At 41.8% G+C, this 144,179-nt stretch overlaps 2 protein-coding genes and 3 long non-coding RNA genes across 5 annotated transcripts; 2 read left to right on the top strand and 3 right to left on the bottom strand.

Moving 5' to 3' along the window:
* Window positions 1-17,015: 17,015 nt before the first annotated feature.
* LOC115153726 (uncharacterized) lies at window positions 17,016-19,010 on the bottom strand. The gene is made up of 3 exons (XR_003867753.1): window positions 18,897-19,010; window positions 17,880-18,085; window positions 17,016-17,793 (listed from the first exon to the last, which is right to left on the bottom strand). It is a non-coding gene; the product is annotated as an uncharacterized LOC115153726 (long non-coding RNA).
* Window positions 19,011-37,153: 18,143 nt separating this feature from the next.
* Window positions 37,154-123,048, bottom strand: LOC115154939 (forkhead box protein O1-A). The gene is made up of 4 exons (XM_029701661.1): window positions 121,621-123,048; window positions 46,343-46,534; window positions 40,042-41,474; window positions 37,154-39,888 (listed from the first exon to the last, which is right to left on the bottom strand). The coding sequence occupies exons 1-3, from the start codon at window positions 122,200-122,202 to the stop codon at window positions 40,062-40,064; spliced, it is 2,187 nt and encodes a 728-aa protein (XP_029557521.1). The 5' UTR covers window positions 122,203-123,048; the 3' UTR covers window positions 37,154-39,888; window positions 40,042-40,061.
* Window positions 49,829-60,730, top strand: LOC115154941 (uncharacterized). The gene is made up of 4 exons (XR_003867973.1): window positions 49,829-50,148; window positions 60,102-60,169; window positions 60,319-60,415; window positions 60,507-60,730. It is a non-coding gene; the product is annotated as an uncharacterized LOC115154941 (long non-coding RNA).
* LOC115154940 (uncharacterized) lies at window positions 96,765-111,553 on the top strand. Its single transcript, XR_003867972.1, has 2 exons — window positions 96,765-96,866; window positions 111,149-111,553. It is a non-coding gene; the product is annotated as an uncharacterized LOC115154940 (long non-coding RNA).
* A 9,833-nt stretch (window positions 123,049-132,881) lies between the features above and the next one.
* On the bottom strand, window positions 132,882-139,461 carry mrps31 (mitochondrial ribosomal protein S31). Its single transcript, XM_029701659.1, has 6 exons — window positions 139,258-139,461; window positions 135,325-136,263; window positions 135,018-135,170; window positions 134,597-134,746; window positions 133,987-134,201; window positions 132,882-133,646 (listed from the first exon to the last, which is right to left on the bottom strand). The coding sequence occupies exons 1-6, from the start codon at window positions 139,374-139,376 to the stop codon at window positions 133,411-133,413; spliced, it is 1,812 nt and encodes a 603-aa protein (XP_029557519.1). The 5' UTR covers window positions 139,377-139,461; the 3' UTR covers window positions 132,882-133,410.
* Between the last annotated feature and the right edge of the window lie 4,718 nt (window positions 139,462-144,179).

The raw sequence follows: 144,179 nt of genomic DNA, 5'->3' as shown, positions 1-144,179 counted from the left end.
AATTAGCCTATCAGAAGCTTCTAAAGCCATGACATAATTTTCTGGAATTTTCCAAGCTGTTTAAAGGCACAGTCAACTTAGTGTAACTTCTGACCCACTAAAATTGTGATACAGTGAATTATAAGTGAAATAATCTGTCTGTAAACAATTTTTGGAAAAATTACTTGTGTCATGCACAAAGTGGATGTCCTAACCGATTTGCCAAAACTATAGTTTGTTAATAAGACATTTTTTGGAGTGGTTGAAAAACAAGTTTTAATGACTCCAACCTAAGTGTATGTAAACTTCCGACTTCAACTGTAAATGTGAAACCAGTCATAAGGCAGAAAACTGAAGCATATCAACATATCACCTTTTCCACAGTGAAGTTTTTGACATGCTGGCTGTTATAGTGTGGATACTATATAAATAATGACATTGAATATGTATTGTACTTACCTGCAGTATAGTATGATTGCTATTCATGTGTGCATGGTTATTATTGGCATTGACCGTGACTTTTCCCCTTGGATGATATCATCACCCAGAGTCGGATCTGTACAATGCGACTCTACCACACGTTGAGTGGGCTGTACTGTTTGGCTGTATTTGTTCCATTTGTACATGACTGTTCACCTTTTATTTCTTAGGTTGAAAGTAAAGGAAAGTAATATTAAAATGTGTGTGGGCATTCCTTGTCAAGTTACTACAACTGAGCTTCCCTGTAGCTCAGTTGGTAGAGCATGGTGTTTGCTATGTATGGTGTTTGCAATGCCAGTGTTGTGGGTTCGATTCCCACGGGGGGCCAGCACAGAAAAAAAAAAAATTATGAAATGTATGCATTCACTACTGTAAGTCGCTCTGGATAAGAGTGTCTGCTAAATGACTAAAAATGCTAAATGTAAAAAAATGTTATAGAGTGCCTTGAAAAAGTATACGGCCCCATCCCAATTGTCACATTTAAGAGTCTCACAAACTACTTTTCCATCCAGTTTTTATGCAGAGTAAAGTCATATCATATAAAGAAATGTAATCACGACAACTGTGATGGAAACAGGAAGTTTCGATGTAATTTTATAAATGCTAAGAGATCATTTGTTTGTTCGACATGGTGGCTAATTTTGTGTCTGTAAAATTAATTATGCAGGAAATGCCTTTAATGCGAAAATATTGATTTAATAGGCCGCCACAGTGGACACGTCATAATACCCATAAAACTGTACTTACATGTATGTATGATGGCACCGACAGAGATGGCCGCCTCGCTTCGCGTTCTTAGGAAACTATGCAGTATTTACATTACGACCAGGAATACGAATTTCCCGAAGCGGATCCTCTGTTTGGACCACCACCCAGGACAATGGATCGGATCCCAGTAGGCGACCCAAAACAATGGTGCCGCAGAAGCGGCAGACGGAGCGGTCTTCTGGTCAGGCTCCATAGACGGGCACATCGCTCACCGCTCCCGAGTATACTACTCGCCAATGTCCAGTCTCTTGAAAACAAGGTAGACGAAATTCAAGCAAGGGTTGCCTTTCAGAGATGGTAACATTCTCTGTTTCACGGAAACATGGCTCAATCTGGATATGTTATCAGAGTCGGTACAGCCACCCAGTTTCTTCATGTATCGAGCCGACAGAAACAAACATCTCTCTGGTAAGAAGAAGGGCGGGGGTGAATGCCAACGAGTTGTGGCGTGATCAAAACAACATACAGGAACTCAAGTCCTTTTGTTCACCTGACCTAGAATTCCTTACAATAAATGCTGACCGCATTATCTACCAAGAGAATTCTCTTCGATTATAATCACAGCCATGTATATCCCCCCCAAGCAGACACCTCGACGGCCCTGAAAGACCTTCATTGGACTCTATGTAAACTGGAAACCATATATCCTGAGGCTCCCTAAATTTTATCAGCATATCGAATGCGCGACCCGAGCTGGCAGTATTCTGGATCATTGCTACTCTAACTTCCGCGACGCATACAAAGCCCTCCCTCGCCCTCCTTTCGGCAAATCTGACCACGACTCCATTTTGTTGCTCCCAGACTATAGACAGAAACTAAAACAGGAAACGCCCGTGCTCAGATCTGTTCAACACTGGTCCGACCAATCGGATTCCACGCTTCAAGATTGCTTCGATCACGTGGACTGGGATATGTTCCAGATAGCCTCAGACAACAACATTGATGTATACGCTGATTCGGTGAGCGAGTTTATTAGCAAGTGCATCGGTGATGTTGTACCCACGGTGACTATTAAAACCTTCCCCAACTAGAAACCGTGGATTGATGGCAGCATTTGCATAAAACTGAAAGCGCGAACCAATGCTTTTACATGTAGCTACAGTGTAGCTATTCCCTCTGCAAGGCGATCAAACAAGCTAAGCATCAGTATAGAGACAAAGTAGATTCGCAATTCAACGGCTCAGCCACGAGATGTATGTGGCAGGGTCTACAGTCAATCATGGATTACAAAAAGAAAACCAGCCCCGTCGCGGACACCGACATCTTGCTCCCAGACAAATTAAACAACTTCTTTGCTCGCTTTGAGGACAATACAGTGTCACTGACATGGCCCGCTACCAAAACCCGCTGGCTCTCCTTCACCGCGGCCAACATGAGTAAAACATTTAAACGTGTTAACCCTCGCAAGGCTGCCGGCCCAGACGGCATCCCTAGCCACGTCCTCAGAGCATGCGCAGACAAGCTGACTGGTGTGTTTGCGGACATATTCAATCAATCCCTATGCCAGTCTGCTGTTCCCACATGCTTCAAGAGGGCCACCATTGTTCCTGTTCCCAAGAAAGCTAAGGTAACTGAGCTAAATGACTATTGCGCTGTAGCACTCACTTCCGTCATCATGAAGTGCTTTGAGAGACTAGTCAAGGATCATATCACCTCCACCCTACCTGACCCCCTAGACCCTCTCCAATTTGCTTACCGCCCCAATAGATCCACAGACGTTGCAATCGCAGTCACACTGCACACTGCCCTAACCCATCTGGACAAGAGGAATACCTATGAAAGAATGCTGTTCATCGATTACAGCTCAGCATTTAACACCATAGTACCCTCCAAACTTGTCATTAAGCTCGAGACCCTGGGTCTCGATACCCGCCCTGTGCAACTGGGTCCTGGATTTTCTGACGGGCGGTGAGGGTAGGAAACCACATGGTCCCATGGTCCACGAATGCATTTTTGCTTCAATGTCACTTAAGGGATAGGGGGCAGTATTTTCACGTTCGGATGAAAAACGTGCCGAAATTAAACTGTAGGATATGCATATTATTAGTAGATTTGGATAGAAAACACGCTGAAGTTTCTAAAACTGTTTGAATGATGTCTGTGAGTATAACAGAACTCATATGGCAGGCAAAAACCTGAGAAAAACCCAACCAGGATTTGGGAAATCTGAGAATTGTAGTTCTTCTTTTGAATCCCTATCAAAACTACAGTGTCTGTGGGGTCACGTTGCACTTCCTAAGGCTTCCATTGGCTGTCAACAGCCTTTAGAAACGTGTTTCATCCTTCTCCTGTTACTGGGCAGAAAATAGGAGCTCAGTCAATCAGTGGCCTGTCTGAGGACAAGGGACTTGGTGATGTGTGAGGACACGAGCGCGCCGTTCCTTCTTTTCCTTCTGGAATGAATACGCTATTGTCCAGTTGGAAAATTATCACATTTTGACGTTAAAAATACCCTAAAGATTGATTGTAAACATCATTTGACATGTTTCTACAAACGGTAAATGGAACTTTTGAGCTTTTCATCTATTTATTTGCACCCCCGCCTCGTGCCTTTGGAATAGTGTTCTGGATGCGCCAACAAACTGAGGTATTTGGACATAAATGATGGACTTTATCGAGCAAATGAACATTTCTTGTGGAAGTGGGAATCCTGCGAGTGCATTCCGCCGAAGAACAGCAAAGGTAAGGAAAGATTTATAACACTAATTCAGAGTTTTGTTGATGCTATGACTTGGCGGGTAGCTGTATAGCTTGCATTGATGTAGTCAGAATTTTGAACAAAGTGCTTTCTCTGTAAAGTTATTTTGAAATCTGACACAGCGGTTGCATTAAGAAGTAGTATATCAATAATTGTTATATATTTTGTCAACGTTTATGATGAGTATTTCTGTAATATATGTGCTCATTGTGCTTATTCACCGGAAGTTTTGGAGGCAACACATTTTCTGAACATCACGGGCCAATGTAAAATGCTGTTTTTGGATATAAATATGAACTTGATCGAACAAAACATACATGTATTGTGTAACATGTCAAAGGTTAGTGCTTAATTTTAGCTATATTTTGGGTTTTTGTGACACATCTCCTTGCTTGGAAAATGGCTGTGTGGATATTTTTGTCTATGTACTTTCCTAACATAATCTAATGTTTTGCTTTCGCTGTAAAGACTTTTTGAAATCGGACAATGTGGTTACATTAAGGAGAACTGTATCTTTAAAATGGTGTAAAATAGTCGTATGTTTGAGAAATTGAAATTATTAGATTTTTGTTGTTTTGAATTTCGCGCCATGCTATTTTGTCCATTTGCTTTTCCTCTTTTCAATCTTCCGCTGATCCTCAACATTGGGGCCCCACAAGGGTGAGTTCTCAGCCCTCTCCTGTACTCCCTGTTCACCCATGACTGCATGGCCATGCACGCCTCCAACTCAACTCAAGTTTGCAGGCGACACTATAGTGGTAGGCTTGATCACCAACAACGACGAGACGGCCTACAGGGAGGAGGTGAGGGCCCTCGGAATGTGGTGTCAGGAAAATAACCTCACACTCAACGTCAACAAAACAAAGGAGATGATCGTGGACGTCAGGAAACAGCAGAGGGAGCACCCCCCTATCCACATCGACAGGACAGTAGTGGAGAAGGTGGAAAGTTTTAAGTTCCTCAGCGTACACATCACGGACAAACTGAAATGGTCCACCCACACAGACAGCGGGGTGAAGAAGGTGCAACAGTGCCTCTTCAACCTCAGGAGGCTGAAGAAATTTGGCTTGTCACTGAAAACACTCACAAACTTTTACAGATGTACAATCGAGAGCATCCTGTCACCTCCTGGTACGGCAACTGCTCCGCCCACAACCGTAAGGCTCTCCAGAGGGTAGTGAAGTCTGCACAACTCATCACCGGGGGTAAACTACCTGTCCTCCAGAGGTCACCTACACCACCCGATGTCACAGGAAGGCCAGAAAGATCATCAAGGACAACAACCACCCAAGCCACTGCCTGTTCACCCCGTTATCATTCAGAAGGCAAGGTCAGTACAGGTGCATCAAAGCTGGGAACGAGAGACTGAAAAACAGCTTCCATCTCAAGGCCATCAGACTGTTAAACAGCCATCACTAACATTGAGTGGCTGCTGCCAACATACTGACTCAATCTCTAGCCACTTAAATAATTAAAAATTGGATGTAATAAATGTATCACTAGTCACTTTAAACAATGCCACCTTATATAATGTTTACATGCCCTACATTACTCATCTCATATGTACAGTCGTGGCCAAAAGGTTTGAGAACGATACAAATATTAATTTTCACAAAGTCTGCTGCCTCAGTTTGCATGATGGCAATTTGCATATACTCCAGAATGTTATGAAGAGTGATCAGATGAATTGCAATTTATTGCAAAGTCCCTCTTTGCCATGCAAATGAACTGTATCCCCAAAAAAAGCATTTCCACTGCATTTCATCCCTGCCACAAAAGGACCAGCTGACATCATGTCAGTGATTCATTCATTAACACAGGTGTGAGTGTTGACAAGGACAGTCATGCTGATTGAGGTCGAATAACAGACTGGAAGCTTCAAAAGGAGGGTGGTGCTTTGAATCATTGTTCTTCCTCTGTCAACCATGTTTACCTGCAAGGAAACACGTGCCGTCATCATTGCTTTGCACAAAAAGGGCTTCACAGGCAAGAATATTGCTGCCAGTAAGATTGCACCTAAATCAACCATTTATCGGATCATCAAGAACTTCAAGGAGAGCGATTCAATTGTTGTGAAGAAGGCTTCAGGGTGCCCAAGAAAGTCCAGCAAGTGCCAGGACCATCTCCTAAAGTTGATTCAGCTGCAGGATTGGGCCACCACCAGTACAGAGCTTGCTCAGGAATGGCAGCAGGCAGGTGTAAGTGCATCTGCATGCACAGTGAGGCGAAGGCTTTTGGAGGATGGCCTGGTGTCAAGAAGGGCAGCAAAGAAGCCACTTCTCTCCAGGAAAAGTAGTAGGGACAGACTGATATTCTGCAAAAGGTACAGGGATTGGACTGCTGAGGACTGGGGTAAAGTCATTTTCTCTGATGAATCCCTTTTCCGATTGTTTGAGGCATCCGGAAAAAAGCTTGTCCGGAGAAGACAAGGTGAGCGCTATCATCAGTCCTGTGTCATGCCAACAGTAAAGCATCCTGAGACCATTCATGTGTGGAGTTGCTTCTCAACCAAGGGAGTGGGCTCACTCACAATTTTGCCTAAGAACACAGTCATGAATAAAGAATGGTACCAACACATCCTCCGAGAGTAACTTCTCCCAACCATCCAGGAACAGTTTGATGACAAACAATACCTTTTCCAGCATGATGGAGCACCTTGCTATAAGGCAAAAGTGATAACTAAGTGGCTCGGGGAACAAAACATCGATATTTTGGGTCCATGTCCAGGAAACTCCCCAGACCTTAATCCAATTGAGAACTTGTGTTCAATCCTCAAGAGGCAGTTGGACAAACAAAAACCCACATATTCTGACAAACTCCAAGCATTGATTATGCAAGAATGGGCTGCCATCAGTCAGGATGTGGCCCAGAAGTTAATTGACAGCATGCCAGGGCGGATTGCAGAGGTCTTGAAAAAGAAGGGTCAACACTGCAAATATTGACTCTTTGCATCAACTTCATGTAATTGTCAATAAAAGCCTTTGACACTCATGAAATGCTTGTAATTTAATTGACAGCATGCCAGGGCGAATTGCAGAGGTCTTGAAAAAGAAGGGTCAACACTGCAAATATTGACTCTTTGCATCAACTTCATGTAATTGTCAATAAAAGCCTTTGACATTCATGAAATGCTTGTAATTTAATTGACAGCATGCCAGGGCGAATTGCAGAGGTCTTGAAAAAGAAGGGTCAACACTGCAAATATTGACTCTTTACATCAACTTCATGTAATTGTCAATAAAAACCTTTGACACTTATGAAATGCTTGTAATTATACTTCAGTATTCCATAGTAACATCTGACAAAAATATCTAAAGACACTGAAGCAGCAAACCTTATGGAAATTAATATTTGTGTCATTCTCAAAACTTTTGGCCACGACTGTATATACTGTACTCTATAGCATCTGCTGCATCTTGCCTATGCCGCACGGCCATTGCTCATCCATATATTTATATGTACATATTCTTATTCATTCTTTTACACTTGTGTGCATAAGGTAGTTGTTGTGAAATTGTTAGATTACTTGATAGATATTACTGCACGGTCGGAACTATAAGCACAAGCATTTCGCTACACTCGCATTAACATCTGCTAACCATGTGTAGGTGACCAATAAAATGTTATTGGATTTGATTTGATTTGACATAAAACTCTATAGTATGTAAAACACGGAAATGGTTCCAATAGCTTTTCCACGATTCATTTTTCACATCGTGAATTTTAAAAACACTTCAAATGAAGTATGTGTTTGGTGTAGGCTTACCTTGGCTCTACGTTTTGTTAACTGTGTAATTCCCTCTCGGGCAAGGTGAGTTTTATCAATATATTTGCCTCAATTTACACCCAAAAAATCTAAATACTAATTAGCAACAGAGAACACCTCAGCAAGACCACAAATTCCTGCAGGATGCTCCTGCACATTATCTCTAGCCAACACTGTCAACTACATTCACCAGCGCGAGCAGACACCTTTGCCCCAATCCGTGATGAATCCATGTGTTATATTGAAATGAATTTAATAAACTGTGTAACGTCTTCCGTCCTCTTACTCTGACGACACTTTAGCTAGCTAGTTAGCAGAGCAGTAGATTAAAAAAAAAATGTTGTATTACTTTGCCTAGATCATTGTTTGTATATTATGTCGACTTTCGTGTCTATTTCAGACCATATAGAAATGTTCAAGGATAAGCATAAGAGCATTACAAGGGAAGAAGACCACTATAAGTCCGCCCATGTGGGTAAGTGCAGCTATAATGAGTGGCAACTTATCGGTTTGGTCAGGACCAGCATGAGGGATAAAGTTTATCCTGTGTCTTTTTGAGCATTTGAGCATCTTAGCAGTACAATGTGTTCTATACAGCTGTCAACATTCTACATAGAAAAAGCCACTTAATCAATGATATAATCATTAACCAGAATACCCCGGACACCAGACTTCTATGAGTGATATCTCAGTTCTAGAATGTTGTCATTGATGAGAATTAATCAAAAAATCTATTGACATTCAGAATTGACTTTGTTTAGATATGCAGACTGTATTGTAGTTTCATGACGAGAGACAAATCTTCAAAGGCACAGTATTTATTTATTTGGAGTGGTACATGCATTCACACAGTCTTGATTTATGTATTCCTTCCCACTATATGATTGATATGTCAAGTGATAAAATCCCAAGTTAACGATTAAAAGTTTGAAAAAACTACTTGTCCTCATGTGTAAATTACAGTATATTAAATATTCTACAGCTGTAATATTATCAATCAAATCAATCTTAATTTACACCACTGGTCAAAAGTTTTACAACACCTACTCAGGGTTTTCTTTATTTTTACTATTTTCTACATTGTAAAATAATAGTGAAGACATCAAAACTATGAAATAGCACACATGGAATTATATAGTAACCAAATCTTTTTTAAACAAATCCAAATATATTATATATTTGAGATTCTTCAAATAGCCACCCTTTGCCTTGAAGACAGCTTTGCACACTCTTGGCATTCTCTCAACCAGCTTCATGAGGTAGTCACCTGGAATGCATTTCAATTAACAGGTGTGCCTTCTTAAAAGTTAAAGTGTGGAATTTCTTTCCTTCTTAATGCATTTGAGCCAATCAGTTGTGTTGTGACAAGGTAGGGGGGTATACAGAAGATAGCCCTATTTGGTAAAAGACCAAGTCCATGTTATGGCAAAAACAGCTCAAATAAGCAAAGAGAAACAACAGTCCATCATTACTTTAAGGCATGATGGTCAGTCAATAAGGAACATTTGAAGAACTTTGAAAGTTTCTTCAAGTTCTGTGGAAAAAAACATCAAGCGCTATGATGAAACTAGCTTTCATGAGGACCGCCACAGGAATGGAAGACCTAGAGTTACCTCTGCTGCAGAGGATCAGTTCATTAGAGTTACCACCCAGAAATTGCAGCCCAAATAAATGCTTCACAGAGTTCAAATAACAGACACATCTCAACATCAACTGTTCAGAGCAGACTGTGTGAATCAGGCCTTCATTGTCAAATTGCAGCAAAGAAACCACTACTAAAGGACACCAATAAGAAGAAGACATTTGCTTGGGCCAAGAAACACGAGCAATGGACATTAGATTGGTGGAAATTTGTCCTTTGATCTGATGAGTCCAAATTGTAGATGTTTGGTTCCAACTGTCGTGTCTTTGTGAGATGAAGAGTAGGTGAACGGATGATCTCTGCATGTGTGGTTCCCACTGTGAAGCATAAGGCTGAGGTGTGAGGGTGTGGGGGTGCTTTGCTGGTGACACTGTCTGTGATTAATTTAGAATTCAAGGCACACTTAAAAACCATGGCTACCACAGCATTATGCAGCAATATGCCATCCCATCTGGTTTGCCTTAGCGGGACTATCATTTGTTTTTCAACAGGACAATGACCCAACACACCTCCAGGCTGTGTAAGGGCTATTTTTATAGATTTATTTTTATTTCACCTTTATTTAACCAGGTAGGCTAGTTGAGAACAAGTTCTCATTTACAACTGCGACCTGGCCAAGATAAAGCAAAGCAGTTCGACACATACAACAACACAGAGTTACACATGGAATAACCAAACATACAGTAGAAAAAGTCTATATACAGTGTGTGCAAATGAGGTAGGATAATGGAGGTAAGACAATAAATAGGCCATGGTGGCGAAGTAATTACAATATAGCAATTAAACACTGGAATGGTAGATGTGCAGAAGCTGAATGTGCAAGTACAGATACTGGGGTGCAAAGGAGCAAGATAAATAAATAAATACAGTATGGGGATGAGGTAGTTGGATGGGCTATTTACAGATGGGCTATGTACAGGTGCAGTGATCTGTGAGCTGCTCTGACAGCTGGTGCTTAAAGCTAGTGAGGGAGATATGAGTCTCCAGCTTCAGTGATTTTTGCAGTTGGTTCCAGTCATTAACAGCAGAGAACTGGAAGGAAAGGCAGCCAAAGGAAAAATTGGCTTTGGGGGTGACCAGTGAGATATACCTGCTGGAGCGCTCCTATGGTGACCAGTGAGCTGAGATAAGGCAGGGCTTTACCTAGCAGAGACTTGTAGATGACCTGGAGCCAGTGGGTTAGGCGGCGAGTATGAAGCGAGGGCCAGCCAACGAGAGCATTACAGGTCGCAGTGGTGGGTAGTATATGGGGCTTTGGTGACAAAACGGATGGCACTGTGATAGACTGCATCCAATTTGTTGAGTAGAGTGTTGGAGGCTATTTTATAGATGACAGGATGGTAGGATGGTCAGTTTTACGAGGGTATGTTTGGCAACATGAGGGAAGGATGCTTTGTTGCGAAATAGGAAGCCGATTCTAGATTTAATTTTGGATTGGAGATGCTTAATGTGAGTCTGGAAGGAGAGTTTACAGTCTAACCAGATACCTAGGTATTTGTAGTTGTCCACATATTCTATGTCAGAACCGTCCAGAGTAGTGATGCTGGACGGGCAGGTGCGGGCAGCAATTGGTTGAATAGCATGCATTTAGTTTTTACTTGCATTTAAGAGCAGTTGGAGGCCACGGAAGGAGAGTTGCATGGCATTGAATCTTGTCTGGAGGTTAGTTAACACAGTATCCAAAGAAGGGCCAGAGGTACACAGAATGGTGTCGTCTGCGTAGAGGTGGATCAGAGAATCACCAGCAGCAAGAGCGACATCATTGATGTATACAGAGAAGAGAGTCGGCCCGAGAATTGAACCCTGTGGCACCCCCATAGAGACTGCCAGAGGTCCGGACAACAGGCCCTCCGATTTGACACACTGAACTCTATCAGAGAAGTAGTTGGTGAACCAGGCGAGGCAATCATTTGCGAAACCAAGGCTGTTGAGTCTGCAAATAAGAATGTGGGGATTGACAGAGTCGAAAGCCTTGTCCAGGTCGATGAATACGGCTGCACAGTAATGTCTCTTATCAACGGCGGTTATGATATCGTTTAGGACCTTCAGTGTGCCTGAGGTGCACCCATGACCAGCTCTGAAAACAGATTGCATAGCGGAGAAGGTACAGTGGGATTCGAAATGGTCGGTAATCTGTTTGCTAACTTGGCTTTTGAAGACCTTAGAAAGGCAGGGTAGGATAGATATAGGTCAATAGCAGTTTGGGTCTAGAGTGTCTCCCCTTTTGGGAATCTGAGACGATACGAAAGAGAGTTTGAACAGGCTAGTAAATAGGGGTTGCAACAATTTCGGCAGATCATTTTAGAAAGAGGGTCCAGATTGTCTAGCCCGGCTGATTTGTAGGGTCCAGATCTTTCAGAACATCAGCTATCTGGATCTGGGTGAAGGAGAAATGGGGGAGGCTTGGGCAAGTTGCTGTTGGGGTGCAGGGCTGTTGATTGGGGTAGTGGTAGCCAGGTGGAAAGCATGGCCAGCCGTAGAAAAATGCTTATTGAAATTCTCAATTACAGTGGATTTATCGGTGGTGACAGTGTTTCCTAGCCTCAGTGCAGTGGGCAGCTGGGAGGAGGTGCTCTTATTCTCCATGGACTTTACAGTGTCCCAGAACGTTTTTGAGTTTGTGCTACAGGATGCACATTTCTGCTTGAAAAAGCTAGCCTTAGCTTTCCTAACTGCCTGTGTATATTGATTCCTAACTTCCCTGAAAAGTTGCATATCACGGTGGCTAGTCGATGCTAATGCAGAATGCCACAGAATGTTTTTTGTGCTGGTCAAGGGCAGTCAGGTCTGGAGAGAACCAAGGGCTATATCTGTTCCTGGATCTAAATGTTTTTAATGGGGCATGCTTATTTAAGATGGTGAGCAAGGCACTTTTAAAGAATAACCAGGCATCCTCTACTGATGGGACGAGGTCAATATCCTTCCAGGATACCCGGGCCAGGTCGATTAGAAAGGCCTGCTCGCTGAAGTGTTTTAGGGAGCGTTTGACAGTGATGAGGGGTTGTAGTTTGATGCAGACCCATTACGGATGCAGGCAATGAGGCAGTGATCGCTGAGATCTTGGTTGAAAACAGCATGTTACCAAGCAGACTGATGGAGTGCTGCATCAGATGGCCTGGCCTCCACAATCACCCGACCTCAATCAAATTGAGACTGCAGAGTGAAGGAAAAGCAGCCAACGTGCTCAGCATATGTGGGAACTCCTTCAACTCCTGAAAGCATTCCAGGTGAAGCTGGTTGAGAGAATGCCAAGAGTGTGCAACTTTGTCATCAAGGTAAAAGGTGGCTATTTGAAGAATCTCAAATATAAATTATATTTTTATTTGTTAAACACTTTTTTGGTTACTCCATGATTCCATATGTGTTATTTCATAGTGTTGATGTCTTCAATATTATTCTACAATGTAGAAAATCATTTAAAAAAAGAAAACCCCTTGAATGAGTAGGTGTTCTAAAACTTTTGACTGGTAATGTAAATAGCACATTTCTTACAACAAATGCATTTCACTGTGTTCATAGTGATGCATTGAAAGGTATTTGTTACTTAACATCCTTCCTCTTGGCAGGTCTCTATAGGTGACCAGGGGATTCTCTCTACCACATGCAAATGCCTCCATGGAGCTCATAAGTGTAGCCATGCAGCCTATTTTTATCAAGGCACAAGGCGAGATCCAGATGCAGACACAGAAGGCATATGGTTGGAGTCTTACAATGTTTAATAATCCAAAGAGGTAGGCAAGAGAATGGTCAAAACCGGGAAGACTAGAAAAATAGAATAGCAAAAAGAGTATGGGAAAAATACGCTGGTTGACTTGACTAAACATACAAGACGAACTGGCACAGAGAGACAGGAAACACAGGGATAAAAACACTGAGGAAAATAAGCGACACCTGGAGGGGGTAGAGACAATCCCAGGAACAGGTGAAACGGATCAGGGCGTGACAATTTTGGAAGTTCACAATATTGGCCATATGGATGTGGAATGTGACTGGAGGAAACCAGCCGTGCCCATCCAGGTGCAGTCAGTGGAGGACCTCTACCCGGCCAAAGACTACAACTCTCTGTCCCGAGAACCGACAGAGGAGGATCTTCAATGGCTAAGGAACCATCTCTGGGGCAGGTTCAGTGGAATGGCATGTCTCCTTGAACCTAAGCCAGAACAATCGCTACCCTCCCTTTAATCCATATCTGCACGGGACATTGCTAAAATACAAGGGCACCTGGGGCATGTAGGCATCTGGCTGGCATAGCGCTGTAGGTGGAGCAGCAGGCTATACGGCAAGCAACAGTTGGACAGCGCACCAAACCCAACTGGCACCATGAGGAGAGGGAGGTTGACGGTCAGCAATTATGGAGCAGTGGTTAGTGCCAAGCGTGTTACTCCGTCGCTGCTAAAAAGGGTCCTCAGATCACAGTTGTTGGATGGAGAATTGTCTGTAAAGTCGGGGAAAGATAATGAAGAGGAGGACATCAAGGCATTCAAAATGGCTACAGGATTTGATGTGCAGGAGTCAGGGCTTTGGGTCACAGGGTCTTGGATCCTAGGTGCCTCACTACCATTAAAGAGGGAGTGATGTCAAAGGACTTCTATACCAAGGAGGGAGGGTCTTACAGCCTCCGTGAAGACCATCCTCACTGGCACCTCAGCTCCACATCACTGGAAGGGACACCTGCTTCTAAGTTGTGTGAACCACCAAAGCCTCCATCACCATCCCCATTCAACATGACGACCTCTGACAGACTCATATTGCTTACATAGGTTAAATAAAATTTACGTTTAGTTGAAAGCAGCCAACTAAAGTAATGTAGTTAACTTATGTTCAATAAAAAAGGCTGGTCTGAGTGCATGTCCTCAGTTTCATTCAGTAGTACAACACAATTCGCTTTTTATCATGGGCACAGTGGGAATTTATATATGTGATGTTTAAATGATGTCGTTGATCATGCACTGCTTCTCGTGGGGTTAGCCTGATGTTTCGCATGTCACGCCTCATTTCTAAAGATGGGGAAAAGGAGACATTAAGTAAAAATTTGATGCCTCAACATATTCAATGTTTTACACAATATTGTATCATATTTGATGAGTTACTGACCTGTCAGTCCACAGGCTCAGTGTGCTGTAGTCTTTTCAACTGGACGCATGCGCTCAGATCACACTGGCACAGGATGTCCATGCACCAAATGGTCTAAAGGACCTGTTGAAATGAAAAAATCTAGTAAAGTACTTCGCTCTTCTTTCAAACTACCCAGTCGATTGGTATAAGAAATGAAAAGAAAAACAATGTCCAGCAAGCCATTCTAGTCTAGCTTTTCCTGCATGGGACTCCAAGAGCTAAGGGGCATTTTTTTAAGGAGAGGCCAGTGGGGCACAGGTGGTTGTATATTGAGCAAAAGACACAGGCTATAAGTTGGAAGCTTATTATGCATAACCCATTATTAATAACAGTAGCTAATTATAAGGCTAATACTGCATTGAATGTATTGCCTGAAAGAGGTAAGCTAGGACATCTACAGTGCATTCGGAAAGTATTCAGACCACTTGACTTTTCTACATTTTGTTACTTTACAGCCTTATTCTGAAATGTATGAAATTATTTTTTCCCCTCATCAATCTATACATAATACCCCATAATGATAAAGCAAAAACAGGTTTTAGAAATTATGGAGCAGGTTTTCATCAAGGATCTCTGTACTTGAATCCATTAATATTTTCCTCGATCCCAGTCCCTGCCTCTGAAAAACATCCCCACAGCATGATGCTGCCACCACCATGCTTTACCGTAGGGATGGTACCTGGTTTCCTACAGATGTGACGCTTGGCATTCAAGCCAAATAATTAAATCTTGGCTTCATCTGACCAGAGAATCTTGTTTCTCGTGGTCTGAGAGTCCTTTGGGTGCCTTTTGGCAAACTACAAGCAGGCTGTCATGTGCCTTTTACTGAAGAGTGGCTTCCGTCTGGCCACTCTACCATAAAGGCGTGATTGGTGGAGTGCTGCAGAGATGGTTGGGCTTCTGGAAGTTTCTTCTATCTCCACAGAGGAACTCTGGAGCTCTGACCATCAGGTTCTTGGTCACCTCCCTGACCAAGGCCCTTCTCCCCCAATTGTTTTGGTACTCTTCCCCAGATCTGTGCCTCGACACAGTCCTACAAAAAAAAAAAAAAATGCATAAAATGAAATGTATGTATTCACTACTGTAAGTCGCTCTGGATAAGAGCGTCTGCTAAATGACTAAAATGTAAATGGAAATGTACCTCGGATTTCTAATGGACAATTCCTTCGACCTCATGGCTTTATTTTTGCTCTGACATGCACTATGAACTGTGGGACCTTATACAGACAGGTGTGTACCTTTCTAAATCATGTCCAATCAATTGAATTTACCACAGGTGGACTCTAATCAAGTTGTAGAAACATCTCAAGAATGATCAATGGAAACAGGATGCACATGAGTTCAATTTTCAGTCTCATAGCAAAGCGTCTGAATACTTATGTAAATAAGGAATTTCGTTTTTTGTATATATATACATTTGCAAACATTTCTAAAAACCTGTTTTTGCTTTGTCATTATGTGGGATTGTGTGTAGATTGTTGAGGATTTGGTTTTATTTAATCCATTTTAGAATAAGGCTGTAACGTAACAAAATATGGGAAAAAGGAAGGGGTCTGAATACTTTCCGAATGCACTGTATATATATGGATTTATATCAGTCTAGAACATTTATCTATTTTGGATACGATTTGAATGGAATTGATGGAGAGACAGAAAGACTGCGAGAGAGTGGTCGCGCGTACACTGTTTAAAAGCAAACTCTGCAGTTGCAATTAAAGAAAGTATATTCTTTACAATCAAAAAACAAGGTGACCCCGAAAGCCAGATGGATATGGGTAAATTAGACACACATTCTGTCTTTATATTACTGTAGCATAGGCTATGCTGCAGCAAATGTAGGCCTACCTGTCACAAGAAAATAAGTTACAATGATGAGAGATGATAGGTCTACATATATGTGACACACGCAAAATGTATGGTCACATTTGTGTTTATGTATTGTTTCTTTGTATTGGGAAGAATGCTTTTACTGAAATGTAAAAAGCTTTCACAGACATGTTCGCTTCACACTGGGAATATGTGCGATCCTACACCTGTGTGTCCTCATAATTGAGAGAACCTTTGAAAGAGAAGCCAAGTTCTCCTGTTTCATAATCTATCCTGTGTTACAGGTCAGTAAAGTTCAGAAATACACTGAATACCACAATATAGTTTTGTAACTTGCCTGTTGAAGTGAATGTAATGGTTTTGAACAACAGTAATTGTAAAACTTTGTACTAGACAGAAAACGCATGTCGAGTGTAAAATGAAATGATGGCGGTACATTCTTTTGATCTAGAAAAAAACGAATTGTTGACTCCTTTAAATTTTCTATTTTTGAAAAAGACACTCCTGGCAATATCCTAAGGGTTTAGAGAATGTAATTGTGTAACTGTGATGTTTAAGAACTTTGTAATTGTTACACTGTAAATGTTAGAAAGACGCTAGCTTTTGGCTATCTCCGGTGAGCTATTGGCTTGCTCTGGTTGGTTTTTGGCTAGCTCCGGAGTTGGTTGCTAGTTTCGGTTAGCGCTATGCTAGCTTGTTCAGTCATTTTCCAATAATTAGCATTAATGTCATTTGCAATAGTCTTGTCTTTCTATTAGCCCTTCTTACCCTGGGTGAATGTATTGAGCATGGGTATAAAATAACATTAGTTATACCAGTCTTTAAAGACTTTCATGTTTTAGTCTCCTATGAGGCTATAGTGGGCAACAGCCAACTACATAATTCTAACCTAAACAGGTGAATTCAAGTTAAGAGTAAATGTGTTTGAAGTTTGGATTGAATTAGAATGTAATATTTTTGATCTGTAAATGTATGTATTTTTGATATGTTTATGAAATGATACCGTATGTCAGGGATTTATGAGACAAATTATTAAATGCACTTTAAAGGAAAAAACAAAACAAAACATTGAAATAAAATGAAATGACAGAAAAAAGACCATTTGCACCTGAGAGAATGTTGAATAAAATAATTGAGAGATCCTTTGAAAGAGAAGCCACGTTCTCCTGCTTATTCTGTGTTACAAAACTGGGACCTGTAACACATGCATTGTGAACTGCGATTCATACTGAGATGGGCTGTTTGTCTCCACCCTGAGTGTTCATTCATCATGCAGAGGCCGTAGAGAAGCCAGATTTAGACATTGCATATAATTGAACAGTTGCATTTCACACCATGCTGGTCATATAATGTATTATATTTTAGTAATTTATCCTTGGAAAAGGGAGTGGTTTTGGACGGTAAATCCCTGTAAATCTCGGTAACCGGGTTCCCGCCATTCAACCCTAGTCTCTACAAGGATGTCATCAAACTGGCAAAGGATGCACCGGATGTTCTGAGGGATGCACTGTTGTTGGACTGGAAAACAAAGAGACATTTGGTTAGTGGTAGGTCTTTTTCAATTCTGTATCACCATCACTTTATCTGGACAGAAACAAACCCACCTTGGACAATGTGACAAGTGGTCCCTCAACACCCAATCCTCATGCTTCATTGTTTGTTCTTGTTTCCCAATCAACAGTCTGGATCTTCCTCTTCTGCCATGGTGGATAAGCTACCTTTTCTGGTAAAAACAGGGCCCTTTCTCTTTCCCAACGGAAAATGGCAGCTGCAGACCCTAGTGTTGTCACTGGGTTTCCGGTCCGCCTTTCTGAAAGACGAAAACATTTACATTTTAATAGCTAGCTAGGTTGATTACTAAAATGGGAACATTTACATTTAAATACCCTAACCCACATACTTGAGTATGGTAAAGATAAAATTGACTGGGCTTTGGTCTATTTGAGGAGGTCCAACAGTGGTAGGTGGATCGTCTGAAAGGGACATTCAGGTCCTTAATCTATGGCATGCATGTTTGTAAAGGCAACGTTTCACTGCTGTGTCAGGCTAGTTTGGCACATTGTCTACTAGCAGTCTGAAAAGTCTTAGCCTTGGGCTAGCTTATTTCCATCCCTGCTGACATTTCTAACTGACTTCACAGGTAATTTGATTAGTCATATACAACAGATGTACTAGTGGAACAAATCATTTCCTGTGTTTTGTATGGGGAAACATTGAGCCCACAATTAGTTTGTGAGCTAGCTAGCCAACTTTAGCTTATGTAGCTAACTAGCCAACCAATGTCCCTAACTAGCTAGCCCACCAGGTAATATTTAGCTAGCTAGATAGTTAACATTAGCTCACTGTTCGTGTAGCCAGACTTTTCTAAGTGGTGACATGCTAGCTAACCAACTATACTTGCCATGTTGCTGGCCTAATGTAAGCTAGCAAGTCTGACTACAGGTACAGTGAGTTAACATTAACTAGCTAACGTTAGCTAAATAACCCTTCCCTGGTGGGCTAACGATAGCTAACATGTCATCATGTGTAAAGGTATGACTACACAAACCATGAGCTAACGTTAACTAGATGACTATCTTACTAAAGACTTGTCAATAAAAAGGTCACTACATTCTTTTTACTTGTAAGGTAACAAGCGTTGTATATTTAACCACAGTCGGTGGTTACCCAGCTAGCAATGAGGAATCGGCCCAGAAGCGGCCCTCTTCCGGGGGGCCGAAACTGATTGAATCGGCCTGGGAATCGGGTGTCGGACTCGGCCCGGAATCGAATGAATGACTGCCCAGAATCGGCCCAAGTACATCGGGCCGTTTCCATCTACCGGAATTCAGCCAACTTTGCTGGCATCTTACCAGAATCCCCCCAGAAGCGGCCATATGAAAATTTAAATGAATGTATACAAAATTAGATTTAGTCATTTTAAATATTACTATTTTATACATACAAATTATACCCATCCACAAAAAAAAAACATTTTGGAGGAAAAACCATACACCTGGTGAATGTGTCAGCGTGCATGCGCCTGGCCCCCCACAGGAGTAGCTACAGTGCGATGTGACATCCCGCGAAGGACATCCCGGCCCGGCCAAACCCTCCCCTAACTCGGATGACGCTGGGCCAATTGTGCATCGCCTCATGGGTCTCCCGAACGCAGCCAGCACGGGTCTCGAACCAGCCTTTGTAGCAACGCAGTTTGCCCTACAACGTAGTGTCTTAGACCGCTGCGCTACTCAGGAGGCTCCATCCACAAAGTTTTTAATACTTATCAATTGCCTTGCACAAAGGACTCAAAGAATTTCATATAAATGTTAATTGTATTTTTTGATCACAGAAACGATGAGAAAATATGGAATAATAAATAAGAAATGTTAATTATATAAAGCAGCCCGTGTAATCATCTGCCAGAGAGTAGCCCCAATCGGCCGAGCCCCAAGTAATACATAACTCACACAGGAATCGGCCCGAGCTCAATCCCCGCATCCTTGCCATAAGTAATACTGCCGAAGGCGGCCCAGACTCCGGCCACATGACGTCGGCCGAGTCTGACTCTCAGCTGAGTGCCACCGACTCTCAGCCGGAATCAGCCCAGATCCACTGTGCTAGCTGGGTATCTAGCAAATTTTCATAAGCACCTAGCCAACCATAGATCAGGTTAGCAGCTAGGAAACAGGGCATACCTTATCGCACGGCTCCAGTGAGGCCTCTCGATTACAGAGGTCGGAAAACGATAAAATGCACGTGTGTTTAGAGTAGCAGTTGCAATCTTGTGCATAGCACAGACCTATCCTTGCTTCTGATCGACGGAGAGACCTAAAGTTAGCTAGTTCGCTACAAAGGACAGAAGGTAATAAAAAAATGAGAGCAAATGCTATAATGCTAAACAAGAAATAAACATAAATTATTTCCACATGAAATTAAAAGGGCTATAATATCTACTTGCTAGGTTACTTGCTACTTGATGAAAATTTGCATGGGAGAAGTGTGCCTTGAGGGATGACGTCAAAGCTTGCGACAGTTCTGTATGATAGCCACATTAGCATTTCATAATTTCTTTTGGGGGGGGGTAATTACAGGCAAATATGGCGATAAAAGTTACCTTGTCTGAGAGAGATTTGCACGGTTATCAAAATGTCATGTCGAAGTAAATTTAGAGTCATGAAATGATATGGTGTGTGGTCCTCCCACTATGACTCAGGAAACCATGCAGTTTATTATACTACAGATGAATTTGCCTAAGTTATGAACTTCACCAGGTGGTGAAAGTGCACAGTGATGAGCTTGTTGCTGCTTTCCAATAAATATCAAGGGTCTTATACTGGTGACATGATGTTTGACCAATATTCTTGCTCTTATCCACAATAAAATATATTAAATATGATTTTTTTCCTACTGATCTACACAACGTATTCCACATTTTCAAAGTAAAAAAAGTAGAAACATTTATAAATCTATATTTTTTTTTTAAATTAAGATGTATTGATTGTGTATGTCTTCAGACCTCAGAGTTAACACTTGATGGAAGCATCTTTGGCAGCCATTACAGCTGTAAATCATTTTGAATAATATTTTACAAATCTTGTTTAAAAAAATATAATAATTATGAACATTTTCTATATATTTTTTTCACTTTGAGGTCCAGGAATGGTTGTTAGGTCATAATATCAAACTGTATTATTAGGGGATCTGAAAAAACACGATAAGTCAATGGGAAATGTTATTATACTCTTGGGTAAGGTATTTGTTTTCAAGGCAATATCGGTATAAATGTTACAAATAGGGAAGTTCAGGACCCTCGTAAGATGCCCCAGAATAACGGAGTGATGTATTACAAAATGAAATAGCAAAATGGCCTAATACTGGGAAAGATGGGTTAATCTGTGCACATTGGAGGGGTTGGTGTTCAGGTCAGAATGAATGGTGGCTTGGCCGTTGTGGGTGAAAATCCAGCACTTGCAGAAAAAGGAAATTGGGATTATATGTATAATTATTTAACTGCATGTACTGTACACGTTAGCAAAAATAGCTGTAAGTAGCAGTAGAAGTATTGTTGTCTGTTAGTTTACTCCAATCAGGGTAGGGATGGTAAGGTAGGGGGAAATAATATAAAAAACACAACAACAAAAAACACAATGCAGGAATATACAGTGCATTCAAAAAGTATTCAGACCCCTTGACTTTTTCCACGTTTTGTTACGTTACAGCCTTATTATAAAACTGATTAAATAGTTTTTTCCCTCATCAATCTACACACAATACCCCATAATGACAAAGCAAAAACTGTTTTTTTGAATTTCTTGCAAATGTATTAAATATAAAAAACTGAAATATCACATTTACATAAGTATTCAGACCCTTTACTCAGTACCTTGTTGAAGCACCTTTGTCAGCAATTACAGCCTCGAGTCTTCTTAGGTATGACGCTACAAGCTTGGTACATCTGTATTTGGAGAGTTTCTCCCATTCTTTTTTGCAGATCCTCTCATGCTCTGTCAGGTTTGATGGGGAGTGTTGCTGCATAGCTATATTCAGGTCTCTCCAGAGATGTTCGATAAGTTCAAGTCCGGGCTATGGCTGGGCCACTCAAGGACCTTCAGATCAATCAATCAATCAATCAATCAATCAGTAAAATGTATTTATAAAGTCATTTTTACATTAGCAGATGTAACAAAGTGCTATAGTGGTTGTTTCTTTAAAAGTTGTGTCATACTGCAGCACACCTTGCGGGCTGCTGCAGCATTCTGTGGCACGTTATCTAATTGTCAGCCATTTTTTCTGTTAATGCAAGTTAGTGCTAGTTTGACCACCAGAGGGCATCTTTGAGAAGCATTTGATAGTTTTCCATATTGGCATTACCAGAGAATTTAAAACCTTTTTTGTAATAACATAGTATATGGGATTGATTTGAATTGAAAAAATTGAAAAATTTGGCTTAATTAATTTCATTAATATTATGGTGTTTCTATTCCGAGATTTTTTTTAAACGAAACCCTCAGGGTTTCCATTAAAGATGGAATGGAAAATATGGCACTGTACAACGTGACGGTCGGGAGTAGGCTACAGCATAAGAGAATTGGAGGATTCTAAATTGTTTGCCTTCTTTAGACAACTTTGTTCCAATATTTCTGTAAAACAGTGATATTTATTCCCATAGTAATTCGTTATGGATCCATAGCAAATCAACATCTGCATTTTGAAAGAGTATTTTTATCATTATTTTATTAACGAAAGCATAAAGATGCTGATGAAGAAATACAGTACTGTACAGTATATGCTTTTACATTTGGATAATAAAGCATTTGAACCATTTTGAAGATATAAACCACCTGCAATTGTTTATTAGGCTACTGTGCAGTCTGACAAGTAAACAATACATACTGTAGTAAACATGGGAAAGTGCCTAATTCCTTATATAAGAGAGAGCAGGCCATGTCTGTACTACAGAATTCGTGCACGTGGGAGACCGGGGTTCAATTCCCCGACGGGGAGGAAGGAGTAGGCTGTCTTTTTAAATAAGAATTTGTTCTTAACTGATTCCGTATGTGTTATTTCATAGTTGTGATGTCTTCACTATTATTCTACAATGTAGAAAATAGTAAAAATAAAGAAAAATCCTGGAATGAGTAGGTGTGTCCAAACTTTTTACCAGTACTTGCTTAATTAATTTGATTAATATTATGGTGTTTCTATTCCATGAAAAATGAAAAACTCTCTGGGTAAATTCAGACGGTTTCGCTCTCGGATCTCACACTGGACGTTCGGGCCGAGGAGTAGGGTTGATTTGAACGTTCTGGCCTTACAAACGGCAGTCAAGCACCCAAGCTAACATTGGCTAGCTTGGTAGCTACTTCCAGACACAAATGAGACCACTCTGACCATTTTACTCTCCCTAACAGAGCTGGTTAGGCAGTTTTCGTGTTAACCAGAGCGTTGGTGACTGTAACTGTGCTGCTGGAAACAATTTAATTATGCTTTTTTGCCGACGTTTACTGACACTGGCCATATTCAACGGGTGTTTAGCGCTCATAAATTCATTATTCTGCGCTCTGGTACACTCAGACGAGAGTGCTCTGAAATCGGAGTAGATAGGAACAGGCCGTGGAAGCTTTATTGCTGGTAAAAGTGTCCATAACCAGAAGTAATTAGACTGTTCTGTGTTTTTTTTCTCTTCCTCTTTGCCTGTCTTGTTGTACATGGAACCTGTCTCACATGCATTAATTCAAATACCCTTAAGATGTCAGCTGCTAATTTTCAGATTTACACCGCATAAACACTCAGCCATTTTCACTGGACTATCAAGCCCCTGTTGCTGCCAAGTCATAATTTCCCTGGGGGTGAGCCTTGCAATAACCAAGTGGTGAGACACATAGCCCTCTATATTTAAATGTTTCAGGTACACTCAGATAGGTGTTTGCGTCACATACAGTCAGTAACCACTCACAGAGGCACACACAACTTGCATTTCTATAATCTCGGACCCACCTCAGTGTTCACTGTTCATGGAGGAAGACCACAGGACAACAGAGATTAGGTTCCTCCCCCCACAAAGCCTTTTCTCTCTCTCTCTGTTAGAGTGGAACGCTTATGGAGAGATGTTTGGAGTGCTGTGACATGTCAGTACAACAATTTGCTGCACAGTTTGGAGGAAGAAGGATACCTTGACCTGTCGAATTCTATCCACCTCTTATGTGTGGGATATGTGTTCCTACCTCGTCTGCGGGCAGATCTGCAGCCTTTCACAGAGAGTTAAGAAAATATTTACCAAGTAGACTAAAATAAAAAAGTAATAATAAAAAGTAACACAATAAGAATAACAATAACGAGGCTATATACAATGGGCACTGGTACCGAGTCAGTGTGCAGGGGTACAGGTTAATTGAGGTAATTTGTACATTTAGGTGGGGGTGAAGTGGTTATGCATAGATAATAAAGTGAGTAGCAGCAGTGTACAAAAGGGAGGGGGAGGGGGGTCAATGTAAATTGTCCGGTGGCGATTTTATTAATTGTTCATGTTTCATCGAAATGTACAGCTGTGTGTTTTCCGCATAGCAGTGAAAGTAGACATTGTGTTTCCAAATGACATCACCAAGAGGTAGAATATATAGTGAAAACAATAGTGGTCCTAAAACGCAACCTTGAGGAACGCTGAAACCATCCACAGGACAAACCAGGACAAAGTATAGGGATATAGGACAAACCATCCACAGAGACGAACTGATATCTTTCCGACAGATAAGATCTAATCTCTCCAAAATAATGTGGTGATCGATGGTGTCAAAAGCAGCACTAAGGTCTAGGAGCACGAGGACAGATGCAGAGCCTTGGTCTGATGCCATTAAAAGGTCATTTACCACCCTCACGAGTGCAGTCTCAGTGCTGTGATGGGGTCTAAAACCAGATTGAAGCATTTTGAATACATTATTTGTCTCCAGGAAGGCAGTGAGTTGCTGCACAATAGCTTTTTATAACATTTTTGAAAGGAATGGGTCATTCGATATTGGCTGATAGTTTTTTACATTTTCCGGGTCAAGGTTTGGCTTTTCAAGAGAGACGTTATTACTGCCACTTTTAGTGAGTTTGGTACACATCCGTTGGATAGGGAGCGATTTATTATGTTCATAGGACTCTGCTGTACAGCTCATCACTCCCCCTAACTGGGAGGGGGCCAGAGACAATTACTCGATGCCGACACGTCTTTCTAGCTGATTTACACGCTGAAGCTATGTTGAGCTTGGTGATCTCTGACTGTTTTGTCCTAACATAACAATATCCCTATACTCTCTACACTAGCCAGTTTTAACCTTAGCCAGCACCGTCTTCATATTAGCCTTTACGTCAGTAGCCCTGCCCGCTGGTAAACAGTGCTGGATGATTCTTTTTAAGTCTAATATTGCGGGTAATGGAGTCATCAATGACTAGGGTTTTCAATTTGTCAGAGCTAATGGTGGGAGGCTTCGGCGGCTCAGATCCCGTAACAGGTGAAGGAGAGACCTGAGAAGGTTTGGCATCTGACTCTGACTTGTTGCTTAATGGGGAGAACCGGTTGAAAGTTTCTGTCGGCTGAATGAGCGACACTACTTGAGCATGCCGACAGCATTTCTTTCCAGAAGCCTTGAGAAAATTGTCCGGCTGTTGAAGAACAGAACAGGTCATAACAGAAGAGGATAGACAGAGGAAACAGTAACAAACAAGAACCTAACAAAGCACAGACAAGACAAAGACAGCAACAGATACAGAGAAAGTGAGAGAAGAGGGCAGATGGAGAGAGAACAGAGGTGAGTTCAGTGCACAATAGACTGTATCACATTAAACTGCTCTAGAAATTATAATTTGTTTATTTATTTATTTACACAAATTAGGTGAAATACAGACAGTGAAAAAGTAAAACATGGTTTGCAAAGAATTTGCAGGTGAAGTGATATTCATGTGAAATCACTATTTTTAAACAATTGTTTACTTTTACAATTTTTACAACCAGGACAGGATGAGAGAGAAGGGTAGACAAGAGACCGCAACAGAAAAGACTAAGAGACAGCAACAGATGAGGGCAGACAAGAGAGAAAGCAATAGACGACACAGAGAAAACGATGGAGAGAGGCAGAGCAGGGTTGAGCACACAGTAGACTGCATCACTTAAAGCTGCTCTATGGATTCTAATTACTGCACAGTGTGTGTGTGTGCGTGTATGTGATAGAGAGAGAGGATGTTTGGGTACTCTGGGTTTTTTTAATCAGTTTGGCTCATGGATAGGTCAGAGTTCATTTTTTAAGTTGTGGTTTGGAGGTTTTGAGTGGTATGGAGGTTTTTGGCAATACACTGTAGACGGGCACAACTTTCACTGGGGATGGGTGGGTCATGTCCACCCCACATTGTGAATTTGCATTTTTGTCCTCCCAGATTTATCATTGCAATGTGATACAAAATGCGTCAACGGTGTGCTTTAGGACTGCATGGACACCACAGAGCGGGCTGTGTGAAGGAAAAGCTTCTGAAAGGTTGGCTGGACCAGCACAGGAGAGTTGTGAATAGTTCAATCTGTATGTGTTTCGCTCTTTCACTGAGTTGTAAAAGCAAGCAGAGCAGAAACTGGCTACTCTTTAGTTTACTGATGTATCTGGCAAGGTAACTGCTGTTTAACTTGAACAGAAAAAAAACTAAACTAGTGTTTATTCACAGTCCTGAGCTAGTATTGTAACTGACATGTACAGTAACATTAGCTAATGTGTCATCCCCTCTCCACTGAGGTGAATGAATTAGCTATGCTAGCTATTACCACAGCCAGGTCAGATCTAGCCTCTAGCTAGCTAACTTTCAGATATGAGGTGGCTATTATTACTATCTAACTGTCACGACTTCTGCCGAAGTCGATGCCCCTCCTTGTTCGGGTGGTGCTCGACGGTCGACGTCACCGGTCTTCTAGCCATCATTGAGCCATTTTTCATTTTCCATTGATTTTCTCTTGTCTTCCTACACACCTGGTTCCAATCCCATTCATTACATGTTGTGTATTTAACCCTCTGTTTCCCCTCATGTCCTTGTCAGACATTGTTGGTTTGTTATGTACTCGTGTATTTTGTATTGGTGTGCGACGGGTTATTTTTACCCATTTAATTTTATTTATGTACTTTGGTGTTGGAGTTTTGTTTTTTATTTCATTATTAAACTACTCCAGTTAAACCAAGTTGGTTTCTCCTGCGCCTGACTTCCCTGCCACCTACACACACGACAATGACACTAACAGCTGTTGTTCATATGGAAATGTTTTGTGTCCTTTATTCTGTCCCGTTTCAACAGAAGTAAATGAACTTGGTTAGCTTTTGCCAGTTGATGTACCATTTGAGAGAGAGCTGGCCAAAAGTTGGCTAACGTTAAGCTATTCTTTTTGCCTCAACCACACCAGACCTGAATCAAAAGATGAAACCATTGGACAAAAGATTAAAGACCAATATTCAGAAGTTTTTATTAGTCAGTATGGCATGTAACGTTATTGATCTGTCAGTTTTCCTAGCTAAATCCCACATTTTTACACTGACACGGTAATAAACAGCTCTAACGTTACAGGCTTCACTGTTATGGTGCACAGTAGAGGTCTGCACGGGACGGATTTCTTCATACCTCTCCTGCCCACACCTGCAGCTTTTCATACCACACCCCATCAGCACCCACTGGCTTTCTGTCAGACTCCCACCTGCTACGGCAAGTACTGGTCCCAAACTAAACCGTAGTGTTATTTTAGGTGTATGTTATTTCGCAAGTATGGCTACTGAGCAGCAATAATTATGACAGTGACACTTGCAACGTTTTGCATAGGCCTATAGGATGTAGCCCACCTTTTAGGAGGACGATTTGTAGGCAGAGACAAATAAAAGGGTAATCAATACTTACTGAAAATGAAAAGGGGCAACACTCTCATACCATAGTAGCCTAACCTATGTGCATAGTTGTGCCTTTTCAATGATGATTATATTTTTTAATTGCACTTCGACTCACGTTGGTTGAGAGCCCTCCACTTCTTTCTATAATCAATATTTATTTACAGACACTAGTAAACTACAGTCTAATCATATTTAAGATAATTTCATATTTAAGTTAACCACCATGTGTTTATCTGCCCATGTAGGCAGCCTACTCTGTTTCAATGAGACCACACATACTAGGCACACTTGAACTCTCACGCCCAACTAGACGAGGTAGGCTACTGAATTTGAAGCAGCGAATTTTGAGTGTGTGAAAAATGCGGGAAAAAAATGTTTTTAATACAATAGGTAGACTAATGCATACAGAGCAGAAAGAGGATCGTTTCCAAATAATCTGTGGGACAACAAAAATATTTTCATCAATATTGTCAGGTCGTCTGTCTCACCGCCCGCTCCTGCCCGCTTAATGAAAAATGCAGCAGGGATTGCATCCCTCTAGTGCAGTCAGTACACAACACTATGCTCATCATGTCTTAGCAGGATTAGATGGTGACAGGGGTCCCAGCAGGGTCAGACCGCCAGGGAAGGCAAGTCTACGGAGCTCAGGTGAATTTGACAGTATATTTACAATATCAGTGAATGATACAAGGTTCCATCTTGAATTGACGGGTAGACCAACAGAAGCTACAGGACAGCATTTTAAGCTTAAAGCTACAGTGTGGGATCTGGGAATAATGGTAATTTCAATTATTGAACCATTGATTCAATTCTTGGATAATATAATGTATAAATGAACACCAAGGTAATTCTTTGTCATGCCTCATCTGAGCATGGGTCTCAGCAGGGTCAGGTAGCCAGGGAAGGCCAGTCTGTGATGGAGTTAAGGTGAATGTTTACAGATACAACACTTTAATCTCTCTGTGCAGCAAACACTGGACAAGCCAGATGCTATTTTAAGGCAGTGTGACAAACCTATAAAGTTGATTTCCAAACTGTATCAAGGGTTGATAGGCTTTTCCCAACGACACAAAACATGCAAAACAAAAATGTGAGGAAGATCTGGTAGAAGCTATTGATGATGATGAATGGATACAGGTATGTTTGAATGCCCAGTCATGTTCATATAATCTCAGACATAAATTACTGCAGTTTAAGACCATCCATAGAATGTACTATATGCCAGTGAAACTGAATAACAGTGTACATGCACTCAGAAATGTAATTCCTCTGCAGGAGGTGTAAAACACAAAAGGGGACATATTTGCAGATGTTATGGTCTTGTGAAGGCTGGCTGAAGGCTGGCTGAAAGAGTATGTACTTTTATCTCAGCATGTCTACAGATTATCCCTTCTCCCTGTTTTTGTTTGCTTGGAAATGTTGATACTGGAGACAGTTATCTGAAGAAACTGTGTAACCAATCATTTATAGTGGCTAAGAAATGCATTGCCCTTAATTGGAAGGTTGGTTATCCTCCCACAATGTCAAGTTCTGTATCACTAGATTTGATTTATTACAAGATTAAGGGTATACTGGGCAACTTTCATACGGTCTCGATGCCTTATAGGGAATATAGTATGACTAAAGGTGTCTTTATTGAAAACCTTCCCAAGTCAGGGGAGATAACCTTTTAGGCAATCCCTAGCTGCTGGGTTGCTCAGTCCTGGCCCGGGGGTCTGAAGAACTGTGGGTTGTCACTCTGGCCTTGGCCTAACACACCTGAAACCAATAATGAATGTTTCACTAAGATCGTAAAGCTGAGTGGGGTGTGTTGGGTTGGGGCGATGCAGGGTGGTGGACCCCTAAGGACGACCCAGCTATATTGTGTGCAAGTAAAAATAGCTCTACAGTACTCTTAGGCCAATGTGTCACCCTGATCTGTTTCACCTGTCTTTGTGTTTGTCTCCACCCCCCTCCAGATGTTGCCCATCTTCCTCATTATTCCCAGTGTATTTATACCTGTGTTCTCTGTTTGTCTGTTGCCAGTTTGTCTTGTCTTGTCAGGTCTTACCAGCATGTTTTCCCATCTCCCTGCTTTCTCAAGTTCTGTTCCCTAGTTTCCCCTGTTCTGACCATTCTGCCTGCCCTGACCCCGAGCCTGCCTGCCATTCTGTACCTACCTGACTCTGACCCGTTTACGAACCTCTGCCTGTACTGACCCTGAGCCTGCCTGCTGTTATGTACCTTATTGACTCTGCCCTGGATTACAGACCTCTGCCTGCATTTGACCTGTCTGTTGCCTGCCCCCTGTTTGGATCAATAAACATCTGTGACTCTAGCTGTCTGCATCTGGGTCTTATCTTGAGTTCTGATAGTATGAACTGGCCATGACTGACGCAGCAGACTCAGACCAGCACCACAATGCTGTCTCCCTGCAAAGAGGCACCATTGGAAGACACAAGGAGTTACTGCAATGTCTTATGGAGGGACTCCATACCCAGGCAGAACGCCATGACCAGGCATTCAATACATTGCTGGAGCAATTCCGCGGATTCCCCACTGGGCAGCGGGTCACCCCCGTAATCTCCCAGCCTACCCCAGTGTCTCGAGAACCCCACTTACCTCCTCCGGAGCACTCCAGAACCTGCCAAGCTTTTCTCTCCCGTTGCTCCCTCATTTTCTAGCTGCAGCCTTCTTCATTCCCCTCGGACCGTTCGAGGATAGCGTACATCATAACGCTGATGTCCGGGAGGGTACTCGCCTGGGCCACGGCGGTGTGAGAGCAACAGTCCGCCCTCTGCCTCAGTCTGGAGGAGTTTGTGGAGGAAGTTCGGGAGGTGTTTGATTCTCCGTTGTCCGGGAGAGGGGCTGCTCATAAGCTACTCCAGCTACGTCAAGACTCCCATAGTGTGGCAGACTACATGGTGGATTTTCGCATGTTGGTGGATGAGAGTGCCTGGAACCCGGAAGCCTTATTCATCATGTTCCTTCACGGATTATGGGAGGTGATCAAAGATGAGCTCACAGCCCGGGAGCTGCCCATGGACCTTGACTACCTCATAGCCCTGACCATCCGGATCGATGGGCGGCTTCAAGAACATAGGAGGGAGAGGGAATCTGTGCCCTGTCATTCTCATTCGCCCTCGATTCCCACCTCACCTCCGAAGAATCCCAGAGACTCGCGAAGTCCACATGTCCGAGTGAATCCGACGTCATCCAAGTTCTCTCAACATTTATTATTGAATTACCTTTGTTCTAGTTCAGTCTTGTTAATCACTTAAACATATTTAATTGTGTGAAAATGCAGGAAATTCGCTTTAGATGCCCAAGAAATTCTGGGGGAGGAGCCCAAGACCCCCCATCAGGTTATGTGGCGCCCCTGGCTGTAGATGTATGTGTTCCAGAGTAGAGAGACCCACAGTAGTTACTGTAATTGAGTACTGGAAGTGTCTGCTGTGGCAGGTGGGAAGGTGCAAGTTACCTCAAAGTACACCAAATTCATGCATTTAGCTGTTGAAATTCCTTATTTTTTTGTGAACCCCCTTTGGGCTAAGCTACCAATGTCTTCAAATCCTAGAAACACCCCTGGCAAGAACTGATCAATTCAAATACAGCATTCTATTAGAACAACATTACCGTTGGTTCCTTATTGTGATAATTCCGCAAATTCAACACACAATGCAGGTCTGGAATGTGTAAACTGAAACACGTTCCCCGTAACAGCCCTAACCCACTCCCTCAAAATGAACTTGAAGAAAGGCAAAGAAAAAAAGAAAGAAAAAAAGAAATATAAGGTATAGAGAAAAGGAGGGGTGGTAGGGTTGTTCTCCAGATACACTGCCCCAGCTAGTGAACCCATCTCCCCTGTGCTGTGTCCTCGCGTGCTCTCTGGAGCTAGCTCTCTGGCCCTGTCCTCTTCTCTCCCGCTGGGGAGAACATATGGGCGGCATGTGTGCTTGGTAGTGATGCGTGTCTATCCTGCACGAGCAGGTCACATTCCTCTAGAGCCAATTCTCTTCTGACGCCCCTGTCAATTTGTCTGTCTGAGACTGGGGGTGCAGGGGCTGGGGCCTGAGAGCCCTCCACATATAGTACCTACAGCAAAATATATAATATTTATAATGGCGCCGGAGAGGATGGCTGCCGTTTTACAGGCTCATAACAAACTGTGCTATTTTGTTTGTTTTTTCGCATTGTTTGTAACTCATTTTGTACATAATGTTGCTGCTACCGTCTCTTATGGCCCAGTACATCACTGGGGCCAAGCTTCCTGACATCCAGGACCTATATACTAGGCGGTGTCAGAGGAAGGCCGAGTGCCAAGTCTAGGACCAAAAGTCTCCTTAACAGCTTCTACCCCCAAGCAATAAGACTGCTGAACAACTAAAATAATCAAATGGCCACCTGGACTACTTACATTGACCCCCACCCCCTTGTATTTACACTGCTGCTACTCTGTTTATTATCTATGCATAGTCACTTTACAATTGACCTTGACTATCCTATACCCCCGCACATTCACTCGGTACCGGTACCCCCTGTATATAGCCTCGTTATTGTTATGTAAATGTATTGTCACTTTTTGATTCATTACATTTTTTTACTTTAGTTTATTTAGTAAATATTTTATTAACTCTTTCTTGAGCTGCATTTTTGGTTAAGGGCTTGTAAGTAAGCATTTCACATTAAGGTCTACACCTGTTGTATTCAGCGTATGTGACAAATACAATTTGATTTGAGAAACAGACGCCTCACAAGTCCTCAACTGGCAGCTTCATTAAATAGTAACCGCAAAACACCAGTCTCAACGTCAACAGTGAAGAGGCGACTCCGGGATGCTGGCCTTCTAGGCAGAGTTGCAAAACAAAAGCCATATCTCAGACTGGCCAATAAAAAGAAAAGATTAAGTTGGGCAAAAGAACACAGACACTGGACAGAGTAACTCTGCCTAGAAGGCCAGCATCCCGGAGTCGCCTCTTCATTGTTGACGTTTGTCACGTCCTGACCAGTATAAGGGGTAATTGTTATTATAGTTTGGTCAGGACGTGGCAGAGGGTATTTGTTTTATGTGGTTCGGGGTGGTGGTTGATTTAGTAGGGCATTTGATTTATGTATTCCGGGGGTTTTGGGCACTGTGTTATGTTTATGTATTTCTATGTTTAGTCTAGTGAATCTGTTTCTATGTTTAGTTAATTGGGGTAGGGACTCTCAATTGAAGGCAGGTGTTGTCTATTTGCCTTTGATTGAGAGTCCTATATATTAGGGTGGTTTTGTGTTTGTAGTTGTGGGAGATTGTTTCTTGTTTAGCGTGTGTGAGCCTAACGAGACTGTTGTGTTGATCGTGAGTATTCGTTGTTTATTATTTTGGTGTTCACTTTTGAGTTAAATAAACGTCAAGATGAGCATCCACATTCCTGCTGCATTTTGGTCCTCCTTTCCCGACGACAACCGTGACAACGTTGAGACTGGTGTTTTGCAGGTACTATTTCATGAAGCTGCCAGTTGAGGACATGTGAGGCTTCTGTTTCTAAAACTAGACACTCTAATGTACTTGTCCTCTTGCTCAGTTGTGCACCGGGGCCTCCCACTCCTCTTTCTATTCTGGTTAGAGCCAGTTTGCGCTGTTCTGTGACGGGAGTAGTACACAGAGTTATACGAGATCTTCAGTTTCTTGGCAATTTCTCGAATGGAATAGCCTTCATTTCTCAGAACAAGAATAGACTGACAAGTTTCAGAAGAAAGTTATTTGTTTCTGGACATTTTGAGCCTGTAATCGAACCCACAAATGCTGATGCTCCAGATACTCAACTAGTCTAAAGAAGGCCAGTTTTATTGCTTCTTTAATCAGACAACAGTTTTCAGCTGTGCTAACATAATTGCAAAAGGGTTTCCTAATGATCAATTAGCCTTTTAAAATGATAAACTTGGATTAGCTAACACAACGTGCCATTAGAACACAGAAGTGATGGTTGCTGATAATGGGCCTCTGTTCGCCTATGTAGATATTCCATAAGAAAATCTACCGTTTCCAGCTACAATAGTCATTTACAACATTAGCAATGTCTACACTGTATTTTGGATCAATTTGATGTTATTTTAATGGACAAAAAATGTGCTTTTCTTTCAAAAACAAGTACATTTCTAAGTGACCCCAAACTTTTGAACGGTAGTGTATATGACATATTATAAGCCATTATAAAGGCTCATATGTTTATAACAAATGATAGAGCATTATACTTGCAGGCTCTTCCTACTGAGTGAATGGCACTAGGAGACCATTCACTCAGTATATTAAAGATATATTAAATAGTTTTATAAAGGTTGAAGACGGTCAGAGATTGATATGGGCTTATCAACAACGTTTCATATAGTCCGATTTGGGGTGTTACTTTGGCTTTGAGTTTGGCTGAGGAATTAAATATCTTCTCTCCACATCCTGATCTGATGATTAACCCAAGACTGAAGAAAGTCATGAGAAGGTCACTGCAGTGCAGACCTGGTTTCAAATACTATTGGAAATCATTTCAAATACTTTAGCTGTGTTTGATTGTGTTTGCCTGACAAAATGGAATCAATAGAATTATAGTGTCCCAAAAGTGTAAAACCATCTTTAGTCTGCATTCCAGGCAGGCTAAAGCAAACGCTCAAAGTATTTGAAATATTTCAAATCGTATTTGAACCCAGATCCGCTGAAGTTTAGTTCTGAGAACACATTCTGCATGGATTTACAACAAGAGCCTGTAGAATCTGAATGGATCTAGCACCATTATAACTACATTATGTGTGTATAACATTGTGCCAATAACTGGAGAAGAATGTAGCGTACTGTAGATTAGATTAGGGAGGTGAAGGGGTTGGGTGTCTGGTGAAAAGGTGCAAAGTACAGTGAGTAGGAAAAAGCAGCTTGCTATAGGGGTTACAAAGAGAGAGTGCCCACCAATTAATTATACAATGAATAGACAGCCACAAATATTTTCAGTGAGATCATTTATATATACATACGGCTTCAACCAACATCTGCAAAAAGATTTTTTTCACAAAATCTTACTTGTTGCATTTTTTGTAAATATGGCGCAAATAGAATAGTGTCAGGCACTTGCTCCTCGAGGTTCCAAGAAAGCACCATGGTGTAGCTGGCTGGTCTGAGTTGTCACTTCTCCCCTTTAAGATATGACTACTTATTAAAGGGGAGGGTGGTTGGATGTTTTTTAACACCAAGGCAAAAGAATAGCAGGCAACATTTACATACATTTACATACATGTCAGGATAAACATTAACCAATAACAATTAAAATGTAATGAACACTCACCAGACACAACTACAGTCAACACTAACTCATCAATATTTTAAGGTCAGCATCAACATTTCGCACAATAACCATTGACTAAGATTTGCCTGTGTCAAAATACAGTGCATTCGGAAAGTATTCAGGCCCCTAGACTTTTTCCACATTTTGATACGTTACAGCCTTATTCTAAAATGGATTAAATAGTTCCCCCCCTCCCCCCATCAATCTATACACAATACCCCATAACTACTTAGCCAAAACTGTTTTTTATATGGAAATATCATATTTACATAAGTGTTCAGACCCTTTACTCAGTATTTGGTTGGAGCACATTTGGCAGCAATTACAGCCTAGAGTCTTCTTGGGTATGATGCTACAAGCTTTGCTCCGTTCAGCTTTCCCTCGATCCTGACTGGTCTCCCAGTCCCTGCCTCTGAAAAACATCCCCAGAGCATGATGCTGCCACCACCATGCTTCACCTTAGGGATGGTGCTAGAGTCCTTTAGGTGCCTTTTAACAAACTCCAAGTGGGCTGTCATGTGCCTTTTACTGAGAAGTGGCTTCCGTCTGGCCAGTCTACCATGAAGACCTGATTGGTGGAGTGCTGCAGAGATGGTTGTCCTTCTGGAAGGTTCTCCCATCTCCACAGAGGAACTCTGGAGCTCTGTCAGAGTGACCATTGGATTCTTGGTCACCTCCCTGACCAAGGCCCTCCTCCCCTGATTGCTCAGTTTGGATGGGCGGCCAGCTCTGGGAAGAGTCTTGGTGGTTCCAAACTTCTTCCATTTAAGAATGATGGAGGCCAGTGTGTTCTTGGGGTCCTTCAATGCTGCAGAAATGTTTTGGTACCCTTCCCCAGATCTGTGCCTCAACACAATGCTATCTCGGAGCCCTACGGACAATTCCTTCAACATCATGGCTTGGTTTTTGCTCTGACATGCACTGTCAACTGTGGGACCTTATATAGACAGGTGTGTGCCTTTCCAAATCATGCCCAATCAATTGAATTTACCACAGGTGGACACCAATTAAGTTGTAGAAACATCTCAAGGATGGCCAATGGAAACAGGATGCACCTGAGCTCAATTTCGAGTTTCATAGCAAAGGGCCTGAATACCCTACCACGCCAAAGGTTCTGAAACCCGTTTTCGCTTTGTCATTATGGGGTGTAGATTGATGAGGGAAAAAAGTAATTTAATCAATTTGAGAATAAGGCTGTAACGTAACAAAATGTGGAAAAAGTCAAGTGGTCGGAATACTTTCCGAATGCACTGTATAATCATATAAACAGTTAACAATTATAGATATAGTTTCCAATCAGAACTCAGAAGGTCAAGTCTCTATACTTCAAACAAGAGCTATTTTACAATATATATTCTGGGGTCTGGAATTATTGGATCCCTTGATAAAGATGCACAAAAGACTGTATAAAATAAATAGTACAAATACTGAGCTAATAGTGTATAATAAAAAATGTTATGTAAAAGAAAGGGGTCAAAATGATTGGATCCCATGCTTTCAATACTCCAGCACCCTCCCCTTGCAAGGATAATGACACTGAGCCTTTAAAAAAATAGATTTATAATGAGATTGGAGAACACATTGGGAAGGACCTAAGACCATTCCGCCATACAAAATCTTTCCAGATCTTAGATATCCTTTGTCTGCGCTTATGGACTGCCCTCTTCAATTCAAACTACAGGTTTTCAATTGGGTTCTCAAGTCCAGAGACTGAGATGGCCATTGCAAAATATTAATTGTATAGCCAATTAACCATTTCTTGGTGGATTTTGATGTGTGCTTGGTGTTATTGTCTTGCTAGATGATCCACTTGCAAAAAAAAATTCAGCTTCCTAGGAGAGGCAACAAGGTTTTTGTCCTGGTACTTGGTAAAGTTCTGATGCCGTTAACCTTAACAAGGGTCATAGGACCAGTGGAAGGAAAATAGTCTGATAACATCAAAGATCCATCACTATATTTTACAGTAGAGTCAAGGTATTTTCTGCATATGCATTGTTCTTTCGAAGTGTGGCCAAAGAGCTCTATTTTCATGTCATCTGACCATAGCACCGCCTGGAGTTTGCTAAACGGCATTGGTACTTGGATTGGAACCGGTGCTATGGTCATGACACGAAAATAGAGATCTTTGGCCACCCACATGAGCATTGTGTTTGGCCTTCGAAAGAACAATGCATATGCAGAAAATACCTCATCCATAAAAACAAAATTGGAGCATACTTTATTGAGCATACTTTATTGAACATACTTTATTCAAAGAAACTCATCTTTATTAAGAGATACAATAATTCCGGACCCCACTGTAGATCATTTGTAATTCATAAACAAATCTCATTGTACTTTTATGGCAAATCTCAGACAAATATCAAAATACATTTTACTTTCTGTACATAAATTAAGAAATGTAACAGGCCCAAACACTTGTTTACGTTTGAGGATAAGCAGTTTTCTGTCAAATCTTTACAGTCAAAACGAATTATATAAAACACTTGAGTAACTACAAAACTTTAGAAGTGCAACATTGTAAACGTAAATTGGTCCGACTTTTATTCACGTTGTCTTTTGTGTATATGTTGTTTACGAAGTCAATTTCAAAATGTTTACTTTCAGTTATTCATTTTTTTTATACAAACAGCAGCTAAGTAACAATGTCAGCTTCCAAAAACAAAAAGAGCACTTAAATCATTGCATAATCTATTAGCTGAATACTTCATTTTTTGTTGAGTATTTAAATCAAATAAAATAGTAACAAAAAGTTAAGATAATAATAATAATAATAATAATAATAATAAGATTTTATACGATATAATTTTCTCAAGAATGATGATCTGAAAACTGGAACTAACATAGTGTGTCGGTCCCAAATGGCACCATATTCCCTATGTAGTGTACTACTTTTTAACAGAACTCCATGTGCACTATATAGGGAATACGGTACCATTTGGGATGCAGGCAGTCTCTCACAATAGGGTCTCTGTAGGTACTGCATACCCTATCTTAAATGTTTCATTAATTTCAAATAATCTACATATTAATTTCTTATTATTTACAGTGAGGTCACATGCTGAAAGTAGGTAAGGGATAGTTTTGAGAGAAAAAAATGGAATCAACAAAAAGTGAAAGAAGAAATATATTATATCACTAAGTACTCATATAGCTGGTAAGGTTTGTGAATGGTCCATTCTAACATCAATAACATGTCCATCCATACTGTACATCAAGAAAAAAGTTATGGATCATATTTTACATACCCAATCCCCATGTACTGTGACAGAACGGTGAGAGGTAAAATAAGTTGAGGTATGAGTGTGTGAGTGTGCGTTAACTCATCTTAAATTGCATTAATTAAACATGTTTAGTAAACAGCCAGGTGGGGGAGAGGCTGGTAAAGAGGGGCATCCATTTAGACCTCAAACTCAAATGAGATATTAATCTGGGGAACACAAGAAAGCATCTTGTGGGGCTGATATACAGTAGCTCCCGTGCCTGGAGTTTGAGACAGACGATTTAGGGTGAAGTCCCAAATGGCAACCTATAGGTGCAGACTCTACCAGGTTACTCCAGCACTACACAGATTCTCACAGGTCACTCAGGGAATTATTATAAACTACAATGCAAAGTCCAGTAACAAGTAAAGCCTTGACTTTCCCAAACTTACTTACATAAATCTGAGACTATAAAAGGTGCAGTGAATCAGCACAGACTCGAAAACATCAGGTTATTTAGGTCACACGTTTTGGTGTGTGACGAAAAAAGGGGGGAGAGGGGGAGGGTTGCTAGGGAGGAAAAAAGCTCAAATCCTGTGTTCTGCTGTTGAGCACTGTTTTGTGAGTTAAACTAGAGTCCATTATCAGCCTCTCAAATTATCACTGCCCTCCTAATGCATACAGCGCCCTGACACCCACAGACAGAGAAAGAGAGGAAGAGGGGGAGAGAGAGAGAGAGAGATAAAGAGAGGGATTGAGTGTAATAAGGCACAAAGAGAGCTGAGTTAGAAAAGGGTAGGAGAGTGGGAGGGAAATGGTGGGAGTGAAAAAAAGGAGTCAGGGATGCGAGCTGAATGAAGGCCAGGGAGAGTGTGATTGTCACAATCAGATAGATGATGATTAGAGAAAAGTAGATGGAATTAGGAATCGTAACTCGAAAGCGACTTGAAGGGCAAGAGAAGGGAAGAGTGATGAACAGCTGAGGTAAGAATAGCCCGAGATGTTAGATAAGTAAGCACTTGATGCACTTCTCTGATTGGTCCTATCACTAAAATACATATATCTATTATCACTGAACTAGTCTGATTTGTCCTATCACTGAATCACTGTGACTTTGGCTATCCCTATGCTGGACTGGTTCCTGGGTAGATGGTTCAACATAGCATTGGTAATTGGTCATTTGAAAGGCAATGAGAGGCAATGAAAAATGAATTTTAAATGCACACAGAGAAAGGAAATATGATAAAATGTAAGAATATTCCTTATCACAAATATACACACAGTATACATTACATATGTTCGAAGTATTGTAGCATATTTTACATCCCTAATATTTTATTCATACATAATATGCCAAATGCTTTTTGACAACCTTGTTCACAACAAAACATAGCTTTTTGTAAATCAGGCTCCAGCTTCTTCCAGGTTCTGTTGAAGTGAATGATATTGTGCCGAGTCGAGCGCTGCTGTATTTACAAAGCCAACTTCAGACGAGACGTTCCCTCCAAACAAGCACAGTCTCAGCCAGCCCCGATTCACGCTCTAGCCCTTCCCCTTGGCCCTTACCCTTCGATCTTCGCAAAATGTATTATTTCTTCCACCTTACAGATCTGCAATGGTATAGTGAGAGAATTGGGACGGGCTGATGATAGTCCTGTGGAGAGGGGCAATGGTTTCTTTAGACCTTTCCATTCTCTTAATGAAGGCCAGTGGCGAAGGGTGAAAGGCCAGTGGTGAATGATGAAAAATCTGAAAAACCACGCATGTAAAACCATTAATAACTGCATTATACATGGGTTTTAGGATTTCAAAACATTTACCACACATGGTTTGAGGCACTCACCCACAGAATACTATATTATATTTACACTGTCAAATTATATGGTATCTCTATACACTCACCTGTCTGAGAGGTGTGTGTCCTAGCCAGACACCCAGCTGTGTGTGGTGGTCTTCACCCCAACCCCCTGACTGAACCCCTGAGAGGTTACCATGGGGTCAAAGTTGAAGTCCAGCGAGTCTCCGTCCATCAGCGTGTCATGAAGAACAGACTCCATGTCACACTCAAACCTCTCGATGGACATGTCGTCGAGATCACTAGGCAGCCTCTCCTGATGATGGTTGTGATATTGGTGGTGATGGTGAGCCTGGGGATGACCAGAGCTGTGGCCGTGGCCTGGACCTGGCCTCACATAACCATTAGCACTGCTGCCGTAGCTGGGTGGAGGAGCTCCGCTGTGGTGGGGACTGTGGTTTTGGTGGCCTGAGGCTGGGTGACCACCACCACCGCGTGGCTGCTGCTGTAGCTGGTGGATGTGTGTCCTGAGGCTGGCAAGACGGGCTGGGCCCCCAGCGTGGTTCAGGCTGGTCAGGGGAATCAGGCCACAGCTGTTCATGGAGGGCCCAGAGGGGGGAGGGCCCTGGCTGTGGAGGGGCCGCGGGTGAGGGTGAGGATGTGACTGAGGGTGCTGTGGGTGTTGCTGAGGTGGGGGACTCATTATCTTCACCCCCCCGTGCCCCCCAACCTGTCCTACCTGCACCTGGCTGCTGTAGTTGGGAAGCATCCGCCCTCCTCCTCCTCTCCCAGACTGGGACACTACTGTCTCCATGGAGGGCATGGCCTCCCCACCACAACAAGGGTCGGCTACGTCAGAGGTCAACAGCTCCTTGAGTAGCCCAGCAGGGCAGTTGTAATGGCTCAGGAAGGGTGCGAAGGACCCTGGCGACTTGCTCTCTTGCAGCGTCTGCATGGGGATGGGAGAGAGATGTGGGCTATTCATCCCTGGCCCGGCCTGGCCGTAGTGGCACTTCCTATAGTCCTGCTGTTGGGGCTGGGGGTGAGGGGTCATGGAGGGGGAGCTATAAGGGCTGTTCTGAAGCTTGGAGGAGGGAGAGGACCGGGAGGAGTCAGGCCCAGACCCAGGACCACCGCCTACCCCCAGCTGGGTTTGATTCTTGGGGGACAGCAGGTTGAGGTTGTCAAGGAGGCTATCCATCACGTTCTCTGTTCCGTGGTGACCGTGGTGATGACCACCCATGGAGTCGGCTAGGCCCACCTCTGATAGGCTAGGCAGGGTAGCCATGGAGGTCATCTTAGGCCCGACCCCTCCGGGGTAGCCCATGTGGATGTCGGCCTCTGATAGGTCGACCTCCTGTTCCAGGAAGGGAGAGCGACGGCCAGAGAGGGTGGAGGCGTCGGAGCTGGTGCGCGTCCGGAAGGTGGTCCAGGTCTCGAAGTCGTCGTTGCTGTGGCTATGGGAGTTGGGGCTGCCGAGCCACTTGGAGTACTGGAAGCCTCCCGGGCTGTCTGCACCCCCATCCACCTGGAGAGCCACCTGGCGAGAGGAGAAGCACAGAGGTGAGCTCAGGTAGACAAAGGTGCACAGGTGGACAGGCCCCTGACACAAGGCTAAAAGAAAAACTCTGCACATTAGGTAGAGAATGCTTTAGTTCCAGCACCCTCAGATTAAACAGATTAACCTACACTGAGTATACCAAACATTAGCAACACCTTCCTAATATTGAGTTGCAACCCCCCCACCCCCCACCCCCCCATCCATGTCTCAATTGTCCCAAGGCTTAAAAATCCTTATTTAACCTGTCTCCTTCCCTTTGTCTACACTGATTGAAATTGATTTAACACGTGACATCAATAAGGGGTCATAGCTTTCACCTGGATTCACCTGGTCAGTCTGTCATGGGAAGAGCAGGTATTCTTATTGCTTTGTATACTCAGTGCATAATGCACAAAAAAATGCTGGGTTAGAACCAACCCAATTTTGGTTATTTGGTAACTCAGTGCTGGGTAAATATTGGATAGAACACACGCTGGGTTATTTTGACCCAGACAGTTGGGTTGGGTGAATAACCCAACATGTTGGGTTGTTGAGATTACCAAAACGTTCATTTAACCATCAATTGGGTTATATTCACTTTGATGCTGGGTTGATCCAGCAGATGGGTATTTTGTAATGTAATCCATAGGTTATTTTCAGGAGGCGTGGCTTATTAGGGTAGTGGCTTTCAGATAGTTATTTTCGCCACCTGAGTTAATGTAATTTGTGTTCATCATTTTAAGTTGGTACACTGCAAATGTTATTTTCATGACATATGTTTGCACATGGCATATTCTAATATAATATTAATAGCATAAGTATTTACATATTGTAAATCTAAGGGTGCTGGTGTCGCTATATACATAAAAGAGAAGCTTTCGGTGACCATGCTTAAGGCCTACCCCCAGGAAAACAATATTTTGATTGGTATGCAATCAGATTTCAGGTCTAGCCATAGCACTGTCACAGAAACGTTGAAGGTTTTGAATGATGTTCACTGTGCCATGGATAGGAAGCAGCATTGTGTATCTGTATTCATAGACATTTGAAACTGTGGACCATACTGTCCTGGTGCAGAAATTGAAGTGTATTGGGATTACTGGTCATGCTCTGGAGTGGTTTGTGAACTACCTGTCAAATCGAACCCAGTGTGTTAAGGCAGATGATTGTAAGTCGGACACCATAGAGTTGTGATCGGATGTGCCTCAAGGATCACCTTTAGGTCCCCTGTTGTTTATAATATAGATCAACAACATTGGGAGACATATTGAGACAGCTGATGCACATTTTTTATGTGGATGACACTGTGCTCTATTCAATTGGCAGCAGCTTGACTTTTGAAAAAGCTCAAACAGCTTTTAACATCATTCAACAGAATCTGTACGATTTGAAGCTAGTTCTGAATTCCTCTAAAGCAAAATGCATGTCCCAAGTGGCGCAGTGGTCTAAGGCACTGCATTGCAGTGCTTGAGTCGTCACTACAGCCTCAAGAGACCCATGAGGCGGTGCACAATTGGCTCAATGTTGTCCGGGTTAGGGGAGGGTTTGGCCGGCCGGGATATCCTTGTCCCATCGTGCTCTAGCGACTCGTTGTGGAGGGCCAGGTGCCTGCAAGCTGACTTTGGTTGCCAGCAGGACGGTGTTTCCTCCGACACATTGGTGCTGCTGGATTCCGGGTTAGGCGAGCAGTGTATCAAGAAGCAGTGCGGGTTGACAGGGTCCTGTTTTGGAGGATGCATGGCTCTCGACCTTCGCTTCTCCAGAGTCCGTAGGGGAGTTGCAGCGATGGGACAAGATTATAACTACCAATTGGTAGGAAAAAGCGGTAAAAGTACAAAATATATATATATAATAATAATAATAATAATAATAATAATAATAATAATAATTGTAAAAAAATATACAATACCAGTCAAAAGTTTGGACAAACCTACTCATTCAAGGGGTTTTCTTTATTTTTTATATTTTCTACATTGTAGAATAGTGAAGACATCAAAACTATGAAATAACACATATGGAATCATGTAGTAAAAATATATATATATATATTTGAGATTATTTAAAGTAGCCACCCTTTGCCTCGATGACAGCTTTGTACACTCTTGGCATTCTCTCAGCCAGCTTCACCTGGAATGCTTTTCCAACAGTCTTGAAAGAGTTCCCACATATGCTGAGCACTTGTTGGCTGCTTTTCCTTCACTCGGCAGTCCAACTCATCCCAAACCATCTCAACTGGGTTGAGGTCGGGTGATTGTGTGGGCCAGGTCATCTGGCCCATCACTCTCCTTGGTCAAATAGCCCTTACACAGCCTGGAGGTGTGTTGGGTCATTGTCCTGTTGAAAAACAAATGATAGTCCCACTAAGCGCAAACCAGATGGGATGGCATATCGCTTCAGAATGCTGTGATGTCCATGCTGGTTAAGTGTGCCTTGAATTCTAAATAAATCACAGACAGTGTCACCAGCAAAGCACACCCACACCATCACACCTTCTCCTCCTTGCTTCGCATGGGAACCACACATGCCGAGATAATCCGTTCACCTACTCTGTGTCTCACAAAGACACAGCGGTTGGAAACAAAAATCTGAAATTTAAGACTAAAGGACAGATTTCCACCAGTCTAATGTCCATTGCTCATGTTTCTTGGCCCAAGCAAGTCTCTTCTTATTATTGGTTTCCTTTAGTTGCGGTTTCTTTGCAGCAATTTAACCATGAAGGCCTGATTCACAAAGTCTCCTCTGAACAGTTGATGTTGAGATGTGTCTGTTACTTTAACTCCGTGAATCACTTATTTGGGCTGCAATTTCTGAGGCGGTCCTCATGAGAGCCAGTTTCATCATAGCGCTTGATAGTTTTTGCGACTGCACTTGAAGAAACTTTGAAAGTTCTTGAAATTTTGCAAAATGACTGACCTTCATGTCTTTAAAGTGATGATGGACTGTCGTTTCTCTTTGCTTATTTGAGCTGTTTTTGCCATAATATGGGACTTGGTCTTTCACCAAATAAGGCTATCTTCTGTATACCATCCCTACCTTGTTACAACACAACTGATTGGCTCAAACGCATTAAGAAGGAAAGAAATTCCACAAATTAACTTTTAACAAGGCACACCTGTTAATTGAAATGCATTCCTGGTGACTACCTCATGAAGCTGGTTGAGAGAATTCCAAGATTGTGCGAAGTTGTCATCAATGCAAAGGGTGGCTACTTTGAAGAATCTGTTTAAAGAATTTGTTTAATACTTTTTTGGTTACTACACGATTCCATGTGTTATTTAATAGTTTTGATGTCTTCACTATTATTCTACAATGTAGAACATTGTAAAAATAAAGAAAAAACATTGAATGAGTAGGTGTGTCCAAACTTTTGACTGGTGCTGTGTATATAAAATACATGGTATTTTCCAACACTAAACACTCTGAAAACCATGTAATTACTACCTTGGAAGGACATTCTATATTGCAAGTCAAAACTCACAAATATCTGGGAGTTTGGGTGGATGAGAAGTTGAGCTTCACCACCCATGTAGAGAACCTTGTTAGGAAACTCAAGCTGCATTGGTTTTTATTACTGGCACAAAGCTTGTTTTTTCTTTTCCGCTAGAAAATGGTTGATTCGTTGCACTTCTCTCTCTGTGTGTTGGACTATGGTGATACTATTTATGTGCAAGCCTCACGCTCTACACTGAAGGCTCTTGACTCTGTGTATCATGCAGTACTTTGTTTTGTCACCAATCAGAGGTGTCTAAATCACCATTGTGATCGCTACAGTGCTGTCAGGTGGACATCACTAGCAACATGCAGACTCAAACTCTGGTACATTCTTATTTATAAGGCCATTTTAGGAAAACTGCCATTTTATCCACAGATATCCTATCTTGTAGCTCAAAATGAAAACGCATACAACCTCAGCTCTCAACCTTGTTTCATGCTAAGAGTCCGTAAAATTAGAGCCGAGCATGGAATAAGGTCCTTTCATTATCAGCCCTCAGTCTTGGAATTCCATCCAAGCCAACCTAAAACTCTAGGACCTAGTGTCGCGGGAGGACTTCAAAGGATAAATAGATTAGCAGGTTGTTGAGAAATGTAGTTGTTTTAGATGTCACCTGATGTCAGTAGTTTGCATTGCCTTGTTGTTTTACTTCACACACACCACACACACGTGCGCATGCGCGCACACACACACACACACACACACAGTGTGTTTACTGTTGTATTTGTGCTGTTGCCAGTGTCTTCTGTCTGTGTTGTCCGGTTTTGTCTTATATTGTTTTTTTTGTTTGTTTTTTTGTCCCAGCCCAACAGGAGGCCTTTTGTCTCTTGCCAAGCCGTCACTGTAAATAACAATTTATTCTTGACCTGCCTGGTTGACTTGACTTGCCTGGTTAAATAAAGGTGAAATGAAATCAATAAAAATAAAGGTTAAATTAAATAAAAGTTCTAAATATCCCAACATTTGAATATGCATAGGCTTTAAGGAACTCATACAGTTGTGTACTCCTCATTAAAGCTACAAAACTGTCAGTGTTCAAGCTTAACATGTGATAACAATACAACAGTAGAGATTAACCGGAATGACGTTAACTCTCACATGTGGCCAAAAATAACTATCTGAAAGCCACACCCTTACTAAGCCACGCCTCCAATCTACTGATCTGACCCGCTGGGTCATATCTCAATAACCCAGCATCAATAACCCAACCTTGCTCTTTTTAAAGAAAACAACCATTCTAAGTGACCCAATGCCTGCAACCCAGCAGTTGGGTTATCCATACAATCAAGCATTTTTTTGTGTGGTCTATGTTATTCACTGTAGAGGTTCTAAAATTAAGCTAATAATAGACAGTCTCCATTCTACTCCTTCCTACCTTCTTCTTTGCAGCCCGTCCTCTGCTCTTGGTGAATTTGCTGTTGTTGTCCATGGAGGCAGCTCTACGTCGGGGGGACTTCCCGCTCTTACCTCCCTCGGGGTTCAGCATCCACCAGGAGCTCTTCCCTGTCCCCTCGTTCTGTACACGAACAAAACGACTGTGGAGGGACAGGTTGTGGCGGATGGAGTTCTGGGGGAGAGAGGGGGAAGGAGAGAGTTTTGATTTAATATCATAATAGACATTTGTAATAACACCATTCAGGCTTTCTGTCTTTAAACGTTTTAGGATATACTGTAAATTGCTAAAAGGAATTGCTCAAATAATGTCTGACCTCTGATTTCCAATGATGGTGCAAATTAGTTTTCCTCCACAGTATTCTTCCATTACAGAATCCATATCTACCTGACCTAATCTCCCCATAAGACAGTTGACGGTGTGATGTGTCAGTGTGTGTTTGAGGGGGCACTTCAACCGGAGACACCACAGTCCCAGCTGCTCAATAGGAGCTACAAAGAGGAGACATGACCTATTGGGCTTGAAGGTGAAAACTAATTTGTAATTTTTTCATACGAGGAGGAGGAGGAGGTGCAGAGTGAAATCAAAATAAACAGACCAGACAGATAGACTAACAGTACCCTGCTCTGCGCTGTATGTACACTCACACACACATCCTCCCTATTGATATTTTGTCTAGCCAGCTTTTTTCACTCACACCCAGACAAGACCTCGGTTGGCAGGGCCCCCTCTCTGGTGGGGCAGGAAAGGAGAGAGCGAGAGTGAGAGCGAGAGAGAGAGAGAGAGAGAGAGAGAGAGCGAGAGAGGGGCATGTGGGCAGAAGGACCAGGATGTGGTGGTATCGTTCAAACATTTCTGTAAATATTTGGCCTCCTGCACACAAACATACTGTTAACACAACAAATTCTCCAGTGTTAAAAATAATAATAATTAACACGGAGTGTTAACTCAACTGAAAGTGTTGAGTCTGTGAACCCATATAGACACCAGAACAGTATTAAATTAACACACTGCTTAGTGTAAACCCTTATTCAAAATATTTCCCAGAGTGCCTTGCCTTTTTTAGTAAATTGTAGAGTTACCACCCATGACCGTATTTGTTAGTGACAGAGACATGGTTTTTGGATTCATCCATTTTTGGTCCTGTAGAGTTCACTAAATGAGATCCTAAGTGAATATGTCATCATAAAACATATATGCAGTACCAGTCAAAGGTTTGGACACACCTACTCACTCAAGGTTTTTTTTTTTTTTTTTTTACTATTTTCTACATTGAAAAATAATAGGGAAGACATCAAAACTATGAAATAACACATATGGAATTATGCAGTAACCAAAAAAGTGTTAAACAAATCAAAATATATTTTATATTTGAGATTCTTCAAAGTAGCCACCCTTTGCCTTGATGACAGCTTTGCACACTCTTGGCATTCTCTCAACCAGCTTTACAGACATCCAAACAGAAAACCTGGAAATTCTGGGAAAGTCACAAATATTTTGCAACCCTACCTGCAAGCATCATTATGCTGGCTTGCATAGTTACAGTATGTGTAATTCCTATTAGAATCCAGCCAGAGTTAAGGCATCAGCATGCTTCAGTTCGGCTGGTGCTGAGCCGAACAAGTGTGCTCTCATACTCCCTTAAAAGGCCTTCGCCTGAAAAACGAGAAAAAGCAGCAATAGTACTGTTTGTCCATTTTGAGACGCCGTAGCCAGTATACACTTGCTTAAAATAGTCAGAATTAATCTTAGATAACTCAAGAAATTTGTCATACATTTTTACGTTTTTTTCCAAAGAGATCTTAGTTGTGCAATTTTACATCTAACTAAGATGTTTGGTGCAGTATTTTTTAAAGAAAACGTTTGCATGAAAACGAGTCGTCTCTTGTTGAATGACAACAAAGACTTGAAGAATCCCTACTGTTGACCAAGCACCGACGAAGGTGCGTAGACTTCAGTTCCGGACTTTGGCTTGCCTCTAGAATAAATGTTGTGTGCCCGAACAGCCGAGAAAACACTCACCAAAGTCTAAAATGAACAAAAACGTCACAAAATGTCATCAAAATATATGCAAATTCTACCAAACTGTTTCAGCTGGGAAGCATGCGGACGCATTTAGGATATCCAACAGCTGGAATTTTTATTCATCTGTAATTTAGGGTTAGGAATGTTGTGCGGAGACTACCTAAGACATTTAAACTGGAACAAACATTTCAGTAACAGCTACAAAAAACTGATTGGATTAGTTTAGATAAATGTATGTTATTTATCTTTGTGTATTATAAGATTAATCAATCAATCAATGCACAAACATAGATATTGAAACAAACAATTCCAAAAATCTACCTACAATAGATCATGCTGGGAAATATGATAATGATGGGCTGATTTTGTTTCAAAGTAATGTCCTAGTGAAATACGTATAGTATTGTGTTAAATAGCTTATTTTTTTAATGATAACATATTCACTTAGGATCTTACTTGGTGAAGTCCATAGGACCAAAAACAGATGAATGCCACAACCAAAAGGCAAGGCACTCTGGGAAATATTTGAATTAGTCTTTACACTAAGCAGTGTGTTAAATTAACACTGTTCTGGTGTCTATGTGGGTCCACAGACTCAACACTTTCAGTGTTGATTTAACACTCTGTGTTATTTCAGTTTTTGTTTTTACCCTGGAGAATTTGCTGTGTATATATTGAGTCTTCCTGTGTTAAAGAGCACTGATTTGTCTTTCTCAGTATAGTTTCTCTTCTATAACTACTACATCACCTTCAGAGGTGGTAGAAGGTAATATAAGAAGCAGCTCTTTCTATCTATGAAGGGATGGCTAGTTGAGGTGACTTGAGGACAAATGGACAGTATGGCGATTCAGGGTCTAACAAGTCAAATACCATGCCTTAAACCTTCCCTTACACCTAAACACAAAAAAAGCACAGATCATAATTTCCGAGACATACGTATTTGTCACTAAAGCTCCACTTAGCTTTACTGTACTTTATGAATGCCCAGCACCATTACTCCTAGTATTCAGGGTCTACTACAGCGTTTCCCAAAGTAGGTCCTCGGGACCCCTGTGGGGGGGCACATTTAGTTTTTTTCCCTAACACTACACAGCTGATTCAAATGATCAAAGATTGACGATTAGTTGATTATTTTAATCAGCTGTGTAGTGCTAGGGCAAAAACCAAAACGTGCATCCCTTGGGGTCCCGAGGACCGAGTTTGGGAAACTCTGGTCTACCATGTCAAATACCAAGCCTTAAACCTTAAAACATATGTCCCTCTAGCTTCTGGGGTTACAGGACAGGGCTCTGTGCAGTGGGCCTTTAATACACTTTAAGTATGGTTTGGGACCTGAGATGTTTTGAAACCAAAATCAGTAAAGGATCCATGTAGCCCTCCACCCTGACTATAACCTTGTTTACAATCTACAAAGATGTGCAGGTCTTTCAGGTATGCACTCTGAGCCAGAGATTAAGGTGCTAGTGCTAGCATTGCAGTGTGATTTAAAAAGAAACAAAATAGAGAGGAGTGTTTTCTTCAACATTTCAGTCACAACACACAACACACACCGCACACAAACAACCAATGGTTGTAATCCTCTTCACAATAGCTCTTAATAACACGTTTCCTGTAGGGCTCCACCCTGGTTCACCTGTACAATCCTTTACCGCCCATCTATCAACTCCCCCTCACACACACGGGCACACACACACACACACACACCCTAACCACATACACCATCAAAACAGAGAGAAAATATAAGCGAGAGATAAAGTACAAAGGTAAGGAAAAAAATTTTTAAAAGGCTTTCTTTCGTTTTTAAAGGAGGGCCGGGCTGTGTTACAAAAGACACCCAAGGAAATAGTTTCAAGAGCTCAGTAAATTGAAATAGTTCCCCACCCAAACCATTCCTCTTTCAAGGAAACAGCTATGAAGAACATAACTCACAAATAATTTAACTACTGTAGCTGCATATTACCTCAATTACCTCGACATCGGTGCCCCGCACATTGACTCTGTACCGGTACTCCCTGTATATAGCCCCGCTATTGTTATTTACTGCTGCTCATTAATTATTTATTATTCTTATCTCTTACTTTTTTCTTTTTTTTCTTGTTGGTATTTTCTTAAAACTGCATTGTTGGTTAATTAAGGTCTTGTAAGTAAGCAGCTCACTGTAAGGTCTACAAATGTTGTATTTGGCACATGTGACAAACACAATTTGATTATTTGACAGTCAGATAAGTTATAATTCACAACCACATAGCTGTATGTACTGTATAATCTCACCACCCAGAACCAAATCTCGCGGTGCATGTTTTCCAGTCACAAGAGACCCAACTTGGCTAGACCAGTGGGTTTTGTGAGGCAAGATCTGATTAGCCTGGATCTACTCGAAGGGGGTTTGAGTAACACTTTCTCTTCATGACTCACTTCCACTCTGTGTGTGTGTGTGTGAGTGTGTGAGTCAAATCAAATCAAAGTTCATTGGTCGCGTACACAGATTTGCTGATGTTATTGCTATAATGCTTATATGTCTAGCTCCAACAGTGCAGTAATACCTAGCAATAAAAAATAAAAATAAACAATACACACATAATCCCCCCCACAAAAAAATATATATAGGATGAGCCATTACTATAATACAGTATATACATACAGTGTAAGTGGGTGAAACAGTATGTAAACATTATTAAAGTGACCAGTATTCAATGACTATGCACATAGGGCAACAGTCTCTAAGTGCAGGGTTGAGTACCAGGTGGTAGCCGGCTAGTAACAGTGGCTAAAGTTCAGGGCAGGGTACTTGGTGGAGGCCAGTTAGCTGTTTAACTGTCTGATGGCCTGGCGGTGATACAGCCTGACAGGATGCTCTAAATGGTGCAGCTGTTGACGTTTGTGAGGGTCTTAGGGGCAAAGCTACATTTCTTCAGCCTCCTGAGGTTGAAGAGGCGCTGTTGCGCCTTCTTCACCATGCTGTCTGTGTGAAGGGACCATTTCATGTTGTCAGTGATGTGCACGCCGAAGAGTTTCTGACCATCTCCACCCCATTGATGTGGATAGGGGTGTGATCTCTCTGCTGTCTCCTGTAGTCCACAATCAACTCCTTCTTTTTGTTAATGTTGAGGGAGAGGTTCTTTTCCTGGCACCACTCCGCCAGGGTTTTCACCTCCTCCCTGTAGGCTGTCTCATCATTGTCGGTAATCAGGCCTACTACTGTTGTGTCATCAGCAAACTAGATGATTGAGTTGGAGACGTGCATGGCCAAGCAGTCATGGGTGAACAGGGAGTACAGGAGGGGGCTGAGCATGCAACTCTGTGGGGCCCCCGTGTTGAGGATCAGCGTGGCGGAGGTGTTGTTGCCTACCTTCACCACTTGGGGTCGGCCCGTAAGGAAGTCTAGGACCCAGTTGCACAGGGAGGAGTTCATTGGCAGCTCAATGTTGTTTTCCTCAAAGCAGGCAAAGATGATGTTAAGCTCGTCCAGGAGTGAAGCGTCGGTGTCCGCAACGTGGCTGGTTTTTCCTTTATAATCTGTGATTTTCCCTGCCACATATGTGTCTGAGCCATTAAACTGTGACTCAACTTTGTCCCTGTACTGTCGTGTGTGTACTTGTTCTTCTATCCTTGTAGGTACTTGAAATCCCCAAATGTCCCCACAAGGATAGTAAAACAAGGAAAATTCTCCCTAGTGAATACAAAGGCTATTTTAAGCTCAGGGGTTAGGTTTAGTGTGTGTGTGTGTGTGTGTGTGTGAGAATGGGTTGAGTTGAAGAAAGTAAGTGTTGGAGTAAGAGCTTGAAGAGGATGATCAATACAGTGGTTGTAGAGAATGGGAACCATGGTAACTAAGCCATGAAGACTGAAGATCCTCACCTGTTGAAACCTATGTGTCTTATGGGGGGAGGCGTTTCCCAGGAGGCTTAAATGTACACACGTGTTTGTTTTACTATCCTTGTGGGGACCAAACAATTGATTCCCATTCAAAATCTTTTTTTTTTTTAACCATAACCTTAACCCTAACCTTAACCCCAAATCACTGACCCTAACTCCTAACCCTAACTGTAACCCTAATTGTAACCCTAAACCTAACACCTACGCCTAAAATAGTATTTTTGTCTTGTGGGAACCGGTAAAATGTCCCCACTTGTTTGAATATTCCTTATTTTACTATCCTTGTGAGGACTTCTGGTCCCCACAAGGATAGTAAAACCAAATACACACTATGTGACCAACTTACTTTTTGTTTTGTTTTAGTAAACAGCAGAAAAAAATGCTGTCTTAAAATCAACGAAATTTGTCTTATTTAGTAAACCAGCGCTGGCTAAATATTAGACAGAACATAGGCTGGGTTATTTTGACCCAGCCAGTTGGGTTGGGTGAATAACCCAACATGTTTGGCTGTTGAGATTACCCAAACATGGGTTAATTTAACCATTAATTGGGATAAATACACTTTCATGCTAGGTTGACCCAGCAGCTGGGTCTTTTTTAATGTAATCCATAGGTTATTTTTCCCCACCCGTGAGAGTAAATGTCATTCTTGTTCATCATGTTAAGTTGGTACACTGCCAATGTAATAAAATATTTTTTAAATTACATATTCTAAAATAATATTAATAACATTAGTATTTACATATTGTATAAAAGTGGTAACTATCCCAACTTTGGGATTTTCAAAGGCTTTAAGAAACTCCTACAGTTGTGTAAGCCTCATTAAAGCTACAAAAACGGGCAGTTTTCAACCTTAACATGTGATAACCATACAACAGAACAGATAAACCGGAATGACTTTACTCTCACGGCCGTCCAAAAATAACTATCGTAATGCCACGCCCCATACTAAGCCACGCCTCCAATATACTGCTCTGTCCTGCTGGGTCATATCTCAATAACCCAGCGTCAATAACCCAGCATCAATAACCCAACCCTGTTCTTTTTAAGAAAATAACCCAACTAAGTGACCTAATGCTTACAATCCAGCAGTTCAGTCATCAAACAACGTAGTGTTTTTTTAGGGTAAGGGGCAACAGCACATATTAGGAAGAAAGAGGGGAGGGAGAAGAATAAAAGAAAGCTATAATTCACTACCTATTATCATTTATGTAATGGAGGAAAATAGAAAGTATTTAGGAAATGAACACAATTCTCCTAGCTACCCACAGAAGAGAGGAGGATACCACGGGGCGGCAGGTAGCCTAGTGGTTAGAGCATTGGGCCAGTAACCGAGGAGTTGCTGGATCAAATCCCCGAGCTGACAAGGTCAAAATCTGTTGTTCTACCCCTGAACAAGGCAGTTAACCGACTGTTCCCCGGTAGGACGTCATTGTAAACTGACGTGCCTAGTTAAATAAAGGTAAAAACAGACAACATATGGGTGTAAAGACAGAGGACAGAAGCTAAGGAATATAACAGCGAAAAGAAAGTTCCTGATTAATTAGCTCTATTTTGGCAACCCACTGGACACAAATGTCTAGTTTTGATTTGCATTCGATTGAGTTGTCAACTAACGTCTAATCAATAAAAATGCATTGGATTTAGTTTAAAAGTTGGGTGAAAAAAAGACAAACATTCCCGAAATTCCTTTACGTTGATTACTTTTTTGTTGTTGAAATGACATGGAAACAACGTTGATTCAATCAGTTTGTGCTCAGCGGGAAAGACATGGGCAGATTGACACAACCCCTCGCTTTGTAGCCTGGATCCAGTTCCGTTTGTGCTCGTCTTGTCTTGCCGACTCCTATAGGAACCAGGCTACTCTTTCTGGCCCTCTGTAGTCAGTCTGTCCCTCTCCTACCTAAACACACAGCCTGTACCATTACAGAAGACAACAAGGTCAAATTACAAGGACTGACAGACAGACAGATTAGACACACAGTCTGTCTGTCTCTGACACGCGCGCGCGCGCACACACACACACACACACACACACACACACACACACACACACACACACACACACACACACACACACAGTCTGTCTAGCCAAAATCTTCCCAGCACGCTATAGTATCAACTTACTGTTGTGATGCAGCGGGACACAGGGAACAGAGAGAAAGACCAAAACAAGACAGGCGACAGAAAACAAAACACCCACCCACCAAACAACCAGGGAATTTCCCAAAACAACCATGTGGACTGAGGCTGAGCTAAGCTGAGACACCCCTCTGTACATCAACCCAGATGTACCAGACCGCAGGATTCAGCATGGATACACACACACACACCCATGCACGCATGCACACATGCACACAGATACTGACTCTTGGAATGAACAACAATAGAATGATTATCCAAATGAGGCACAAGAATATCCATTTTGGTTTAGGATTTACAACAGCGAAATTCTTCCATGTTTACTCACTCACATCATGATTCATAATACAACAATGACCTGGGTGTTTCCTGAATTGCTCACATTCAGTTCAATCTATACTACACAACCTTTCTTCTCCATTCTCCCCCTTCTTATTGCAACTTTCCATGAATATGGATATATGGAACTACGGCTCAAATCCCAGTGCTAGGCACGCATTTTTTTGTTTTAAACCTTAAACATAACCTTAAAGGTTAAGTTCACCAAAATTAACATTTGGGTAGTTATAATGTATTTATTGATGTCCTAAAAATGTATTGTCTCTGCAGATCCTCTCAAGCTGTCAGGTTGGATGGGGAGCATTGCTGCACAGCTATTTTCAGGTCTCTCCAGAGATGTTCGATCGGGTTCAAGTGCGGGCTCTGGCTGGGCCACTCAAGGACATTCAGCAACTTGTCCCGAAGCCACTCCAGCGTTGTCTTGGCTGTGTGCTTAGGGTCGTTGTCCTGTTGGAAGGTGAACCTTCGCCTCGGTCTGAGGTCCTGAGCACTCTGGGGCAGGTTTTCATCAAGGATCTCTCTGTACTTTTCTCCGTTCATCTTTGCCTTGATCCTGACTAGTCTCCCAGTCCCTGCCGATGAAAAACATCCCCACAGAATGATGCTGCCACCACCATGCTTCACCGTAGGGATGGTGCCAGGCGTGATGTGACACTTGGCATTCAGGCCAAAGAGTTCAATCTTGGTTTCATCAGACCAGAGAATCTTGTTTCTCATGGTCTGAGAGTCTTTAGGTGCCTTTTGGCAACATCCAAGCGGGCTGTCATGTGCCTTTTACTGAGGAGTGGCTTCTGTCTGGCCACTCTACCATAGAGGCCTGATTGGTGGATTTCTGCAGAGATGGTTGTCTTTATAGAAGGTTCTCCCATTTCCACAGAGGAACTCTGGAGTTCTATCAGAATGACCATCAGGTTCTTAGTCACCGTCTTGACCAAGGCCCTTCTGCCCCGATTGCTCAGTTTGGCCGAGCGGCCAGCTCTAGGAAGAGTCTTGGTGGTTCCAAACATCTTCCATTAAAGAATGATTGAGGCCACTGTATTCTTGGGGACCTTCAATGCTGCATACATTTTTTGGTACCCTTCCGCAGATCTGTGCCTCAGCCCAATCCTGTCTCGGAGCTCTACGGACAATTCCTTCAACCTCATGGCTTTTATTTTCCTCTGACATGCAATGTGAACTTAGGGACCTTATTTTTTATTTAACTAGGCAAGTCAGGTAAGAACAAATTCCTATTTACAATGACGGCCTACCCAGGCCAAACCCTAACCCGGACAACGCTGGGCCAATTGTGCACCTCCCTATGGGACTCCCAATCACGGCTGGTTGTGATACAGCCTGGAATCGAATCAGGGTCTGTGGTGACGCCTCTAGCACTGAGATGCAGTTCCTTAGACCATTTACAAAAATGTCTAAAAACCTTTTTTTGCTTTGTCATTATGGGGTATTGTGTGTAGATTGATGAGGGGGGGGGAAACTATTTAATCAATTTTAGAATAAGGCTGTAACGTAACAAAATGTGGAAAATGTCAAGGGGTTTGAATACTTTCCGAATTTACTGTATATCCATCGTTTTTGTCAAAATTGCTCAGGCTCTGTAAATTTGGTTGGGGATCATTGATGGACAATGATATTTAAACCTTGTCTCAGATTTTGTAAGCAGATTTAAGTCAAGACTGAGACTAGACCACAAAGGAACACTCAACACCTCTTGGAAAGCCATTCTGGTGTGTCTTTTGCATAAACATTTGTGTAATTATCCCGCAGGAAAAAAAACTATCCCAGGGTTTTCAGAAGACTGATGTGGGCTTTCCTCTAACTTTTTATCTAGGGTTTGCTCCTCTTATATTTATTTTGATCCTAACTAACTCCCCAGTCCCTGCTGGTGGCAAGTATACCCATAACATGATGCTGCCACCCACAAAAAAATATGACAAAAAATCAAATTTTAGATTTTTTAGATTACATTTTATGTCAGGAAAATTTGAAAAATACAAAAAAAGGTAAAAGGGGGTGTAGACTTTCTATAAGTACTGTATATCCCAAAAACAGTGCCCAAGAGGTAAACTCCTCTGTAAGAGAGGGCCGTTTCAGGCCCCTCCGAAGGCTGTCACCCTCACCATTATAAATAAACATAATAGTCCCAATGATCTGCCAGGAAAGCATTGAGGGTGTTTGCCCAATGAGCAAAGAGCATGACACCCTTGCCCGAGTACATGTGCAACGTGCGTACTGGACAATGACAGGGACATCTTTCTGGGGAAGGCGACAGGCGAAAAGAAATAGGCTCCAAGGTGCGACAACGAGAAGTCAGCCAAGGGTGGGGTTAGGTACCTTAACCTGAAAAACCTTGGGGCAGATTGCGAGCATGAGCAGTGGTTGGTAGAGCGCAGTCAAGACACAATCACTTTAGGGATGCCAAGGGTAGTAGTAAAGAAAAAGACTGAGGAATATTACATCTCCACGCTTCTCAGCGGCTAGTAGCTGCTGTGAAAGGATCTTAAGCACAATAGACACATCGCAGGATGAGCCAAAGGCTTAGAGACTGGGCGTAAGCGATGTGCCTCCCCTAGAAGTGACATATTCGTTTGGGATAAACTGTATTACTGTCGGGGCCTTGGCAGGCCCGAGAAAGAGGCTAGAAGAAATTACAACATTTTCAGGAGCATAGCACCCTGGAAAACAGAGGAACGATCTGTTTAGTCATACCATTTTTTTCAAGAAAATGCATCAACTGTAAAACAGAGAGCATGCCTCGTGGGGCTGGCACTAATATTCCCTCAATTTTTTGGGGGGCATAGCAAATTTCATGTCTGCTGAGTGCTAATTTGAACATTGTGAAAATTCTGTGAAACTTCCGGCGCGCGTTTACTGTGAACACTGAGGCTACTGTGGCTATTTGATTATAATGTAGGCCTACCAGATTGGCCTAACATCAAAAACAATCGAGAAAAATGCATCCCATGACATTTTAACATGGAAATAGCTGCTCTATCATTCAGCCTACAGTAGCAGCAAATGTGTGGTGTTCAATGTAGGCCTACATTCCATGAGACTTTTGAAAAAAAATAACATGCAGGGCTTGACATTAACCTGTTTATCCACTTGGCCTTCAAACAAGTAGGTGATTGAAAATGTTGTGTTGTTTGATGTAAAAAAAAACATTATGTACAATTATTTTTTTATTCCCATACCATTATTACAAAGAATCAGAAAAATGATGCTACCCTCTGCCTATTGGCTACTTAGCTTATTCAAGACTTGTTGCAAAATACAACACTGCCCCTTTAAGCTCTTTACCGGACTTGCTTTTCAAAAATACTAGAAATGCACACATTCTGTGCTCTTGAAGGAAGCAACCACTCCCCCATTGTTGACTAGAAATTAGCTATAACTGGGCTAATACTCACTAACTGGCAAAGAATATGATCAAATGTGCACAGGTGGCTACATGCAGCTCTCGCTTTGATCTCAAAACAAGCGCATCTACTCATGACACTCATGCTGTCCAGTTCAAAGTGAATGGCACAGATTCATATATGGCAATGGATATTTGCATTTAGGCCTACTGCAGCTCTGGTTGGTTATGGTGCACCGGTCTGTGTAGAGTACGGGCCTGACAGGCGCTGCATGGTCAATCTGATGCCTGCATTGGCCGTACAGCATTTATGGTGATTTGGCTTTAGCAGAAGTCAGGGCATTCATACTTCTTGTGCTTCGCCGAGCAGCGGGCCTCTGGAGGCCTGGCCTCTGGAGGCTTCGCAATTGTGTCACACCATTCACACGGCGCCTCCGACCACATTTTCGGATCAAGCACAAATTGGCTTTGAGTCGTGCATGTCAATGGAATAGAATCCTACTCCAATGAGCTCTGTCTACAAGAAAATCTCTTAGCTTAGTTCATTTTGTTTCAGTATGTTACATTGAAAGTGCCTACAGTGGTTGCTCCACTAAAAGTTTTGCGATTATGCTGCGGGACTTAGGTCATTTGTGGTTTTGTACGCTACCCTGCGTCACTACTTCATTGCTCCAGACCAGTGCAAGGGGGAGTTAGAGCACTAATTATGCTTTGGGTCCTACTGTGTCTCTAACTGATAATGAATGGGCGACATAAACCTAAATAGAAACTGATAATTGTGCACGACTTCAGTATTACTTACTAAAACTGTTGTTACACTAAGGTCTTTATTATTTTATTGTGTTAGGATTATTTTGTTCTTACTGTAGTACTGTAGCCCACTCCTGACCGGTAACATTGTACAGAGCCACTAGCAATGTTCTAAGACACTGCATAGCAAGCTGTGTTGCTACAGATGCTGGTTCAATACCCGTGCTGGCGTAGACTGGGAGACCCATGAGATGACTGTAGGGTTATGGTTTCTCTCCCTCTAAAAACAGAAATAAATCATTCCAAATAACAAACTGGCTTTATTTACAAATTAGTAACAATGTCTCACCCCATGTTCAAGAATGGCCTTTTTCTCACTAATTTTACATTATTTGAAAACAAAATCATCTCCAAAATATTGTTATTTTTTAAACAAAGAGATTATTATTATTATTATTAATTTAGAATTATGTAAACGCCCCTTTTTATTCTCACAGATATATTATTAACCCTGTTATTAGCAGGACAATATATATTGGTCATATTGGTCATGGCTCCCGAGTGGCGCACAATGAGATTGCCTTGTAGTTCTCCAGCTGTATCCACTGAAACAGCGGTGGGCGCATGAGGTTCTAGGAACGAGGGCAGGGGGCACGGGATGGGCTGCAGAGCCACGCACAGAGGACAGACCTAGTCCATGGGGAACAGATCAACACTTTAAGGGGTATTGCACTAATATGGCGCTGACTAGGGGAAACGTTCCCGCTGTTCTTAGTGCCAGTCTGCACGTTCAAACTAAAACAATGTAACTAATAATGGCGTGAAAAATGCCCCGTAGATATGAATTCGGAGGGCAGATATTATTAAATATTAAACCATTAGACCTCTCACTAAAGGCGTCACTCAAAAGTTGACATGAAAAGCACACATTTGTAAATCCCAAACTCTAAAAGTAATTGGAAAGGTAGATTCAAATTATTTGTGACATTATGGTTAAAATAAAGAATGTAAACAAGATGTAAACAAGATGTTGTGTTTTTATTTACAGTAGTGATGGACAGCTGGTGGCATTTTGAAAACAGGTTTTCAAACACTTGTAGCCGATTAGCAGGACAATAGACTCTTTATAGCCCGGCTACTGTAGGTGTGAACATCCCCCTACCCGCAAAAAACGACATTGCGACCAAAGAGAACATACCAAATGGACATTGTTTTCATCAAGCCAGCTTCTTTCTATGGTTCTACCCATTCCAGGATTAGGACCGTAACCACGAGAGGACTTGAAAATGAGTCGGAGCTGAGAGAAATCACCAAAACTAAAGGTATTTTGATTTCAGTGCATTTTCTTAAAAAAAAATATATAACCTATCAATGTGTAGGCATACTGTGTAATAAAATGGATAATTAAATAAAAGTTAAATAAATAAAATAAAAATGATTATGTACTAAAAACGTGAATGTGTTTTTGCAGAGCATACAAACATGCCGACAACCATCCGTGGAGATCAGTGGACAAAGGGCTGGACAACAGGCCGCACCGAAAAAAACACATCGTTACCAAGAAAGTGGTTAGTTTTGCTAGATTCTTAAAATGTGTATGCAGCATTTGTGTGTTGGAGTCACTTTTAACTCTTAATTGATCTACCGTTTCTATCATAGGCCACTGTAATCGATGGGGGCTCAGGGCGATACCATTCTGCTCATCTGATGAAGGTGCACATTGATCAGATTCAAACGTTGAAGACCGAGATCGAGTCATTGAAGGCAGACCAGCAGAAAAAGAAACATTATCGGGGGGGAGAGATACGGGCGACAGCTGATGCATTGGTCCAGAGCCAGGCGGCATTGGCGGAGAGACAGGCGGAGAATGACGTGTTGAAGAGGGAAAGGAACGAGATGGAGTCACAATCCATGCAAGGCACACCTGTGAGCTCTGGAACTCCACCTCCAACAAGCCGAGTCAACATACCTGGCGGGTTCATCAGGTCGTCGGTTCACCCTGACATTTCCATTCCTTTTCTGACAACAGAACTTGACCAACTGGGCCGTCCGGACCGTTATGCTGTTCTGCTATAGCCTAATAAACAAATGCAGGTGGCTTATATCTTCAAAATGCTTTAAATGCATTATTTTTCAAATGTAAAAGCATATACTGTACAGTACTCTATTTCTTTAACAGCATCTTTATGCTTTCGTTAATAAAATAATGATGAAAATACTTTTTCAAAATGCCGATGTTTATTTAGTTATGGCTCCATACTATGGGAATAAATTACAAAAATATTGGAACAAAGTTGTCTAATGAAGGTAAACAAATTGTTGCTTACTGGAAAATAGTCTTTCAAACACACACGGTCACGTTGTACAGCGCCATTATGGCTATTAGCAGGGCTATATTTTGGCCTTTATGGGCGGTGCACAATTGGCCCAGCATTTCTCTCCCTCTAAAAACAGAAATAAATGTTTTTAGAGGGATGTTTTAATGTTTTATTTTGGCCTTTATTCAGATTACAAATCGCTCACTTTCGTTTTCATTATGGGCTATTAGCAGGACAATATACCTTTACCAACACCTTTTGATACTTTGTGGATGGGGGCTCCCGAGTGGATTGGGGCTCCCGAGTGGATTGGGGCTCCCGCAGTGGATTGGGGCTCCCGCAGTGCAAAATGCATTGCTACAGATGCAGGTTTGATACCCGTGCCGGCCGCCACCGGGAGACCAATGAGGCGGCTTTTGGTTTTAATTTAGAATCCTCCAATCCCCTATATGTAATTATTGGCGGAGAGTCACGTCATATTTTTAGCCTACAACTATTTTAGCACCATTGCGCTGCTCTAAGACAAGCATGGGGACTGGTCTTGATAAATCAATTTGATTTTTATCTTCACTGAATCTCCGTTTGGGTATTGGTTAGACTACAATTAGGGTATATACCCTTAGTGTAACCTTTATTTAACTAGGCAAGTCAGTTAAGAACAAATTCTTATTTACAAGGACAGCCTACTCCTTCCTCCCCGTTGGGGAATTGAACCCCAGTCTCCCGCATGCCCGCACAACACAGGGATTCTATAGCTAAATAGCCCAGTACTGTAGCCAACTCCCGTCCGTCACGTTGTACAGCACCATATTTTCCATTCCATCCTAACTGAAACCTAGAGGGTTTTTCATTTTTCTTGGAATAGAAACACGATAATATTAATCAAATGAATTAAGCAACATTTCTTAAAATCAGTCCCATATACAATTTTTTTTGTTGCAATTCTCTAGTACAGCCACTATTGAAGGCTATCAAATGCTTCTCAAAGATGGCCTCTGGTGGTCAAACTAGCACTAACTAGCATTAATGGTACCAGTGGTTGACACTTAAATAATGTGCCATAGAATTCTGCAGCACCATGCAAGCTGTGCCGCAGCACGCTGCAACTTTTAAAGGATGAACCACTGTAATATTGCATTAATTTGAGCACAATAGCCACAGCAGAGTGAAACGTTGACAGTGTTAACTAAAGGGGAAAACTATCGAAAGTTGAGTGAAGTTCAATCTCGCGCATCTCTGCATGGGCTGATATTTCATCTGCGTCGCAGTCCGAAGGGGAGCTGCGAGCCCGTGAGCAGCATAGAGCGAACGCTGGTTGGCACTATTTTCCAAGAGTCACGGGCCTGTCTTCCCCTTCTCTCACCGGCTATGCCCAAAGGGCTATAGCATCCGGGTGAGGGTAGAGAACTGCTTAGTATGCTAGGGTACAAACCCTGCATGATGATAGCAGCCAGGACTGGTCGTGAGCAGGGTGTAACTGCCAACTGGAAAGTCACTGGTCATCGAGGGGCTTGAAGATGAGGGGGAGGTCCTCTTACCGTGCTCCGTGTAGACGGAAAAGGGAGGATAGGTAACATAGAAGGAAAAGCATACGGCATCACCCTATTTCATGGGTGTGTCAGCTCTCCCACGCCAAATGGCATGGTCACCGTTTTGAGGGTGGGGTCTTCCAGGGCCCTCACAGGGTCATAGCTTTCCCCGGCTGCAGCAAGTCAGTCCGGATAGATGCGGGAAGTGGTCTCTCTCGGGGCTGCGGCATTACGTAAGACGTCAGGCAATGTAGCCAAAGGAAGAAGGAAATGACTGCGGCGTAGTATTCCTGATCCTGGGCAGTAGGACAGCTAGCTGACTGGTATGCCTTGGACCTGCTCAATGGAGGGTTGTCAAAGGCAAAGATATAACCTCAGCCGCTCACTCCCGTAAGAGGGGAAGGCAGAGCAGGTAATGAATGGTCTGGTGGCGTGAACCAAACTTTTTGTGGACTCGGGAGTACCAGACAGCTGTAGTAATAAATTACTATACCCAATTGATCGCTAGCTCAATGGAGAGTGTTCTCCATAACAGAGCCAAGTCATCTTTGCCATATAGAGGGAAAAAAAGCTCCCTCAGAGCCCCGTAGAACGGGGAAGCGAATATGGCAGCGCCCTCCAGGGGGAAAACTGGAGCGATGCGTCTCAGAGCTGGCTTGACTGTGATTGTTTGTGCAATGACAGTTATAGGCAAAAAGGCCATAGGCAAGGGGAAAATGGCCACAGTGGATGGCGAAAGACAGATTGTCGTCCTGCTCCATGTGTCTGTGAGACCGGAGGGAGAGATGATATGCTGACTTCTGCCTCTGGCTGAAAATCTAACAACGCGTCGGGGGGAGAGCCTGAGGGAGGGAGGCACTCTGGGGGAACAAAAAATACTCCATTATCTCATGTGAGCATGGACATTAGGTGAGCTGCTGCACAGAGAACAGGGTTTTGATCTAACGAAGCCCTGCCTTCCCGCTGTTGCGAAACACAGAGAGCGGAAGGGGTGGCAAACATTAAACCCAAAGAGAGAGAGTAGTGCAGGGAGCCATGGGCTTTGCACTATATCCTCTTCAGCCACCTGGGCTGTGCCCCCTTAGGAGAGTTAGAAGAGCAGAACCCTGATGCGGCTGCAGCGTAGGACTGCTTAACTACATGTTTGATCTGTGAGGCGGGGGCGAGATGCAGGGGCCGGCAGAAGTTGAAGGCTTCGTCTTCTTTCTTGAGCATGTTACACTTCTGCTGCATGGTGGCGACAGTGGGCCCGAACAAATTCTTGGGTGTCAAATTTTAAAAACAAGAAAACTGTGCCGTCTAGTTTGCTTAATATAAGTAATTTTAAATTATACTTAAGTATATTTTTGCAATTACATTTACATTTTGATTCTTAAGTATATCGAAAACCAAATACTTTTAGACTTTTACTCAAGTAGTAGTTTACTGGGTGACTTTCACTTTTACTTGTTTTTCTATTACTTTTACTCGGGTATGACAATTGGATACATTTTCCACCAATGGTGCAGAGGGTTAGGCCTGTAATCATATTTGTACTTTGTATTTGTAATTATTATGGATCCCCACTAGCCGCTGCCAAGGCATCAGCTACTCTTCCTGGGGTCCGGCAAAATGAAGTCAGTTATACAATTTTAAAAACATTACTATACATTCATAACAAATTTCACAACACACTAAGTGTGTGCCCTCAGGCCCCTACTCCACTACCACATATCTCCAACATAAAATCCATATGTACGTGTGTGTATAGTGCTTATGTTATCGTGTGTGTGTATGCATGTGTCTGTGTCTATGTTTGTGTTGCTTCCATAAGGTGTATTTTAATCAGATTTAAAAAAATCTGATTCTACTGCTTGCATCAGTTACCTGATTTGGAATAGAGTTCCATGAAGTCATGGCTCTATGTAGTACTGTGCACCTCCCATAGTCTGTTTTGGACCTGGGAACTGTGAAGAGACCTCTTATGGCATGTTCTTGTAGGGTATGCATGGGTGTCTGAGCTGTGTGCTAGTCATTTAAACAGACAGCTTGGTGCTTTCAACATGTCAATGCCTCTCACAAATACAAGTAGTGATGAAGTCAATCTCTTCTCCACTTTGATATGTATATTATAAATGTTAACTCTCGGTGGACATCCAAGGGCCAGCCGTTCTGCCCTGTTCTGAGCCTATTGCAATTTTCCTAAGTCCCTCTTTGTGGCACGTGACCACACGACTGAACAGTAGTCCAGGTGCAACAAAACTAGAGCCTGTAGGACCTGCCTTGTTGACAGTGATGTTAAGAAGGTAGAGCAGTGCTTTATTATGGACAGACTTCTCCCCATCTTAGCTACTGTCGTATCAGTATGTTTTGACCATGACAGTTTACAATCCAGGGTCACCCCAAGCAGTTTAGTCACCTCAACTTGCTCAATTTCCACATTATTTATTACAAGATTTAGTTGAGGTTTAGGGTTTAGTGAATGATTTGTCCCAAATACAATGCTTTAAGTTTTTGAAATATTTAGGACTAACTTATTTCTTGCCACGCATTCTGAAACTAACTGCAGCTCTTTGTTAAGTGTTGCAGTCATTTCAGTCTATCACAACACAGGGCGAGACCCAGATGCAGACACAGGAGTCAGATGGTTTGAGTCTCAAGGGGCTGGCAAGAGGCAGGTCGAAGACAGGCAGAAGTTCATTAACCAGGTCAGAGTCTAAAAGGTACAGGGCGGCAAGCAGGCTCGAGGTCAGGGCAGGCAGAATGGTGAGGCAGGCGAGCTCAGTGTCAGGGCAGGCAAAAAGTCAGAACTGGGAGGACTAGAAAAACAGAGACTAGGAAAAAGCATGGAACAACACACTGGTTGACTTGACAAGGCAAGACGAACTGGCACCCAGTGGCGAACCCCAGTGGCTTGTCAATGTTGATAGACAACAATAATGTTTTCACCTCTTCCACTTTATGGAATTCAAAATTACAATGCTTGTCTTTCATAATTTGGTCAGATATACTTGGATGTGTAGTGTCAGCGTTTGTTGCTGGCATGTCATGCCTAAGTTTGCCAATTCATCTTAATTAAAGTAGTTGGCAATATCTGTCAAAGTCCTGACCAGTGAAAAGGGTCATTTGCCATAGTAGTATGGTCTGGGTGTTTGGGGAATGTGTTCTAGTTTTCATTTTCTATGTTCGTTTTCCAGGTTTGGCCGAGTGTGGTTTCCAATCAGAGGCAGGTGTCTTCCGTTGTCTCTGATTGGAAGCCATACTTAGCCAGCCTGTTTTCCTTTGAGTTTTGTGGGTGGTTGTTTTCCATTTAGTTGTGAGTACCTGACGGAACTGTCTGCTGTCATTTTTGTTTAATTTGTAAGTGTTCATTTTTGCATTAAACATCAAGATGAACATATTCCACGCTGCACCTTGGTCTACTCATTTTGACGCCTGTGACAATATCAGTCGGTTTAGTGATGAATGAGACATCTGATTCAATGAGTAGAACGCTATAGCCACGAGGCTAGTGGGGCGTTAGCTAGCTAGCAACTACCTCGAGGTGAAGATGTGCTGTAGCTAGCTTAGTGCTGGCTGAAGGAAACCGTGTGGTGGCAGAGTTAGCCTTCAGATAGTGAAGGAGCTGTGAGGCTGAGACGGTCGGTTCAAACAAAAGGGTGAATGTAGGTTAAGCTAGACGAGAGAAGGTGAGCTAGCAATGCTACCGTGTTGCAGGTTGAGTATGCTAATGAAGATAGCTTTCTTCTTAGTGAGCTAGCCAAGTTGACCTGAGTCTAAAATAGCTACCAACTGAAACTGAGAAGTAGAAAAGCAATTTCTACACCAAGCAAAAACCTTGCGGTCTTTACTCACTTCTAACAGGGTCTGAAGACCTATGCAGTGATGTCCTTCACGGTTCACTTGTGAGCAGTTAAGCAGGAAAACAGGGATCCAGTTGTGCTGAAGAGAGCTAGAGAGTAATGCTCTTCAAGAGGAAGAGAAGTGAGAATAACAATAGGGAGGGAGAGTGGCTCCTTCGAAGGAGCATCGATAAATCTCAGAGCTATTTCCCAAAACCATTGTTAGTAAAGTTGCACCTGAAAACTCTCATGATTTACTGACTGACTCAGACTTCTCGTAGAACGGAAGAGGCGATATAGACACGCCTAGTGCCCAAAATTAATGACGTATGTCGCGCAGCAAAAGTTGAGTGGGGATGAACGGATTGGTTTCAGTCAGTTCAGTCAGTCGTCCTAATGAGCCATCAGCCCTCCCCAGCTAGCTTATGCTTATGGCTAGAAATATCAGCGACAATTTGAAACTTGTTGCCGAAGTTGGGACTTGGGAGTTTTCAGAATCATTCGGTTTTTATCGGGCTACAAAACAATAAATGTGCTTTAGCTGTCACCCTGGCCTGATATTAGCTACACTATTCTAGCTACTTCCCTTTAAGTTACTGCAGGACAGCAGTGCTGGGCAATCAGGACTCGGGAGCGAAGAATTCACCCCGTGTTGTTGTGTTGCAGGCTTGCAGCGCAAACTCTCCCCATTGAGCAGTAAACGGTATCACGTGACATCCAGATGGTTACTACCAATATTACAAGTTATTTCTCGTGCAGGCTGCTATTCAACTCTAAATATAATCAAGTGGGATGGAATAAATTGGCCATGTACGTTAGCTAACACCAGCGACAAGTGATCCAGCTGCCCGGTGAAGCAAGTGCAACTGCTACTCAGTGGGAAGCAACTTATATATACAGTCATTGGAAGCAACAATGGGAAGCACATAGAATTAGGAATCAAAAAACTAGAATGGACATGAATATTCTTATGATGGGATAAAGGTCAGCCATTTTGGTCAGGGAGTTGGTCAACTGTGGTTTGCCAGTACTGTGATAAGATATTGTTGCCAGTGCTGTGAAAAGACAAATAATGAATATGAAGAATTGATCTGCACTGTATGTTTGTTAGATAGCTAGCCAGACAGTTTTAGAGGAATGATTCCATTAATTTTCAAATTAACTGGCAATATGCCAACATGTTGATGATAGGACTCAGACAAGTTATAAATGCAACAAGTACTGATATTGTATCATATAATAGTACTCACAGCTTTCCAAGAAAGCAGAAATGTAGACATGTATGGTCTGTTTACATCAGTTTAGGAGGCTATTTATACAGAACATTTGTATAAACCCATATAATTGTATGACAATATTTTAGGTTGACAATAATTCTATTACCTAATTTCTAAAATATCACATGCTTTTTATTTTCCTGCATAAGTAAAAATCTGGATTATGCCTCTAATACCATTCATTCCAATTAGACAATATGGCTGCCATTTTCACCCCATTCTGGAACGTTGCTGGTTTACGACATAGAGCCTCTAGTAATTTAAAAGGGTCTCAATGGGGAAGCACCTCGATCCAAAACCATTGCACTAGTCATTCACACCAGCTTGTCATTACGTTAGCTAATTGGCATGTCAAGGTGAAATCCAGATTCCAGTAGGTGACCAATACAAGTAATTTTTTCCTTTGCATCTAGAAATAAATATCACTTATTTTACAAGTTGTATCTAGCGCCATGCTGCTGATGTTGCTAGCTGGGAACTAATTGAAACAAATCCATTCTTCCCCACCTAATTCTCAGCTGCGTGACATACGTCATCAATCTGGAGAAGGGTGCAATTCGGGGCATTCCTGCATGTGGGCATTCCTGCATCTTCATGAACCCCATTTTATACTTATATTGGTACATTTTTAAGCTAGGACAGGCAGGAGGTGGGGTGCTCCAGTACATTAGGTGCCATTAATGGAAAATAAAGTTGGATGCCAGCCGCCAATAACCCCCACAGAAGAAGGGGCGGGGGCAACAACGGTAGCTAGCTAGCTAGCCGTACACCGGTACAGTGTCCTTCACCCCCTCCTGTCGGGCACTGTTTTCCTGCAGTTCAATTAAAGGTGTTCAAGACACTGTCTACCCTAAAAGGACACTGTCTACCAGCGAAAAAACTAAGATAATACTTTTGTTTGCCTTTTGACCCATGTTCAATAGTGTCACACGCATGAAGATGTGCTCAAGAGTGGGGGGAGTTGACTACAAATACAAATGATCTAGAATGTCATTGTATGCTTTAGCATTAAGATTTCCCTTCACTGGAACTAAGGGGCCTAGCCCGAACCATGAAAAACAGCCCCTGACCATTATTCCTCCTCCACAAAACTTTACAGTTGCCACTATGCATTGGGGCAGGTAGCGTTCTTCTGGCATCTGCCAAACCCAGATTCGTCCGTCGGACTGCCAGATGGTGAAGCGTGATCACTCCAAAGATCGCATTTCCACTGCTCCAGAGTCCAATGGCGGTACACCACTCCAGCTGACGCTTTGCATTATGCATGGTGATCTTAGGCTTGGCCATGGAAACCGATTTCATGAAGCTCCCGAAGAACACTTCTTGTGCTGATGTTGATTCCAGAGGCAGTTTGGAAATTGGTAGTGAGTGTTGCAACCAAGGACAGACAATTGTTACACACTACGCGCTTCAGCACTCGGCAGTCCCGTTTTGTGAGCTTGTGTGGCCTACCACTTCGCGGCTGAGCCGTTGTTGCTCCTAGACATTTCCACTTACAGCCCTTATATAGTTGATCGGGGCAGCTCTAGCAGGGCAGACATTTTACGAACTGACTTGTTGGAAAGGTGGCATCCTATGACGGTGCCATGTTGAAAGTCACTGAGCTCTTCAGTAAGGCCATTCTACTGCCAATGTTTGTTTATGGATATTACATGGCTGTGTGCTCGATTCAGCAACAGCTGTGGCTGAAATATCCGATTCCACTAATTTGAAGGGGTGTCCACTGTCCACATACTTTTGCATATAGAGTGTATGTTTATATTCGGAGCTACATCCATGGTAACAAGTATTAAATGACAATGGCATTCATACTCTACAATATGGCGTAATAAAAAATTCTTAGCGTGTAAGAAAACCATTTATATCTGTAACGTCTGCCTTCGGGAAGAGAGGACCAAAACGCAGCAGGAATGTGGATGCTCATCTTGAATATTTATTTTAAATAAAGTGAACACCAAAACAACAAAACGAAGAACGACAGTTTAACAGGCTATACTTAGTACAGCAGTGCTAAAGACAACTACCCACAAAATACCAAACCAAACACACACCTATATATAGGACTCTCAATCAGAGGCAACTAGAAACACCTGCCTCCAATTGAGAGTCCAACACCCAATCCTAAACATAGAAAAACTAGACAGAACGTAGAAATACATACAAAACACAAACCCTCTGCCACGTCTTGACCAAAACTAATACAATTACTCCCTCTGCTGGTCAGGACGTGACAATTTCAGATATTACATTTTTTCTTTATTTAACTAGGCAAGTCAGTTAAGAACAAATTCTTATTTTCAATGACGGCCTAGGAACAGTGGGTTAACTGCCTTGTTCAGGGGCAGAACGACAGATTTGTACCTTGTCAGCTTGGGGATTCTAACTTGCAACCTTTCGGCTACTAGTCCAACGCTCTAACCACTAGGCTATGCTGCCGCCCCAGTCTAAGAAGGGTATCTATACTTTCAAAGACATATTCAATGTAAATGGACTCCTCAGTTTCCAGGAAATCTACCACTGTTTTAATGTCCCAGGTTCATTATTTTGTCTTTACCTTCAACTCCGCCTATCCATGCGAGCCTTTAGGGTCCCCTGGGGAGCAGAATTAGCAGTACACCCATTGGTCAAACTTCTAACGGACAGACACCCCTCAAAAGGAGTTGTACTCTACTTATAGATAAAATAATGTCATTAGATCCAATAGTGAGGTTGCTTTGTGATGACTCTGATTTGCACTTGTCAGAGCGCCAACAGAGAGTGTGGTTGGCAGGAACCACAGGCTGCTAAGAAAATGATTGTGTAAAGGTGGATTCCACCTCATCCGTTACCATTGCAATAATGGCTGCTCACATTTAACTCTCCACGGCCAGGATGCACAGGGCCAAGGTGTCCACTCTGGACACATGGAAAAAAGCAGCAGCGGACATTTCTGAACTCTTAACCAACGGGCCTTTACATCCATGAATGTGTATTAATAATTTGTAACTATTTCTGAGGCTATATGTAGTGTTCAGTAGATTTACTATGTAATATTCATTTATTTGCTTTTATCATATTAATGATTTAAAAAAAATATATCTATAAATGTATTGTGTGAATCCTCTGAATTTAAATAATAAAAAATTCAATAAATAACAATAAAAAATGAATGCATAAACTTAACATAACTTGTTTGCGAGCTTTATATTCTCAAAACATCTTTGTAACAACATCATTGCACGCCGTGCTTGAAAATGAAATCACAGCATCTGAACTACATCTAATATTAGCAACAATCAAGTTGAACAAAGAAGAGATATTACTCCCTAACCAAGCAAAGAAGAGATATTACTCCCTAACCAAGCAAAGAAGAGATATTACTCCCTAACCAAGCAAAGAAGAGATATTACTCCCTAACCAAGCAAAGAAGCTCCTCTGTGTTTGTCCCTTTAACATCCCATCCAGTCAGACAGGAAGTTAGCCCCTAACTTTCATGTGTGCCACTTCAGGCAAGAAAACTTGTCAAGGGTTGAGGGTGGAGGAGGGGAAAGCAAAGGGATAAGGGAGGAGAAAGGGAAAGAAGAGGAACAAGGAGAGAGGCCAGCAGGGTCAGCATCCGACCACTTAATCCAGCAAGGTCATGACTGTCAGTCCTCCTGTAAAGACGGCTGCCCCCTAAGACACATTCACACAGCAAAGGAGGTACTCACACACAGCTAAATAAATGCTCTGAAAGTGAAATGTACACTATTGTCTGTGAACAAATGAGTCCCACTGTACTGGTGTTAAAATAACACTTTCGAAATTGTTCAATATTTAACGCTGTTGCAGTGTTGCCCATTGTAATCTTAAAGTGTTCAAAGAAACTCGATTGTGGTGTTTGCAGAGCTCTACTGTAAAGTAATACGCAACACCTACAGTGTAAAACATAACACTTGATTTAGAGTAAACTGGACTCACTTTGCTTGTACTGACTCTGTTACACTTTCCAGTGTAATAAATTAAAACCTGTAGTTTTACAGTAAATAATTTTTGGGTGTTGTTTGGTGTAAAGTATAACTTGCATATTTCTCGGTGTTCCTTTTCTTTTTGAGTAAATTGTAGAGTTAACACCCATGAATGTATTTGTTAGTGACAAAAACATGGTTGTTGAATTCTTTCCTTTAAAGCTGTAATATGCAACTTTTCAGGCAACCCTACCAAATGCACATAGAAATGTAAGTTATCGATCTGTAATTCTCAATGAAAGCGAGTCTAAAAAACTGGGGATCTGTTCTTTTTGAGCTATATCTATGCTTCCCGATCTTAAGTTTCATTTTTACGTCTTTTACTTAAGGTTTTGCACACCAGCTTCAAACAGCTGAAAAACCAATATTTTTGGTTAAGGAAAAGATATTTCACAGCGGTTTAGGTTGGTACAATAATTCTCTACACTATTCACTGAATGGACAAAACATTAGGAACACCTTCCTAATATTGAGTTGCACCCCCCCAGGAGCATCCAAATTAATTTGATCATCCTTGAGATGCCACTACATTTTGATTGTAGTCCACCTGTGGTCAATTGCTCGGGCATGATTTAGAAAGAAACACACCTGTCTATATATACAGTTGAAGTCAGAAGTTTACATACACCTTAGCCAAATACATTTAAACTCAGTTTCACAATTCCTGACCTTTAATCCAAGTAAAAATTCCCTGTCTTAGGTCAGTTAGGATCACCACTTTATTTTAAGAATGTGAAATGTCAGAATAATAGTAGAGAGAATGATTTATTTCAGCTTTTATATCTTTCATCACATTCCCAGTGGGTCAGAAGTTTACATACACTCAATTAGTATTTGGTAGCATTGCCTTTAAATTGTTTAACTTGGGTCAAACGTTTTGGGTAGCCTTCCACAAGCAGTTGGGTGAATTTTGGCCCATTCCTCCAGACAGAGCTGGTGTAACTGAGTCAAGTTTGTAGGCCTCCTTGCTCGCACACACTTTTTCAGTTCCAATACCTTGACTTTGTTGTCCTTAAGCCATTTTGCAACAACTTTGGAAGTATGCTTGGGGTCATTGTCCATTTGAAAGACCTATTTGCGACCAAGCTTTAACTTCCTGACTGATGTCTTGAGATGTTGCTTCAATACATCCACATAATTTTCCTACCTCATAATGCCATCTATTTTGTGAAGTGCACCACCCCCACAACATGATGCTGCTAACCCCGTGCTTCACGGTTGGGATGGTGTTCTTCGGCTTGCAAGCTTCCCCCTTTTTCCTCCAAACATGACAATGGTCATTATGGCCAAACAGTTCTATTTTTGTTTCATCAGACCAGAGGACATTTCTCCAAAAAGTACGATCTTTGTCCCCATGTGCAGTTGCAAACCGTAGTCTGGCTTTTTTATGGCGGTTTTGGAGCAGTGGCTTCTTCCTGCTGAGCGGCCTATTAGGTTACTGTGAATATAGATACTTTTGTACCTGTTTCCTCCAGCATCATCACAAGGTCCTTTGCTGTTGTTCTGGGATTGATTTGCACATTCGCACCAAAGTACGTTCATCTCTAGGAGACAGAATGCACCTCCTTCCTGAGCGGTATGACGGCTGCGTGGTCCCATGGTGTTTATACTAGAGGTCGACCGATTATGATTTTTCGACACCGATACCGATTATTGGAGGGTCAGAAAAAAGGCCGATGCCGATTAATCGGACGATTTTAAATAAAACATTTGTAATAATGACAATAACAACAATACTGAATGAACACTTATTTTAACTTAATATAATACATAAATAAAATCAATTTAGCCTCAAATAAATAATGAAACATGTTCAATTTGGTTTAAATAATGCAAAAACAAAGTGTTGGAGAAGAAAGTAAAAGTGCAATATGTGCCATGTAAAAAAGCTAACGTTTAAGTTCCTTGCTCAGAACATGAGAACATACGAAAGCTGGTGGTTCCTTTTAACATGAGTCTTCAATATTCCCAGGTAAGAAGTTTTAGGTTGTAGTGATTATAGGAATTATAGGACTATTTCTCTCTATACCATTTATATTTCATATACCTTTGACTATTGGATGTTCTTATAGACACTTTAGTATTGCCAGTGTAACAGTATAGCTTCCGTCCCTCTCCTCGCCCCTACCTGGGCTCGAACCAGGAACACATCAACAACAGCCACCCTCGAAGCATCGTTACCCATCGCTCCACAAAAGCCGCGGCCCTTGCAGAGCAAGGGGAACAACTACTCCAAGTCTCAGAGCGAGTGACGTTGTCACGTCCTGACCAGTAAAGGGGTTATTTGTTATTGTAGTTTGGTCAAGACGTGGCAGGGGGTGTTTGTTTTATGTGGTTCGGGGTTTGTTGGGATATGTATTTATGTAAGAGGGGTGTTTGTTTTATGTGTTCCGGGGTTTTGGGGTATTGTTCTATGTTTTGTATTTCTATGGTTTTTCTATGTTGTGTGTTTCTTTGTTGGCCTGGTATGGCTCTCAATCAGGAACAGCTGTACATCGTTGTTGCTGATTGGGAGTCATACTTAGGTAGCCCTTTTTTCACCTGTCTTTTGTGGTTAGTTGTTTTTGCATTGCTGTGTGTAGCATGCAAGACTGTTTGTCGTTCGGTCGTTTTCTTGTTTTTGTTATGTGTCTCAAATAAAGTAAATATGAGCACTCAACCCGCTTCGCCTTGGTCTACTCCATACGACGACCGTTACAGACGTCACCGAATGAAACGCTATTAGCGCGCACCCCGCTAACTAGCTAGCCATTTCACATCGGTTACACCAGCCTAATCTCGGGAGTTGATGGGCTTGAAGTCATAAACAGCTCAATGCTTGAAGAATTGCGAAGAGCTGCTGGCAAACGCACGAAAGTGCTGTTTGAATGAATGCTTACGAGCCTGCTGCTGCCTACCATCGCTCAGTCAGACTGCTCTATCAAATATCAAATCATAGACTTAATTATAACATAATATCACACAGAAATACGAGCCTTTGGTCATTAATATGGTCGAATCCGGAAACTATAATTTAGAAAACAAAACGTTTATTCTTTCAGTGAAATACGTTCCGTATTTTATCAAACGGGTGGCATCCCTAAGTCTAAATATTCCTGTTACATTGTACAACCTTCAATGTTATGTCATAATTATGTACAATTCTGGCAAATTAATTTTGTTCTTTGTTAGGAATAAATGGACTTCACACAGTTCGCAACGAGCCAGGCGGCCCAAACTGCTGCATATACCCTGACTGCTCCATATACCCTGACGCAAGAGAAGTGACACAATTTCCCTAATTATAAGAAATTCATGTTAGCAGGCAATATTAACTAAATATGCAGGTTTAAAAATATATACTTGTGTATTGATTTTAAAGAAAGGCATTGATGTTTATGGTTAGGTGCAACGACAGTGCTAAATCATCACCCGTTTGGCGAAGTAAGCATCGATTATATGCAACGCAGGACACGCTAGATAAACTAGTAATATCATCAACCATGTGTAGTTAACAAGTGATTATGTGAAGATTGATTGTTTTTTATAAGTTTAATGCTAGCTAGCAACATACCTTGGCTTCTTGCTGCCCTCACGTAACAGGTTGTCAGCCTGCCACGCAGGCTCCTCGTGGAGTGCAATGTAAGGCAGGTGGTTAGAGCGTTGGACTAACAAGGTAAAAATCTGTCGTTCTGCCCCTGAACAAGGCAGTTAACCCACCGTTCCTAGGTCGTCATTGAAAATAAGAATGTGTTCTTAACTGACTTGCCTAGTTAAATAGAGGTGTAAAAAAGAAAACAATTAAAAAGCTTTTTTTAAATTTTATTTTAATTTTTTTGAAATCGGCCAAATCGGTGGGCAAAAATACCGATTTCCGATTGTTATGAAAACTTGAAAACGGCCCTAATTAATCGGGAATTCCGATTAATCGGTCGACCTCTAGTTTACACATGCATGCTATTGTTTGTACAGATGAACGTGGTATCTTCAGGCGTTTGGAAATTGCTCCCAAGGATGAACCAGACTTGTGGAGGACTACAATTGTTTTTCTGGGGTCTTGGCTGATTTCTTTTGATTTTCCCATGATGTCAAGCAAAGAGGCACTGATTTTGAAGGTAGGCCTTGAAATACATCCACAGGGCCACCTCCAATTGCCTCAAATTATATCAATTAGCCTATCAGAAGCTTTTAAAGCCATGACAATTTTCTGGAATATCCAAGCTGTTTAAAGGCACAGTCATCTTAGTGTATGTAAACTTCTGACACACTGGAATTGTGATACAGTGAATTATAAGTGAAATAATCTGTCTGTAAACAATTGTTTGGAAAATTACTTGTGTCATGCACTAAGTAGATGTCCTAACCGACTTGCCAAAACTATAGTTTGTTAACAAGAAATTTGTGGAGTGTTTGAAAAATGAGTTTTAATGACTCCAACCTAAGTGTATGTAAACTTCCGACTTCAACTGTATATATTTTATATTTAACTAGGCAAGTCAGTTAAGAACAAATTCTTATTTACAATGAAGGTCTAGGAACAGTGGGTTAACTGCCTTGTTCAGGGGCAGAACAACAGGTTTTTATCTTGTCAGCTCGGGGATTCAATCTAGCAACCTCTCGGTTACTGGTCCAACGCTCTAACTACTAGGCTACCTGCCGCCCCTACGAGCGGGAGATAAGGTCCAACAGTTGACAGTACATGTCAGAGCAGAAACTATACCATGACGTCCAAGGAACTGTCAATAGGTCTCTGAGATAGCATTGTGATACATATATCTGGGGAAAGGTATAAAACAATTTCTAGAGTGTTGAAAGTTTCCAAGAGCACAGTGGTCTCCATCATTTGGAAATGGAAAAAACTACCTAGAGCTGTCCGTCCAACCAAACATAGCAACCAGACAAAAAGGACCTTGGTCAGGGAGGTGACCAAGAACCCAATGACCACTCTGACAGAACTACAGAGTTCCTTGGCTGAGATGGGAGAACCTGCCAGAAGGATTACAGTCTTTACAGCATTTCACCAATCTGGGCTTTATGGGAGAGTGGCCAGATGGAAGCCACTCCTGAGAAAAAGACACATGACAGCACCCCTGGAGTTTGCAAAAAGGCACGTGAAAGACTTCAAGCGCATAAGACAAACGTTTCTGTGGTCTGGTGAGGCAAAAATGTAACTCTTTGGCCTGAATGCAAAGAAAACCAGGCACAGCTCATCACCCGTATAACACCTTCCCTATCGTGAAGCATGGTGGTGGCAGCATCATGCTATGGGGATGCTATTCAGCGGCAGGGACTAGGAGACTGGTAAGGATAGAGGGAACAATGAATGGAGCCAAATACAGACAAATCCTTGATGAGAACCTGCTTCAGAGTGCAAATGACCTCAGACTGGGGGCAAAGATTTACAGTCCAACAAGACAATGACCCCAAACAAACAGACAAAGCAATGCTGGAATGGCTTCAGAACAAGAACGTGAAAGTCCTTGAGTAGCCCAGCCAAAGCCCAAAATAGAATCCCATTGAAAATCTTTGGAAAGACTTGAAGATTGCTGTTCATTGCCGCTCCCCATCTAACTTAACATAGCTTGAGGTATTGTGTGTAGATGGGTGAGAAAAACAATTGAATTGATTTTGAATTCAGGTTGTCACAAAAACATTTGGAATAATTCAAGGGGTTGAATACTTTCGAGAGGCACTGTAGGTAGAAAAGCCCAGAACTAGGATGAAGACAGGGGGCTGGAGGAGTGTGTGTGTTAGAGAGACAGTGCGTAAGGGAGAGGGAGAGGGAGGTTGCAGGGTTCGAGGCACGGACAGGGAGGGAGGGAGGGAGAGGGGAATGGTTTGCTGGTGAGAGGGCCGGGGTCCATGAGTTCAGAGTGAGCTGAGAACAGAACAGAGCAGAGCAGAGCAGAGCTCCTCGGCGGGCGCTGACAGACAACAAACAGGCTTGAACAGGAGAAGGAGGAGAGGGGGATGGGAGGAGCGGTGAGGGGAGGCCTCAGACGTGACTTGCTAGTTCGACTGGCTCGGGCCGTCTGGCGTCTGCCTGACTCACTGAAACACTAAAACTTAACCCCCTTTCTGAGCCTGACTCCTACTTGTGTGTGTGTGTGCGTGTGCTCTGCTCTGCTCTGCTCCACGGCTAGCTGTGGGCTGGGGCTCCATTAAAAAAAAGACTCCCAGAGCTGAAGCACGTCCAGGCAGGCCTACTGTAGTGCTGGGCAGCCTGCCCGGCCCAGTCAGCACCACAACACGAGAGAAAAAGAGAGAGTGAGAGAGAGAGAGAGAGAGAGAGAGAGAGGGAGAGAGGGAGAAAGTAAGATAAGAGAAAGAATGAGAGAGGACCACAGGAGTAGGGTTTGTAGTAAACAAACAGGATGAAACTGCACAACAAGAAACACTACGACTAGTGTAATACTAGTGTATTATTGTTACTACATTATACTGTATAGATGAGGGTCTTGTCACACCGACTGTGTCTGTGTTTACTTGTGCTAGAACTTCCTTCAACACCCTGGCCTGGTGCCTACCAAGTGAGTACTGTATCTCTTCCACTCTCTCTTCCTTCCTCTCTCTCTTTTTCTCTCTCTCCATCTCTCTCTTTCTCTCCCTCTTTCACTCATACACACAGTAAAACATGAAACACAGGACGTGAGTCATTTGAAAAGGCCTGAGAATTGAGAGAGAGAGTTGGCAGTTTTATCTTCTAATCATCCAAATCACAGAGAAAAACCCAAACACAATGTTATCCGGTCGTTGCCTGCGTGCATGAATGCATGTGTGTTACATTGTGCAGGTGCGTGCGTGCATGCGTGTGTGCGCGCGTGTGTGTGTGTGTGTGTGTGTGTGTGTGTGTGTGTGTGACTAAGTATGAATGCCCTTAGCATTAAAGGGTCCATGGTGAATGTGGCAGCCATGGGGGATCCAATGAGTGATGGCCATTCCTCTTGGGGGCTAATCCCTAAACTGAGACAGGTCTCGCCTCACTCCACAGGACACAGCAGAGGAGGCCTTCACAACATCATTGACTCTGGGCTGGGGTTGTCCCGTCCTCTTCAGACACAATACCCTGAAATGTCAACCCTCCCCAAAAAATACCCTGTGAGTCATTTGAGGCAACCCATGTTCAAAACAAAACTAGAGCCAACGTCACAGGCTGAGAGGTAGATATGGGAGATTAGATAAATGATAGTTTGAACTCCAATCCTTTAGATCTGTTTTCACCTACGGACAGAACCTTCTGGTGTTTTCTGGGTATGAGAGGATCTGTTCTTCTGTATCTACAGTGCCTTCAACAAGTATTCACACTCTTGACTTTTTTGTCACTGGCCTACACACAATACCCCATAATGTCAAAGTGGAATTATGTTTTTCAAATTGTTAAAAAATTACTAAAACATGTAAAGCAAAAATGTCTTGAGTTAATAAGTATTCAACCCCTTTGTTATGGCAAGCCTAAATAAGTTCAGGAGTCGAACAGATGTTTTCCAATGCCTCGCTATTGGTAGATGAGTAAAAAAAAAAGCAGACGTTGAATATCCCCTTTGAGCATGGTGAAGTTATTAAAAACACCTTTTGAAGATGTATCAATACATCCAGTAACTACAACGATACAGGCGTTCTTTCTTATCTCTGAGAAGGAAACTGCTCAGGGATTTCACCATGAGGCCAATGCTGTCTTTAAAACAGTTACCGAGTTTAATGGCTGTGATAGGAGAAAACTAAGGATGGATAAGCAACATTGTAGTTACTCCACAATACTAACCTAATTGAGAGAGTGAAAAGAAGGAAGCCTGTACAGAATAAAAATATTAAAAACATGCATCCTGCTTGCAACAAGGCACTACAGTAATACTGCAAAAATGTGGCAAAGCAATGCACTCTTTGTCCTGAATACAAAAGTATTATGTTCGGGGCAAATCCAATACAACACATTACTGAGTACCACTATCCATATGTTCAATCATAGTGGTGGCTGTATCATGTTATGGGTATGCTTGTAATTGGACTGGGGAAGTGGGGAGTTCAGTCTGCTTTCCACCAGACAGTGGGAGATGAATTCACCTTTCAGCAGGAAAATAACCTAAAAGACAAGGCCAAATCTACACTGGAGTTGCTTACCATGAAGACAGTGAATGTTCCTGAGTGGCCGAGTTACCATTTTTATTTAAATCTGCTTCAAAATCTATATCAAGACCTGAAAATGGTTGTCTAGCAATGATCAACAACCAATTTGACAGACCTTAAAGAACTTTGAAAAGAATAATGGGCAAATGTTGCACAATCCAGGTGTGGAAAGCTCTTAGAGACTTACCCAGAAAGACTCACAGCTGTAATCACTGACAAAGGTATATTGATTCAGGGGGTTGAATACTTATCTAATCAAGATACATTAGCGTAGACAAGAAAAATTACAATTAAAACCATTTTAATCCTACTTTGTAACTCCAAAAAAATTGAAAAAATTCAACAGGTGTGAATACATTCTGAAGGCACTGTAGCTATGCACTCTTAGAAAATATTGTTCCAAAAGGGTTCTTTGTGGAGGGATAGGGTTCTTCAAAGAACCATGGTCTTAGTGACAACAGACCTAGATATGGGGGGAGGTTTTAGTGGGTGGAATATTAGGACAATTGGAGGTTTACAAAGTTGCAGCTACTGTATGCTTAACAGTGCAAATTATTATGGTACAACTGTATGGACACTTAATCATCATGGTGCTTTTTATGGAAAGTTGACAAACACTGGTTGTGGTAAGTATAATTAAAACTTGGGTATCATTATGGTAAGTGGGGAAATAAGTATAGCAAGTTATATAATTGTAATGGCTTAGCAGATCATGAAAAAGAATATAATATCTATTGTTTACAGGAAACTCATTCTACAAATATAGATGAGGTTGGGTGGGAAAAGGACTGGGAGGGAGAAATATATTTTTGTCATGGGCAAAGAAACTCAAAAGAGGTGATTCTACTAATTAATAAAAAATTTGATCCGATTGTGCAAACAGATTCGCAAGGAAGTTGGATTATTTTAAATATGCTATTGGACCAAAAACAGATCTGGCTAATTAATCTATATGGGCCAAATAATGATGATCCACACTTTTTCGAAAATATATATAATAATCTATTGAGTTCACAAGCAACAAAATTATCTATTATTATGGTGGGAGATTATAATACAGTTTAAAGTACCTCAAAGGATCGTAAAGGGAATCATTCTACAAACTATCACCCTCAAGCACTTAAGGAGATCACACAGATCATGGATACATTAGAACAAGTGGATAAATGGAGGTTGAAAAACCCTGACCTAGTGAGATATACATGGAGGAGGCTTAATCAAGCTAGACGTCTTGATTACTTCCCAGTCTTGTACTTGCTGGCATCAAAAGTGTTAATAGGAGACCGAATGCGTTCGGACCACCATCTAATTGGCCTCCATATAACTCTTACAGAATTTCCACGTGGAAGGGGATATTGGAAATTGAATCAAAGCCTATTGGATGACAATTTGTTCTTAACTAAGACAAATAATTAATAATATACTTTTTTTTGTACAACACACACTACCGGTCAAAAGTTTTAAAACACCTACTTATTCAAGGGTTTTTCTTTATTTTTACTATTTTCTATACATTGTAGAATAATAGTGAAGACATCAAAACTATGAAATAACACATATAGAATCATGTAGTAAGCAAAAAAGTGTCAAAGAAATCTAAATAAATGTTATATTTGAGATTCTTCAAATAGCCACCCTTTGCCTTGATGACAGCTTTGCACACTCTTTGCAATCTCTCAACTAGCTTCATGAGGTAGTCACCTGGAATACATTTCAACTAACAGGTGTGCCTTGTTTAAATTCATTTGTGGAATTTCTTTCCTTCTTAATGCGTTTCAGCCAGTCAGTTGTGTTGTGACAAGGTAGGGAGTATACAGAATATAGCCCTATTTGGTAAAAGACCAAGTCCATATTATGGCAAGAATAGCTCAAATAAGCAAAGAGAAACAACAGTCCATCATTACTTTAAGACATGAAAGTCAGTCAATACGGAAAATGTCAAGAAATTTGAAAGCTTCTTCAAGTGCAGTCGCAAAAACCAACAAACGCTATGATGAAACTGGCTTTCATGAGGACCGCCACAGGAATGGAAGACCCAGAGTTACCTCTGAAGTTCATTAGAGTTACCAGCCTTAAAAATTGCAGCCCAAATGAATGCTTCACAGAGTTCAAGTAACAGACACATCTCAACATCAACTGTTCAGAGGAGATTGTGTTAATCAGGCCTTCATGGTCAAATTGCTGCAAAGAAACCACTCCTAAAGGACACCAATAAGAAGAAGAGACTTGTTTGGGCCAAGAAACATGAGAAATGGACATTAGACCGGTGGAAATTTGTCCTTTGATCTGGAGTCCAAACTGGAGATTTTTGGTTCCAACCGCCGTGTCTATGTGAGACAGTGTGGCTGAAGGGATGATCTCCACATGTGTATTTCCCACCGTAAAGCATGGAGGAGGTGGTGTTATGGTGTGGGAGTGCTTTGCTGGTGACACTGTGTGTGATTTATTTAGAATTCAAGGCACACTTAACCAGCATGGCTACCACAGCATTCTGCAGCGATACGCCATCTCATCTGGTTTGGGCTTAGTGGGACTATCATTTGTTTTTTAACAGGACAATAACCCAACACACCTCCAGGCTGTGTAAGGGCTATTTTACCAAGAAGGAGAGTGATGGAGTACTGCATCAGATGACCTGGCCAAGGCGGATATTTGAAGAATCTGTTTAACACTTTTTCTGTTACTTCATGATTCCATATGTGTTCTTTCATAGTTCTGATGTCTTCACTATTATTCTACAATGTAGAAAGTAGTAAAAATAAAGAAAAACCCTTGAATGAGTAGGTGTTCTAAAACCTTTGACCGGTAGTGTACAGTTGAAGTCAGAAGTTTACATACACCTTAGCAAAATACATTTAAACTCTTGTTTTTCACAATTCATGACATTTAATCCTAATAAAAATTCCCTGTCTTAGGTCAGTTAGGATCACCACTTTATAATAAGAATGTGAAATGTCCAAATAATAGTAGAGAGAATGATTAATTTCAGCTTTTATTTCTTTCATCACATCCCAAGTGGGTCAGAAGTTTACGTACACTCAATCAAAAGTAACAGTCAGTATCTGGTGTGGCCGCCAGCTGCATTAAGTACTGCAGTGCTTCTCCTCCTCATGGACTGCACCAGATTTGCCAGTTCTTGCTGTGAGATGTTACCTGACTCTTCCACCAAGGCACCTGCAAGTTCCCGGACGTTTCTGGGGGGGAATGGCCCTAGCCCCCACCCTACGATCCAACAGGTCCCAGACGTGCTCAATGGGATTTAGATCCGGGCTCTTCGCTGGCCATGACAGAACACTGACATTCCTGTCTTGCAAGAAATCACGCACAGAACAAGCAGTATGGCTGGTGGCATTGTCATGCTGGAGGGTCATGTCATGATGAGCCTGCAGGAAGGGTACCACATGAGGGATGAGGATGTCTTCTCTGTAACGCACAAAGTTGAGATTGCCTGCAATGACAACAAGCTCAGTTCGATGATGTTGACACACCGCCCCAGACCATGACGGACCCTCCACCTCCAAATCAATCCCGCTCCAGAGTACAGGCCTCGGTGTAACACTCATTCCTTCGACAATAAACGCGAATCTGACCATCACCCCTGGTGAGACAAAACCGTGACTCGTCAGTGAAGAGCACTTTTTGCCAGGCCTGTCTGGTCCAGTAACGGTGGGTTTGTGCCCATAGGCGACGTTGTTGCCAGTGATGTCTGGTGAGGACCTGCCTTCCAACAGGCCTACAAGCCCTCAGTCCAGCCTCTCTCAGCCTATGGTAGGATTGTGCGTTCCTGGTGTGTTCCTGGTGTAACTCGGGCAGTTGTTGTTGCCATCCTGTACCTGTCCCGCAGGTGTAATGTTCGGAGGTATAGATCCTGTGCAGGTGTTGTTACACGTGGTCTGCCACTGGCGAGGATAATCAGCTGTCCGTCCTGTCTCCCTGTAGTGCTGTCTTAGGCGTCTCACAGTATGGACATTGCAATTTATTGACCTGGCCACATCTGCAGTCCTCATGCCTCTTTGCAGCATGCCTAAGGCACGTTCACACAGGTGAGCAGGGCATCTTTCTTTTGGTGTTTTTCAGAGTCAGTAGAAAGGCCTCTTTAGTGTCCTAAGTTTTCATAACTGTGACCTTAATTGCCTACCGTCTGTAAACTGTTAGTGTCTTGACAACCGTTCCACAGGTGCATGTTCATTAATTGTTTATGGTTCATTGAACAAGCATGGGAAACAGTGTTTAAACCCTTTACAATGAAGATCTGTGAAGTTATTCGGATTTTTACGAATTATCTTTGAAAGACGGGTCCTGAAAAAGGGACATTTCTTTTTTTGCTGAGTTTAGATCCCCTGAGCACAGCTCACTTTTCAGCCCACTTCCCAGCTGTAATGGAAATTATATGATAAAGGTTTGACTAAATGATTTCACTCAGAAAACCTAGAACCTGTTGAAATGTATTAGAAATTATAAAGGCTATGGCTGTGGGTGAGTAGACTGTTTAAAACTAAGACACTGTTACCACTTCCAAATCAGCAGGGCAGAGTTGATAAGACGACCTTGGGAAAGGAACAGGAGAAGATGCCTCCCTAAGTTAGGGAGAGAAACAACGGCCTGGGAACAGCTTAGTTGGCAGGAGATTAGAGGACAGGTGGCAAGGTTGATAAGGAATGTATGTGTACTGTGGAATAATACAGCCGCCTAAAGCGGGTTAGGTTATCTACTGTTGGTGTGGAGGTGTGTGCGTAAGTGGAGAGAGAGGATAAAATGAACATCTTTGTGTATGTTGGGCAGAACGTTCTCTGAATAAACTGTAAAAGACCTTTTGCAGAAAGCTGAGTCCTTGCCTAATTATTCTTAACCTATTGTCTTACAAACCTTGGGAATTAGTCAAGGCTTATTGATTGTTAATTATTATCATTAGGATAGAGAATTCCTTTAACACCAGCTCACACTCTCAATCACATAGATCCCCTGAACGCAGCACACTCACCAGATCCCAATCACCTGAATTCTGATCCCCTGTTCACACACCAGTATGTCATTATCACACACTATTTAGTTCAGTTCTTTGCACCCTGTCATTGTGAGGTATTGTTTGTTTTGTGACACACTTATATTTGAAGCGCTGTTTTTCCCTGTAATTTAATCCTCCCGTGTATGATAGTTTTGGCCTGCCTCACTTATGACGCCTTTTGCCTATTCCCTGCCTGTACTTTAGCCTATCTGATTTCCTGTTATCAACAAATTGCTTGATATCCCGGACGACGTTACTAGCCTTTTCCCTGCCTGTACTGTTGCCTTTTTGGACCCCCTGTGTATGAACTTCTGCCTGCCCCTGGATCCAGCTACCTGCCTCCTCCTGTGGTCCTTTACCAATAAACACCTGCTGCGCCCTGCGCTTGAAACCAGCTCTCTGCCTCCCATCGTGTTCATTACATATGTTTTCTTTTCAGTCTCCTCCATTTCCACTGAATGATGTTAACTGTAAGGATTTATGTCCTAATAATAATAATGTAAAATTTACAGAAAGTCCTGTGTGAAGGCCAACTTACAGAAGAGGACATTATTGAGGCAATAAAACATTTCCAGTCTGGATAAACAACAGGGCTTGATTGTATACCAGTAGAGGTATATCACACCTTTTTTGATATACTCAAAGATCCATTAATAGCATGTTTTAATTACTCTTATAGAAATGGTAGACTTTCAGGTTCTCAACAAGAAGGTCTGATATCATTACTACTAAAACAGGACCCAGGTTGTAAGTATAAAGATCCAGTCCATTTAAAAAACTGGAGTCCTCTAACATTTCAATGTTGTGATGTGAAAATCCTGTCGAAATGCATAGAACATAGAATAAAAAAGGTTTTACCAGATATTGTTAATCCTGATCAGGCAGGTTTTTTTACATGGACGATATATTGGAGATAATATACGACAATTACTTGAAACAATTGAACATTATGAAATATCAAAGATACCAGGCCTGGTCTTCATAGCAGATTTTGAAGGGGCTTTTGATAAAGTATGACTAGAATCTATATATAAATGCCTGGATTACTTTAATTTTGGTGAATCTCTTATACAATGGGTTAATTTTATGTACAGCAACCCCAAATGTAAATAATGGTTACTTTTCAGAAAGTATTGAGCTTTTAAGGAGTAAAACAAGGCTGTCCGTTGTCTCCATATCTATTTATTATGGCCATTGAAATGCTAGCTATAAAAATTAGATCCAACAAGAACATCAAGGGGTTAGAAATCCAGGGGATAAAAACAAAAGTGTCAATCTATGCCGATGACTCTAGTTTTTTCTTAAGTCCGCAATCTGATCCCTGCAAAGTCTCATTGAAGATCTTGATCGCTTTCTAGCCTCTCTGGATTGAAACCTAATTATGACAAGTCTACCATATTACGTATTGGATCGTTAAAAAATACAGTGTTTACACTACCTTGTAGTTTACCAATAAAATGTGCAGATGGTGAAGTAGACATACTTGGTATTCACATCTCAAAAAATATAAATGAACTTACCACAATTAATTTCAATAGAAAGTTAGCAAAAATAGATAAGATCCTGAAACCATAAATACTTGTCTATTTATGGAAAAATCACATTGATTAACTCTTTTGTCCTATCACAGTTTACTTACTTACTAATGGCCTACTCCAGAGGACTCGTTTTTTAAATCATATGAGAAAAGAATATTTCATTTTATTTGGAATGCTAAGCCAGACAAAATTAAACATGCCTATTTAAATAATGAATATGAGTTTGGGGGGTTAAAATTATAAAATATTAAAGCTTTAAACCTCTCACTAAAAGCTTCACTCATACATAAATTATACTTAAACCCAAAATGGTTCTCCAGTAGATTATTAAGAAAGGCTCATCCTTTGTTCAAAAATTGCTTTTTGCCTTCATATAGATTACAATTTCAAATTTTCGACTAATTGAATATGAAATTTTGTTTAAAGTATCGCCCTTTTTTAAACAAGCCATACAAAGCTGTTTAAAATGTTTAAAAACAGAAAAGATAGAGCAAATATTACAACAAATGTTATGGTTAAACTCAAATATACTGATCAATAAAAAACAATTATTTATGGGGAAAAAATGTTTTTATTATATTTATTAATGATATTATGAATAGAAACGGAGGAGTTATGTCACATTTGCAGTTATCGAAAATATATTGGAATATCTGCTCAATCCTAATTTACTGAGGGTTGGGATTACCGTAATTTCCGGACTATAAGCCGCAACTTTTTGCCCACGCTTTGAACCTCGCGGCTTAAACAATGACGCGGCTAATATATGGATTTTTCCCACTTTCAATTTTTTTTGAAAGGAGATGACTTCAGTGGTTTCAGTGCACAGGAGGAGGAAGATAGTGACCAATGACTTTCTTGGTAGGCTACTGTTTACTGCTAATTTTTTATTTTTTGTTACAAGCCGTGTTTCGTTAAAGCCTATTTATTTTTGTTACAAGCCGTGTTTCGTTAAAGCCTATTTATTTTTGTTACAAGCCGTGTTTCGTTAAAGCCTGTGTAAAGTGAATTTGTTTCAATGTACCAGTAGGCACCTGCGGCTTATAGACATGTGCGGCTTATTTATGTTAAAAATAATATTTTTTTTAAATTCAGTGGGTGCAGCTTATATTCAGGTGCGCTCAATAGTCCGGAAATTACGGTAAAGAGTTTATGTTAGGTAATGTATTATTGTTATGTGACTGCTTTATATAAAAGGACAATGTATATGTAAAATATATGTATATGTAGCAAAAGAGCTGTAAAAAAAAAACTCATATTTGTCCTTCCGAAGAGGCAAATAAAAAAAATTCTAAATATAAAAACATTTTCATCTGAGGAACTCTTTTTAGAAGATGAGGGTTCTTTGTAATGGAAACCTTTAATAACATCCTAAGAACCGTTTTTGGAAGAAAGGGTTCTTTGATGATTCTTTGGAAGGCAAGAAGTATTCTTTGAAAGTCAAGAAGGGTTCTACATAGAACCTAGTTAAATACATTTTTTTAAATAATAAAAAATAAAACCCCTTCTGAATCTGAATAAGCTTTTTATTGTCTTTTTTAAAATGTATTTTAAATACTGCCTGAGCATAAGTGTTAACCTCAACTTTAAAATTCCCTTAATAATTTTACATGTACTAATATTGTTTATATCTTGCCATGATCTCTGTCTTTCAAGTAAGTACTTTCTGTGATTTTATTGAGCAGAGAGTAGGAGAATAGCAGGGAGTATGAGTGAACTAGCAGTGTATTATACAGTACACGCCTCTGGATGAGCGTTTTCCTGTTTGCTTATGGCGGAATACAGCTCATTTAGTGTGGTTCTAGCGATTGAACGTTAGCTAGCAGAACGGAGGGCAAGGTCAGATTAGCAACTCGTCGCCTGGTCCTCACAAGGCACCCTGATCTTTTGCCTCGAAATCTCAGTTTCCTTCTCCAGCGAATCACGGGGATCGGGGCCTGGTCGGGTGTCAACAGTATATCCCTTGCGTCCGACTCATTGAAGAAAAACTCTTCGTCCAGTTTGAGGTGAGCAATCCCAGTTCTGATGTTTAGAAGCTATTTTCGGTCATAGGAGACGATAGCAGCAACATTATGTACAAAACAAGTTACGAACAACACGAAAAAACAAAAAAATAGCATGATTGGTTGAGGGCCAATAAGACGGCAGTCCTAACCATTGGCGCCATCACAACACACACCGCTACTGTCTGCATACTCTGGTTGTAAAACTGTCTCTCAAGCACTCAAAATTGGCTAGGATTCTCCTCTATTCAATACTGGTCATGCAATTCTGACAAAGTAAAAATATATTCTTAGAATAACCTAATTTACAAGTAACTCCTCTGCTGTCAAGATCTCCCCTGTACACTGAATATTTTAGCCTTACAGATAGATCTGAGTTAGCTACCCCGGCCCACCTTAACCATTTGATCCCTGGTTCATTGAAATTGTTTATTTGGGGGGGGGTGTAATTGTAATGTTGAGGGTTAGCCAACCATCCTCCAGGAGAGCTACTGGGTGTGCATACTTTTGTTTCAGCCCTGCTCAAACATACCACATTGTAAACAAATAGCTGCTAAACAGGACCTTAATAAGCTGACTCTGATGTGTTTGAGCAGGGTTGGACCAAAAGCCTGCACACCCAGAAGCTCTCCAGATAGACGGACATGTGTTTTATACAGTAGCCTATCAGTGCAGTATTTTACTTTTTTAGGGGGTTAAGTGTCTTGCTTAAGGCCACAACAGGAGGAGATATAATACATGGGATCAGAGGCCAGCAGCCTTCCATTGTCAATACCAGTGATAATAATAAATGTAGTTTTGTGAGGTGGTTCCTTGCATCATACAACATAATTTTCTGTCACCTTTTAGGCCCATGGTGTTACAGGCCATTTTTTATTTTGGGACAAAAACAATCATGCTCCAAAGGTGGTCCAACATATTGAAGTCTTCATGAACTGAACTGTTCTCCAACAACAACAGCATCATATATATGAGCACAAGACATTGAAAATATGTCTTCCTGGTTGCAAAGACGTTAAAAAGATGTTGAAAGGTCAGCTTTCAACCAATTTTGCTCACTGGGGATATCTTACTAAACTGAAAAACAAGTTGATGGTCCCAGCTGTTGAGGCTGGCTGCAGTAAGATTAGTGAGGCGTGAGGAGGATCACAGTAACGGTCACAGGTCAAGTCAACAAACAACAAGACCCAGAGACTGCCAGGTGCACCCTGGGTGAGAGAACAACCAATCCACAGAGACTGAATTAACTGACAGCCAGTCCATGGAGAGAATACTAACCACACTAACTGCAACTGCCAAAGCATCCCCAGGAGATTCAGTCATTCAAGGAGACAAACCAACACATCAACAAACATCACATTGTATTGTCACATTGAATATAAGATTTAGCATGGCCCAACAACCATAAGAGTGTTGGCAAAACAGAACAAATAAATCTGGGACCATTTCCGTTGTTTAACCCTTTCCAGCAGGAGCATTCCAATTTCAAATAATAGTTATGATGGTTTAAAGCCTTAATAACACTGCCATCCAATCACCAATTTCATTTCTGGAAATTGCTATTTACGCATGACAACATGAGCTAAAAATACAGTACCAGTCAAAGGTTTGGACACACCTACTCATTCCAGGGTTTTTCTTTATTTTTACTATTTTCTACATTAAAGAATAATAGTGAAGACATCAAAACTATGAAATAACACATATGGAATCATAGATCACGTGTCAACACACAAGGCCCGTGGGACGAATCAGGCCTGTGACACATTTCTATCCGGCCCGCTCAATGATTTGGGTTGTCAGTTCATTTTGGCCCGCTTCCATACAGCCCGCCATGTGCTGCACTACAAGTCACAGCAAGCACTGCCAATGTGCTGCACGCAAAACAGCAGTGCATTGCCACACACACACACCCATACTCGAGCCAGCCAGTGTGCTGTATCATATCATCACTAATGGCACTGACTGAATCTTCTACCGGACCGAAAGTTTAAAGGTGTTGTAGGCTAAATGTCCATGTCTTTGAGTGCACCATACAGCAATGCTGTATTCAACCGCACCGGTGATCTATGCAGTGCAAAAAATGAAAAACATGTTTTAAGTTTAAATGTTACAACAACCTAGCTGCGTTTTTGATATTTGAAGTTATTAAATATTTTTGGATTAGGATCGTATCATATTACGCACATTTACAAGCATAGCAACAAAGGCTAGACAAATATTATTGACCTCTTTTGTTTTAATATGTTAAAATGCTATATACAGCATCCTATGTACATACGTGGACATTATAAAAGGGACATATTTTTTTCTAATAAAACAATGGCCAGTTTGGCTCGCAGTTGTATGCACGATTTTTGGTACAAACAAACATAATAGGCTATGTCTGGCCCACAAATTCGTTGTTTTTTCAATGTGGCACTTGCGCTGATTGAGTGACACCCCTGTCCTAGATGACTGTAAAGAGATTCAAAATGGAAACCAGGTGGATCAGTTGAGGTAAGAAAATTGTAAAATTGACATTGGCAATGTTGTATCAATAATGTCACTTGAAAGACTAAATGATTTTGTTAAAAAGTCTGTATTTGCAGCGCTGAATAATGTTGGTTGCAACGCTACTTGAAGAGGCAGAAGCCTGCGTTAGCTATCCTCTCCCTCCGTTTCTGAATTAATTTGTGCCTATTTCTTTCTAGCTGGCAAAATAAGCGAGCTACATTTATTTGTGTCCTGCCATATGTCGATAACATAACTACGTTTGTCGTAGTAAATATCCTAAACCTAGCCAGCTAGACAGTGATAGTTGCAAGCAAAAACAAGGGAGAGGGAAGGAGAGGAGAAAACTCACTTCCTGTTTCATTTGCCGCTGGCTTGCTAATGTTCACTCAAATACGTTATGTAGCACTTAATTGGATCACTCCAATATGGTATCCTTCTGTGCGGCAGGATACATTCCGAGTAATGATTTTCAGATTGGTTCCGTGTACCTTGTACCGGGTAGTGCTGCCGCTGCACTACTTCCACCTCTTCCTTTTCTCGGCTCATTCAAAAGAGGATTCGCATGGTAAGAGCTCTATGTTAGCGTGTATGAACGCAGAATTATACCCGCTGCTATTCAATAGCTTGGCTTGTGCCATCTCGTTTGGCGTTTGTCTTTGTTTTAATTACTTGTGACAGTTCACCAACCTGGGCAGTACTCGGTTTGGTCGACCAGTATTGCGGCGCTGAGGGGTTATCCTAGTTGTCCACCGTAACCCTCCTGGTTTAAGCTAGTTCAACGAGAGGTGACCATTGCAGGACTAAGCACACTTTCCCTTAAGTCCAGCCAACCTGAACCCCAACGTATAAAGCAAGAAAATAAGATATAAACGTGGCGTGAGTTACAGCCGACCCACACGTATAAAGCAAGAAATAAGATTGTCTCATACACTAAGGCTGATACTGTAGGTCTGAAGTAATCTTCACTATTATACAGTGTTGCGCAGTGTTTACTATAGACATAGTATATTGCATTGTTGGCTTAATTTGTTTCCACAAGGAAAAGATACAGCCTTTCACATCTCCTCTCCTTCAGATAGTGTATGACACAAAGGCTAATACTGTAGGTCCGTAGTGATCTTAATCATACAGTATTGTGCAGTGTATACTATAGACACAGTCATATTACACTGTAGGCTTAATTTTCCAGTATTAGGCTGGGTATATGCTAGCCCCACCATAGTGAAATTACACTTTTTCACACAGTGGGTAGCTGGGTTGTGATAGTTTTCTGTTATACTCCTTTACACTAACTATCCTAGTTTCCCTTAGAAACTCCCATAACAGATCGATTACACTGCTGGTCTAACACAGTGTGTTTCTGGGGTTGCCATCTTTTTCTGTTACACTGCAGGATATACACTACCCTTCTCTTCTTTCCACAGAAAGAAACAACCATATCCAGTATTGTTTCGCCTTGAGAAATGCAAGGTGTCCTTGCTCACAGGCAGCGAACTGCGTTTTAAGAAGGGTCGCAGCAGTCATCCTGATTTGCTTGACGCTGGCATTGACAGCTTCTCACAGGCCCAAAGGCCAAACTCAGAGAGGCAAGTGGAGTCCACATGGGTACAAAATGGAAGCCTCCGAACTCCAATTCTGATGCCGGCCACCACTATAGTTCTGGCGCCTCTAATGTCTCAGGGTCTTCTAGTGTCCTGGTTGACTGAATGTTTCCTAATGAGTTCAGATGAAAGGAGTGTTGTCCTCCATCCTAACCCCTCATTCTGGCCAAGGGTTCTGTCTGACAGACATGTTAACCAGCCATTACAGTCCACATACACCCCACCCATTGTTACAGGTGAGCTAGGGGCTTCCCCTAGGTGAGCTAGGGCAATGGACACTTTTCACAGACACAGGCAATATATAATCTGTTTTTAATTTACTATGGAGAGAGTTCTGGACCAGAACCTATCCGAACAGACTCTCACATTGCAAGGTGGACACTAACTGCAGCATTTTAGCTGGACGGCCGACCTTTGCCTTTTTGCTGTGGTGACGCATTCTACTGGAGGAGTAACTGCCTTACCTGGACGATTAGCTAGTCTGTGCCTCATCCTGGGAGCAGGACCCTCTCAAACTACATTTAAAGTCTGGGGTCTCACCCTGATAAAGGAGAAGAGTCACCTGACCCCTTCACAGTGAGTGATTTATCTTGGATGTCAATAGACTCGACTCTCATGAGGGCACATCTCCCTCAGGTGAGAGTAATACAATCCTATCCTACCTCAGCATAATCCGGCTCAGACGAGCCGTGTTAGAGTGCCAACAGCTACTTGGCCTACTGACAGTGGCTTCGCTACTGATTCCGCTGGGCATTCTCCGCCTCAGGCCATGGTTCAACTCCCACGGCCAGCAGCCAAAACAACACAGACACCGTCAGCTGTTGGTGACGAGTGCATGTTTGGACCATATCAAAGTGGCTATGGCACTCCTTCCTGTTAAAGGGAGTGAGCCTAAGCAGAGTCCAATGCAGAGAGCTGGTGTGCACCGACTTCTCTCTGACAGGTTGGGGTGAAGTGTTCAGAGGCATGGAGGTCAGTGACCGCTAGAGCCCCCCATGGAGTGGTCAACACATCAATGTGCTGGAGCTCAAGGCGGTTAGCCTAGCACTCCCAACAGTCCCAGCCCTACCTGGTAGGACAGCATGTCCTGGCCTGATCGGAAAGCACCACAGTAGTGGCGTAGGTCGATCACCAGGGAGGACTGCGATCGCAGCGCGGAAGCTCTTTCCGTGGGCTCAGGCCCGCTTGGCATCGCTGCGACCAGCACATATCCCCGGGGTCCTGAACAATGCAGCGGACACGCTCTTGAGAGGCAGCCTGCCGGAGGGGGACAAAAGTCTACACCCTCAGGTGGTACTACAGCTTTGGGAGAGCATAGGTGGACCTGTTTGCATCTCAGGAAAACACTCATTGTCCAAGCTGGCTCTCGATGCCCTCGCTCACGATTTATGTGTTCCCACCATTTTCCCTCATCACAGCTACTTTAGACAGGGTCAGCTTGATGGGCCACCAGCTGCTCTTGATAGCTCCATATTGACCAAGACCACCATGGTTCAGCCTCCTGTTGTCTCTCCTCTCGGGGAACCCCATGGCTGCTGCCACTAAGGCCTGACCTGCTCTCTCAGGCTCGACACTATGTCATCCAGACCCGCACCGCCTCCAGCTTTGGGCTTGGCCTCTGAGAGGCATTAGTGGACCAGTCTAGGCCTTAAAGACAATGTGGTGAACATGTTGCGGTGTGCCAGGGCTTCCTTCACCAACGCGTCATAGCAAATGCAGTGGGGCATATTCTGACAATCATATTTGGAAACAGTTTGACGGTTTTCACTGCACGATGCGGGCCGAGCGGCATCCACATTGAGAGTGTATCTAGCTGCTATCTCTGCAATCAATGAGGAAGGCCACGAAGGACCCATGGGTGGCTATCCATTACTCTACAAGTTTATGAAGGCAATGGCCCGATCGGTGCCAAGCTGGAACCTTGACGTAGTGCTGTCAGTGCTTGAAAAGCCACCCTCGAGCCCCTAGAGTTGGCTATTACTGTACCTCCACTAAGAAGGTGAGTGAACTTCATGGTTTTTTCAGTGAGCAGTGATTGTTTCCGAATGGGTCCAGACAAGAGGAGTGTCACCCTCTGTGTTAATTAAACCCTCATTCTTGCCGACGGTCCTGTCAGACAGACGTGAACGGGCCCTTACATTTGCCCTCATACGCCCCTCCCACGACTGCTGGTGAACTGGTTGTTTTTCTACAAGTGTGCTGTGACCAGTCAGAGCCTTGGACACTTACGTTACGCAGACACAGGCAATACGACCGTCTGACCGGAAATTTTGTTTGCTGTGGTGAGAGAGTTCTGGGCCAGAGCCTATCGATACAAAGGCTCTCGCATTGGATTGTGGACACTATTACTACAGCAAATCAGCTGGCCAGACGGCCTCTGCCATCTGCTGTAATGGCGCATTCTACTAGAGGAGTAGCTAAATCGTGGGCCCTGCTCCGAGGAGTTCCCCTCAATGACATTTGCGCCTCGGCCAATTGAGCATGATCTAGGTACTATCGAGTCAATGTTGACCCCGCCAATGAAGTCGGTATAGCTTTCCTGGGTGTTGCCTCCACTTCCCTGAGTGGGGACAGAGGGACACAGCAACTGTGACGGCCTTAAACTCAATCCTACGGGATTTTGCTCTCTGTCTGGCCCAGACTGAGTTCACCGATTTCATCTGGTATTTTGTCAGCATATTGGAGTGATCCAATAGTGATAAATAATGAAGGTTACGTATGTAACAACCGTTATGTGAGCTATTGAATCACTCCAATCCTCTTTCTCGGTGTGATCTACGGCACCTCGAAAAAGGACACACGGTGGAAGTAGTGCGGTGGCAGCTATTTAAGGGGGTCAGCCGCAGCACTACCCGGTACACGGGACTAATCTGAAAATCCTTACTCAGAATGTATCCTTGTCGTGCAGAAGGATACCATATTGGAGTGATCCAATAGCTCACATAACTGTGGTTATATAGTAACCTTAGTTTTTCCACATAATTGATGAAATTAGATTTTTATTCTAAAGATTGTAATTGTGTCAATATATTGTGAATATTGTAGAAAAACTATCTCTGAATATATCTACCATGTATCAGGTTTTCTGACATGGTTTTCATGCCTGTCAGATATTTATTTCTACTATTGTACTGTTACTGTACCAAGGTAGTTAGCTAGCTAGATTAAAAAAATGGCGAAATCCTAATTTAGCTAGATAGGCTGTCATATTTTGTGTTTGGTCTACTATCACTGTCCCTGATCAGCTGATGCCTTATTCAGATCATGATCATCCACCACACATCCATATGATTCTATCTAGACACAAGCAAAGTGTGAATGTGTGGAAGTCAGATAACGTCATTCTGGTTAGTCTACAGCCCTTTAGTGACTCAAAGTTTTAATAGCATGTGTTATGGATTTATGAAACAAGGCACGTTATACATTTTGTATAGGTAGAGATGGAAGGAGTAAAAGGCAGGTAACTATTGCCTACTGCAGTCCCTACAGAAGAGGAGGCCGCTGACAGCTCTGATGAGGTCAAGCTCATAGCAGATTAGGATGTTGAGGAAGAGGACCATGAAGGAATTGGCTGATTTTTCCATAGCCTTTTATTATTATTATTATTATTATTATGCACTATTAGGCATATATATATGTGTGTGTATGTCTTTTATTTTCTAAAATATTCTCTCTTTCTCTCTGTAGGACAGTATGGTCGGTTGATGGATAATCACACCCTCCCAGCCTAGGTGAGCACAATGCGATACGTCAGGGTAACAGAACACACAGGACAGGCAGGTGAACATTGACTGGTAGAGAATCTGTTTATCCTATTCTATGATTGTTGTCGTGCCATGTTACCATAGAAGTTGGCTATACATAGGAGTTGGATATATGGCACAATCTGATGGAAGACCACGCTAACATTTGGCCGATAGAGCAGAAAGAGTGAAACTTCAATGTACTGGAGGTCTACTCTAGAAATCGTTGGCTTTGTTGAAGGAATGATAGAAAGGACAATAGGACATAGTTTGTTTGTGTAGCACCTGTATGTGAGGGCAAGCGGTTATGCATCGTAGGGGACCCAGATTGTTTTGGGTTGTGGCAGTCCTGGTAGTGTGAACCATTGCGGACATAGCCACCAGTAAAGGTAACTATCAAATATGTCTACACTGACAATCGTCTAGGGAATAGGGTACTATTTGGAACGCAGAATTAAAAGATTATAAACTATTGTTCCTCCTGTGAAGGATGAACCTGGCGTTGGCCTACACTGAGCTGACAGAGGAGCTGGGTCGTGTGAGAGGTCTGGCTGTCAGACAGACTGAGATCCTGAGGAAGGCATCCCACAAGCAGATGGGTCAGTATGTCCAAACATGATGCAAATATTAAAGATTATACTCCACATTAATGTTGAATAGAATAGACTTGTGAAACCAGATTGAGCACTGTGCTCACACTGGTTTCACTTCACTTCACTTGCAGTGAAACAGTTTGTGAGCTTGCAAGATCAGGCTGGTTTAGGGAGATTATAGAAACAGCATGCTTGATGCCATGCCAACTGATGCCTCCCCCAATCAGGACTTTCCTGATTAAATAAAGGTTCAATAAATACAACAAAAAAATGCTAAAATGTGATGAATCACTAATTGACTTCTGAAAATGGGGTTTGCAAAGATGTGTGTACTGTAGGCTTTGTGGAAACAACAGGTTCAGATAGGGATGCAGTCTAATGGTGGACTCTAGTTTCATAAGAAAACAAACATAACTGTTTCTTATCTGTCTCCACAATCTTTGCTGACATTTCTGAGGCCCTGATGTCCCTCTCTACCCGGGGGAATGGAATGGGGTTCACATGGCTGAGATTTGGTTAAGAGGTTAGAGGACTGGAGTCTTGTGGAGATAAGAGAACAAATAGAGAGAGAGAAAGAGAGGACGCAGTCAGAGCTTACATAGATAAGTTCACAATGACAGGCTGAATGGGCTAACCACATCCTGATGTGCTATTCCTGTACGTACCTCTTTTCTCTATCTCGCTTTGTCTTGCTCTCTGTTTCTCCCCCCTCTCTTTTTTCTCTCTATGCACACATTAGATAACCCAGGAGCAAACTGAAAATGACTGAAACAGAGAGTTGAGCAGAAAAGCAGAGAGAAAGAGAAACAGAGAGGGCAGGCTTGGTTTGTGTTAAGAGGCTGTAAAGAGGCCAGCAGTGAGGCGTGTGCACGGTGGGTGCTGATGAAAAGCACTCTTCTTGCACAATCTGGAGAGAGAAAGAGCTGAATGTCACTTCCAATAGTCCCAAATGGCACCCTATTCCCTATATAGTGAACTATTTTTAACCACAGCCCTACCGGCCCTGGTCAAAAGTAGTGCACTACAAAGGGAATAGGGTGCCATTTGGGACACAGATCTAATGGTCCTAGTATAATGCAGCCTGCTCCTCTCCTCTGTGAACACTAAGCAACATGATGTCCATGTCCCAAATGGCACCCTATTCCCTATACAGTGCACAACTAGTGCACTAAGTAGTGAATAGGGTCAGTGCCATTTGGGATGCCTCCTCTCCTCAGTGAACACTAAGCAACATGATGAGTGACCTATTTCTGCAAGGCCTGCAAATTGGCTTGTTGAAAACAGCCAGGGAGGAGAATCATAGTCTCAGAGAGGAAGCATAGTCAGGTTGAAAACAGCAAGGCTTTATCGGGCACCATTAGTACGGTCACTTCCCATAATGAACCTAAAGTCTTGTTTTAGTAGCCTAGAGAGTCTAAAGGCTGATACAAGCTTTACTCCGTTGATCTATGCACGGGGTGGAGTCCGTTTTTCTTTCTTTCTTTTTAATTTTTTTTGAGCAGCAGACACCTTTAAGTAACATGATACCCTCACCGATCCGTGTTTCATAGACTTCCATTCACAAGGGGGCGATACAAGAGTTTTTTTTTTTACTTTTTTTGTGGTGAAAGCAAGGAAGAGTCGGCTTCCCTTGCTAGTAGTAGCTAGCTGGCTTTAGCCTGGCTAAAAGCATAGCAAGCAAGCTAGCTAGCCTTTTTAGCTTCCCACATATCCATGTGAAATAATCAAATTTATAGTTAAATATAATATGCCCTGGTTAATATTCTTATACTTGCCATTGTAACCTACATTATCCCAATTTCATTTGCTGCTTCAATGTATTCGCTCCCATATCAGCTAAAAATAGAATATCATAACTTTTGTCAGATTTTTTCTTTTAACATGGCTACAGCTGTTTTGACATTTTAAAGTAGCCTAGAATCACATAGTAATCACTTATAAACAAAATACCCTTTGGGGGATTCTAATTAGGCTACAATTAGGGCCCAAATGAAACCTGTTCGATTTTTGGACCAGATTCCGTTTAGTTTTTTTTCTTCTCCAAATTCAGTTTTCTACATTTAGTTTTTCAAGTCTGTTTTTCCCCATTCTTTTGTTTTTTTGCTCTCAAATGCACACTTTTTAAATGAAAAAACAACAGAATTTGATGTTCTAAGTCCACAACAATGCTTAAACCACATCAGGTGACCACTTTTGAAGTCTGGGGGAAAATCGAAGAAATCTGGATTTTGGGTGTAGTTACCTTTTAATGCAAGTCAATTGTTTGGTTAAAGCTGTTTCTGTGGCATTAATGTGATTTCAGAGTTTGCAAAACAAATGGAAACTGAAATTATGCAAATAAGCCTTCATCCCTAACAGAAGAAGGTTATCATTATCATCATTGTTAACGGCTACACAAAGTGTAGACTAGAGATTAACATGGATAACCAGGATTCCGGGACTTCCCGGGAACTTTCTTCACATTTCCCGAAAAATTCATTGACAAGACCCGGGAAATGTCAACACTTTTCTGAATATTGTTGAATTCCGTTTTAATGTCTGGTTTCCGTGATTCTGTCGCCGTTCTCCACATCCCAGATTTTATAGGGCCCTGTTTGAACAGTCGCTGAAATTATATTTGGTTATCGATGCAAAATGGGCTACTTTGATGCATAGCCTATATAGATCAGATCAAGGAACAAAGCGAGTTGGTAGTGAAATACAGCTTCATTGACTACACAACACTGCCCCCACGGCTGCGAAAGGGATGATACGGCGCATGCCAATTTTTATGTGGTATAGGAGTACGTCGAATGTTGGAGCGTAGTACAAGGAATGACATTGCAACACTGCACTACGCTCCGACTCTTGCGTCTCCTTAGGGTATAAATACCCCTTAAGAGTAAATGCTGCTGCTCATAATCGATACTGAACAAAAATATAAAACGCAACATGCAACAATTTCAAATATTTTACTGAGTTACAGTTCATATAAGGAAATCAGTCATTTGAAATAAATAAATGAGGCCTGAAATCTATAGATTTCACATGACTGGGCAGGGGCACAGCCATGGGTGGGCATAGGCCCACACACTGGGGAGCCAGGCCCATCCAATCAGAATTAGTTTTCCCCCCACAAAAGTTCTTTATTACAGACAGAAATAATCCTCAGCAACCCCCCGTTGTGGGTTAAATTTCCAGGACCACCCGTACGTAAAATGTATGCACGCATGACTGTAAGTCACTTTGGATAAAAGCGACTGCTAAATGGCATATCTTTTTTTATTATTATTATTAGGTCTATTTGCACGATAATAAGGCTTCAGCCTTAGCTCCACAGGCTGAAGCTAAGGCCTAGACAGAGATAGTCAGACTTGTAAAAGTTCTAGTCTGAAGCTAAGGCATAAATTCTAGGCAGAGATATTCCGATCTGTAATCTCTGACTGGGCCTCTTTTAGAAAATGAATGACTCACATTCGTGTGTCTACTTCCAGAGTAAAAAGGCCAAATAGTTTTAACAGGATTCAGCTCTAATCTCAGTCACTTTTGATTATTAGTTTTCTTTTCTTCACTTCTCTCTTTTTCTTTCTCTGTCACTCTTTTTCTGTCTATCGTTCTCCCGCCCTTTCTCTCTCTCTTTCACTCTCACCATTTCTTTTTCTCTCTCCCTCTTTCTTTGTGATTTATATAATAGACTTTAGAAGACCAGATTGTGTGTGTGCGTGTGTTGGACATGGGTACATGACTAAGTGTGTGTGTGCTGTGATAGCCTGCAATATGCTGTGTGCCAGAGCAGTGTTATGCCAGACAAAGAGAGAGCAAGAGACTTTAGCTTCCCATTGGGCTTGTTAGTGGGCAGGTCAGTCAGTGCACTGCACTCCCTTCTCCATCATATCCGCTCAGGAAGTGCTGGTAGGTGCTGATATGGCCCTTCTGACTGCCAAACACAGGAGACAGTGGCCCCCTAAAGGGCACAATGGACAGACTGGGCGGCTCGCGCGCGTTGTGTGTACCAGTGAAGTTGGAGGGGAAACGTCTAAAAGTCTGAGTCAGGAAGCAGGGACCTCTACTGCCCTTTGAAGATGGCAGCCATATTTAATGGTCTTAGAGAATGCCTGGGTCTACATCCAACACAGGCTCTTAAAACCAAACCTCTCCAGAGAGAAACGTGCAAGTGGCCATCTCAACATCTGCAGATGTCTATATGATGTCCAACATCTTATTATGACACATCTCAGTTGGCAGTGCTGATGCCCACTTCAAGTTAGAAGAGTTGTGGGAATTTGAAATGAGAACAGTGAAGAATGTGTGAGGAGGGTTGGCAGAGGGAGAGGTAGGAAGCAGGAAAACTCAGAACTTCCCTGCGTTTTTATTTGCGCTTGCCTTCATTTCACCTCAAATGCACCTGGGCAGACAGGCACACTGACTGAGTTCAATGTGAGTTTCTATAGTGTGTTTTTGCCTTGTCTAAAACAATGTCTAACTTCAACATATTGCTACCAACACATGCAGAACCAGTCAAAAGTTTGGACACACCTACTCATTCAAGGGTTTTTCTTAATTTGAACTATTTTCTACATTGTAGAATAATAGTGAAGACATCAAAACTATGAAGTAACACATTTGGAATCATGTAGTCCCCAAAAAAGTGTTAAACAAATCAAAATGTATTTTGTATTTGAGTTTCTTCAAAGTAGCCACCCTTAGCCTTGACGACAGCTTTGCCTCTTTCCTTCTTAATGTGTTTGAGCAAGTCAGTTGTTGTGACAAGGAAGGGGTGGTATACAGAAGATAGCCCTATTTGGTAAAAGAACAAGTCAATATTATGGCAAGAACAGATCAACTAAGATAAGAGAAATGACAGTCCATCATTACTTTAAGACATGAAGGTCAGTCAATGCAGAGCACTTCAAGAACTTTGAAAGTTTCTTCAAGTGGAGTCGCAAAAACCATCAGCACTATGATAAAACTGGCTCTCATGAGGAAAGGAAGATCCAGAGTTACCTCTTCTGCAGAGGATAAGTTCATTAGAGTTACCAGCCTCAGAAATTGCAGCATAAATGTTTCAGAGTTCAAGTAACAGACACATCTCAACATCAACTGTTCAGAGGAGCCTGCATGAATCAGGCCTTCATGGTCGAATTGCTGCAAAGAAACCACTACTAAAGGACACCAATAAGAAGAAGACTTGCTTGGGCCAAGAAACACGAGCAATGGACATTAGACCGGTGGAACTCTGTCCTTTGGTCTGATGAGTCCAAATTTGATATTTTTGGTTCCAACCGCTGTGTGTTTGTGAGACGCAGAGTAGCTGAACGGACGATCTACGCATGTGTGGTTCCCACCGTGAAGCATGGAGGAGGTGTGGGGGTGCTTTGCTGGTGACACTGTCAGTGATTTATTTAGAATTCAAGGCACACTTAACCAGCATGGACACCACAGCATTCTGCCACAGAATTGTGCTTAGTGGGACTACTATTTGTTTTTCAACAGGACAATGACCCAAAACTCACCTCCAGCCTGTGTAAGGGCTATTTGATCAAGAAGGAGAGGGATTGAGTGCTGCATCAGATGACCTGGCCTACACAATCACCTGACCTTAACCCAATTGAGATGGTTTGGGATGAGTTGGACTGCAGAGTGAAGGAAAAGCATCCAACAAGTGCTCAGCATATATGGGAACTCCTTCAAGACTGTTGGAAAAGCATTTCAGGTTAAGCTGGTTGAGAGAATGAAAAGCTGCCATCAAGGCAAAGGGTGGCGACTTTGAAGATACTCAAATACAAAATACATTTTGATTTGTTTAACACTTTTTTTCGTGACTACATGATTCCATATGTGTTACTTCATAGTTTTGATGTCTTCGCTATTATTCTACAATGTAGAAAATAGTTCAAATGAAGAAAAACCCTTGAATGAGTAGGTGTGTCCAACTTTTTGACTGGTACTGTATGTGTTGGTAGCAGTATGTTAGAGTTTGACATTGTTCTAGACAAGGCAAAAACACACTTTGGAAACTCACATTGAACTCAGTCAGTGTGCCTGTCTGCCCGGGTACATTTGAGGTGAAACAAAGGCAAGCGGAAATAAAAATGCAGGGAAGTTCTCAGTTTTCCTGCTTCCAACCTCTCCCTCTGGGTGAGGAGGATTGGCAATCTTCAATGTTCTCCGTTCAAATTCCCACAACTTTTTAAACTTGTGACTGTTACTATATGTGCATGTTACGTGTGTTTTGGAGTGTCTGTGTGTGTGTACAACTCTGTGATTGTGCATACAGACAGTGCAAAAATAAAAGTAAATACAAGGGTCAACTCAGATGGTCTGTGTTGCCATTTTGTTAGTTATTTAGCAGTCTTGTTTATTGGGGATATAAGCTGTTCAGGAGCCTGTTGGTGCCAGCATTTTTGTTTTATATATATATATATTTTTTAACCTTTCTCCCTAATTTTGTGATTTCCTAGTGGTAGTTAGTCTTGTCCCATCTCTGCAACTCCCATACGGACTCGGGAGAGTCGACGGTCGAGAGCCGTACGTCCTCCCCCGAAACACGACCCCGCCAAACCACACTGCTTCTTGAGACACTGCTTGCTTAACCCGGAAGCCAGCCACACCAATGTGTCAGAGGAAACGCCATACAGCTGGCGACTGATGTCAGCATGCATGTGCCCGGCCTGCCACAAGGAGTCGCTAGAGCGCAATGGGACAAGGACATCCCGGCCGGCCAAACCCTCCCCTAACCCAAACAACACTGGGCCAGTTGTGCGCCGCCTCATGGGTCTCCCGGTCGCTGCCGGATACGACACAGCCTGGGATCGAACCCTGGTCTGTAGTGGCGTCTCTAGCAAGCCGATGCAGTGGTTGGTGTCAGACTTGATGCACCGGGACCACTTACCATGCGGAAGCAGAGAGAATAGTCTATGGCTTGGGTGGCTGGAGTCTTTAAAGATTTTCTGGCCCTTTTTCCTTTCACACCGCCTGATATAGAGGTCCTGGATCGCAGGTAGCTCGGCCCCAGTGATATACTATGCTGTCCGCACCACCCTTTGTAGCGCCATGTGATCAAAGGTGTTGCGGTTGCCATACGTAGCAGTGATGCCGCCAGTCAAGATGCTCTCAATGGTGCAGCTGTAGAACTTTTTGAAGATTTGAGTGCCCATGCCAAAATTTTTCAACCTCCTGAGGGGGAAGAGTCACTGTTGCGCCTTCTTTATAAGTGTGTGTGTGGACCATTTTGTCCTTAGTGATTTGGATCTTGAGGAACTTAAAGCTCTCAACCTGCTCCACTGCAGCCCTGTTTTTCTGGGCATGGTCTAATTGATTCAACAAACGAAAAAACATATCAAAGTTTAGCTATTTTTAATGAACCAGAAAATCTCTAGTTTATTTCTGGTTGCTTATCAAAATTAGCTAGCTAAATCATTGATCCTGCTTTGTAGTATAGTCCTCTGTATATTCCACTAACACAACTTCAGACCAAAACACCATTCAACATGCACTTTGAGTATAAATATATACACTCGAAGTAGTCATTTTTTTTATTTGTAATTTATTTTATCTGCAAACTGTGCACGATGATATTAATGAATACACAGTCACATTTCTATTTGTTTTACACTGTAAACATTTAATTTAATTGGTTTGTTGAGCACATGAATCCAAACATGCTTCCTTCTAGACTAGAGCAACAAATAGGGGTGTTTTAATCTCCTGGAAACCCTGAGAATAGGGTCCAGAAAATATAGTACAGAGATAATGATGACCTTGTGTACTAGGGGGTTTCTATCTAGGACTGTTGTGGTCAACTGTGTTGATCTATATATAGCATTGAGCTGTGTTAAACTGGGTAAATCAAGATGTAGCCTACATTGATTCACGAGACAGGTGAATGAGGGAGACGAAGAAGTGAAATAAAGTTTCACTTCAGCTTTGAAATCAGCATATTTTGTTATATGCTAGGTTAGTGAATTGATGTTGCTTCAGCTGTAAGCTAGACATTGTTTTGCGAACAGTAATGAACAATTTAAAAAAAATTATACATGCCGTGTTCCATTATTCAAGTGTGTTAATTTCAGTGCAGCCTGAGTGGGTAGCTAACAATGCAGCCCAGAAAGCCCTAGCAATGAATGAGGAAGTGCAGCATGCACTTTGCTCTTCGCGCTACGAAGGGGCTGCGCTGATGGACAGACTTGATCCTATCAATCACATGAGACACATTTGACAGAAGTACCGAACGTAACAAATTCTAGTACTGAAACCTACTTTTGTTTGTATTGAAAAAGTACAGAAGTTTTGGTATACCGTGCAACACTACTTTCTATATGGACAGCAGTGATGTAGTGGAGGGTATAGGCATGTAAACGCCTTTGAGTGAGTGAGTGTGTGAGTTAGTCTGCCTGCTTGCATTCCTGCCTGTATCTATGTGTGTGAGGCTGATGTCTGAAAGAGGCTGTACAGCAGTAATACAGTGCAGGGTCTATGAGGCAGGCTGTGTGAGGCTGTGGAATGTGTGGCACGCGGGGCCGCTGCATTGTCCTCCAGTTCCAGCCAGCAAGCGACAGGATAATCACCTCCCTATCAACCCCATATATTCAGGGCCCTGGGGGGACTCTAGGCCACCACTAACAATACAACACACATCACAGCACTGCAAGTAATTATGAGGAACAGGGATTCATCGGGCTGGCTGGGGGACCACAGCTCAGTCCATTAATCTGGCTGGGGTTTCAGTGGGCTGTGAGAGGGCAGACAGACTGGAGCAACATGGGGTGGTTTCTATAGCAGACATTATGATGGTGGTCTTGACTGAGTAGTAGGACGGATGAACTAATTGGATGCAACTATTGTTTTTGTTGCTTCTCTACATCTACAGTACCAGTCAAAAGTTTGGACACACCTACCCATTCCAGGGTTTTTCTTTATTTTATTTTTTTTACTATTTTCTACATTGTAGAATAATAGTGAAGACATCAAAACTATTAAATTATACATATGGAATCATGTAGTAACAAAAGTGTTGAACAAATCAAAATATATTTTAGATTCTTCTAAGTAGCCATCCTTTGCCTTGATGAAAGCTTTGCACACTCTTGGCACTCTCTCAACCAGCTTCTGTTAGAATGCTTTTCCAACAGTCTTGAAGGAGTTCCCACATATGCTGAGCACTTGGTGGCTGCTTTTCCTTCACTCTGCGGTCCAACTCATCCCAAACCATCTCAATTGGGTTGAGGTCGGGTGATTGTGGAGACCAGGTCATCTGATGCAGCCCTCCATCACTCTCCTTCTTGGTCAAATAGCCCTTAAAGAGCCTGGAGGTGTGTTGGGTCATTGTCCTTTTGAAAAACAAATGATAGTCCCACTAAGCACAAACCAGATGAGATGGTGTATCGCTGCAGAAAGCTGTGGTAGCCGTGCTGTTAAAGTGTGCCTTGAATTCTAAATAAATCACTGACAGTGTCACCAGCAAAGCAACCCCACACCATCACATCTCCTCCTCCATGCTTCACGGTGGGAACCACACATGCCGAGATTTTCCGTTCACCTACTCTGAGTCTCACAAAAACACGGTGGTTGGAACCAACCATCTCAAATTTGGACTCCACAGACCACAGATTTCCACTGGTCTAATGTCCATTGCTCGTGTTTCTTTGCCCAAGCAAGTATCTTATTGGCCTTTAGTAGTGGTTTCTAGTAGTGGTTTTCTTCAATTCGACCATGAAGGCCTGATCCACAGTCTCCTCTGAACAGTTGATGTTGAGATGTGTCTGTTACTTGAACTCTCTGAGGTGCAATTTGAGGTGCAGTTAATTGCCAATTTCTAAGGCTGGTAACTCTAATGAACTTACCCTTTGCAGCAGCGGTAGCTCTGGGTCTTCCTTTCCTGTGGCGGTCCTCATGAGAGCTAGTTTCGTCATAGCACTTGATGGTTTTTGCAACTGCACTTGAAGAAACTTTCAAAGTTCTTGACATTTACCTGATTGACTGACCTTCATGCCTTAATAAAGTAATGATGGACAGTGTTTTTTCTTTGCTTATTTGATCTGTTCTTGCCATAATATGGACTTGTTTTTTTACCAAATAGGGCTATCTTCTGTAAACCACTCCTACCTTGTCACAACAACTGATTGCCTCAAACGCATTAAGAAGGAAAGAAATTCCACAAATTAACTTTTAAAAAGGCACACCTGTTAATTGAAATGTATTCCAGGTGACTAACTCATGAAGCTGGTTGAGAGAATGCCAAGAGTGTGCAAAGCTGTCATCAAGGCAAAGGGTGGCTACTTTGAAGAATCTCATATGAAATATAGTTTGATATGTTTAACACTTTTCTTACTACATGATTCCATAGTGTTGATGTCTTCACTATTATTCTACAATGTAGAAAATAGGGTCTGAATACTTATCTAAATGTAATAATTCAGTTATTTCTAAAAACCTGTTTTTGCTTTGTCATTATGGGGTATTGTGTGTGTATATTGAGGGAAACAGCCTAACAAAATGTGGAAAAAGTTAAGGGGTCTGAATAGTTTCCAGAGCCACTGACTCTACGCACACACACTCACATACAGTACACTTTTAATTGATGCTGTATATCATACATCCTGATAGCTATTCACCTTACCCCTATACCTCAATCACTCCTGTATCCCTGCACATTGTAAATATGGTATTGGAACTGACCCTGTATTAGGGTTGGATGGTATCCAGATTTTCATATCATCATCCCATCCTTCTCTCACCCCAGGATTTATGTTAATACCGGTTTAGTACACAAGTGGGTGCCAAAAAAAAAGCCCATTGGGCATTTATTACCAGAATGATGATAACATTTGCAGAAGTAATAGTGAATTTGCATGTAGGCTGCTAGCTAAATATGCTAACGAGCACAAATGAAAATAAACAAATTGCAAAGACAGGCAATCCAGCTCATAAAGTTATACATATATAGGTAGGAGCTGCCGAATGTCATTTTTGATTCGTTTGGACATTTACAAGCGAATGTGAATGAGAGACGTGCAAATTAACAAAGTTTTGACGCATGCAGTACTGTCTCTCCAGCAGCATGTCTACATGCTGTGTCTGTGTGGAGTCTGGAGTTGCTAGGGCAACAGGCCTGCCTGCTCCGCTCAGAGAAGAGGGGGGAGGAGCAGAGGGGGTAAGAACGGAGAGGAGAAAAAACGCAAGGAAATCAAGATAACAGTGGCAGCTGTACAAATAACTCATCCAAAGGGCTTTGCCTTCTCAAACACGGCAGTAAGCTAACAATATGATGCCCCGTCACCTTATTAATTCAACCACGTACTTAGATAACATGACCCCTAGAATAACTTGCTAACACAAAATGCATGTTTTTCACGCAGGAAAAAAGATAAACGCTTTGTGTTTTGTAAACAGAGACCTTTTAATGCTTCTTATTGTAATTTCTGCTCGGCATCAGACAAAGTTTGTGCTTCAGTTGCACTTCTAAACTCGGATGAGAATTCACGAATGGGCATTCTATCAGCAGACAGCGTTCTGACCTATTTTTCTCAGGTAAAATGCAAGATAAATTTTAAGCAAAACATTAGGAAATGTAGCTGGCTACATTATTTCTATGACAGGCCTAAACATTATACATATGATGGCCATGCATCGTTTTTGCTAAAAAGACCTTGCTTTTTTATTGTAATCTCATTTACTTCTGTGGCTGCCAGCGAAATAATGTTGCACTTCTATTGTTATCTGATGAATTAAGCTATTTTTACGTCGAATGTGTTGCACTAATGTATTTTCTGTGAAGGAAAACTAGTTGCACGTCCCTGATCACTCTATTGAAGCAAAAAAAACACTGAAAAACAGGTGGTCCCCACTGTCAATACACAGCGGGGACCACCTGCTCCCACTTTCTCCTGTTGTGCTATTTACAAACAAACACGACTGGCCACACTGTTCTGGGGAACTAAGTAAACTTCATCATGTAAAATGTGACAGGTGAAATAAGAATGCGATCTGCTTTATCTCCTAATGCACTGGTTCTCAATCCTGGTCCTGGGGACCCAAAGGGGTGCACATTTTTGTTTTTGCCCTAGCACTACACAGCTGATCAAAATGGCTTTGATGATTTGAATCAGGTGTGTAGTGCTAGGGCAAAAACAAAAACGTGCATCCCTTTGGGTCCACAGGATCAGGTTTTGAGAACCACTGTCCAAACACATTGCACCAGTCGACTGCAGGTGTTTACTTCATTAAAAAATAGCCACAAATCTAAAAATGTATTGGAAAACTTCAAAGAAATAGTTAACAGTATTGAAAAACCATCCCGTGGCTATTTCCAAATACCCCGGTATACGGTATACCACCCAAGCCTACCCTGTGTATATAGCTTCTTACTTTCTCATGTTCTTATTTTATTGTTTTTATTCTACCTTACATTATTTTTAGTACTACATTGACATTGTTTACTACCTTGTTGGGTTTAGAGCTTGCAATTATGGCATTTCACTGTACTTGTGCACGTGACATTAAAACTTGAAGTTAGCTGGCTAACCCATTGATCGTGCTTTGTAGTATTACCCCTGTGGTGTTGTAATGTTTACATTTTAGTAATTTAGCAGACACTCTTATCCAGAGCGACTTACAGTAGTGAGTGCATACATTTCCGTACATCTATTAAAAACAAATTTCAGACATGGTCTTCAGGGATCTCTAAGGAACCCAAACCCCCCCCCCCCCCCCCAAAAAAAATACAAAATAAACATTAACAGGAAGTTAGTCTCACACACACACAGTTACAGAACTGCTACACGTGTGGCTGGCGACGGCTCAGATCACAGCTCATTGAGAAAAACGCTGAGTTCCAGGAAGATGCCGTTCATGGCGTGGTGCACTCTCTCTCTCTCTCTCTCCCTCCCTCCCTTTGGCGCCTAGCCCCAGCCTCCAGGGCCTCCAGGCTACCCCAGGGGAGAGAGAGAGAGGCCCCGGCGGGTAGGCAAGCGGCGAGACAGGGCTGGCTGCTCTGGCAGGGCAAACGGCTGGAACGCCCAGCTGGCACACACAAACACTGATGGGCAATAAATAAGCATAGCGTGGGGAACACAGGAAGCTCCACCCACCTCTAGTAACCTCCGTCCTCCCCCCCAACCACACACACACACACACAGAGTGGAGAGCGGCATCCACACCTTCCGCCTCCGATAGGGTGGAGTTCAGAATCCACCCCCTACCCACTAGAGTGGTGGGGAGTGGTGTTATCACAAAGGGTAAAATAACACCCACCCTGGTGATCTACTATCACCATTATCATCATTATTATTACTATCAGCATCACTGGGGGTGGCATTTGGGAATCATTTACCCCACCCTACATTGTTTCTGTATTACGGTAGTGTGAATACTGTACATACCAGATATATAGATCTGATCTATGACCTTTTTATAGATATGATCACTCCTAGTGCAGTGAGAAACTGTTGATAAGGTGACAGACAGCATAGGGAGAGCACAGGGAGGGACAGTTGTGGAGAATAGAGAAAACACCTCACTTTACACACACACACACACACACACACCCTGAGCCAGGAACTATCCTGTCTTGTGCTCCCTCCCTCCGGGAGAGGGGGCGAAAACGCTACATTGGGGACCACAGCTGTGCCGCAGCAAGGCAAATTGGTGCTGTGACGTCGTCGTGGCAATGGCAAGATGTTATCTAGCAACTTCTAGAACAAATCAAGGAGCCAATAGCGATTCTCACTGAAAAATAGCGGCTAGCGCCTTCACACTGGGCGACAGCCAGCGGTGACCATAGCACACGTTATTGACATGCCAAAAGTCAATTTCTATAACACCATAAGCATGCATAAAAATGTATTTACATGCAAGAGAAATTATTTACCCCCCAAAAAACAATGATTTTTATTTCTAAACATGACTCTGTAAACTGAAAGGTTTTAGCCAGCTAGCTAGAGTAGTGGGCAAATTAGCTGGTCCTTCTGTTGGCTGTACGTTTTCTGTTATTGGTCAACAACGGCAGCACCGCTTCAGAAATAGAATAGATTTCTATTTTCTCCGCCTCGGCTTGTGCATGCCTTCACAGGCATGAGCACTGCTGACAGTGCCGTCTGGATAGAATTTTGCCCCCTCACCTAGGCTTCATTGAAAATAAATGGGCCACCCTACACGCCGCGCACTGTCTGTTAGCGACTTAACTCCTCTCTCCCTCCCTGCCTCCCTCTCTCCTTAACTCTTCCCTCCCCTCTCCTTCCCTTCTGCCTCCCTCTATCTCCCTCCCTACCTCTTCCCTCCCTCCCACCCTGCCTGGCCCTTATGTTTTTCAGGGCGGAGGAGATACGAACACACGGCAGGCCGGTGCTATTTTCCAGCCAGTCAGCAGGATGTGCATCATAGTTCATTGTGGGGGACAAACCAAGGCACCGACCAAGCTGCTGCTGTTTTTACAGGAAGCGGTAAAAATAACCAATCGCCAAAGGTTCCACCATCCGGGACTTAGGGCCGGGGCCAGGGGTTGGCCTGGCATAACATGAAAAACTCCTGTTATGTTTGTTTGTTTGTTTTTAGATTAAAGGAAAACAACAATTTGCACACAACAAGCAAGGATGATCTGAGGTTGTGTTCCCGGATCTTTTACCAAAGTACTGTAGTTATTTTGTTATTAACAGGTTATAATCACCTGAAATAATTTTCAACCACTAAATGTATGCCATGCCTATGCGGTATTTGTCATAACAGTATTCTTGTGTTTTCTTGTTGGTTGACAACATAGTAGTACCAAAGAAATGACCTCAGTTCATGCCACGGACTTCTCAGCAGACTGACTTACCCACACAAACGTCCAGGCTGCAGCTCTCCCTGTGTCTCCAATGAGTGGGCCTTTACTGCAGGACAGGGCTCAAACACGAGACTTTGTGGTCATGAATGGTTATTAAGGCGCTTGATTCCAATCCTTAGAGTTCGTGGTGACTACATGCAATGTCACACAACCGACCCTTCACACTCCAACTCCGTCACCCCATGGCCAACAACACGCATGCACGCACAAACACTACCTCACCCCGCCACCCACGAATGTTCCACGGCTAAACTGAGTCACATGATGCAATGGCTTGTACTGACTTTTGGTCACATAGCAGCTTACACACTACAGACAGACAGGTGGACGAATTCATTGACATACAGGCATGATGTGCTTATATACAGTGCCTTCAGAAAGTATTCCGACCCCTTTACTTATTGTGTTACAGCCTGAATTCAAAATAGATTAAATGTAAAAAATAAACATCTTAACCATCTACACACAATAACCCATAATGACAAAGTGAAAACACGTTTTTAGAAATTATAGCACATTTTTTGAAACCGAAATACAGTATTCACAAGCGAGTCAATATGTTAATCTTTTCTGGTAAGTCACTAACAGCTTTGCACACCTGGATTGTGCAACTTTTTAGTTTTTATTCTTCAAGCTCTGTCAAATTGGTTGTTGATCATTGCTAGACAACCATTTTCATGCCTTGCCATAGATTTTCAAATAGATTTAAGTCAAAACTAACTCGGCCACTCAGGAACATTCACTGTCTCCTTGCTAAGCAACTCGTGTGTGTATTTGGCCTTGTGTTTTAGGTTATTGTCCTGCTGAAAGGTGAATTTATCTCCCAGTGTCTGGTGGAAATCAGACAACCATGTTTTCCTCTGTGCTTAGCTTCATTCCGGATTTTTTTACCCATAACATGATGCAGTCACCGCTATGCTTGAAAATATTGATAGTGGTACTCAGTAATGTGTGTATTGGATTTGCCCCAAACATAACACGTTGTATTCGGGGGAAGAAGGTTAATTGCTTCGCCGCATTCTTTGCAGAATTACTGTAGTGCCTTGTTGCAAACAGGATGCATGTTTTGGAATATTTTTATTCTGTACAGGCTTCCTTCTTTTCACTCTCTCAATTAGGTTAGAATTGTGGAGTAACTACAATGTTGTTTATCCATCCTTAGCTTTCCCCTATCAAAGCCATTGAACTCGGTAACTGTTTTAAAGACAGCATTGCCCTCATGGTGAAATCCCTGTGATTTCCTTCCTCTCCTCAACTGAGTTCAAAAAGGACGCCCGTATCTTTGGGTGTATTGATACACCATACAATCACTACAAAGTGTAATGAATAACTTCAACATGCTGAAAGGGATATTCAGTCTCTTTTTTTTCTTTTTTTTTTGTTGTCCTTCATCCCTTCTACCAATAGAAGCCCTTCTTTGCGAGTCATTTGGAAAACCTCCCTTGTCATTGTGGTTGAATCTCTGTTTGAAATTCACTGCTCGACTGAGGGACCTCACAGATAATTGTATGTGTGGGGTACAGAGATGAGGTAGTCATTAAAAAAAATCACGTTAAACACTATTATTGCACACAGAGTCAGTGCATGCTACTTATGTGACTTGTTAAGCACATTTTTACTCCTGAATATATTTAGGCTTGCCATAACAAAAGGGGTTGGATACTTACTCATTTCAGCTTTTAATTGTAATTAATTTGTAAACATCATTCCACTTTCACATTAGTCAAGGGGTGTGAATACTTTCTGAAGGCACAGCATATTACATTTGTTTTAGGCCTATTTGACGACTTTATTATTTAATTCCAAGTCAACATATCATCCTCTATAGAGCTGCTGCCTATGCTGTCTGACAAAAATCACTATTTCAGTTGTTCTTCTAAGTAAATAAGGCATACTTTTATGACTGCTGAAAACCAACTATCAATCTTCGATCAAGTATAGATACCTCACGAAGCAACTGCTCTCTCTACCTCTCGATCGCACGTTCTTCTGTCTCTTCTCTCCGTCTCAGACCGGACAAGTAGGCGCGCAATGGATTATGGCCATTATAGTTAATTAACACGTTTTCTGCGCTAAACTATATAGAATATTGGCCTGTTGGAAAATACAACTCCCTACTACAAATCGCACAGTTCAGGCTTGATCTGATTTTATCTTTAGAGAAACTGCGCATTGCCCTCACAGAGAACCCCCTGAACAAAATGGAATTCAAATAATTGAACCGATGTCAGTTAAATCGCTCAGCACTAGCCATTTGGGACATAGACCTGAAAGGCCAAGCTGTTGCGTCCGCACAGGAAACTAGAGGACATGGATGACGCAGGGATATGAGCACACAACTCTGGAATTCAAGGATGTTTGATGCCCCCTCCCCCCTACATTGATTGAGGTGTTTGTGTTGCCTCCTGTTATTGTTAAGACTGAGGACTCAAAAAGAACATTTAATTGAGTAAAAAATAATCTCTGTTGCTACTAGCAGCGCCAAGTGCCCCTACCCCCACGACTCACCCCCATGTTCAAAAAGAAGAAAGGCTATAGATGAATAATTTCAGACAGGTTTAGAATGAAAAGGAGGAAAAGGCTGTCTTGTAGCTAGGGCAGTAATTCATAAAGCGGCCATGCAGTGACCAAGTTTGTTTTGTTTCACACAATGGAAACTGATTTGTTCAGCCCCGTCAGTCACACATAGCTCTGCAGGCATTTCCTGACTCACTATTGGTGTTTCATCTCACAGAAGAGACATTAAACTCCTAAACACTTAGGCTGCTAGGCATATACTGCAAAAAGTAGATTTGAACACAGCACAAGTAAAGCACAAAATGCTGTGGGAGATGAGTTAGCCTTCATTTCTGAGCCCATGTTTTATGTCTGTCCGTCTGGAGCAACCTGTCATTCTGTCTAAATGTGTCTGCGTCTCTTTCTGTTTTGTAATTCCATCTGTATCTGGCCTAAGTAGTAGTGTGGCTCACTCTCACGTGATCCTCTTCACCTCACCAGACGGCTCTCCCCGGCTCTCCCTATCCTATCATCACCACTGAGCTGACTAACTACCTACGCACGGCAGCAGACTTTGGCCCAGGGCATTCCGATTCCAGTAAATCTTTTTGTTTGCGTAATGTCTCTTATAAGACGAGTCACCCCATCTGAACTCACACATCCATACTTACACTTAGCCTACCCACGGTGGTGCTGCAATAGATGGCGTCGGGAGAAAAAAAAAAGTGTTTTGACTGAAAGAATATTACCGTCCGTAGGAGAATATGTATATATTTTGTTACATTCCTTTCGCACTGAGGAATGTTTTGAGTGACAAAATACAGTATGTGGGCCTTTTTATTTAACAAGCACAAACAAGCTGTTAAGGATTATAGATCAGCCCTCCTAGTCCTACTCTGAAATGCTTGATACACCCCAGCCTGCTCTAAGCTCACAGTGCTGTAGTAAACGAGAGAACTTCCTGTGCCAGCGTTATGATAGCTCTTATTGAACTGGCCTAGTGCCAGACCACCTCCACAGAGGCTTATGTTTCTTAAGGTATTTCTACAACCGTCTAGTCTGGTGCAGTGTCTGCTGCTCACCAAATCAGCAAGTGGAGGAATAGAGCTGAGTAAAGCTTTCTCTGATTGACTGGATGTCTGTCTAAGGCACCACAACAAACTCAAAGCCTGGTAGAATTGACAACAGTGCGTTTGGGTGCCAATAACCTGTATGCCAAATCTTTCCATGACCAACTCTGAACACACTCACTGTTTGTTGTGCTCCTCTTGTCCTAGAATATCATAATGCGCACCGACTGAGTGTGTTTTTGTTTTGTTTTAGATAAGCCTGCAACAGGGCTCTCTCTCTAGTATTCCAACAGATGTCCTATAACTTGTTTGTTTTGAGAGAAGAAGTCAGTAAAATTAGTGACAGAAGGGAGGACAAAGCAAGTGGTGCATCACTGGAGAGGGGAGAATCTCTCCCCTCACTCCTATGGACTTCAAAGGTTACTGGGGTGCCTAGGTTCATCCAGCGACCAGCCATATTAAGGCTGACTGATAAACATTTGCACAGCCACCAGCAGCAGGGTCCTTTGCTACATACACAGTGCTGTTGAAGAATATGGACAAGGACACAGAGTACTCCACTACTTATATAAACAAGGGTGTGTGTGTGTGTGTGTGTGTGTTCAGAGTTTCAAAAGGAACAAAATGTTCAAGATTGACACAAACAAACCATAGCATCATGGACACTGCCTATAGGCGTAGTTAAACTGGGTCAAAAAGTAATCTGTACGAAAACATTGCATTTAACCTGGTTTAGAAGGACAGTAAATACAATGTGCTGAAATGATCATTATAGGCGGTGAAATTATTTTGGGACATTTCTTTAGCAAGTCTATATGATGAAGACAAACCATTCTTCAGTCCTTCTGTCCTTTAATACTGGTATACTGTATCTACAGATACTCTGATATAACAGATATATTGCTCCCTCTCTGTTCTCTTTACGGGCCTGTCTGCCCACTGTTTGCCAACACGTCTTGAACAGAAACTAAACACGACCAGCATTAATTCTAATGGGGTGGGGTAAAACTCTGAATACACATACAGCCAATAGGAGTGCGGTGCCACCCCATATGGGCACGGTGCCTATATAGTCACAGAGCGGGTTTGCCAGTCGCATTCCTTACACTCCAGTGACAGACTCTCTCTCTCCTCTACCAACCTCGCACTTAGAGCCGTCACTCACCCTAGTCAGGGGATGTATGTAGCCTATCACGCGTCTCAGAGGGCTGATTTAGGATCGGTTTACCTTTAAGATCACAATTGATAAGATGATATGGACAGGGGGTTTGCCAGTCGCATTCCTTACACTACAGTGACAGACACACAGACAGACACACAATTCAGGTGGAACGGAAGTTGTTACACATTCAGTTATTTGTCAATATTTAAATCTAAAACGTAATCTAAAACCAATGAACCAGCACAGCATGGAGCTCCCGAGTGGCGCAGTGGTCTAAAGCACTGCATCTCAGTCATAGAAGCGTCACTACTGACCCTGGTTCGATCCTGGGCTGTATCACAACCGGCCGTGATCAAAGGTCCCATTGGACGGCACAATTGGCCCAGCGTCGTCCGGGTTAGGGGAGGGTTTGGCCAGGGTAGGCCGTCATTGAAATAAGAATTTGTTCTTAACTGACTTGCCTAGTTAAATAAAGGTTAAATCAAGTAAATAATGACATGACTTTGATACAGAGGTTTAAATCACACTGCCCCTAGGTTGTTTTTTTGTACCTGATCTCTGGAACCTGCTGCTCTCCTCTCTCCTTTTTCCCTTTCTCTCCTCCTTTCTTTCTTTCCCAGGGGCCTGCTGAGAGACACTTAACTGTTTCACAGTCAATGATTTACACTCGGGAGTGGAGACAGACCGCCAAAGCTTTGCTGGGCTGAGCCCATCATAACTGTACGCTGGACTGAAAAGACTATAATACGATAGTCTTCCTATACTAGAGGGGAACTTCAAAGTGGACCACAACAGCAGTAGCACGAAATGTGTGAGCAGCAGGTTAGCTTTCCTGAATCAATAACAACTCTACTCTCTCCGTCTCTCTATTCTTTCTCTCTCCGTCTTGCTCTTTATTCCTTCTCTCTCTCGTTTTCTCTCTTCGTCTCGCTGCTTCATTGGGAAGGGCTCGTGAGCAAGCATTTCGCAGTAAAGTTTTCGAGCGCATGTGACGAATCAAATTTGATCTCTGATACATATGCCCACAGCTACAGCTTAAAAGTGGATCCACAGAAACATCCCATGACCTCATGGAATGTTGACACGGCGCTGTCTCAAGGGGAATGAGGGCAGACGTTTTGTTGCGGCACGCATAGGCAGACCATGACTGTTACGTCTTGGAACACACCTTTGGAGTACCTGTCTCACAGGTAAATATAGGTAACTCTCCACATCTATTTTTACCCTGAAGAATGGAGGGGCCCCTGACGTCCATTAGAGTAACATAACAATCGCAAGACTGCTATGCTAAAACTTCAGCTATGTAGTGGGTTGAATGAGCGACACTAGTGATACACCGATATGACATTTTTGGCCGATACCCAATATTTTCCTTGCCAAAGAAAACGATACCGATAACCGATATTTAACATTTAAGCGGCCTTTTAAGCATTCTAGTACAGTTAAATAGTTACCACAGACACAGCGGTCTAAGGCACTGCATCTCAGTGCAAGAGGCGTCACTACAGTCCCTGGTTCGAATCCGGACTGTATCACATCCGGCCGTGATTGGGAGTCCCATAGGGCAGCGCACACATATGGCCCAGCGTCATCCGGGTTTGGCCGGGGTAAGCCGTCATTTTAAATAAGAATTTGTTCTTAACTGACTTGCCTAGTTAAATAAAGGTTACACACACACACACAGCCCAAAAAGTTATTTTGTTGGCATTTACGTATGTCCCCATTACCAGTAAAACATAATCAAAACCTATTTCTTTCACTAACTTGCTGTGCTGTTTCGTTCATTTGTTCAGTCATTTCATTCTCAACCAGGATGTCTATGGAACGCCGTTTGGGTCTTTGCGTGTCAAATAAGCTTCTTGACCAATCAGGACCTGAATATGACTGCATGTCACAATTTAACGCGTTCATAAACAATTTTTACGTAGTTATTACACATTGATTACACTATCACTTGTATTTTATATGTCACAATGATTCATCGATACGTATGCTATGATGCTGGTAAAGTTGTCTCGCGCACCTACAGTTCTGGTCATAAAAAAAGGCTAGCTAGCTCATGGATGCAAACAATGTTCTTCCCCAAAAACATAGCAAAACGCCAATCTGTTTCAGTAGCTATAGTTAGCTAGCTGTCATCTAAAATAACCCTAATTTATAAGACAGTTCTTATTTGATTAATGGTGGTCGGACCCATCTGTGAAGCTAGCCACAATAAGGATTAGCCACAATAGTGGACTTTGGTTAGCCTTCAAAATAAAAGTATGGCATAATTCTACTATTTGTATTCATTTGCATCACTGTCAATAACATACTTTCATTTTGAAGGCAAAGTGCAAATTCCACTATTGTGCCTAATCCTTATTGTGGCTAGCTTTACAACACAAAACCCGGTCCGGTCGAGCATCACTAGCCAGATGAAGCTAGCTGGCTGCTCATAACGTTAGCTTTGGGCAACAGGGTTAAGTAGCTGGCTAGTTATTTATTTTCATGAACTGAATTTCAATAGGCGAACAACAAGTGGCAACCTAGCTAATACTTACTCACAAGGATTCCTAAATCATTGCTAAGAATAATGAAAATGACTGCAGTTTCTACTGGTCAATGTTTTCAGGTTGGTTGTATTGGTGCTAGCTAGGTACCAAGCTAAAAGCTAGTTACCCCAGAAGTTGCGGTTGAACAAATTGCTTTATTACCAATGCGGGATTGTAAAAACATCATTCGTGGCCAGTGTTTGCAGACTTTTTTTGTACAGCTTTGACAGTGCTACGGTATCTTTTTTGACATGCAAAGACCCAAATGGTGTTCCATAGTATGTATGTCGTGAAGCTAATAGCAGTGACGCTATCACTGTGTAACTTCGGTAGAGCAACATCTGAAAAATAGCGCACTTGGTAGTGTGTACCGGTGGTCGACCAGTCGGCGAAAGCCAACATCACCCAAGAGAGAACAGTTGATTGTCAAGGGCAATTAATTCCATTATCTTGGCTTTAATGGCTTTCGCCTTTGAGTTGTCTCGCTGAAATGTTCTTACTCTTTCAAATGACTGCTGTGCTGTGTTGCACGTGTAGGGCAACATTTTACGTGCCGTCATTACGTCATGTACCTACGTTATGTAGGTATGCACGTCAGCTTTGACATTGGTTTTGCACATCAGCGTTAAACTAGACATCGTCCGATACCGATGTTGGCATTTTTTGCTAATATTGGCCGATTCCAATATGTTCACCGATATATCGTGCATCCCTAAGTCACACGGTTATAAAGGCACAGTTACAATTGCACAGTTATCTGTGCCTGTGAGAAGGCCCCTATTTGTGTTCTTAGATGCAACATTAAACAAACCATTTATAAATGCCTTATTTTAAATTGTATTACCATAGCTAAGTCTTTTTAGATGATTTGTAAATCATTTGTGTAGTACTTATGAATAGTTTATGAATGCTCTATAAAGCATTTATGATAAGCAAGATGGTCCACCTTTAATTGAGAGATGTGCTCGTCACTGGAAAAGATCATCACTCTGCGTAGACAGAATTAACACTCCAGCTTTGAGAAACAAGTCAAATTCTCTGAAGTTGTCAGAGGGATTAATGCTCTCCGTCACTGCAACGGATTTCCATCATATAGATTCTGGAGATTACGTTTTTGAGGTCAGTGTAGATCTGCATTTAAAATCTCTGATCTGCATTTAAAATCTACCAGGTAGGCCAGTTGAGAACAAGTTCGCATGATTGTTGCTAACACTCCGATGTTCAGACAAAGGGAATTACATAGTCTATAATGCGTACGACAGAGGTGTGTAGCCTACTGTAGCTGCTGGCAAAGTAATTCAAAGCCTATATCACTCAGGTGCAACTTTCCACTGCTAATAATTTTGCCATGTAGGGTTGTTATTAAAACAAAATCAGACAACCCCATAGTAGAGTAGTTTACCTATTTACCTAGTCGGCTTGTTGTGTGTTCAATGTGAGAGAAGCATTCCTCGAGGTGCATTCAAGTTGCGAGAGCCATAGGTAGGGCAACATGTGTTCTGACAAGCAGTCAATGCGCAATTCTTAATGCAATCACGGGAAAACACTTCAAATCAGTTAAGGCTAATGTATTTTGAAAACAGTTTTGGCTTTTGGTAAAGAAAGAGGGGATCCAAGTTTTCCATTGCTACCACTTTATTTAAACCAGAGTTTCAAGCATAGTGTACTTTTTGGTGAACGTCGGGAACCAAATCGCATAATTTGGCTCCCTGATTTTTAAAAATTTGGCTCCCTTTTTCCCTCAGAACAGCCTCACTTCATTAGGGCATGGACTTCACATGGTGTCGATAGTATTCTACAAGGATGTTGACTCCAATGCGTCGCACAGTTGTGTCAAGTTGGGTGGATGTCCTTTGGGTGGTGGACCATTCTTGATACACACGGGAAACTGTTGAGTGAAAAACCCAGCAGCGTTGCAGTTCTTGACAAACTGGTGCCCCTGGCACTTACTACCAAACCCATTCAAAGGCACTTAAATCTTTTGTCTTGCCCATTCACCTGAATGAGACACGTACACAATCAATGTCTGTCTCAAGGCTTAAAAATACTTAACCCGTCTTCTCCCCTTCATCTACACTGATTTTAAGTGGATTTAACAAGTGACATCAATAAGGGATCATAGCTTTCACCTGGGCAGTGTATGTCCTGGAAAAAGGGTTTCTTTGTTTTGTTTACTCAGTGTACTTTGCAATAGAAACCCAAAATCTATATTTTGAGTGAATAATAATTAATGATGATGCATTTACATTTATAATAAAAATAATCAGGATGTTCTGTCCAATAGGGTAAATGCATCAGTTGGGCTACAGATGATAATGCGTATTGCTAATAGCAAATCTGATAACACAGGAAGGACCACGGACCCACTAAGCAAGTGGACTGGAATTGGTCAAGTAGACCTACAAAGTGATCATCTTTGTTACATGAGGGAAAGTAAACTTGGCCCCAGACAATCGATCTAAGATACACATTTTTAATCACTGCCCCGTGATCTCCAAATAACCCCATCTATCTGTGATTCTGCACTGCGGGACATTGTGGCACATAGTGAATTAATGACGTGGCCCACAATTTAATTGACTTGACACAGGGGTAGCCTATAATTCAGGGGATAATTCATAACGTGATGGTTGTAAAATAGGCCTACATAATGTCCTATTAGATATTAAGCGAGAATGGATGCTTATTGCTTGCTTACCTTCCAACCTGCAGAGCTATTACTGTCTCCTTTATCCTTAAAATATGGCACGCTCTTCACCATCCAGTCATAGATCTGAGACAAGGTGAGTCGCTTCTCGGGTGAGCTCTCTATCGCCTTGGTGATGAGGTCCGCGTAGGACATATTCCCCCACGCGTTCCGACGCGACGAGCTGCTTTTCCTCTGTGCAGCAGCGGCAGCGGCCACCGAGTTCGACCCGACGGGGGACGAGAGCGGGGGCACCTGTTGCTGGTGTGGCAGCAGAGTCCCCGGGTGTTTCTGCAACTGCTGTGGATGATGCTGTTGCTGGTGTATACATTTCTCCTGGCATTGAAAATCATTGCACAAAACGAGCCGTTTCTCATCCTCCGGGTAGTCCTCTGACTCCTCTAACAAACTGAGGTTACTAATGTATTCGACAGGCTCCTGCTTCACTGAAGGCGCCGGTGAAGATGTGTTCGAGCTGGCGGGTTCGATGAACTCCGGTCGAGGCAGAGGCCAGGTGCATGACCGGGGGCGGGAGAGCGGCTCGAAATCCGGGTCAATATCAACCAACTGTTGCGGCGGTGGTAATTCTGCCATCTCGAAAGCAAACGGGCAAATAGCGCAACTGTCACATAAAGACACTCAATGAATCGACCAGTCCAGGCACCAAATGTAAAAGTGTAGAAACCGTCGTCACTTCTTCACGAACTCCCTGATAGAAGGCACTGGTTGATAACGGCCGGTGGTTTACGATGAAGTAACACAATTTATTTATTTTTTTAGCTCACTCGGGTTGTCCTTTATCTAAAACTGATCGGTTACAGTTAGTGTATCCGTGTTCTGTTCGTTGAAAGTATATCACGCTTGTCGATGTCTACTGTCAGTGTCAATCACGGTTATACTAAATTACCTTTGTAAATCCTACGAAGTAAACTGGTAACAGACATTGGGTAACACCCACTAGGTCCTTGAGTGACAGTGAGTAGCCACCAATGATAACCCTTAGGCCTGTGTCTATAAAGTAAACAGGACATGGCTTTTACATTGCCTAATGCATGTTTCTGATCTTATTCTATCGAGAACAATATTTCCCACCCGGAAAACAGGGGCCAGGGCAATGAGTTTAAACGTTTAAACATGGAAAATATTTAAGGAAGTGCAAGCGGTTACAACAATGTGTTTTTGAGTTATGTCTTTTTTTTGCCCATGTCTTAGGGGAAAGTTGTCTGGGGTGTCAATGTTATTAAGTATTGGACTACTTTATAAAATGTTGGACAAGTCTTGGATTTATAAAAGTATATACAAAGTCTAATTAAGTCAAAGTGTAGTATTTTCAGACAGAAAAAAAGCAAATTTTAGTAAGATTTAGATATATCCATACTGGTTATCCTTAAGCAAACACATTTTTGAAGGGAAATAAGTGGGCAGAATTTATATTTGTTGGTTGTTATTCAATAAAATCAAACTTTATAAAGGGTGCCCTCTGAAGATTAGTGTTTTAAAAACCACTTGATACATTTTTACTTTGGCATTTTGAGTGCTTGACTCTTAAAACCTAAAGTATAGGTATCTTATTTTAATTAAATAAAAAAATCGAAACAAAATGGTATTGCACATCTCACTATTAATATCCTCTTTTTAGTTTCGCACTCCCTACCAAAATCACCCTAAAGTATCTCAAAATTGATTGTGTAATTCAATAAAGTTACTTAAAGATGATTTGGATATGATTTTGGAAAATGCTAATATAGGTACCATTAACTTGCTTTGGATTGCCCTGGGGGTATTTTGCCCCCACTGGAGGCCGGACATTTTTCCCCAAACACTCACTTTAAAATGTTACTATTTCATTAAAAACTGATTCAAATGTCTCTCTCTAACCAAGTGGATTATTTCTCTTTAGGCTCCCCTAATGGTATATAAAAAAGTTTATAGATCTAACTTCATTAGATGATATAAACTTTTTCTAAATGACAAAATATTAGATCAATGTACCACAAATGGTTTGTTGGAGTAACTTATAAAGTTGAGATGAGACCAATGACATTTTTAGTTGAGCAAGACTATTGGTATCCAGGGAAAGTTTTAAAGTGACAGAAATAACTGTCACTTTGTGAGAATTACAGGAGGATGGCATTTAATCACTCTTCTTTTAGGGTGCTGCTATAGGCCAGCAAGTGCAAACTGTCAGTATCTGGAGAATGTGTGTGTGATGTTAGATAAGGTTTCTAATGCTAACAGAGACATTTTCTTGGTGACCTGAACAATGACTGGTTATCATGTAGTTGTCCTCTCAAGAGGAAGCTTCTTACTGTGACTAATGCCTGTAACATGACCCAGGTTATCACTCAACCAACTAATGTATACCAATAGTGTTGGATCAGTGACATCCACTTGAATTGATCATATATTCACCAATACTGCAGAACTTTGCACCATAGCAATATCAGTTCCCATTGGCTGTAGTGACCATAACATTGTGGCAATGACAAGGAAACCCAAAGGCAGGGCCTAAAGTTATTTATAAGAGATCATACAATATGTTCTCTCACGACTCTTTTGTTGAAGATGTAAAACAAAAAGTATGTTGGTCTGATTTGTATGAGGAGAATACAGATGCAACACTTGGGAGTATTTGTAAAATTATTCTTGCCCATTGTTGACAAACATGCACCTCACTGTGCAAACTGTTAGAGCCCCCTGTATCAATGAATAATACATTTTTAAAAATTGTTCAAAGAAATGATGCAACAATAAAGTGTCAAACAAGTCAGGCTGCTCAGCTGATTGGTTGACATACTTTCAATAGAGAAATGTTGTGACTAAACCTAAAAAAAAAAAAAAGATAAATTACATAAAGAAACTATGGGAAAAGACTTAAGCACCTTAAATTATATTATGGGCAAAAAAAAACAATTAATCTCCATCATTTATTGAAGTTCATGGGTCATTTATAACAAAACCTTTTGATATAGCCAATCATTTCAATGACCATTTCACTGGTAAAGTGGACAAACTGAAAAGTGAAATGACAACATTGAACCATCATATTTGTGTATTGAAGATCTAATAATGAGAGGAAGGATCACCATTTTCAATTTGGTCAAGTTTGTGCGAAATGGGTGGAAAAGATTATCCATCAATAATGGTAAGTCACCAGGTATAGAAAACCTATATGGGAAACTATTGAGAATGGTAGCAGACTGTATTTCCACCCCTATTTGCAATGTATTTAACCAAAACCTAAAGGAGTGTGTGTCCACAGGTGTTGAAAGAAGGTAAACCAATTCCACTACCTAAAAATAGTAAAGCACCCTTTGATGGCTCTAACAGCTGCCCAATCAGTTTGCTGCCTGTTCTTAGTAAACTGAAGGAGATAATTGTGTTTGAACAAATACAATGCTGTTTAAGGAACAAGTTAACTACAGACTTTCAGCATGCATATAAGGAAGGGCACTTAACTTGTACTAAACTGACTCAGATAACTGATGATTGACTCAAATAAATGGATAAGATAGTTGGATCTGTATTGTTAGATTTCAGTGCAACCTTTTATTGATCATTCACTGCTCCTAAATACAAGTAAAACTAAATGCATGCTCTTCAACCGATCGCTGCCTGCACCTGCCCGCCTGTCCTGCATCACTACTCTGGACGGTTCTGACTTAGAATATGTGGACAAATACCTAGGTGTCTGGTTAGACTAAACTCTCCTTCCAGACTCACATCAAACATCTCCAATCCAAAGTTAAATCAAGAATTGGCTTCCTATTTCGCAACAAAGCATCCTTCACTCATGCTGCCAAACATACCCTCGTAAAACTGACCATCCTACCGATCCTCGACTTTGGCCATGTCATTTACAAAATAGCCTCCAATACCCTACTCAACAAACTGGATGCAGTCTATCACAGTGGCATCCGTTTTGTCACCAAAGCCCCATATACTACCCACCACTGCGACCTGTACGCTCTCGTTGGCTGGCCTTCGCTTCATAATCGTCGCCAAACCCACTGGCTCCAGGTCATCTACAAGACCCTGCTAGGTAAAGTCCCCCCTTATCTCCGCTCACTGGTCACCATAGCAGCACCCAACTGTAGCACACGCTCCAGCAGGTATATCTCTCTGGTCACCCCCAAAGCCAATTCCTCCTTTGGCCGTCTCTCTTTCCAGTTCTCTGCTGCCAATGACTGGAACGAACTACAAAAATCTCTGAAACTGGAAACACTTCTCCCTCACTAGCTTTAAGCACCAGCTGTCAGAGCAGCTCACAGATCACTGCACCTATACATAGCCCATCTATAATTTAGCCCAAACAACTACCTTTTACCCTACTGTATTTATTTATTTTATTTTGCTCCTTCTACTTTGCACTTTCTTCTACTACAAATCTACCATTCCAGTGTTTTACTTGCTATATTGTATTTACTTTGCCACCATGGACTTTGCCTTTCCCTCCCTTATCTCACCTCATTTGCTCACATTGTACATAGACTTATTTTTCTACTGTATTATTGACTGTATATTTGTTTTACTCCATGTGTAACTCTGTTGTATGTTGTCGAACTGCTTTGCTTTCTTGGCCAGGTCGTAATTGTAAATGAGAACTTGTTCTCAACTTGCCTACCTGGTTAAATAAATACATTTAAAAAATGTGATTTGAAAAAAACTCCCTTGTTATGGCTTTACTGTGACTGTTAGCCATCACATGGTTGGATAATTACTTATCAAATAGAATAGAGTATTCTTCAATGGAAGCTTATAACAGATATGTACAGTGCGGTATCCCTCAGGGAAATTGTCTTGGGACATTACTCTTTATTTTTACAAATGATTTTCCACTTGTCTTACAAGAAGCTCAAATGACGATGTATGCTGATGATTGCACACTCTATACATCAGCACCTACAGTCAGTGAGCTCACCAAGACTTAAACATGAGTAAGCCAGTGTCAGAATGGGTAATTAAAAATAAACTGGTCTTAAATACATCTAAAACCAAAAGCAGTGTATTTGGTTCAAAGCATTCTTTTAAACCTAAACCTCAACTGGAGTTGTGCATATAAGGTGTGACCATTGAACAAGTTGAGGAAGCTAAACTCCTAGGTATAACAGATGGTCAAATCATATAGAAAAAGTTATTGTGAAGATCTGGTAGAGGTATGTCTGTTTATAAAAATGTTGTTCATTTTTGACACAGATCAACTGTACTTGTTGTTTAGGCTTTGATCTTGTCCCATCTTGATTACTGTCCGGTAACATGGTAAGGTGCAGCAAATAAATACCTAGCAAAGCTGCAGCTGGCTCAAAACAAAGCAGCACACCTTGCCCTTAACTGCACACACAGAACTAACATCAACAGCATGCATGATAGTCTCATGGTTTAGAAGTAGTACATTTTCTCATCTTTTTAAATGCCTAACCACTTGTATAATCTATTGCATACACTTCAGACATACAGTACCAGTCAAAAGTTTGGACACCTACTCATTCAAGGGTTTCTTTATTTTTACTATTTTCTACATTGTAGAATAATAGTGAAGACATAAAAACTATGAAATAACACATATGGAATCATGTAGTAACCAAAAGTGTAAAACAAATCAAAATGTTATATTTGAGATTCATCAAAGTAGCCACCCTTTGCACACTCTTGGCATTCTCTCAACCAGCTTCATGAGGTAGTCACCTGGAATGCATTTAAATTAACAGGTGTGCCTTGTTAAAGTACATTTGTGGAATGTCTTTCCTTCTTAAAGCATTTGAGCCAATCAGTTGCGTTGGAACAAGATAGCCCTATTTGGTAAAAGACCAAGTCCATATTTTGGCAAGGACAGCTCAAATAAGTTAAGAGAAACAGCAGTCCATCATTACTTTAAGACATGAAGCTCAGTCAATCCAGAAAATTAAAAACGTCCAAAGTTTCTTCAAGTGCTGTCGCAAAAACCATCAAGCGCTATGATGAAACTGGCTCTCCTGAGGACCGCCACAGGAAAGGAAAACCCAGAGTTACCTCTGCTGCAGAGGATAAGTTCATTAGAGCTACCAGCCTCAGAAATTGCAGCCCAAATAAAAGTAACAGACACATCTCAACATCAACTGTTCAGAGGAGACTGCATGAATCAGGCCTTCATGGTCAAATTGCTGCAAAGACACCACTACTAAAGGACACCAATAAGAAGAAGAGACTTCCTTGGGCAAAGAAACACAGGCAATGGACATTAGATCAGTGGAAATCTGTCTTTTGGTCTGATGAGTTCGAATGAGATTTTTGGTTCCAACCGCCGTGTCTTTGTGAGATGCAGAGTAGGTGAACGGAGGAGGTGTGATAATGTGGGGGTTCATTACTGATGACACTGTCGTGATTTAATTAGAATTCAAGGCACACTTAACCAGCATAGCTACCACAGCATTCTGCAGCGATACACCATCCCATCTGGTATGCGCTTAGTGGGACTATCGTTTGTTTTACAGCAGAACAATGACCCAACACACCTCCAGGCTGTGTAAGAGCTATTTGACCAAGGAGGAGAGTGATGGAGGGCTGCATCAAATGACCTGACCGCGACATACGCCTAGTTTCCTGAAATTAGTCACATACAGGAATAGTGTGTAAATATTATTTTTGTTGTCTCTTGTCTTTCCTTTGAATTTAATGTAATATGTTGTTCTTGTCTATTACTGTTCTGTACATTTAATGTGGATCCCAGGAAAAGTAGCTGCTGCATGTGCAGTAAGTAATGGGGATCCTCAAACTAAACCCTGGAGGGGGGCATTTAATCCCAAGCCACCCTAAATAGTATTCATTAGTTACTTTATTTTCTTTGTGTATCCTTTACAAATAAAAATAAAAAAACATGTTTAAATGTTAGATGTAATAAACAGTTAAAACATTGGTTGAAATTGTGTTTGTTGCAAAATATTGCGCTTAGATATGATTGCGCTAGACACTATTACTATTATTCCAATGACTGATTACTAATGACAGAAACCCCCTTGTTAGTTGTTCTGCATGCAAATCTCTAAAATAGTTGTGTTTAGGTTAATGGTGCGGTTTTGCATATTCACATCACATGCATGAGCCCCCACATACTGTAAGTCACACCTGTCGCCAAAGAACATAGTCCGTGATTATTCCTCTCATAGTAGTCTGGTGGCAAGGTGTCTTCTGCAAGACAGCGAGAGGGAGGACAGGCGAGTAAAAACACAAAAGGATAGGAATACAGGTAGCCTGGTCCCAGATCTGTTGTTAAGCAATGGAGTTGGCAAGAGCACCATGGTTTGGCATGATGAGTTTGCATGATAGCATAAACAGACTGCCACTGGCTAGAATGTAGGTGACTGACTCAGAATTCAGAAGTATACAATCTTTCATTAGAGCCTAACATTACCACTGCTGAGCAATTGTCTGACCACATAACCCTGCCTAGACTCAGTCTTCGTCCCAAATGGCACCCTATTCCTTAACTACTTCACTACTTTTGACCAGGGCCCATAGAGCCCTCGTCAAAAGTAGGGCACTATGTAGGGAAGACGTATCAGTCATTTGGGACTCAAACTACCTTCAAGTGGTACCCGTCTATCCCCGTCACCTCTACTGCCCTCACACAGGCAATTACACCATTGGCTAAAATAGTAACCCTGTGTTTGACATCTGTACCTGTATTTGTGTCTGGTCCTTAAACTTGTGCACACAGTATTTGTCTGTCATCGTAAATCAAGCACAAGAATAAGCTGGAACATGTGCTCTAGTGATTGAGCAGCAGGTGACAGAAAACAGAGCTGTCACTTCAGGTCACAATAGTGCCACCTTGTGGGAAATTCCCAGATTACATTTTTGAACCTACTATGTTGTGATGGTTGACTCATAACCTGCAGTTACGAGTCTCTTACGCCCTAGGAATAAGCGACACAAGTGGTCGCTTAAGGCCCCCAAGGCCGCTACTGTTGAGAGTTAGAATAGTACATTTGGTTGTGCATCAGGAAGTTTTTCACTTGTTATGTCAGTCACTAAGAGTCACTCAATTAGCCCATATCAGCTAACATGTTTTAGATAGGTAATTAATCTAGCCAGCTATTTAAACTTGTCGTAATCATGGCCGAATTACCGACGGGGAAGGAAGGGCACATGCCCAGGTGCCCTGACCTCAAGGGGGCCCCCATTGATTTTGTTAGTCACTAGCTCAAATATTATATTAACAGTAATGGCAAAATGTGGAGAATTTAAGGAAATGAGCTCTAAAATTGCAACATTTTCTCTCCACACCATGGAATAATGTGTAGAAATCCAGAAAAAAAATGGTTTAAAACAGCAAACAAAAATTCTACGCCTCATGGCAGTATGTGTAGAATTACTGGAAATGAACTTCATAACTTGAAATTTTTCTCCGCAGAGCCAGGACAAAGTAACACGGGGCAAAAGAAGCAAGCCCATTTTCTCAGATAACAACATAGAATGATGTAGTGAAGTAAACACGTTCCTAATGTGGATGACCTCGCTGCGAGTAAACAAAAAGTGGTTTTGATCAATGTAAGTAAAAAAAAAAAAAAGACCCAGAAGTGTTTTTCAGTTGTAGAGTTGTGTTTAGTTTAAGGTTCCAAACCGATGTTATTTTCTTAACACATCTAGTGACTAAATGACTGCACAGGTTTCAAGTATCATGCTAGCTAGTATTGGGTGTTAGCCTGGGAGAAGTTACAGGAGAGACGAGTGGTACGAAAGTTACAATGTAAACTTGGAATAAAATTAAATAAACGTATAAGCAGAGGCCATTGTGTCTCTATTTCATGTGGCTTTTATAATTTTACTTAGCAAAATATCAACAAGTGACTGTTTGAAAATTACATATGACATCAGAATTATGCCTTAATCAATTGACTTGATGGATCAGCTTCCAACATAAGTTTTTAAAATCGACAGGTTAGTGTTTAAAAATATATCTTCATGATTCTGGGGGTCAATTAACTTATGTCAAGCCATGGAAATGTGATAAGCATGACGAATTTGCCATTTGTGAAGAGAATAAAGACGCTAATTCTATCAAGACACGAGGAGCGCACATGACAAGGACCGCACTTGATTGGTAGGGCTAAGCATGAATAGTAATTAAAAATTGTGAAAAACATCTACATTCCCATTAAAAAGAGGAAAAAATTGTTTAATATAGCTATAATGTGATACATTTTAGTCCACAAATAGCTCCCCCCCCCCCAGCCAAACCCGGACGCCGCTGGGCCAATTGTGTGCCGCGCTATGGGACTCCCGGTCACGTCCGGTTGTGACACAGCCTGGGATCGAACCCTAGGCTGTAGTGACGCCGCAATTCTGCGATGCAGTGTCTTAAACCGCTGTGCCTCTCGGGAGGCCAAAAAGTGTTACTTTCATCACAGTTCTCCCCTAAGCTTAAGATTTAGGGCCTAACTGTAGGCTACATGGGCCAAATACACGTCAATAACTAAACACTTTTGGGAACTTCGGCAGAAAAAGTTTACGGCGATCCTAAACATTCAATAAATCAATTCATATTTAACATTTAAAAAATAATTATATTCACATAGGTTGTAGCTTAGACAACATCGGTTGAGACAACATGCTCTTGAATACAGGGTGGGTGTCATCTTTTGGCTGATAAATGTACTAAGATGGGAATACAACTAAAATGTACAGTTTCAAAATGGTACCAAAGCTGGTTGTAGGTCCACACAGAGAATGTTGACTTGAATGGGAATATCGGTTTAAAATTATACTGACAATCCTCCCTATAGATAACAGAATAAACATGACCATTTAAGTTGGCATTCAACAGTGCGTGATAATCTTTGTGGTAGTAATTAGAAGTTACTAATTACTACCACAAAGAATTTAGCTGGTGTACCTGGTCTGAAAGGATAGGTCCATTCTATGAATTCTATTTCTATGAATTAAATGACACCCTGTATTCAAGAACAAGTTGACTCAACCAGGCACAACACAACTTCAGATTTGAAATAGGGTCGAAGCTACAACATACGTGTATATGAGAAGAAAACAAATCTGAGTATGCATTTTTAGTTAATTGACATTAAAAAGTTGACATTTTATAAAAATAAAACACGGTCTTCAATAAATAATAAAATCATTTGATAACACTTAATAAGCTTGTAAATTATATCAAACTCAACCTTTTATATTTTCCAGTAATGAAGACAAGCACTTTTATGTCCTGAATGTTTTGTATTCAGGTCCAAAAAGCCACTTTCTGACCACTTCTTCTATTGGAAAACATCTATGTAAAGTTTTATTTAAATCAAAAGGGATGCTGTCAAAAAGTGATTCAATTCTAATGAATTTACCCAATTTGAAGTAAGTTTACATTCTGAATTGAAATGGAATTGACCCCAACCCTGGTAAATAACATTACTCCCTAAGACAGGTGATGCAACATTTGTTTGTTGTCTTTTAGAAGTCAAATAGTCATCTTACAAATTATTCAGCCTCCTAAGGTATTATATTATGTTGTTTCACCCTTAACAAGCAAGTGTGGTATGAATAATATTGGGGGATGAATTTACTTTAGGATGCAAAGCAACTCCCTTTCATTGAATCATGTGCCAAGTGCTATCATTCTTCCAATCGTGTCACACAATGGAACTGCTAAGTGTTTTTAGAACAAAACCATAATTAGTAGGTATTCGCTTTCATTGTTTTTTCACCCTCCTAACCCCCCTTTCCTGTAAAAACTTTTTACGGGTTAACATAATGTCGCAATGACTGAGTAAATGTATACGACTAAAAGCAATTTGGCTTTGGTAAACTTCGATGTCCTGTGTAAATTTAGGATGCGTCTCAAATATTTCATATATAGTGTACTATTTTTTTTACCATAGCCCATAGAGGCCCTGGTCAAATGTAGTGCACTATGTAGGGAAAAGGTTGCCATTTGGGACACATTAACACTGATTTCACTGCTGACCTGGGACCTGTGGAAAAACAACATCCATCATGATCTCAGGATAGGAAACTAACGCTGTGAAATTGTTTATAGGAACATTTCACACAACAATTGTAAGGAGAATGTTTTTATTCTCTTCACCTTAAGGCCTTTCTATTAAAAACATTCTACAAAACACTCTCCCTCTATCCTGTTTGGCTTACAGTGAGGTTACTTAGGCCAAAACCGATCAACCCCCTTTAATAATTTCTTATTGACCGGGCAATAATGTTTTCTGAGAATTTCACAGGAACACAAAAACACCTAAGTCTCACCTGTCTTAAACAAAGAAAACCTAGCAGCAAACAAGACTTTGAAAACAGTGTTTATTTCAATAACATCTCAACAACGATAGCTATTTTGAAGCTAAATCTTCCAGTGCCGAGTTCAATGTGTCAATTAAATGTATGTAATAGTTAAATTGCACACAAAGTGCACAGCACGAGGACGTATCCATCTGAAGCACACAACGTGTTTGCTATACACTTTTCCTTGATCAGACACCAACAGTGGAATCGTCAAGGTAGAGAAATTGCACGGTGTGTATAGTTAAGTCTCTGAACAACCAAAGCAATACATGGTGTATCCGATTTAAGGGCTATACCAGGTTCTCTGTTAACCATTGGTTCTCTCATGGGAAAATACCATCCAATCTCTGAGTGACAGTTTTCAGGAGGGTGTGTCTGTCATTATTGTTTTAGTATACTGATCACCCTAGCCCTGAGACAAGGCTGTCACGCCATAGGAGTCTACAACCCTTAAATCCCACGTTAGCATTTGTGTGATCATAAATTACTTACAAAGATTGTGTTTCTCTTCAATTTTGCCATCACAGTTCAGTTGAGGTAAACCTCTGCCTCCTTGAGGACCTCCTCTTTCTGCTGAAAGTAGTCCCTGAACCAGGCTATGTGCTCTCTCTTCTGCTGTACTGTGTAGTAGGGATTTTTAGCCAGGCCCGAGACCACCAGCTCCATGAAGTGTCTGACAGGTCCCTGGCGTGGGAAGCCTTCCTCCAGGTGTTTCTCCAGGAACACGTGCTCATGGAAGGGCACCTGGGCCTCTGCCTCAAGACCTGAGACACAGGTGGGAGAAAAGGGGTTTGGGGTCAGAGAAGAAAAACAAAACACTTGTCGAATCATGCCCCAACTGTCTTTTTCTCAGTCTCTCCGTCAGTCAAAATCGATCACATTCATAAAGCCTTTCTTTATATCTACAGTCGTCTGTGCTTTACAGTATTTATTTTTTTACATATTTTTTTAAATAAACTTAACCTTTATTTAACTAGGCAAGTCAGTTAATTAAGAACAAATTCTTATTTACAATGACGACCTACACCGGCCAGTAACCCAGCCTAGACACCAAAGAGCGAGCAAAAGTACAGTGGCGAGGAAAAACTCCCATCAGGAACTCACCAGCCTCATTGTTAATTGGATACTGCCACAGCCTGCCCTCTTTGGTCCACTGGATCATCTCCTCAAAGCCATTACGAGGCATTTGATTGGTTGACAGGGCCACTTGATTGGCTAACTCCATGTCCCATAGGGTCGGAGCAGCTATATCTGTGTCTGCCTCCGGTTCAGTGCTCGGAGTGAAGATGTTCAGCCTTTTCCCTGAAAATAGACTTCTCCTGACAACCACAGGGTCAAAGGACAAGGGTCAAGTTCAATCAAGCACTATTAAATAAAGTCTAGACAAAGATCACCCACACTAAAAGACTTCCTGGATGTTCCAGAATATTATTGCAATAGTTGGACTGATTTTTATTTATTTTGGGTTATTGTACAATTTAAAATAAATGCAGAAGCCATAGGATAACACATTCAAGCATTACACAAGACTCTGATGAAGGCGTTTACGCCGAAACGTAAGCCTGCCTCATCAACGTCTCATCAATAAATAATAATCTATATGCAGAAACAGAGTGCTCCTTGTTCTTTATTTGAGACATTTAATTATGAATGAAGACAGGACATTTTTACTTCAGCACTGTAGTCCTAGCTATGTCCAGGGCATTATCCTTACCTCCTCCGTAATCCACCATCCAGCTCTGCAGTGATGCCTCTGTCATGGGTGTAGCCCCGCCCGTCTTCATCAAAGCGGATCTGATTGGCCGGCCGTGCGTTCTGCCTGCCGTTGGGCTTCTTCCCCACCTTCATGTCAGCAATGATAACCCTGAAACAATGATATCTTCATTAGATTGCATATCTGCTTGTTTCACAGCTGTTAGATTACACTATGGACCTCTACAGCCAGGGAATAAGACTCAAATTACATTTAAACTTTACTTCTATAGTAAACGTATCTAGAGCAACCTGCAATCAGTGCATTCAACTAAAGCAAGTAAAACAAAACACACAATCACAATCCTTGCAAGTTAAAACCTTCAAAAATAGCTGACAGGTGCTAAATCAGTGCTAGTAAGAGTAAATGAGAAGACACTTGCCCAATGTTGTTGACGTCCCCGTTCTTCTGTGCCTCTCCGATAGCTTCATGTTGCCTCAGCTTCTTTAGCAGCTCTGACTCAGCCTGGCTTTGGTTAGGTAAAGTAGCTGCAGCAGCAGAGACAGCAGCAACCAGCTCAGGGCTCAGAGTCTTACTGCACACACACAAAAGGGTGAATTTGGTAGAAGGGTGAGACTAGATATATGGCCACCTATTGTGAAAACAGATGTATCAATAGAAGCAGTTGGATCTCAGCAGAAGATAGAAAAAACTAAATTACGAGTCGACCACAGCACAAGTCTCCTCACCTTGGGTCGGGTGCTGGTAAGTCAGCCATGCCAGTGGCCTCCTGGAACATACTGGTGGTGCTCTCCATAGCTGCTGGCATGGGCCTGGCAGCAGTCTCAGAGGTCCTCTGCACCTTTAAGGCCTTAAACTTCCTTTTGTTGGTCACCTCTACCTTCATGGCCCCCAGGAGGTCCAGCAGACTCTCCTTCCCACTCTTCACAGGCTGAATTTCCTCCTTGGGGGGGGCTTCTGTCTGTTGTTGCTCCTTATTGACCTCTAACATCTGCTCCTCTACAACTTTGTCTCCCTCTTTCTTTACGTCTACAACTTCTTCTGTTTTAACCTGGATCTCAACAATTGTTTCACCCTCCTTTACTACCTCCATTGTTACTTCTAGCTTTTGTTTAACCTCCTCTGTTTTACTGGCTAACATGATTTCTTTCATTTTCTCACTCTTCTTTACATCCTCCATCTTTACTTCTGAAATGGGCAAAAGTTCTGTTTTAGTCTGGATTTCTTCAATTTTCTCGCTATCCATCTTAACTGGAATTTCCTCTATTTTGCTCTCCTTTACAGCCTCCATCCTTACCTTGAGAATTGGCTCAACCTCTGTTTTAATCTGGATTATTTCTTCAATTTTCTCACTCGCCTTTGCTGCCTCCACCTTCGATTCTAGTTTTTTCTCAACCTCTTCTGTTTGTATAAGAATTTCTTCAATTTTGACGCCCTCTGTTACTTCCTCCATCTTCACCCCTGCTCTCTGCTCACTCTGTTCTGCTACCATTTTTACATAATCTTGTAGCTCTATGACCTTCTCTCCAACCATCTTTACTGCTACCTTCTGCTCACCATCCTTCAATGCACTATTTTCTCCCTTGGGAGGGAGTGGCCCCTCTTTCTTTTCACAGTAGATGACAGAGCTTGTGCCAAACGCATTGAAGACCCCTCCATTCGTAGCTCTGGGTGAGGGAGAGAGAAGCACAAGAAACATTAAAGCTAAATACTCTAACTTGCAAGACACAGTGGCCCTCAAAGACATTGTGCCGCACTAGTACTGAAACAATGTAGACGTACGATAGTTTGCTACATGGCTGCAAAGTGAGAATAGATCAGATCTTTATTGTAGATAAAGATGAGATGTTGTTCCAGGGCCGGCCCGCTCATTTAGGCAGGATTATGCGGCAGATTTGCGACGGTGGCATTTTCAGAGGTAAATTGGCCAAGACCACCAACAACACATAAAATCTCACATAATTCTTCCCAAAAACAATTACAATCTGTAATGAGAAACTTTTTACATCATGCAGGTTTCTCAGATTAGCGCATTTTTTAATTGATTGGCACACAATCAAATAAAAAAATATGCTGACATGTTAACAAACATATCCTAAAATATAATAAATAAATAAAAAATAAAATATACCGTAAATTCCGGACTATAAGCCACAACTTTTTTCCCAGGCTTTGAACCTCGCGGCTTAAACAATGACGCGGCTAATATATGGATTTTTCCCGCTTTCAAATTTTTTTCTCTAAAAAAAAAAACACATTCTTTGACGTGCTCAGTTTTTTGGCGGCATGAAGCTTTCATTAGACCAATGAAATTGCCGAACGGGTTAAGGTCAAACAACTTTTGTTTACTGTTTAGATTAAATCGAGCGCTCTCAAACTTCCCATCATTCTGATTACGGTAGTCATTTTGTCACCCTCATCATGGCAAAGACACGGAGAAATGCATATGATGCAGCTTTCAAGTTGAAGGCGATTGATCTGGCTGTTGGAAAAGGAAATAGAGCTCCTGCACGGGAGCTTGGTCTTAATGAGTCGATGATAAGACGTTGGAAACAGCAGCGTGAGGAATTGACTCAGTGCAAAAAGACAACTAAAGCTTTTATTTTTTGTTACAAGCCGTGTTTCGTTAAAGCCTATTTATTTTTGTTACAAGCCGTGTTTCGTTAAAGCCTGTGTAAAGTTCATTTGTTTCAATGTACCGGTAGGCACCTGCAGCTTATAGACATGTGTGGCTTATTTATGTTAAAAAAATATATATATAATAAATTCAGTGCTTATATTCAGATGCGCTTAATAGTCCGGAAATTACGGTACAATATGGAATGGACAATCAGGCTACTCACAACTGATGTTCAGGAGTTCCATCCCGTGGGCTAAATTGTCATGATCAGTGGTTTCAAGTTTCTATCAGTACATTTTTTACATGCTGATCACTTCTGCATTTCCTGCTGTGTAAACACGTAGCAAATAGGCTCAGGATAACTCCTCCTGATAAAGTTGGGTATCTGATATTCCGAGCTTAAATGGCCACAGCAATCAGGACTGATAAAGCCAATGGTCATTCATAAAATTCCATTGCGGGCAGACATTGCAGGCTACACCCCAGTAAACATGGACTGACGACGTTGTTTTTTCGTCCTGTCCAGATCAGCCGTCTTTTTTTTTGGGGGGGGGGTGTTACAAAACGGTAAGTATACCACATAGATAGGCATTCCTAAAATTACATTTCAGGTGACACTGTAGGCCAAGGATGGGCAACTCCAGTCCTCTGGGGCCTGATTGGTGTCGCACTTTTGCCCCAGCCCCACCTAACACATCTGACTCCAATAATCAACTAATTATAAACTTCAATTTAGAATGAAATTAGTTTTGTCAGCTGTGTTGACTAAGGATGGGGAAAAAGTGTGACACCACTCCGTCCCCGAGGACTGGAGTTGCCCATCCCTGGCCTACAGTGTTGCCTGAAATGGAATTCGCTCATCCCTGCTGTAGACTATAACTCAGTAAGCACGGCCTGCCGATGATGCCTTTTTTTTGTTTCAGTCCAGACCAGCCTTGATTTCTACATCCACGGACGTTGGTTTTTGGTTCAGACTTTGTCCGGTCTGGACCAGCCTTGATTTGGCCCAAACATAGACATCTATTAATTACATCTTTTAACTTTCATTCAGAACCTAAATTGAACCTAACATCAACATCTGGAAAATAAATATTTTTGGTATCAACGGTGTTGGTCATTCCCATAGTAGGCATAGTTTGTAATAGTGATGTTACCTTTGATACCAGAGCTCTTTCATCACTAAGCAGCTAACTTCAGAGCAGTGTGCCCGAAGCATGTTTCACTTTATCAGAAATGTCAGCAATGATGTCAGAAGTTTTGTTTGATCACAAGCTTTTTCAAAACTTCTCGCATTTTGTAAAATTGCACTGATGGTTCGGGTGCCTTCTTCGATTCCAAGCTGCTTTCAAACACCGACCTCTACTGGACACCACCCATACAGTTCGGGGTTTTTTTACACACCACCCATACAGTTCGGGTTTTGTACATCAAGTTCCACCAGACCTGTCGCTTAGCAGGTAGTCTAAGGCACATTCAGGGACGTGAGGGTACGAGGTCAAATCCCGTTTAAGACGCACCATATTGATAATTATTTTGTGAAACCACACTTTCTGCACTGTTTTTCAAATAATTTGTTTTATTTAGTATAGTATAAGCTTCTGTCTTAAGCATAAATAATGCCATAGATTCCGTTTTTGAAAAATTGTCCAAGTGAAGGCAAGAAAAAGGGAAGCGCGATGTTAAATGCAAACCTGGTATTGTAACGGATTCTAGTTAGGTTAACAAAACCAACGTTTGACGAAAACAGTGGAGGGAGAGAAAAAAAACTCAATCTCTTCACGCCTTACTATTTGTTGACCAACAGATGTCACTAATATCCATTGTGAACAGATAATCAAGGTCCGAGTAAGTTTTTCGCCACAATTTGCCGGGGGGAAAAAAGCGCCGAAGCCTTCAGAAAGCCTCAGTTTCCCATCACTAGTGTGTAGCCTAGTTAGCTTTATGGCTCTCTATGGTTGGTTAGTTAGCTAACGTTAGCTACTGTAGCTTGATTGTGCAGTTGTCATCAGACAACCTTGTAGAGGCTGATATGAGAACTTACCTGCAAATGGGGAGTGAAACTATATCACATTTCGACGACCTTAAACATGCCTCACGGATGTACACATGTAATGCACGATTTCTAACCGGACAGACTGACAATAGTAGTATTCTATACATGATTGCTCTTCACAAACGCCTACAATGTCGTCCATACACGTTTCCTCCTTGTGCGACGATCAAACTGTCCGTAGTGAAACACATTTTGAAATAATGTTTCCGCTCGACATTAACCACATGGGAGGGGAAGGGGGTTTGTGCAAGGGCTGTGTTAACTTCTTTGATGAATGGTTCCAGTGCTGAAGAAGTCGAGAATGCAAAGACGTGCGGTCTTTCTTACCGAATTCTGATGTGCATTTTTAACATGTTAGAATAACTGTCCACATTTACTTTTCCTCAGCCAACAAGACGTGTAACAATCAGCAAAATCACTAGTCTATGTCAATCTACTATAGTATAACAGTTTAGGCTACCTATTATATTGGTCAACTAGTCGAGAAAGAAATAGCCTGGCTCCGTTTTGAACGGTCATCCAACTCGGAATTACAACTCGGGAACTCGAGCGTCTTTTTAGAGCTCCGACTTGCCGACCTGAAGATCACTGACGTCATGATTTGACCTGTATATTTTCGAGTTTCCAGTTGTCTTGAAGGCACCACAAGAAGCTGCAGTAGCAGCAGCACTTGCTCTGTCTGACAGATTTTCCCCTCCAGGGCTCTGTATGCTTATGATAAATAAGATACGTAATGAATATACTGTACTCAAAGCAATTTAATTCGACTAAATTATGCAATTTAACCGATTAGCAAGACCAGTCAAATGTATTTTCCATCGACTGGTATTTCCATCAATGAATTTCCCAGGAAAGCATTTCGCAATGGGATTTTTTCTTCTCCTGGGAAATTGCCCCTGGCCAATTTTATTTATCTGCTTTTCAACAAAAAAACTATCGGACAAAAGCCTAAAGGAAACTACATTGTTTATAAATGCTGAAATGAAATATCGGTTTGGGTGTCAGGCGTGTCCTTACAGCCTTTTGCAGTTGAGGAGTGTGTAAATTTGATAGTTGTCATCCTCAATAGCCTCCCTTTGGCGAGGAAACACATGCGTATCCTAACAAGATTTTTTATATCTGCCACACCCCATGTCGGAGGAGAAAAGCATGCACACATGTACTTATCATTTTATCTATAAAATGTATTGCACAACTAACTTAATTTGTTTTGAACACTTTACACATTTATTTGGGGATCTACGCCCTGTAAAAGTAATTTGCTTGATGCCGCGGAAGACGCGTGAGGAGCTTCTAATTTCATGCCTGCGCATTTTCGTCCACGTTAACTCTCCTCCATTACTTTTGCCCTTTTTCAAAAGTAGGCAAGAGAGGGTGGAGGAGAGATGATGCAGGAGTTGAGAAAATCTCATTTAGAAAATCCCAATGACTCTGACCTTGGCAGTTTTTGGACGGAGGAGGTGCGATGACGCTTAGGCTAAGCGTAACACTGAACCCAAACCGGCTGCGTGCGCTATCGTGCATACATTTATTTTGTCCCTCTACACCAAACGCGATCACGACACGCAGGTTAAAATATCAAAACAAACTCTGAACCAATGGCATTAATTTGGGGACAGGTCGAAAAGCATTAAACATGTATGGCTAGTTAGCATGCACTTGCTAGCTAATTTGTCCTATTTAGCTAGCATGCTGTTGCTTTCATCTTTGAATTTATATGGTGATTGGCATCTACACTTTTACCACGACAACCGGCAAAACATATAATCTTTCAATCACCCACGTGGGTATAACCAATGAGGAGATGGCACGTGGGTACCTGCTTCTATAAACCAATGAGGAGATGGGAGAGGCAGGACTTTCAGCGGGATCTGCGTTAGAAATAGAAAGGAGTTCTATTTTAGCAACGAGCATCACAGACGCTCGTTGGCACGCGAGCAGTGTGGGTGCAATAATTGAGTAACATGGATTTCTAAATTTATTTTGTGACATGTCTGGTCAGCATGTAAGAATGGCATTGTTAAGATCAGAGATTTGTCTCCTGTGTATACACATTCGTTTGAGGTGTACATACATACGTCTCCTGAATACAAACCAAGTAATATGACTTATAGGTCTTTATGCTCTCTTGAGAACCTTGATGATCTTGAAATGGAGTCAGACCGCAGTGGTGAGCGCTCTGAGGTTGAGCCAGTCCAGGATGAAGTGGGCCTACCTGCAGCGACAGCTGTAAAGGAGACTTCCAACGTTTGCCCTGAGAATCCTACCAGAGATGGAAAGAGTGGATTCCTGCATTGTGGCTGACCCATATATTGTGTCGGGCTGGGTAAAGGACAAACTGGGAATGATTACATCTGTGAAAGTTTCTAGGAGTGGAATTGTTTTGATTTGTTTCTGTATCCGCCTCCCAGAGGAAGCAGGCGCTTCGAATCACCCAGCTTGGGGCTCAACCTGTGGTGTGCTTTGCTTTCCGGAGCAGGGCGCCGCAAAAAGGGGTGATCAGGGGGATAGCATTGAGGGTAGAGGTGGATCAAATTAAAACAAAAATTCCTAGTGTTTGTGATGCCTGCCGTTTGATGAGACAATGGCGAGACAGAATACCCTGTCTGTCTTGTTGAGCTTTGACACCGAGTTTCTTCCTAATAAGGTAAGTTAAGGTTATAATTGCTATTCTGTGAGGGCCTATGTTCTGAACCCGCTTCAGTGCTTTAGGTGCCAAGGATTCGGACATGTTGCAGCAGTGTGTAGAAGGGAGATCCCACCATGTGAGAAATGTGTAGGGGGGAATAGTCAGAGGGAGTGTACAGTTGGGACTGAGAAAGCACTGTGTGTCAACGATGGGGGTGCCCATACAAACTGGGTATCCGGAGTGCCCTGTGTGAGAGAGACAGGTTGAGATTGCCAGAGTTCGAGAGGGGCAGAAAGTTTCCTATTTTGAGGCAGTGAAGAGAGTAGAGGATAGCCAAGTGTGAGTGAGTCGACTGGGAGCCCCCAAGTGAGTAGGCCTGAAGAGAGAGAGCAAGAGAGGATGCTTTTTAGTAAGATTGGATTTATTGCATTTACAGCCATGGTAATCAACTGCACTGCACTGATGGAGTGGAAATCACAGAAGATAGATGTGGTAGTTGCAGCAGCAGATAAATACTTGGGTGTGAGAGATTTTAGTGCAGAAGATCTACAGGAAGTTTTGAGAGAAGGGGTTCCATCCTCCCAGGTCGACGGTCTGGTGTAGGATAATTTTGGGCCAATTAGTAGTGGGATGGGGTGGTGGTTTTTTGGGGATAGTGTATAGTTGCAGGGTTAGTGCAATTTAAGTCTTTCCCATTCCTTTTTCCCTTTATATTTTGGTTTTGTCATAATGTGGAATGCACATTCCAAACTGAGTAGTACACCAAAAAGTGTCTAGTCTGGCGGAAATTCACAATAAGAAGAAGAAATTCCATTGGATAATGAATGGAGGAATGTATAACGCCCCACCCAGCATGCTGCATCACGCAATCCCTTCTCAAGGTCAGGGTATGAGTCAAAACCTGCTTATTTTTCAGTGGAGTGTATTCACGGATGCCAAGGGAAGCCAGGCTTCCCCAAATAGTTGAGGAAGATTTTTTTTATTTTATTCATCTTTCATCTCTCTGTTTTCATCATTCCTAAAATTCTCATGAGACTGAATGTATCTCACCGGAGAAAGTTTCAGAGTGAGCGAAACAGCGCCCCTCTGTCTCTGTAAATGTAGTCTATCTATCTGATGCTGTCTGGTTAAAAAGAGTATGACATTGTTGCCGCCCATAGCTTTGAATGCAGGGGAAGTCAGCAAGCATTTGGCCTCCCTTGATTAAAAAAAGTCTAAAATAATAGCCAATCAGCGTTGCGCTAAACTGAGTGAGCTCAACTGTGAATGGTCCTGATGCACCAAAAATAAGTGTCAAGGGAAGCCAGTTTGGATTTGGCTTCACTCCTATCACATCACAGTGAGAGTATAGAAACAACTTGAATTGTTGCATCTCGTTGTGTTGTTGTCCTCCGGTGGCTAGCTAGCTAGCCAAAATGGTCCCTTTCCTAAATTAGCCATGGATGGAGATGGGATTTGGACTAATGGTTTTACTTAATTCTCTGTACTGGCTAATGGTTATAACGGCGATTCTGATCCAAACATAAATTCATACACGGTGCCCCTGGCCTGAAAGGATGAAAGCTCAATATGTAGTTAGATGTAGAAGGCTAATGTTAACTAGCTAATGTTGCCCATGACAGGAAGTTAGGCTAGCGAGCAAGCAGTTTAGCCAGGTAGCCTAGAACAACAAAAAATAAGTGTGTACTGTATGACAGAGTCATAGACTGCTTCGTCAACATAAAAAAGAAGACGATGGCATTGGTGTTTCTCTCCAATAGGGTGAGTCAACATGTTTTTTTCTACTTGCACGCGCACACACACACACACATCATATTTGCCTTACATGGTTTGGACTAAATTGTTTTTGATATCTTTTGTTGTCATTGTACTAGGCTGGTGAAATAGTGCTGGAATAGTGGATGCAGCTCCTGTTTTCTTTGTGACTTGCAGTAACTCTCCTGGTTCTAAATCAATAGTTATTTAGTAGTCAGAAAATGTCAGAAACATTAACTTGATTGACCATGCTGTAGGTCATGTAACAGGTTGAGAAATTTTGGCAAATAAAAAAACAAAACAGAAATACCTTAATTACATAAGTATTCAGACCCTTTGCTACTAGTTTCTACTACTTGATTGGAGTCCACCTGTGTTAAATTCAATTGATTGGAAATGATTTGGAAAGGCACACACCTATCTCTATAAGGTCCCACAGTTGACAGTGCATGTCAGAGCAAAAACCAAGCTATGAGTTCAAAGGAATTGTCCGTTGAGCTCCAAGACAGGATTGTGTCGAGGCACA

Source organism: Salmo trutta, chromosome 19, assembly GCF_901001165.1.
Source record: "Salmo trutta chromosome 19, fSalTru1.1, whole genome shotgun sequence".
In the NCBI taxonomy this organism is placed as follows: domain Eukaryota; kingdom Metazoa; phylum Chordata; class Actinopteri; order Salmoniformes; family Salmonidae; genus Salmo; species Salmo trutta.
The sequence above is the reverse complement of the archived record's forward strand: the minus strand, read 5'-3'. Positions and strand labels throughout refer to the sequence as shown.

What these genes read in the sequence shown, in the direction of transcription:
- mrps31 (XM_029701659.1), bottom strand. Translation starts at nt 139,376, where the DNA reads ATGTATAGAATACTACTATTGTCAGTCTGTCCGGTTAGAAATCGTGCA. An exon ending in GGGGACGTCAACAACATTGG is followed by an intron (nt 134,747 to 135,017) that starts GCAAGTGTCTTC and finishes TCATTGTTTCAG; the next exon opens with GGTTATCATTGCTGACATGA. An exon ending in GATGGTGGATTACGGAGGAG is followed by an intron (nt 134,202 to 134,596) that starts GTAAGGATAATG and finishes TGTGGTTGTCAG; the next exon opens with GAGAAGTCTATTTTCAGGGA.
- LOC115154939 (XM_029701661.1), bottom strand. Translation starts at nt 122,202, where the DNA reads ATGGCAGAATTACCACCGCCGCAACAGTTGGTTGATATTGACCCGGAT. An exon ending in ATAGCTCTGCAGGTTGGAAG is followed by an intron (nt 46,535 to 121,620) that starts GTAAGCAAGCAA and finishes TCTCTCCCCCAG; the next exon opens with AACTCCATCCGCCACAACCT. An exon ending in GACGGGCTGCAAAGAAGAAG is followed by an intron (nt 41,475 to 46,342) that starts GTAGGAAGGAGT and finishes TCCTCTCGCCAG; the next exon opens with GTGGCTCTCCAGGTGGATGG.